Below are 143,794 nucleotides of genomic sequence, written 5' to 3' on the forward strand. Positions count from 1 at the left end.
CTCCAACTGGAGCACTCGCAGGCCAGTGTTTCCCAGTTCTCAGTGTTTATACTACATTTTTTTAGATTTGCCTTGAGAGAGTCTTTTAACCTCTTTTGTTGACCACCAGCATTATGCTTTCCATTTTTAAGCTCCGGAGAGAGTAGTTGCTTTGGAAGACGATCACCAGGCACCCACACAACATGACCAGTCCAACGAAGTTGATGTTGAAGAATCATCGCTTCGACACTGGTGATCTTTGCTTCTTCCAGTACACTGGCATTAGTTCGCCTGTCTTCCCAAGTGATGTGTAAAATTTTTCAGAGATACCGTTGATGGAATCTTTCGAGGAGTTGGAGATGGCGTTTATAAGTGGTCTATGTTTCACAAGCATATAGTAAGGTTGATAGTACAATAGCTTTGTAAACAAGCATTTTGGTTTCGCTGTGAATGTCCCGGTCCTCAAACACTCTGCACTTCAGTCAGGAGAAAGCTGTACTTGCAGAGCTCGGGAGATGATGGATTTCGGCATCAATGTTAGCCCTTGTGGAAAGATAACTGCCTAGATCATACATGACAGATGGCCACCCAACCTCTGCTTAGGCCGATCATCCACTCTTAACACAGTGGAGGGCAACCCTACCAAGAACTGAATGACTTGCTATTTTCTGGGGTTGGGGTCCCTTCCAACTCTACAATTCTATGAATATATGACCAACCAGTTCTTAAATTTGAAATCAAGATTTATTAAGAATCATCTGTCTGTCTGTACACACCCACGGTAGGGCTCCAAACTCCACAAACTTGATGCACCCTGTTATGCCCACCCAAGGTTATCCTGGGCTTGGGAGGGGCAGATTTGCCCGATCATAATTCAACCCAGTGCAATCCTATGTGTGCCTACTCTGAAGTGAGCCCCACTGAGAACCATAGGACTTACTCACTGTGAAGGGTGAGCAAGATCCTGCTTAAGTGATCCTGGGCATTGATTTATTTCACTCCTTAGCTACGGGGTGTTGGTGAGGAGACTTAAAGAGGGTATGTAGTGGACTGTATTGTTAAAGCTATGGTTTTCCCAGTAGTGACGTATGGAAGTGAGAGCTGAACCATCAAGATCACCGAAGAATGGATGCTCTTGAATTGTGGTGCTGGAGGAGACTCTTGAGAGTCCCATGGACTGCAAGAAGATCCAACCTCTCCATTCTGAAGGAAATCAGCCCTGAGTGCTCACTGGAAGGACAGATCCTGAAGCTGAGGCTCCAATACTTTGGTCACCTCATAAGAAGAGAAGACTCCCTGGAAAAGACCCTGATGTTGGGAAAGATGGAGGGCGCAAGGAGAAGGAGATGACAGAGGACGTGATGGTTGGACAGTGTTCTCAAAGCTACCAGCATGAGTTTGACCAAACTGTGGGAGGCAGTGGAAGACAGGAGTGCCTGGCGTGGTCTGGTCCAGGGGGTCACGAAGAGTCGGAAACGTCTAAACAACAACAAAAGTGGACTGTAGTCTATGAGAGCTTACCCCAGAATAAAGGGGTTTGCATTTAAGGTGCTGCAAGATTCCTTCTTGTAAATATTTACATCTGGAAGGTATGAAAAGGCCAAAAGCTTCTGAAACTAGGAAGTCTAGTGCAGTATGTGCATTAAATGGTAATAGTTCATGGTTGCTGCCCATAGGCATTGGGGTTTCCCAAAGGCTTTCTGGAAATTTGTGTTGATCCCTTGGTTTCTCCTGGTAGAGCTGGGAATGCCCCCTGCCTGGACTCCTCCTGGAGAGCCTCTGCCAGTCAGTGTAGACTAAGCTCGGTGGACCAATTGGTCTTAGGATAAAGTAGCTTCCTTCAAGGGGAAAGCTGTGGTTGGGTGGTTGGGCATCTGCCCAGCATGCAAACATCCCAGGTGTAATCGCGAGAATCTCCAGGTCTCCAGGGCTAGAAGTGCTGCTGCCAGTGCAGTGCAGTGAATACTGAGCTAGATGGAACAATGGTCTGAATCAGGGTAAGGGCAGCATCCTGGCTTCTTTACCATCTTTCCATTCTCATGGGTTTCATTCTTCCAAATGTGTCTGGAGGAGATCATAAAAGGTGTTTGCGTGTGGGTCTATAGCGGCCATAGAAAGGCATTCTTATTTTTTTTATCGGGTCCCCCCCCCCCAATGTATTAGATAAGTGTTTCGGATTGTAAATGTTTGGTGCGTTCTGCATTTTTTTCAAAATTTTCTGTAAGTCGCTTAGAGATGCTTTGTAAAAAGCGGTGAACAAATATACTCATCATTGATATAACGATGACAGAATACCTAGAAATTCTATTTCTGATCCTTTTCAAAGGAGGGAACCCCCCCCTCTTTAGGGGATTCTGCAAAATTCTGAAACCAATACAAGAATCTTCTAGCTGCACTTGATCTCATTGTGATGGCGGGTGATTGACAGGTGCCCAATGATAAAACTTTGGCTTGCGAGGCTGATCGTGATCAGGATCCGGCCTGCGGGCCTAAAAATGTTCCCTATCACTGCTTCTCACAAACATCTCAAAGCAGCCGGACTTGACCTGCAGCTAAACGGTGAAATGGAACTTTGCTGAGTCTTGACATAGATCAATTTACTGCAGAAGCAACTCAGAGAAACCTAATGCATGCGAGACTGTAAAAAGGAAATTGTAATTATAGACCTAGTGTGGTGCAGTGGTTAGAGTGCTGGAATAAGACCTGGGAGGTACCAGGGTTCAGATTTCCGCTCAGCCAGGAAGCTCACTGGGTGACCTTGGGCCAGTCACTCTCTCTCAGCCTGGCTAACCTCGCAGGTTGTTGTGAGGGTACAATAGAGAGGGCAGGGGAGAACCATGGATGTTCTTTGCAGGAAGGGCGTGATATAAATGCAATACAGCGGTGCCCCGCAAGACGAATGCCTCGCAAGATGGAAAACCCGCTAGACGAAAGGGTTTTCCGTTTTGGAGGTACTTCGCAAAACGAATTTCCTATGGGCTTGCTTCGCAAGACGAAAATGTCTTGCGAGTTCCTGCGGGGGTTTTTTCCTCCCCCCCTTTTCCCCAAGCCACTTATCAGCTGATCCTAAGCCGCTAAGCCGCTTATCAGCTGATCCGCTAAGCCGCTTATCAGCTGATCCGCTAAGCCGCTTATCAGCTGATCCGCTAAGCCGCTTAACAGCTGATCCGCTAAGCCGCTTAACAGCTGATCCGCTAAGCCGCTAATAGCGCTAATCCGCTAATGGGCTTGCTTCGCAAGACGAAAAAACCGCAAGATGAAGAGACTCGCGGAACGGATTCTTTTCGTCTTGCGAGGCACCACTGTACTAAAATTAAAAGCTAACAGTGCAGTTCTATACACGTCTACACAGTACGTCCTGCTGAAAGCGAGTATAGGATCGCAGGCTAGTTAATTTTCTCCCTTAGGCAAGCTCCTTTTGAGACACTGCAAGCCGAAAGCAGAACAGCAGCATGTGGACAGCTACCTCCCAAATCTTAAATAAGCATCTGCATTGCCCAAAACAAATCTGGAAATTGAACTCAAGTGAATTTTATGCATTTGGATTCTGGCTGCACATTCTGTAAAAGGTTGTTTTTTTAGTAAACCCAGAGCAGCCATTTAAGGATCCTGGCTATTTCCACAATTCCTTACTTCCAACTGTTCAGTTTGGCCACCTGTGTTGCTTCCAGTTCCAGAAAACGGCTGCCAGCGTTATCTCAAAACCTTATGTATTTTGCTAGCCGTTTCAAAGCAGACATTCAGAGATTTTTTTTTTGGGGGGGGGATTAATGACTAATAATTTGCATTTTTGCAAAACTACTGCTCCTTGGGTTAAGGAACCGAAGGAAGTTATGCTAAACTGGAATAAGAGACTATACATTCCTAAACTGGTAAAAATGTGAATTCCGATTGGCGGCTTTCACTGTTGGGTTGATGACAAACCTTCACCGTCGGTGTCCGACTTCAAGAATGTCCCACTTCCTTCATCTTTTGGCTGTCTGGAACCATGCTAGGCTATGTGGCAGGTGTCTGATTCCCTAATCGTAATTTTTGACACTAAACGGAATTTGCCCATTGCTGTCTCTAGAAGATGGCTCAGGCTCCCAAGACTCCCTTATGCTAGCAGTTCATATTTGCCACCAACGCAGTGTGTGTGTGCGTGCGCAAAGAATGGCTATCAAAGAAAATGAATAAAATCCATATTGAGATAATTTTTTAGAAAATGATTGAAGTTTTAACCCAAGAAAGGACTCTTACGAGTTTCTTATAGCTTAGAATAAGAACGTGTCAATCACGATTTAGCTTCTGGAATTGGAATCTCTTTGAAATGCAGCTGTTTCTTCTTTAATTGTGGCAGCAGACTCGGAAGAAAAGAAAGGTCCAGCCTTCAAGATGAGTCAGGAATACAAAATAGCTCCGGATTAGTTGGGGAGTTCAAAGGTCCCTAATTACACTAAGGAGTTCCCAGACACAGAGAAAACATTAAACAGGTCACCTACCAAATGGGAAACAGACTTTTGTCTTCCACCCCAACCCCCCCTTACTTTTTTTTGTTTTGTGAAAGAAATTATCTTGAAAAGATAGGTTTCTAGACGGAATCAAACGCAGCGCTGGGATGTCCAGCTGATCTCCTTGGAATGCACACAGGGGTGCTGCCTTTGTCCTGCGACGGGAGGAGAGTTTGCCGCAGAGAGCAATGGACTTTCCCCTCCCAACAGGCGTCTCAGTCTGCTTGGCGCCGACCGACGGGGAGTCTCCTCCTTCCTTCTGCGCACCCCTGATTTCTCCTCCCGGGGAATCAGCTGCTCATTCCCAGACTTCTTTCGCCTCTGCGTTACTTCGGCCAATCGCTTTCGAAGCCAGTGCGGCAAAACCGAGGAAGGAGCCAAGAGACAGGGAAGATTTGTAGCTTGGTGGCTGGTCACCTGCTCGGCTTGCAGAAGTTCCAAGGTTCAGTCGCTGGGTAGGGCTGCCTTGCATCTGGGATAGCCACTGCCAGCCAGGCAATATTGCGCTAGGTGGACAAAGGGTTTGACTCAGTAGAAGGCAGCTTCTGGTGTTCCTATGGCAGCACCTGGAACAGAATGATACATCGGCCATCTGCAGTGGCCCAGTCCAGGAGCCATTTTGCAACTGATCTGCACCTTGTACGATGGAACCCTGGTTTTCGAGCGTCTCGGAAGCCAAACAATTCGGAACCCGAATGCTGGAAAACCGGAAGTAATTACTTCCATTTTCAAATGCGCCTCGGAAGTTGGACAGCTTTTGAGGTGCATTTTTCTCCCCCCCTGACTTTGCAGCCACCTCATTGATCCTTAGTTTTCGAACATTGAACGGTCTTCCAGAATGGAATACGTTCGAAAACTTGGTTCCACTGCATGTGGAGAAAGTGGGTCAGGTTTTTCTCCCTCTCTCGTAACACTAGGGACATCTGATGGAGTTGAATGATGGATGATTCGGGACAGATAACAGAAAGTTCTTCTTCACAGAACTCTCTTCCCCGGAAGGCAGTGAGGCCAGGCTCTTCTGTCCTGTACACAGTCTTATACACAGATATTCTAACTACCAAGAAGCAAACTAATGTCTGCATACAGGTGGTATCTCCTAGATGGTATCTTTGAGAAACAGGGGGTTTTAATTTCAGCACACCCTGGCTGTCCTTTCAGAAGTTTTGCCAGGCAGTCTTTTTTTGGCCGAGCATCATGGCTTGCGCTAATCAATCTCCTCTTTATGATGCTGAACCAGCCGTCAGATTGCTATCTCAACCTGAGCAGTTTTTCAAATTATAGTTTTTGAAACTTCTCCCCATACACAATCACTGATCTTATTTATCACACAGCAACACAGTTAAACAAAAGTCAAGCCATTGTGCCTGGTGATGAAAGGTGCTGTTTGTCTCTCCTTTTGTGCAACTCTCCAGGGTCCCAAAGTTTCCCCCCACCTTTCGCAATTTTGCCCATTTATCCCAACAGCCTGCTGAAACCGTTTCCTGTATTCCTGAAGATACCAGTGAATAATTTTTTAAAATGCAGAATTAGCATGCAGCTTTTGTGACTTCTCTGTTCCACTAAATTTGGAATAGTTTGTTCTTCTGCTTTCTGGGTTTATATGGAAGAGGAGCTTGGAAGCTGTTAAAGCTGGTCAGAATGTTTTGCAGCAGAATCTGACAATCTATGGCCTTTTAAATGGGGGGCGTCGGCAAATGTTTCTCATTATGTTATGCATTTTGTGTTTTTATGCTGTAAGCCACACTGTGACCTTTGGAAAAGCATTTCACCCCTTATCAACTTGCACCGGCTAATGTAATAGGCTTGTAGTGTTACCTTTAGGCTTGCAGATTTAAAGATCCATTTCAAGAAGCACGAATTGAGTCGTGAATCAAATACTTTGCTCTGTCTTTCCTAATGGATGAACAGCCCTGAAAGGAAGGACATCTCTAGAATTCCAGTGGTACAGTTGCTCAGTGGTGAGTGAAAGGCACTCTGCACATGCACGGAGTTACTTTAGAAACAGTATTACTTCATACAGGTTTCTTTACAAATGGGCTTGGCCAAAGAGGAGAGATGGTTGTGCTCAACAGGAGGTTAAAAAGGCTATTACACTAAGGTCCACAGCACCTGCAAGAGCCTGACCCCCCCATAAAGATCCCACTCCACAACATTCCTATATCTAGATTTCTAGAAAGGCAAGAGGACCAGTTGCAGACCATTGATGATGTGCTGGTGGTGAAAGAGAGCCTACAATATCATTGGCTACAGCTAGCTACGAAAGGGGTGTGTGGGCTCACAAAACAATAAACATCAGTTAAGTGAAATAAGGATTGTTGTCCCCCCCCCCAAAAAAAAACCACGGTCTTAAATAATGAACAGATCAGTTAAAACATTTCAGTACTTTTTCCCATTTCAAGTACAAAATTGAGGGGAAATTAGAAAAGTAAAGTTCTATACACGACAGGTGCTGGGGCTTTGGAATTCCAGATGTAGTAATCCGAAGAAAGCAATTCTCGAGCTGAAATTGAAATAAACAGAGAAAGAGAGAGAGAGAGAGAGAGAGAAATAAGCTACTATACAATATCTCAAAACACACAAAGGCACAAATGATTAAAATACATTTGAGATTGCAATTTCTTAATTTTAATAATAATAATAATAATAATAATAATAATAATAATAATAATAAATTTTATTTATATCCCACCCTCCCCAGCTGAGCCGGGCTCAGGGCGGCTAACAACAACCATGTTTATACTAGACATAATAAATATATCATATAGTTGAAAGCTACATTTTGGAGCATGTTGGCAGCAATATGCTGATGGCACACAGCTCTGTTTCTCCTTCACATCTGCAGGTGAGGCAGTGGAAGCGCTGGACCAATGTCTTCCCTCGGTAATGGACTGGATGAGAGCCAACAAACTGAAGCTCAATCCAGGTAAGGCTGCGGCTCTGTTAGTGGGCAGTTCCCTAGACCAGATGGATGAGAGGTGCCCAATTCAAAGTGCTGGCTTTGTCCTATAAAGCCTTAAATGGCTCAGGACCGCAATACCTAAGGACTGCCTCTCCCCATATGAACTGACCCAGACCCTGAGATCATCTTCCAAGGCCCTTATTTGTGTGCCTCCTCCTCTAGAGGTCCAGAGGGTGGCAACACGAGAACGGGGCCTTCTCTGCAGTGGCTCCCTGCTTGTGGAATGCTCTCCCCAGGGAGGTTTGCCTGGTGCCTTTGTTATATATCTTTAAGCGATGGGCAAAAACCTTCCTTTTCTCCCAGGCTTTCGGCTAATTATATCTATGGCCTTTTAATCTCTGTGTGTGTTCTTGTTTCTGTTGCATTTTTATGTTTTTATATGGCAAACTGCACCGTGATCATCGCATGACGGGTGGTGTAGAAATTTAATTAATAACAATAATGATAAATTCTGCAGAAGGTAATTTTGAAATGGAGGCCCCACTGCAAGTTCACCTAGTTACACCTTGCTAAAGATGTCCTTCTGTTTTAACGTAAAACCAGCGGCAGATGTTACCCTGCTCACCTGTACTGATCTTTGGTTTTCCTGAGGAAAAGACCTGGATGGAATGCTGGTCTGTGTAACATCCGGTCAGTGTGAAATCCAGGATTCTAAAATAAAGCTAAGCGCAGCCAAGCAGAAAACAGTAAGATGTACAGATCCTCATTTCTGTTCAAACACCTCCCTGTCCCCATAGACTAGGTAGCATATACCGTATTTTTCTGTCTATATCATAGAATCATAGAATCATAGAATCATAGAGTTGGAAGAGACCACAAGGGCCATCGAGTACAACCCCCTGCCAAGCAGGAAACACCATCAGAGCACTCCTGACATATGGTTGTCAAGCCTCTGCTTAAAGACCTCCAAAGTAGGAGACTCCACCACACTCCTTGGCAGCAAATTCCACTGTCGAACAGCTCTTACTGTCAGGAAGTTCTTCCTAATGTTTAGGTGGAATCTTCTTTCTTGTAGTTTGGATCCATTGCTCCGTGTCCGCTTCTCCGGAGCAGCAGAAAACAACCTTTCTCCCTCCTCTATGTGACATCCTTTTATATATTTGAACATGGCTATCATATCACCAAAATTTTCCAAATTGGGAAAGGAGTACGGCAAGGCTGTATATTGTCTCCCTGCTTATTTAACTTATATGCAGAATTCATCATGCGAAAGGCTGGGCTGGATGAATCCCAAGCCGGAATTAAGATTGCCGGAAGAAATATCAACAACCTCAGATATGCAGATGACACAACCTTGATGGCAGAAAGTGAAGAGGAATTAAAGAACCTTTTAATGAGGGTGAAAGAGGAGAGCGCAAAATATGGTCTGAAGCTCAACATCAAAAAAACGAAGATCATGGCCACTGGGCCCATCACCTCCTGGCAAATAGATGGGGAAGAAATGGAGGCAGTGAGAGATTTTACTTTCTTGGGCTCCATGATCAGTGCAGATGGTGACAGCAGTCACGAAATTAAAAGACGCCTGCTCCTTGGGAGAAAGGCGATGGCAAACCTAGACAACATCTTAAAAAGCAGAGACATCACCTTGCCAACAAAGGTCCGTATAGTAAAAGCCATGGTTTTCCCAGTAGTGATGTATGGAAGTGAGAGCTGGACCATAAAGAAGGCTGATCGCCGAAGAATTGATGCTTTTGAATTATGGTGCTGGAGGAGACTCTTGAGAGTCCCATGGACTGCAAGAAGATCAAACCTCTCCATTCTGAAGGAAATCAGCCCTGAGGGCTCACTGGAAGGACAGATCGTGAAGCTGAGGCTCCAATACTTTGGCCACCTCATGAGAAGAGAGGACTCCCTGGAAAAGACCCTGATGTTGGGAAAGATGGAGGGCACAAGGAGAAGGGGACGACAGAGAATGAGATGGTTGGATGGTGTTCTTGAAGCTACTAGCATGAGTTTGATCAAACTGCGGGAGGCAGTGGAGGACAGAAGTGCCTGGCGTGCTCTGGTCCATGGAGTCACGAAGAGTCGGACACGACTAAACGACTAAACAACAACAACACAACAACATCATATCACCCCTTAACCTCCTCTTCTCCAGGCTAAACATGCCCAGCTCCCTTAGCCGTTCCTCATAAGGCATCGTTTCCAGGCCTTTGACCATTTTGGTTGCCCTCCTCTGGACACGTTCCAGTTTGTCAGTGTCCTTCTTGAATTGTGGTGCCCAGAACTGGACACAGTACTCCAGGTGTGGTCTGACCAGAGCAGAATACAGTGGCACTATTACTTCCCTTGATCTAGATGCTATACTCCTATTGATGCAGCCCAGAATTGCATTGACGCCCCCATGTATAAGTCCCCTCTATTTTTGGGGACTCAATTTTAAGAAAAAGAGGGGAGGTGGTCCAAAGTTGTTGAGCTTCTCCCCCCACGCAGCTGCGGGCAGGAAACACTCCCTAGATCGTTTCTCGCACGCAGCGACATCGGAGGAAGTTGCGCTCCCAATCGGCTGGCTGGTGCGCTGCTTCTCCCCCCCCCCCCATGCCACCATCTGTGTATTGGACGACCCTAGTTTTTTTGACATGATTTTTGAGTCAAAAAACCTCATCTAATACACGGGAAAATATGGTGGATCTAATATTTGCACGGGGACGCGGGTGGCGCTGTGGGTTAAACCACAGAGCCTAGGATTTGCCGATCAGGTCGGCGGTTCGAATCCCCGCGATGGGGTGAGCTCCCGTTGCTGAGTCCTGCTCCTGCCAACCTAGAAGTTCGAAAGCACGTCAAAGTGTAAGTAGATAAATAGGGACCGCTCCGGCGGGAAGGTAAACAGCGTTTCTGTGCGCTGCTCTGGTTTGCCATGCTGGACACATGACCTGGAAGCTGTCTGCAGACAAACGCCGGCTCCCTCGGACTATAGAGCGAGATGAGCGTGCAACCGCAGAGTCGGTCATGACTGGACCTAATGGTCAGGGGCCCCTTTACCTTTACTTAATCTTTGCACAAGGAGGTAACTTCCTACAGCTAGTGAAGGCTCTCACACCCCTTTAACTGTTTTGGTGTTCCTGCACATAAGTGAGTAGAATTGGATGACAGGAACGGACAATGCCCATGTCCCTTATGTTTCCTAACATCCCTTACAAAGTTTCTTAATGAAAAGTGCGCAAGTCTGTCCATTTTTTTTTGGGGGGGGGGGCGACGACACACAACTGCACAATTAAGACCCAGCTTCTCTTGAAGCTGACGACTTACTTTGATGTAAGTGGTGTTTCCAGTACACACAGGGTCAATCTGCTGCTCCTGATTCAAGGCGCCAAAAGCGACAGTCCCAGAAAGGGAAATTTCCAATGACTTGGGGAATTTTTGTCCTTTAAAAGAAAAAGAAAGGTTTCAGAGTTGTAACAATAGCAATAGCATTTATGCAAGACTTCTAGGAAGGGACGCGGGTGGCGCTGTGGGTTAAACCAAAGAGCCTAAGACTTGCCGATCAGAAGGTCGGCGGTTTGAATCCCTGCGACGGGGTGAGCTCCCTTTGCTCGGTCCCTGCTCCTGCCAACCTAGCAGTTCAAAAGCACATCAAGTGCAAGTAGATAAATAGGTACTGCTCTGGTGGGAAGGTAAACGGCGTTTCCGTGCGCTGCTCTGGTTCGCCAGAAGCAGCTTAGTCATGCTGGCCACATGACCTGGAAGCTGTACGCCGGCTCCCTCGGCTAATAAAGCGAGATGAACGCCGCAACCCCAGAGTCGGTCATGACTGGACTTAATGGTCAGGGGTCCCTTTAGCTTTACGACTTCTAAGAAGGGGGGGGGGGGAGTGTGAAGCCCAGCATTTGGAGCCCATGAGAACCAGCTCCTAAAGGGACCACTCGTAACTTGAAAGAACTGTTGGGGCAGCCCCACCTGCGGTACTTTAAGTCCTGAGCGAAGGCTGAAAGAAGCCCAGCCCATCGATCTTTAAATCAGTCACCCTCCCAACTTCCTGTCTGGTTTAAACACATGGATCTGGCCACACCTGCACCTCTGCTTTGGACCTAAATCCAGTTTACAGGCAAATACTGCCCCAATGCTGTGAAGAAGAAGAAGAGGAAGAAGAAGAAATTTTAGGAGTAACTGTTAGTGGTTCCCCCTGGCTTGAATGCACAGCTCATAACCAGCAGGAGCTCTGTGGAACTTCCTTCCAGTTGAGGTCAGACGGAACCCACTCCCTGTTTATTTATTTTATTTCGTAAAATTTATACACTGCTCGATTGTAAAAAAGAACCACACACACACACAACCTCAAAGTGGTTTCAAAAAGAGAAAACAATAAAACCAAGAAAAAGGTGCAGCCATACTTTAAAACGTACAAAAAATAAAATACTGAAACAGATTAAAATTTCCTCAACTTTCCAAGCTTGTTTCTAATAATGTTTTTAGCAGGTGCTGAAAAGAGCATGGGGAAGGTCTCACCAGGCAAGGAGGTCCAAAGTTTAGGCACCGCAGCACTAAATGACCGAGTTCTTACAAATGCGGCACCTTCAAAACTTACTTTAAAAAAAAATAATTTGCAGGCATTTTAACTGAATTCTGATTTTAACATATTTTTGACATATTGTATTGGCTCACCAGTACGCTACTCCGAGACAACTGTGAGTAAGTGGTATACAAATTGTTGAAATAAATACATTGCATCATTTAGAAGTGACACCTCACATTGGAATATTCCAGGCGCTTCACATTGTTAAGGTTTATTTCAGTCCCCCTTACAGCAAGCTTCCTAATGTAGGTCAGTATTTTTTATCCCCATACTGCAGATGGAGGCAAGAAGGACTGAGGCGGATAGAATTGTTTGTGGTTTGCCTGAAGGCAACATAGGAAGGGGCTGCAGGGCATAGAGGGAATTCGACAATCAAGAGGAAAATATCCTCAGGTGCCATTTAAGATTTTCCGAGGCTGAGCCAAGGTTTTAAATTTTGGCTAACCCAATTATCAGAATAAGCAGTTCCAAGAATTAAGTGTCCCGTATCTGACAAATGCAGCTTGGGAACTTGTTCATAAAGTGAGGCACCAGGGACGCTAATAAAGCACAATCCAGCTCTTTTCGTGGGAGTCAGAGTAAATGGGAACTACAATAGGCCTGTGAAATAAATCAGACTGAGTGCTGAGAATTATTTGCTGAAGTCTATTCAAGGAGTCGCTGGCTACACATGACATCATGGGCTGTCCTCGGAGTTCGCTAGATGACATCGCGGGAGACCGCTGCCTCAGGAGACCGAGGAAAATTCTTAGGGACGACTCACACCCTGGCCAGCACTTCTTTAATCTCCTACCTTCGGGCAGGAGATACAGAAGTATAGTCCAGTGTTTCCCAACCTTTTTTGGGCAAAGGCACATTTGTTTCATGAAAAAAATCTCGAGGCACACCACCATTAGAAAATGTTTAAAAAATTAACTCTGTGCCTATATTGACTATATATAAAGTAATTCTCTTTAATAGGAATCAAATAAACACATAGAAAGTATTTTACATTGTCTGGTTTTGTTTTTAACAGAAATGATTGTGCGTGTTTTTGGTACTCAGATACCTGTTGGAGCACCCCTCCTGCTATGTGCCAGGCTGGCAGCTAAGATTTATGGAGGTGTCCCTCCTCCTGGTCCCACTCCTGTGCAGTGTGTGTGTGTGTGTGTGTGTGAGAGAGAGAGAGAGAGAGAGAGAGAGATTTTTATTTCTCTGCATTTTATTTTATATATTTTGTTATTAAGAAGATAATAAAAACTGAGGTATAAAAATGTCAGAATAAATAAATAAATACAAATCTTGAAGCTTGTCATTCTAAAACTTAAAATGGTCACTTTTTCCAATAGAACAATTCTTTCCACTCTTACTATTTACTAGGTACCTTTGCCATTGCACTGAGGATCATAAGAGACTGAGTCAGAACGAGGAGTGATGTGACAAGAATGAAGCAAAGGATATTTACCATATTGGCACCAGCACCGCACAATACCTGCCAGGCTCAACGCCGGTCTCGCGCTGCCGCTTCCCGCGCTCTCAAGGCCCCGGGAGGAGGAAGGCGTGAAGGGAATCCCGAAGGCGCGAAAACCTCGCGCATGCGCAGGCCTTCCGCCTGCGACAGCCCAGTAGGCCGGCCGAAGCGAGCGGCGATGGGATGTGGGAGGGAGCTCGCTTGCCGCCCCACATGTGCCTATGTGGGGCACGTTACAGCCCCGTGACGTCAGCGCCACGCAGGCAGGCAGGCAGGCAGACGGCGAGAGCCCCGCGCTGGGCGGCCTCTCCTCGCCGCCGCCGCCCCGCCTCTTGCCGCCCGACTTGCCCGCCTCCCTCCCACGGCACACCAGGCAACATCTCGCGGCACACTAGTGTGCCGCGGAACAGCAGTTGAAAAACACTGGTACAGTCAGCCGCACCAACAGGTTAAAGAACAGTTTTTATCTCTGGGCTGTTAGGCTGCTGAATGGAAAAAAATAGTGGGATACAGTGGTGCCTCGCAAGACAAAAAGAATCCGTTCTGTGATTCTCTTCGTCTAGCGGTTTTTTCGTCTTGCGAAGCAAGCCCATTGACGGATTAGCGGATTAGCGCTATTAGCGGCTTATCTGCTGATCGGATCTGCTGATAAGCGGCTTAGCGGCTTAGAAAAAAGGGGGGGAAGGGAAAAAACCAGCAGGAACTTGCAAGACATTGTCGTCTTGTGAAGCAAGCCCATAGGAAATTCGTTTTGCGAAGCACCTCCAAAACGTAAAACTCTTTCGTCTAGCGAGTTTTCCGTCTTGCGAGGCATTCGTCTTGCGGGGCACCACTGTAATTGGCTTCTGACAAGCACACAGAACGCGAACAAGACTGAGTGTATGTGTGTGTGTGTGGAGGGGTTCGTTTAATTTCACTGCACACAGGTGGTGTAGTGACAATAAAGGTATTATTATTATTATTATTATTATTATTATTATTATTATTATTATCATCATCCCTCGGGTTACAGACGATTCAGGTTGCGTTTTTTTGGGTTACGGACTGCCGAAACCCGTAAGTACCGGAACGGGTTACTTCCGGGTTTTGGCGGTCGTGCATGCGCAGAAGCGCTAAATGGCGCTTTGTGCATGCACAGAAGCGCCGAATTGCAGACGTGCAACGGTGCGGGTTGCAAACGTGCATCCCGCACGGATCACGTTCACAACCCGAGCACCCACTGTATGATGATGATGATGTCTCCATGGGGGCCTCTCACCCCAAATCCAGCTTTCTGGCTGGTTTTTCTTTAGATGTGGTGATAGAAGCTCTTGCCACCCCCACCCCCCGAAACTGTGTTGCCTCCTGTCTACCTGCAAGACGCGTGTGCTTTAGACTCAGTGGCAGAGCATATCTAGGGTCGCTGGCTGAACCTTTGGCATCACGGATAACAGGGACCCAACTGAACTCCCTAGACAGACGCCGCTACTCTGCAGGATAGGGCTTTTTACAGGCACAATCTCACTAGAGGGTCCATTCCGCAGGATGCCCATTCCACATCTTGGCTGTGAGTCCTGGAACACCCTGCTCCCTGCCTTGCAGGCCTTTTCCCACCTGGCCTGGGAGCTCCCGGCCCGGACTGACTCCAGCTACAAAAGCCGAGGCTGCTGAAATGACTCTTGGGCTGATTGCTTATGGAGTTTTGATATTGATTTTTTTGTACCTTCATTATGATTTATGTGGAAATTTGGTTGTGTACTTTATTGGTGTTTTCTTTATTGCTTATGACTCCTTCTCTTGTGTTTTGAATTCTGCAACATTTCCTCCCCGCACCCACCCACCTTGAGCATGGTTTTAACTACGGAAAGGCAGCATAAAAAGAAAATGTTGCATGTATGTAGAAACTGGACCTTTACAGTAGTCACACTTATACTTTAAAACTCCTTCCACTTACAGGCACCTATTGTCTACTGCCCTTTTGGTGCCTAATGAAGACCATCAAGGGGATATTCTTATCCCAGTCTGCATCTGTATTGGCTCCGATATTGCTTCTATATGTGAAATTATTTTTACACATGATGTTACTGTTGATGTTTTTCTCGCTGAACTGCTTTGAGCTGCTTCATAGGAAGCAACTCTTAAATGAAAGGTAATAAACAAAATCTGTGGCCGGGGCAACAGAGCCGGGTGGGCAGGATATAAATAATAAAATTATTATTATTATAAATTTAAAATGTCCCAAGGCTATTCCTTAGGAACATAGGAACCAAATAGAGGAGGAGAAAGGCTAGTTAAGGAGAAAGCAGGAAGGCAGAGCAGAGAATATGGAGGAGAGGGGCTGTGATGGCCGGGAGGAGGGACAGTGACAGTAATTTATGAGTGCGCCCTTCAAATACACTAGCTAAATAACCCTAATGATATCTCTGTGGGGAAGGTCAGAATTATCATTGCCCCCCACATTGCAGCAGGGGAAACTGAGGGCCAGTTGGCTGCCTAAAATGGGATGTACGGAGTTTTTGCCTGAGATGAGAGCATGCCTGGCCTGAGTTCAGAGCTCACACTCTTGGTCACCAACTCTGTGCTAGAGAAGTAAAAGAAGTCCTGGTTGGCAAAGCCCACCGGGAGGGAAAAGGCTTTAATGAGGACTTGGCTGATCTTCCCATGGCCCAAGAGTGGATGGAGCAGCCAGCAAGGTGGCTGTGATGCCTTTTCAAACAAGTTCAGTACGCAGTCATCCTTCAGTAGGAAAGGGGGTGGGTAGGTTTTATCTTACCTATGACCCAAACCAGCAAGCTTTTCTCTTTTGCCACCTCCAGCTGGCCGTAGCTGACTTTGTATTCCAGGTGTGTAATGGGTCCCCTGTCGCCAACAGAAGAACAAACCCCGTTACAGCAACCTGGGGCTTACCTGGTACCCCTTCATTAAATACCGTATTTTTTGCTCTATAAGACTCACTTTTTCCCTCCTAAAAAGTAAGGGGAAATGTGTGCACGTCTTATGGAGCGAATGCAGGCTGCGCAGCTATCACAGAAGCCAGAACAGCAAGAGGGATTGCTGTTCTGGCTTCTTGTGGTCTGGTGCGTCTTATAGAGCGAAAAATACGGTGACCAGTAACAGTGCACTCTTTCTGTACGAGGTGAACTTGGTGCAAATTAAACATTTGCACTAGCAGACGACGTAAGCAGTAGCCTTTGTCACTCCTCCATTATAAATGGTTTCAGCTGTAGGGCGAGTGGAGATACCTCTCCCATTTCCATCATACTGGTAAAAGGTGAAGTGCTGGTCCAGTCCTTACTCATTACCCATTGTGATGAGCAGCACTGAGCAACATCTGGAAGGTCAGTGGTTTCCCAACATTGGACTAGATATCATCTGTCCTAAGCTCTATTTTGGGACGTGGGTGGAGCTGTGGGTTAAACCAGAGCCTAGGACTTGCCGATCGGAAGGTCGGCGGTTTGAATCCCCGCGACGGGGTGAGCTCCCATTGCTCGGTCCCAGCTCCTGCCAACCTAGCAGTTCGAAAGCATGTCAAAGTGCAAGTAGATAAATAGGTACCTCTGCGGCGGGAAGGTAAACAGCGTTTCTGTGTGCTGCTCTGGTTCGCCAGAAGCGGCTTAGTCATGCTGGCCACATGACCCGGAAGCTGTACGCTGGCTCCCTCAGCCAATAAACCGAGATGAGCGCTGCAACCCCAGAGTCGGTCACGACTGGACCTAATGGTCAGGGGTCCCTTTACCTTTATGCTCTATTTCAAATCTGGTTCCAACGACAACTTTTACCTGCGCCCAAGGAGGGAAACATGTTGGTTCTTGAAAATCCCACTCCCAGAAAAGAGGGGACAATTGCATGATTCTCACCTGTTGAGAAAGGGAATACGGGCCTCACAGTACTCGAAGGTGTTTTTCACACTTTCATGAAGCTTCAGGTGAACGGTGAACTTCCACTGTGATTCTTCCTCTTTTAGCTGATAAAACCCCAAAATTGGTGGAACAGGCACCTGAGCGGGAGGAGAGAGAGTTGAATTCCTTATATTCATATTTTAAAACCATTCTTATGCGTTTTATCAATTGATGGTTGTAGGCTTTTTTATGGTTGCGGGTTTTCAAGTTGCCCAGAGGCCTCTTTGGAGGCATGATAGAGTGCAAATTCTAGAATAAAGTAAAATAAATAAAATTAAAATGGGTTGACAGCTTCCAGATGTCAGATATAAACTCTCTGATTGCTAAACAGTAAGATAATTAGGCAGAAAGTGCTTAATTCTGATGGAAAACAGGAATTAACAACTCATTTGCAAGCTAGATTCTCTAAACCACCGATCAGCAGGGTGCTGGAAATATTTCTAGGATGGAGGCCAAAAACTTGCCCAATGCCACACTCAAAGCATGTAATGAGATGGAGGGCCATTGCTAACTTGCAGATTCCTTTCAGAGAGACAGAGATGAGAAGAGACCAGGCTTTGTTATGAGAGGCCATGTTATTATACAGGAAGGTGTGATTGTAACTTTGCCTTCCATAGATGTAAATCTCTGTACGTGCGGCTGCATTTAAAAACGGTCCGGAAACCACAGTCGGTCCGGGAAAGGGGCGCAAGATTATTAACCGGGACTGATAATTTGATGATATTGCACCTGTGCTGTGTCAGTCTGACAGCGCCCAGCTTAAAAGTGTTGCTTTTAACCCTTAAACTTCACATTACGTGGTGCCATGCTGTAAATAAATGAACCAGAACAAGACGGGCACATTTGATAAGTATTTTTAAATGGATAACTGATCAGACAGGCAGGCAGGTCTCTTGCTTCTGCAGCCTTCATAAATCTGGTAAGCGTGCCAGCCCAGATTCTTTCCTGCTCATAGAATCTTAGACTTGCAAAGGATCCCAAGGGTCACCCAGTTCACCCCTTGCAATGTAGGGATTACAGCTAAAGCATCCATGACAGATGGCCACCTTCCTCCCTCTCCTCCCCCCACGTCTTCCTTCTCCGGATCAGGTCCCGATCACCACCACTTCATCACCGGTGGTGCCAGCTGCTCCTTATCCTCACCGCTGTTGCTGCTCACTTGGTCATCCTCACCAGGCTAGAGGGTGGGAGAACAGCGAGGAGGAGGAAGGCCAGGGGATCTTGGCGCTTCTTGCTGGGGTACCGACTCTGGCAAGTGCCTGACCCTGCTGCCGGATTAACATTGCAAATCGTGCAGCCTTACCTGGGAAGTATAAAAGCACAGGTCGAAGGGGTCTGCAGGAGGTATTAAAGGGAATTTGTAAGGCCCGCTGAAGGCAGAGTCGTCCATTACGTCAACGCTGCTGGAAGTCAGAACGGCGGAGTCGAGGGACGTGACGCAAGGGTGGGCCAAAATATCCTGGAGAGGAGAGCCGTTGGCAGGGAGGTTCAAGCTGATGGTCACGTTGGGAGCCGTGCCTTCGATGTCACACTTCAAAGGCAAAAAAGAAGAAGTCTTCAAAGCATCCCTAGTTATCCATGAGAACGGAACAGACCTCCTTAGAGAATGGCCCACTTCACAACCTCCTAGAAAGGCTTCCTTTAAATAGTTAATAGCTATATTAGCAGGGGTGCGGGTGGCGCTGTGGGTTAAACCACAGAGCCTAGGACTTGCCGATCAGAAGGTCGGCGGTTTGAATCCCCGCGACGGGGTGAGCTCCCGTTGCTCGGTCCCTGCTCCTGCCAACCTAGCAGTTCGGAAGCATGTCAAAGTGCAAGTAGATAAATAGGTACCACTCTGGCAGGAAGGTAAACGGCGTTTCCGTGCGCTGCTCTGGTTCGCCAGAAGCGGCTTAGTCATGCTGGCCACATGACCTGGAAGCTGTACGCCGGCTCCCTCAGCCAGTAAAGCGAGATGAGCGCCGCAACCCCAGAGTCGGTCACGACTGGACCTAATGGTCAGGGGTCCCTTTACCCTTTAAGAGGAACCTCCGACCTTCCAGATGTTGCTGACTGTAACTAGAATTGTATTGTTTTCATTACTATTCTTACTATTATAATTTATTACAAGTACAACCTACAATGTCTGAACTGAGTGTCTCTCAGCTTGCAGGGCTATTATGAGGATGAATAATGCAAGCGCCGCATGATGAAATCTAAGCACTGAAAAATGATATCGAAATTAGCTTTGGCATCTTTTAACTCTTTATTCAGCTAGCAAAACTAGGAGGGAGATACGCAAGAGCATATCTGTAAAGCGGGATTTTCTGTTTGGTATAGTTCACAAATCTAAAAAAAGAAGCATTTCCTCTGCGGCATGCTGAAGCATTAAAAATATTAGGTTCAGCTTCCCCATATGCCAAGATAAAAATGAGCTGAATTTTTGCTTTTCCAGGGGCATTCATGTGTCAAATAGGTTAGAGAGATTTTCGCCAGAAAGTGTCTCACCTTGCAAGTTACAGTTCCATAAACCTGCCACATGTCTGACACATCCCTTTTGTCATACTGCACAGACTTGACTTTTTCAGTAATGCAGACATTAACTTGAGGCTTTCCCTTGTACATGCTGGTTCTCCAAGCTGGTGGTTTCTGAGGATGGCTACTTGGAGTAACGTGATGGTTTTCCAGTGACGAGCCGTTCAAGTTCATATCCAGCGGGGTGCCAAGAGGACAGCTCTGCGTAAGCAAGCCTGGGAGCTGGCCAATTTTGGAAGTCCTCTCTGCTTTACTCTTCTGGCTGGAGTTCATGAAAGCCAGCAGCCCCGACAAGACCGCAAAAGCCTGAGAGACTCCGCTGATGCTGATGAGAGGTGGGCGTGGTGCCAAGGGCTGCTCTACCAACGGGAGGCCAACGTAAACCAACCCGCTCTTCTGGAAGGCCACCACAGGCCAAAGTTCTCCGCTTTCGGTCTGAAGGGCATAGACTGAAGTCTTGTTGATTCGGGAGCAGCCATCCCTACGCTCTATGAAGCTCTGGTCTTCATCGGCCAGTCTCAGTTCAAAAAGCAGCGCTTTAAGGAAAGGGCCGTCTTCAGGCACGGCCACATAACTTGCTCCGTTGAGGCATTTGGCTCGTTTTTCAACCGTGGGGTAACGCCTGCAATGTGGAAGCACACAGGTTGCAGGAAAGTTAACATTACGTTGCTTGAGACATTCAGCCCAAACACTGAGGCCCAGCTCTGAGGGCCTTCTGGCAGTTCCCACACTCTGAAAAGTGAAGTTATAGGGAACCAGGCAGAGGGCCTTCTCGGTGGTGGTGCTCGCCCTCCCAGCAGTTGTCAAAGAGATAAATAACTATGTGACTTTTAGAAGACACTTGAAGTCAGCCCTGTATATGGAAGTTTTTAATGTTTGATGATTTATTGTGTTTCTTTATCTGCTAGAAGCCAGCCAGAGTGGCTGTGGCAACCCAGTCAGATGGGTGGGGTACAAATAATAATATTGTTGTTGCTGTTGTTGCATGCTCCAAATTGGTCTGAGCTGCATGGCACCAAACGGACTCTAAAGTGACCCAACTCCTAAGGGGTTGGTTCACCAAGCTGCTTTTACAATTTACGTGTGAGGTGGAGGCTCCATGAAGACACCTATCTGCACAATGGCTGTTTTGGCACAATCCTTTTCTGGGGAGAAATCACAGCATGAATCAGGCCATTGTACACACAGGCCTTCATCTGAAGTTCCACTTCACACAAAATGTTATCTATGCCCAGGGGAATGAGGCTTTGCAAGCACTCCAAGGCTTGAGTTGTGACCAATACTTTGGCAAACCTGGAGCCCTGCCTGTTTACGGTTCTATTACCAATAAAACAGACAATTCACTTGTTTCTGTGCTCATGTCCTTTTCCAGCCCCCTAAATTTGAGAAACCTTTACTGCTGTTTGTAGGCTCCGATTCATCAACTGATTGTCAACTGCTTCTGTATCTTCCTTTATTAACTACAGCTCCATGGTTAATTCTACCCTTATTCAGAGGAGTAAAAGAAATATCAAACCCTTGTAATATCCACGGGAGAACAGAAAAACCTTTTTTTATATTAAACAATTGGATTTAACTACTACGTTGTACAGCAATTATTTTTAAAAGACGCCACCGTCAGAAGCTCAATTTCCCCCCATCAAAATTAATTTAATTCCAAATATCAAGTTGACAGTGTCACTTTAAAGTACAGTAGGAATGAACAAAAGGGGATAATTGGCATTATGTGGAATCGGTGTTTGAACCTGGCATGGTGGAAGGTTTTTATTTGTTGTCTCTAATTCCCATTTTGGCTGAAGGATGGCTGAAGTATTCCTGAGTCTACAATGCAGACTACAATTACTGCTGAACCTCAACAATCACAAGCACAGTTTGTGTAGAGATTTTACAGAACTGGCACATGCTCTTTATGTTTCTCTTTTTAACTCTCCCAATGCTCATGCAAAAGTAACAGAGAAATGCGAGCGAAAGTGCGTGCAATGTTCACATGCTCATCACGACTTTGTATACTGGGATAGACCCTTCTTCTCCCCACATCCATAACATGGGCACTCCAGGCAAACTCTTCCCCTCCTTTCTGAGGAAGCAAAATTAGGTACCTGCATGACGGCACATCCATGTGCCACATACAAATTTTATGCAATGTCACATGCACGGCGATTGGAGAGGCGCTCGCCACTCCACCATGCAAAAGCATGCCTGAAACCCTAGACAGCTGCTGCCAAACAGTGTAGACAATATTGAGCTATGTGAACTAATGGTCTGACTCAGAATAAGGCATTTGTTCCTATGTAAATGCAGGACAGAAGGGACGTGGGTGGCGCTGTGGGTTAAACCACAGAGCCTAGGACTTGCCAATCAGAAGGTTGGTGGTTCGAATCCCTGCGACGGGGTGAGCTTCCATTGCTCCTGCCAACCTAGCAGTTCGAAGGCACGTCAAAGTGCAAGTAGATAAATAGGTACCACTCCGGCGGGAAGGTAAATGCCGTTTCCATGTGCTGCTCTGGTTCGCCAGAAGTGGCTTAGTCATGCTGGCCACATGACCCGGAAGCTGTACTCCGGCTCCCTCAGCCAATAAAGCGAGATGAGCGCCGCAACCCCAGAGTCGGCCATGACTGGACCTAATGGTCAGGGGTCCCTTTACCCTTTACCTTTAAAAGCAGGACCCAGGGCAAGTAGCCCATCCAAGGTTGCCAAGTATTTGGTCCCCGTGGGGAAACAGGAGGAAAATGGTATAATATTGGAGGCAGAGTACACATTATGTTTAGGACACGATGTGGTTTCTGAGGTCTTTCTCTGCAATATGGAGGAACATGTCACCAGCCTGTTTTATACATTGTTCGGAGTGTTGCTATTCCAAATAGCCACTCCAGAAAAACGGGGAAGGGGTCCACGATTCTGCTTGCAACTGAGTGTGTTCCACTGTTTTCTGCTAAGCTCCATGAGCTCCAATCTTTTTTTCCCAGCCATGAAGCTGGAGAGGAGGCAGAGCTCATAGTCAATTACACTGGCCTTTGGAGCAGCTGAGACACAAACGCACAGAGCAAGTTGCCACTAGGGTTTTGTGACTGCAGCCTTGAACTGGTGACAACCACATTCCTGGTCCTGTTCAGGAAGACAATGCTGTACTAGAGAAATAATGCTAAATAATTGCCTCGAGTGGGCCCCACCAATGTACCTCACCACCCAAAATACAATGTTACTGTACTGTGCATCCGTCACACAGAGGAGCCACTATCAATACAGTGCGCCCGCAACGTATGCACATTTAACTTATGCACAGTCACCTTTACGTGCAAATAATAAAAAGTGGATGTCCAGGAAAAAAAGTCTCCGGCAATCCTACCCACCATTGCACCCAATGTCTTTTGACTGTATGCGATTTTGGCTTTAGGCGCAGTCCCCAGGATCCAACCTGTGCGTGGGTTGCAGGCTTACTGTATAGGAAGAATATAGGAAGCTGCCTTATTGCCAGTATTGTCTTCCCCCCCAACACATTGACACTATAGAATTTTAACTGATATGACTTTCGAAAAGGATCTTGATAATTGTAGCTCGGGTTTGTTAAGAACGCTATCCCATGCAGACGCTCCAAACTACAATTGCCTGGCATCTTTGGGGAGAGGGAATGTAGTGTAAATACGCCCTTTGTTTTCAGATGCCTTGGCTCGCATGCTAGGAAACCAAAATCACAGTATGTCACAATGTCATTGGTGGGCTGGTTCCTCTAAGGGAGATCACCCTCAGTTTAAGGTGCTGGTCTTAACCTTTAAAGCCCTATACGGCCTAGGACCCTCGTACCTACGGGACCGCCTCTCCTGGTATGTCCCACAGAGAAACTTACGGTCTGCAAATAAAAACACCCTAAAGATCCCAGGCCTCAGAGAGGTTAGGCTGGCCTCAACTAGAGCCAGGGCCTTCTCGGCCGCGGCTCCAATCTGGTGGAACGCTCTGTCACAAGAGACTAGGGCCCTGCAGGACCTGACACCCTTCTGCAGGGCCTGCAAGACAGAGCTGTTCCACCAGGCCTTTTGTCAGGGCGCAGCCTGACCCCCTCCTCTGGCAATCTACACAAAATTTTGCTTGATGGTTGCCATTAATTTGATTTTAATTTGATTTAATTAATTTTATAATGAATGTTTTAGAATGTTGAACTATTCTGATTGTTGTTAGCCGCCCTGAGCCCAGCTTCGGCTGGGGAGGGCGGGATATAAATAAAATTTATTATTATTATTATTATTATTATTATTATTATTATTATTATTATTATCTCAAGCTGGCAATCCCAGGGGAAACTGGGCAGGAGAAAGGCGACGCAGGAACAGCAACCACAGAAGTTGTTTTGCATCAGTTTAGACTATTCGCCCGTCCAGCCCAATACTGTCTACTCTGACTAGCAGCAGCTTTTCAAAGTTTCAGGCGAAGGAGGAGGGTCTTTCTCATCGAATCTGCCCAGTCTATTTTGACTGCAGATGCCCAGGGTTGAACCTGGAAACTTCTGAATGCAAAGCACGGCGTTCTGTCATCGAGATATGACCCATCGCTTACAGAGATGCTCCTTACGCGATGGCTCAACTCACAAGAGGCCGTTCTGCTTCACAATGGCAGAGAGAGGGCCGGGAAACAGCCACTGGGTGGTGAAAGGAACATACAGTGGTGCCCCGCAAGACGAATGCCTCGCAAGACGGAAAACCCGCTAGACGAAAGGGTTTTCCGTTTTGGAGGTGCTTCGCAAAACGAATTTCCTATGGGCTTGCTAGGCAAGACGAAAATGTCTTGCGAGTTCCTGCGGGGTTTTTTCCCCTTTCCCCCCCTTTCCCCCAAGCCACTAAGCCGCTTAACAGCTGATCCGCTAAGCCCGCTAAGCCGCTAATAGCGCTAATCCGCTTGCTTCGCAAGACGGAAAAAACCGCAAGACGAAGAGACTCGCGGAATGGATTCTTTTTGTCTTGCGAGGCACCACTGTACTGACCAGCTCTTACGTAGGTTCACTACAGCATATTACCTGGAAAACAGCATGGTGCCACAGGACCCTTGTTCGTGGCCGACGAGCCAGAGTCCCCTCAAGGCCATTGCGGGTGGCTGAATGGATCGCAAAAAATCACCACGTCTAGGAACGTCTCCTTGCAGGCATCATTCGGGTGCCAAGGGAAATTTCGGATCCGGAAGCGCCCAGCTCCTCAACCCCAGAGCCACTGCTAGCTTCTCCCCTGGATGAGCACCGGCTCCCCTGTTCCTCAACCAGAATTTGGCCCACAGGTTAGGGCACCCTTCTCACCGGCCGTGCCCCCAAACCTACTTAAAAAACAACAACCCTCCAAAGGTTCGCTTCCCCGAGGGTAGCAGGCCTTCAAAAAGTCGCAGGCGCCCCAAACAACGCCCTAGCTTTGCAGATCAGCAAAGGCAACGCTCCAAAAGCGGAGACCCCCTACCAGTTGCAGGCTGAGGACCCCCAACCCCACTATCCCCTTGCAATGGGGAGCATGCACCCTAGTTGCACCCTTGCAATCAGGGGGAAAAAAGCAGCCACAAGGATCCAGATCTCTCTCTCCCTTTTTCTGTCCCAGAACCTCTTGCAGTGCAGAGAGTAAGGGGTCAGGGCACCCCTATTTAGAGGGTCTTCCGACCCCTGGAGCAGATGCCTCCCCCCCCAAAGCCCTGCCTTAAACTCCCCAACAGTCTATATATATATATATGAAATATAAATATATATATATTCTCACCTTCCTACCCTTGTTACCTGAAGGAGACCCCCCTCCCCACTTCGCTCCGTGGGACACCCCCGCGCCCCACTTTTCAGAAGCCCCCCACTTTTCAAAAGCCCCTGCGCCCCTCCCCTCAGGAGCGGCCTCCGCCTCCTCAGCCCCCTCAGGCCGCCTTCCTCCGCCGGGCCTTCCCGCTTCCTCCGAGGCGCGGCTTTGGGGCCTAGCCGGCGGCGGCGACAGCGCCGGCAGTAGCAGCAGCAGCTGACTGGGGCGCCTCTGCCTGGGCGGAGCCGCCTGGCAGGCCCCGAGGAGCCGGGGAAGCGCCCAGCCGCGGCCTGGTGAGGGACGGTTTCCGGCGGAGGAGGAGCAGCGGCAGCAGCAGCGGGAGGAGGAGAAGAGCTCGGGACTGGGCCGCCTCCGCCGAGAGAGGCCATGGAGGAGGCCTGGTCCGGGCGGCGGGGGGCGGGCCTGCGGGGGCGGCTGAGGGACGGCGACGGAGCAGGGACCGGCGCCATGGCGGCCGTCACGCCCGAGCTCTTCGAGGTGAGGGGTTTGGGGGGGGCGACCTGGGGCGGGAGAGAGGGAGCTGTCACTGGGGCAAGATGGGGGGGGGCGAGAGAGAATGGGGTGTGTGGGGTGATGCCCGCCCCTCTCTCCTCCTCATGGGGTGGGGAGAGATGTCTCCCTCTCATGTGGGGGGATATTCCTCTTCTCATGTGGGGTGGCACCCCCTATCATGTGGGGGGATACCTCCTCTCATCATGGGGGTATCCCTCTCCTCATGTGGGGGGCACAACCTTTCCTCATGTGGGGTGGCACTCCCTCTCCTCATGTGGGGGGGATATCCATCTTCTCAGTGGGGTGGCACCCCCTATCATGTGGGGGGATACCTCCTCTCGTTATGTGGGGGGATATCCCTCTTCTCATGTGGGGTGGCACCCCTCCTCATGGGGATATCTATCTTCTCAGTGGGGTGGCACCCCCTATCATGGGGGATGCCTCCTCTCATCATGTGGGGGGATATCCCTCTTCTCATGTGGGGTGGCACCCCTCCTCATGTGTGGGGGGGATATCTATCTTCTCAGTGGGGTGGCACCCCCTATCATGGGGGGATACCTCCTCTCGTTATGTGGGGGGATATCCCTCTTATGTGGGGTGGCACCCCCTCTCCTCATGTGGGGGGGATATCCATCTTCTCATGTGGGGTGGCACCCCCTATCATGGGGGGATACCTCCTCTCGTTATGTGGGGGAATATCCCTCTTATGTGGGGTGGCACCCCCTCTCCTCATGTGGTGGGGATATCCATCTTCTCATGTGGGGTGGCACCCCTATCATGTGGGGGTATTCCTCTTCTCATGTGGGGGGCACACCCTTTCTTCATGTGGGGTGACACCCCCTCTCATGTGGGGGGACATCCCTCTTCTCATGTGGGGTGGCACCCCCCTCCTTATTTGGGATGATACCATGTGGGGTGATACCCCCTCTCCTGCAGTGGGGCACCCCCTAGGGAGGGCGTGTTTTCTTTGAGGTGAGGAAATAGGCAGATTGTTTCTTTGGGGGGGTGGGGTGGGGTGGTCTTGTCCCTCCGGGAGTGAAGTATTGATTTAGTTACTGCATTTTCTATACTGCTTTTTGTTCACATGAATCCTGGAGTGGCTTAGGGACAATGAGCGATAGCAGCGTAGAATGTCACAAACGCAGCATAAATCATAAAGAATAGTTAACAAATCACCGGAGAAGCAGTCGCAACCTGCAAAAAACGCTGTTGACAAAGCAACAGCTAAGAAATAAACAAAACACCAGAATTAAAGCAAATGTCATATGATTAACAAATCATATGATCTGTCTATAATCTACTAACAAGCATTTATAATTTATACAATATTAACAACATAGCAAGAATAGCAAGCAAATAATAATAATAATAGTAGCAAGCAAAAAATAAGCAAAACCCTATGAAGTTCATACATGGAGATGAGGGGAGAGGAAGATGGGTGGGCAAAGTCCCAGCCTCAGGCGGCAAAGGGGTGCCAATGGCATGCTCCTTTGTCTATAAACTTGCCTTTTTCTATGTCTGCTAAGGGAGGAAGAGGGTTTAGGTTGAGCTGATTTTGGGGAGGGGGGGAAGTGTCACTGAAGGCGAGAGGGAAGGAAAAGCAAGCGGTGGTGGAAGGGAGCTGTCAGTGGGGCAGCGAGGGTTTCCAGGGAGAGCAAAATGGGTGTGTGTTTTGCAGGGAAAGGTGGGGAGGGGTAGCTGTTAGCAATGTAGTGGGGTAACATCTTGTGTCTTTTAGGTCAGAAATAGGGAGGCATAAGGTTGGTCTTAGAGGGGAAAGGATTTTTCTTTTTTTTGGGGGGGGGGTAAAAGTGTCTAGTACCTGGACTTTCCCCTCACCCTTTACTTTGACAGCCACGTGAAATGGAGAAATGACCCCCCTCTCCCTGAGATGGAGATGCAGCGACAGGCAAAAGATTCTCCTGCTGGGTTATTTGCTTGTCATGCAGCTGTTGGTGTTGATGCTCTACTAGGATTAAATAATTATAACAAATTGGGAAGCCTCATGTGTGGCACAGGGTGAATGAGATGGGGAGTGAGAGATTGTGAACGGTGGGTGGAAATTGGGGAGCCACTGTTTTGGAGGTGTAGTAGGGTGGGTGAGATGCTTCATTGGGTTGTGTCTGCAATGATGATGAAGTTTAGCCAGAGAGACAAATTCAGAACAATAATAGTAGTAGTAGGAATAATAATAATAATAATAATAATAATAATACAATAATAGGCAACCCCCCCCCAGAACTGGTGGCATTGCTGCTGTTCCCCCCAAAATACTGTAGTAGAACTTCTAAGGTTATTTTTATTGGAGGGGAAAGGTCTTAAGAGTTTGTTTGATAAATGATGTCTTAGCCCACTTTCCTCCAATATTGAGGTAACCAGGGCATTGAACTATCCCTGGTCCAGTGCTGACGGGAATGAAAGGGCAGAAAGCAAGGAGGCCAGGGTCAGAAAGAACCAACAAATTCCAGTTTCATCTCTATCCTCTTTCCTGATGAGTTCTCCTAAGGCAGCAGACTAAGGAGGAGGAGGCTGACAGCCAGTGCTTGTAAGTAAGAAGGCAGGCAGGTGGGGGCTGGTGGGGCAGCTCCCCATCTGCCCTGTTGGAACAGCCTCCACTGCTCTGGCCTTGAGTATTCTTTGCAGCCCTAAGCTGCCGAAGAAGCCATATACTGATTTGTATTAAGAGATGGTCTATGGTTGCCGCTCCTTCTTTTCTTGGCATGTCTTCACCTTGGGCCCATAACACCTGCATTTCCGGCAGAAGTGCAGCTGGCATGGAGATGGGATTTCATTTGCTGCATTTCCTCCACTTCTGTAGCTGTTCAAGGACAGGAGCCCTGCTAGGAAAGAGACTGGCTAAACAAAGTGACCAGTCGCGCCTTAGGCCAGACACGTTTCTTTGAAATACCCTGCAAACGGATGCATGTGTTTATGTTTACAGGCTACAAGAAGCAGCTGCCATAATTTATTAATTTATGTAAACATTTCTCCTCCACCTTTCAGCCCATGAAGTGGCCCCAATCATCTTCCAACTTAAAGATAATATATACAATAAAAGCAAGGCACGTTAAATAGCCTCAGTTGGTCTGTTAAATTTATATCCCTTTGTTTCAGTTTGTGCCAGAATCTGCGAGGTGGTTTTCGTTGTGAACAAGCGTGAAGATGCACAGGGGTATTTTGCCTTTGGAACAACCCCTAATTCCAGAGCCTGACTGTAACTGTGCCTGTAACTTGGCCTAAGCACATGCAACCAAAAGAACCTTGAACTCATTCCTTGTTTTACGCTGCCTCCATTTCCTTCCACTTCCTCTGTAATTTCCTCTGAATTGATTCCTGCATAGCAGAGGGTTGGAATAGATGACCCTCGGGATCCCTTCCAACTCTACAGTTCTTTGATTCTGTGAACGCTGCAATATTTATCTGTAAATGGAAGGCGTGCTAAGGAAGCATAATCACCAGAAGTAGCAGCAGTGAAAGGAAGATTACATTCATTGTGTGATGGTTCAAATGGCAGTTCAAATGCCTAGGGACTGGCCTGCCAGGCAGTTTGAGTAACCCAGACATAATGTAACACTGGCATGCACTCATCGTACTGTAACATGACCGCTGTGATTAGTGGAAGAGAGGGGAAGACAGATGATTTCATCTGTGCAGATCTATCAGCCATCCTTAACTACAAAGAGGTTTCCAGAGAATGTGAACCTTGGATCTCTAGGTCTGTGGCGCTCTGGAGAGTGTGTCTCCTAAATTCAGTTGGGCTTAATTTCTGGGTAGTGGTTAGGGTTGCACTGTAAATGTACCACTGTGGTAGACAATATGCCACTTGCCAAAAGTTTTAAAGAACTTTTGGCATGATTACTGGCTTTACAATTAAGTGTAGGCTAGGCCATACAGAGTCTTCCAGTTTTGCAGGCAGCCCCATTAGCTAGCAATGCAATATGTATTGTTATTAGATTACAGAAAAAGTGGGCAGTGTAGAATGTTCTCACAGTTGGCAGGTATACAGAAGAAATTGACCTTCCATTGGAATAAACATTCCTCCTCTGCATTATATCATAAATGTTCCAGGTAGTGTTCAGTTTGGGCAACATATGCCCTAATGATTCATTTTGTGCTATGTTTCCATCCATTTCACGACCACAGTGGACCTTGCCCAGCACATTGACTATCATTTGGTGGCCTGCTTCCCACTTCATTGTGCTTTGTTGTACTTACCTGGGAATAAGTCCTGGGCACTCAGTCATGTTTGGGTGCTTCTGTAGAGGTAAAGGGACCCCTGACCATTAGGTCCAGTTGTGACCGACTCTGGGGTTGTGGCGCTCATCTCGCTTTATTGGCCGAGGGAGCCGGCGTACAGCTTCCGGGTCATGTGGCCAGCATGACTAAGCCACTTCTGGCAAACCAGAGCAGCGCACGGAAATGCCGTTTACCTTCCCGCCAGAGCGGTACCTATTTACCTACTTGCACTTTGGCATGCTTTCAAACTGCTAGGTTGGCAGGAGCAGGGACCGAGCAACGGGAGCTCACCCCGTCGCGGGGATTCAAACTGCTGACCTTCTGATCAGCAAGTCCTAGGCTCTGTGGTTTAACCCACAGTGCCACCTGCGTCCCTGGGTGTTTCTGAATGGGGACTTAATATTGTAAATGGGTATTTGGATATTGCAGATGGGTTGCTGGCAACAGGATTTTTTTTAGCATGTTGGGTTTTCTTCAGAAAGGGTAAATCTGGCTTAATTTTGGGGTGGAGGGAAGTTCAGGCTGGCATTTGATGCTAATAATGTTGTTTGGACACTGTGAGCTTGCACACTTGAGGAGCACCAATTTCACAATAAACCCAGGTCTGGAAGCAACCTTTTTGCTTTGTTGACTCACATGTGATTGTAGTGCATGTCTCTCAGAGTGGCACGCTATGCAAACAATAAAACACTATGTTAAATCTGTTCAGATCTTAGAAGCAATAGCCAGGGGCCAGTGAAATCAGTAAATCCATAAAACTAAAACTGACTGATATAAAACATGCCGGTTGCCCCTAGGAAAACAAAAAAGCATTTGCCTGCTGCTGAAAATACATCAAGGTTGGCACCAGGCAGGTGTCTCTGGGGCGGGCATGCTATCAACAGAGCTTCACAGCCAAGGGCACCCTCTCCCCAGTCACCACCTGCCTAACGTCACATAGCACAAGGACCAAGAGGAGGGTCTCAGAAGATGAACAAAGGCTCATGCTGAAATGGACTGACAGCTAGTGTTGTCTGTTGAAGAGACCTGCTGAGCTACCTTCCCTAAAGCTGTTCCCAGTTAGCAGCGTGGCAGCTGCACTTTGTGTTAACCAAAGTTTCCAAGAAGTCTTCAGAGGCAGTTCCATATAACAACACATTGCAGGAGTCCAGTCCATAGATTAGTAGAGTATTAATAATAGTGATCAGGCAGTCTCTGTTGAGGAGGGAATTGCACATCATACTTGCGTGGTGAAAGACTCTACAGGGTGCAGATGCCACTTAGGGAATGCACATTGTTCAAGAGGCACGTTGCAACACTTTGCTTGTGGGCGTCTGGTTGGGAAACAGGATACAGGACTAGGTAGGCCTGTTGTCTGATCTAGCAGGTTATTTAAAACGGGTCCAGCAGGTACCTGAACTATAAACAGAAAATTTTGTAAATGTGATCAAAGAGCCTTGTGGCTCCTTAGAGACTAACAAATTTATTATGACGTACAGTCATACCTCGAGTTGAATGTGCTTCAGGTTGAGCGTGTTTGAGTTGCACTCCGCGGCAACCTGGAAGTAACGGAGCGCGTTACTTCCGGGTTTCGCCGCTTGCGCATGTGCAGACGCGCAAAATGACGTCACGCATGCGCGAAAGCGGCGAAACGCGACACGTGCAGACGCGCCGTTGCATCTTGCTTTCCATTCGGGATGTGAATGGAGCTCCGGATCGGATCCCATTCGCATCCCGAGGTACCACTGTAGTTTTTACGGTGCTACAAGACACTGATTGTTTTTGCTGCAAGAGCCTAACATGGTTACTCCTCTGGAAATGTTTGCAGACGTCCATACCAAATTTCACAGTGGTCTCATTCTTATGATCTATATTGTCCCTTTGAATCAGATACGAAATTCATAATGGGTTTCTGAACTTGTGATTTAAAACTGTGGTAACCACATCTACCATTTTTTTAAAAAAAGTCTGTGCCGCATGGAACAATTGCATTACAAACAAATGTAGCAATGGAATGCTAAAAAGACAAGTTAAACCAAGGGAGAAGCTTGGCTTTGCCACTAAACAGAACAAACTTGTGGTATAACTTCAGTGCACTGTAGGTGTGGAATAACTTGTCTATCTAGTCAGGTATTGTTTTTCAAGGTGCTAACGCTTGGCACTGATATTAAAAATGTCTGAAATAAAAAACTGCTTGTGGCCTCTGAGCACTTTGAATTTGGAAAAAAATGGCTTATTGCTATTGCCCTCAATATCATGTTTTTAAAACCTCATATCACTTTCCAGCAATCTAGGTTTTTAAATTAGCTCAAAGACATAAGATTACATTTTCTTTGCTTTTTTCATTTTATTCCTTTTTTGAAAAAATATATTGCAATTAATTTTTTAAAAAACCCATAAGATCTATTCTTGATGAGCTTCTACAACTCTATGTAGGACTGATCTGTAATTTATTTTAAGCTGCTGTTTTTAATTCAGACTTTTGAATTGCTGTAACCTGCCCTTGGACCGTGTGGTGAAGGGTGGATTAGAAACCTGTTGTTGTTGTTATTATTATTATTATTATTATTATTGATGATGATGATGATGATGTTGTAAATGTAAAAACCCTCTAAAAGTAAACAGAGTGTGTTCCTGGTGCCATACAGAAGGGATACAGTCTTCCTATGAAGTCTACAATCCACATGAAGATAGGAGTGTGCTCAGGGTTTGGGACAGATAAATGAATACAGTGGTGCCTCGCAAGACGAAAATAATCCGTTCCGCGAGTCTCTTCGTCTAGCGGTCTTTTCGTCTTGCGAAGCAACCCTATTAGTGGATTAGCGCTATTAGCGGTTTAGCGGCTATTAAAGGCTTAGCGGCTAAAAGGCTATTAGCGGCTTAGAAAAAGGGGGAGGAAGCGAAAAAAATCGCAAGACTCGCAAGACGTTTTCGTCTTGCGAAGCAAGCCCATAGGGATATTCGTCTTGCGAAGCTCATTGAAAAACGGAAAACCCTTTCGTCTAGCGGGTTTTTCGTCTTGCGAGGCATTCGTCTTGCGGGGCACCACTGTAATGTGGGGTGGCAGATTCACAGCAGTGAAGGAACAGGCAAGGAAAGAGGCTTCCTGCTACCTGAGATCTTTGTAAATGGAAGTGGTAGCACTGAGCCTGGCCCTTTGCGCATTCAGAGCATGTTCCCCTACAACTGAGATACGACCTCTCCATCCATAAGGAGCTGCATAGCAGAAAGGCACATGATTAGAGTGTGGGAAGTTGATAGCGGAGGCTGACGAACTTAAGGGAACAGCTTGCGACTTTCCTTGTCTAATCCAGCCTCTCTCTGAGCTGATGGATTGGAAGGTCCCTGTGTACAAATCGCTAGCGTCACCATTGAGTGAGCACACTCTTGAATGCATTGGGCGGGCCTAGATCCTGATTGGGCTTTGAAGTGAATGACAGGTCCTGGAGTGTAAAAGGCTGGGAGCCGCTCCTTATAGTGGGCCAGTTCTGCAAGCGCTGAACGAGATGTTCACTATATTCAAAATGCCTAATTTTTAGATTACGTGCACAAATGTGTAAACTGCCACTGGCCCTATTATCTATGGTTTGTAAAGCATTCACTGCAGAAAACGCTTTTAGCCGCTTTCACTCAGCGAGGTGTAAACAATATGTATCTTGCACTTCCTGCTGTGGCTTGCTGTAAAAAAGTGATTCTTTTCTTGTGTGGTTAGGAGCCCTTTGTGGCAGATGAGTACATTGAACGCCTGGCGTGGAGGACTCCTGGCGGAGGTTCCCGAAGTAGCGTGGAAGCTTTTGATCCCAAAAGGTAAAATCCAGCCGCATAATCCAGCCGCACAATGAACACTTTTAACCATCCCTTAACAAAGAGCAAGCACTGTGCGAATCATATAAGTACCCAATAAACACCAGCTGCGAAAGCCGCTGGATCACTATGACACCCCCTCCTCCATGCCCCCCCCCCCCATGCAAGCTCCTTAGGTGGTTTTCAGAATAGCGTGTTGAGGGTAGAAAGGGGGTTGAGAAAGTATAACGTAGAAAGAAAGAAGTAAACAAGGGAGAAAGGGAGAAGTTTTTTTCTGAAAGCCCATATTGGAGAAGGAATGGGTCTTACGTGGCTTATTGACATGGCCATTTTGGCTTCTACAAGTAACATTAAGAGCATGGTTAAGGAACTTGGAGGATTAATCCCTAAACTGCTATACTTGACCAATTCTTGCAAGTTGCTAGTTTAGTATAGAATTCAATATGACATAATTGCTAGGTGTTGGTGCAATGGAGTGAATAGGGGTATTTTGATAAGGTTAAGTGCCATTTCACAACATTCTTTTAATCCATTTTAATAAGCAGATCGATTTTCTCATGGCTGTCTTATTTTCCCAATTCCTCTAGAGTTTGTTTTTGCTGTTTTTAAGGTTGGCAGGGTAGCTTATTCAGGTGCATAGCTGGACATAAAGGCTGCCAGGCTTTAATGGCTTTGGACCTTGAACCTAGTTCTTCACTAGGTCCAGAGGCCTTTCTAAATCCTTTTGAAATCCTTTAACTGGGACGTGGGACTCTGTGTGTCTTTTGACCAGTTTGGGATTCCTGTTTTATACAACTGTGCACCCACATGTTTGCATGAAAGGTCTTTGGGTGTCCCAAGGTTGTTCCTGGTCTATGTACTTGCTAGACTTACGGTGTGGGGATGACCCGCTATGTGAAGCCTAGTTTTGTTTTTTTAATGGGGTAAACTTGTATGGTTGTCCTTATCTAAACTCATTCACGGCCAGAAGTGTGCTGTGAAAGTATCACTTTGGACAAATTAGGATCCTGCAAGAAGACTTCAATTAGACTAGGGACTGAAGTTTTTGGGATACAGGGGAAGGGTAGGACAGAAATGCTTATAATAAAACGAAGATATGCTGTAGAAGTTAGGTTGTGTGGTGTGTTTTTTTTAAGCAGTTCAGTCTTAGTACTGATGTACCTTCACCAGTGCCTTCAGAACTATTTGGTACCACCAATCACACAACGTCATCACGATACTGCAATCTGCTTTCTCAAACCCTTTATACAAAACCCTTCAGATTACAAGAAGAATTTGTGAATCATATCAATGAACTCAAGTTGCTAGATGAAAGAATCCAGAGAAGAGTGGAGAAGTTAGAGCAGCAAGTCCAGAGAGAAGCCAAGGAATTTGCTAAGAAGGTTCAAGAGTTGCAGAAAAGCAACCAGGTAAGAAGTCAGGGCTCAGTTCACCTCCTTGCAGTACTCTCTCATCGTTTCAGTTTATTTTGCATGGGAGAGCTTGTGCTAGATTGTGTCTTAAGCTTATACATCAGGTTTTTATGTACCGTATTTTTCGCCCTATAGGGCACACCAGCCCATAGAGTGCACTTATTTTTTGGGGGGGGGGATAAAGAAAAAAAATTATTCCCCCCCCCCCGAGCCCCAAAGAGCAAAGAAGCCATAACAGTGAGCGGGATGGATCCTGCTAGCTGTCCTGGCTTCGTTTTTAGCCTCGGGGCTGGGGGTCCAGGAGCGAAGGCGAGGTTGCGCTCAACCTCGCCATCGCTTCCGGAGCTTGCTTGCGGGGCTGGGGGCGGGGGAAGCCCGAGAGCGATGGCGATGTTGTGCGCCCCATGCTTCGGGCTGCAGGCTGCTGCCCGCAAGCCTCGGGAGCCCGGCGGGTACTCCCGCCGGGCTCCCAAGGCTTGCGGATAGCTTCCTGAAGCCTGGAGAGCGAGAGGGGTCGGTGCTCACTGACGCCTCTCTCTCTCCAGGCTTCAGCGAAAGCTTGCATTCGCCCCATAGGACGCACAGAAATTTCCCCTTCATTTTTGGAGGGGAAAAAGTGCATCCTATAGGACGAAAAATACGGTAATTTTTGTCCTTTGAATGTCCAACCTAGGAGCGGTAGAGGCACACACTAACAGTCTCTCTGCTGCCTTCCCACACACCTAACTGCAAACAAAAGTTGAAGGGGTGGTATCTGTTATTTATTGTAAGGGAAGGTGTGTGTTCCAGACATATCGTTTTATTTATTTGGACAATTTATATAGCATTTATATTTAATAAAATCTCTTAAGCGGTTTACAATGCAGTTGGAGACATCTTAAAATAAAAAAAGCAAATGCAAAAAATTCTAGAAAATATCCATATTCTACGAAACACTATTAACCTCTTTAGCATCAGAATAAACACTGAGCATAAAAATCAGTTATAGATATACAAGGATATTTCACGTTATAAAACATTAGTAAACACATAGATATAATATGCTTTAAAGATCAGTGTTACAAATGGAAATTAACTAAAACAGTTATTTTTTACATTCTTCAATAAAAATTGGCAACTAAGCAAAAGAGGGCATCTTCACTGTTCTGGATAGGTAGTTACAATGATAGTGGCATCAACTTCTTGCCTCTCGTCAGCCACCATTAGGGAGGAATGGAAGGTGAGAGAATGGCAACTCAGCTTACCTTAATATCTATCTAAGTGTACAAGCGACTTTTGTATAAGCGATCTATACAAGCGACTTTTCTCCAGTTGCTTTGAGTGCATTAGCCTCTATATCTGCAACCGTTACCTATTCCTGCTGGTTATGCAGCAATCTGCAAATGGCAAACTCCAAATTCTAGCGCTCAGTAGTGTGTGTGATTTAGCCAGATACAGCTGCTTCTATATAACACAAATTTAATCTTAAGTGGAATAATATGAATTATTCCGGATACTTCACCAAATGGTTGGAACCAGTCTGTGTGAGCAACTAGGCAGTCAGTCAGTCACTAACCATACTGAATCTTAAGATCCGCACTGGATACCAATGGAATTAGCTCAGTTAATGCAACTTGATGCACTTTCATCAACTTGATTTATGTGGATGCTTCTCTGTTTTACTGGAGAGGGGACGAGTACTGAACCTTTCCCTTTGTTGGCTTCTGTGCTTTTGCTCTTTAGAATGTTATTGAATAGCTTGACTTTCCTTAATTACAGTAAACACAACTGCTATTACTTTGTCTGCCCTCTTCTCCCAGGTTGCCTTCCAACACTTCCAAGAGCTAGATGAGCATGTCAGCTACGTGGCAACTAAAGTCTGTCACCTTGGCGACCTGCTGGAAGGGGTAAACACGCCCCGGCAACGGCTAGTGGAGGCTCACAAACTGATGAAATACTTTAATGAGTTTCTAGATGGAGAGCTGAAGTCTGACGTTTTCACCAACCCTGAAAAGGTAAGGCCCGTCAGCAGAATTGAAAGAAGTTGCACGCCATAAGCTGAGTTGCCCTAATTACAACCCCTTGCTGCAACTTTTCCACGCTCTGGCTCCCTAGCGAGCGACTTGTCCAAGCGCCATTGTTCTGGAGTACAGATTAACTTCATTTGCCTGCAGATTCAGCCGTTCTCAGTGTGGCAATGCTGTCACTTTTTCATTTTGCAAAAATCATAAGCGACTTGGAAGAATGCTGAGAGAGTAACTTTTTAGAATACCTTGGAAATCTCTTGTGTTTTCTTCTTCCTCCTCTCCTTCTTCTGAAACTCTTGCCCTAATTCTTCTCACTTGTGAATGAACATTTCCCCGTTATATGTCTCTTGGGTAATCCCTCTTTGTAGCTAGAAGTATTATCAGGATGCGTCTTTTGGCTCTGCAGAATGGTTAATGTACTTCTCCTCTTCCTGGGGACATACAGAGAAAACTGAGGTGTGTTAAAATAAATTTTGCAGATAAGTATGTGTGTGTCTTTTTCTGCAAATCTGACTTCCCTGTTTTGCACCAGGATGTTGCTTTGAAAGCTTTACTTTGGCCTGGTTTAAGTGTTGCCATCTTGTTTGATAAACTATTTTTTTGCTGGATCAAGAGTGAGCTTTGTGCCTGAGCACTTACTCTTCCCCTCGCATCCCTGGCTTAGGGACAGATAACTGAGGTTTTGTCAAACCACAGTTTCCCATGACGTTCAATCAGATCCTAGTTTGATACCCTGGTTTGCAAACCACTCTTATGCCAGTTTCTCGGTACAGACATCAAATACCATTGAGCTAACCTTTTGTAGCAATTTTCTTTAAGGGCCAAACATACAGAGTTACTCTCTTCCATGTATATTTCCCAAGTCTTTTCCTCCAGCATTATCACCAACTTTCCCTCTCATTTTAATACATAGATTACTTTTTATTGTCCTTTTGTATTAACAGTTTATATATCTGTAACAGTACTTGAGTGTCTTTTTTTATATCCTTCTTTTATGTTATGCAAGGTCTTTCAGCATCTTATATTTTCAATTAAGAAGTTTCTGATATGAAATAATTCAAACAAAGGTGGCTTATTTTCTCCTACTGCTTCCTTAATCTGATTGTATGTTCTCATGCAGTTCATACATTTCCATTTGGGTTCATGTACTTATTTATTGCAAAACATTCTCATTTTTTAAAGCATCCACTACTCCCAAATTCATTGAAATGTAGATTGAGTGTCAATGAACAGATTTGGAGATAGCTGTTACCTAAACTTATCCCAAATGCTCTATATGGAAACTAGAAATGTATTGTTCCTAAGTTCTAAGGGGCTTTTAATTAGTTTTTAATCATAACAAGGTTGGAAATAGCATCCTCCTAAAAGTATACTCTGATATTTTGAACACAGTGTTTTCTCCTTTTCTGCATCATTCCAAAAATTAATGTTCATCATAGTTCTTGTTATCCTCCCATCAAAAACAAGTTTCAGCAGAGTTGAGTTATCTAAATCTGATTTTATTTTTCTTTTCACGCTTCCCTAGTTGTTCCTATCAAAAACACCAGGTTTTTGCTCTTTCTAAAGCCTGAAATGAGTTATTTCCAGTATATTACCATCTTCCTCTTTTAGTTAAATGTAAGCATGATACCTCGGACATTCTGTTGTTCATTTTTAAACTTGATTGGTGTTATCTTTTAATGACTGTTCTGGTTGAGTAGGAAATAACAGCAACGCTGTCAGCATATGTGCACACTTTAAATTCTTTCCTGCTGATTTCTAAACCTTTGATCTTTAGAATGGTTTCTTATCATAACAGCAAGGAGCTCTGAATTTCAACAGAAGTGAGGACAAGGGGCCGCCTTGTCTAGTCCCACAAGTAAATTAAGTTGTCACTGTTAAATTAGCATTTATGACTGTACATATGTGGAAGAGGGCAGCTGGTAAGCCAGTTGATAAATGTTCCAGTGCTAGCAGCTTTTAATCCATGAAAGTCATGCTCCCATTCCATGCAGTCAAAAGCCTTTTCCCCATTAGTAAATGCAGTAACCCCCTGCCTTTACATTATGTATATATACGTGTGTGTGTGTGTGTGTGTGTGTGTGTAAAAATAAAACAAACTCGCTTCTCTGTTTGCTTGTCCTTTAGTAGCTAGAACAGCCTGATGCATCCACAAGAGGGAGGTCAGTGGTGGACCTTGGGGTCTCAAATTTCAGCAGTGCCCTGTGTGATGCCAAATTCGGCGCTTCTTGCCTTCCATTCTACGTTATAGTTGTGGTGCCCCCTGCAGCATCCCAAAGGCTCCATGCCCAGTGTGATCAAACTGGTTACACTCCCCTAAATCTGCCTGTGAGGAGGTATGAATAAGTGTAGGTTTGCAAAAGTGGAAAAACAGCTAGTAAACAACTCCGGGGGTTACAAGTTCTACATGTAATCTATAAGACACTGATAGAAGACTGGTAGGGTCCTTGAGAGAGAGTATTCCATAGTGGAGAGCCTTCCTCCTGGTGGATCAGGGTTGAGGAACCTGGTGCCTTCTAGATGTTGCTGGACTACATTGGCTCCAATGGTCAGGGATGATTGGTGTTGTAGTCCAGCAACATCTGGAGAGTCACAGGTTTCCACTCTTGTAATAGATTATGATACTGCCTTCAAGTCCCATCAGCCAGTCCATCTAGAGTGCACCAAGCTGGGGAAGACTGCCTTAGGAGGTCGCCTATTCTTGCAGGTGCTCTTTGATTGTATAATCCAGAAATCCCTTTCCATCTGTAGCTATATAATTTACTACAGTGATGCCTCGCAAGACGAAATTAATTCGTTCCGCAAGTTTTTTCTTCTTGCGAGTTTTTCGTCTTGCGAAGCACGGTTTCCCATAGGAATGCATTGAAAATCAATTAATGCGTTCCTATGGAAACCGCTTGCCAGGCTGGCGGTGCGGAGAAGGGCTTTTCTCCCCACCGCAAGCCTTCAGGACAGGTACGGGAACAGAGGGGAAGGGGCGCAGCGCTTCTCCTCTGTTCCCGGGGCTTGCGGTGGGAGGAGGGTTTTTCCTCCCCACCGCCAACATTCAGAACAGCATTCTGAATGTTGGCAGTGGGAAGGAAAACCCTCCTCCCACCACAAGTCTTCAGGACAGCCATCCGAAGGCTGGCGCGGGGAGAAGGGCTTTCCGCCCCACCGCCAGCCTTCGGAGCATCCTTCCGAAGGCTGGCACGGGGAGAAGGGCTTTCCGCCCCACCGCCAGCCTTCGGAGCAGCCTTCCGAAGGCTGGCTCGGGGAGAAGGGCTTTTCTCCCCACCGCCAGCCTTCGGAGGAGCCTTCCGAAGCCTGGCTCGGGGAGAAGGGCTTTTCTCCCCACCGCCAGCCTTCAGAGCAGCCTTCCGAAGCCTGGCTCGGGGAGAAGGGCTTTTCTCCCCACCGCCAGCCTTCGGAGCATCCTTCCGAAGCCTGGCGGCGGGAGGAGGTCTCTCCGCCCCACCGCCAGCCTTCGGAGGAGGTCCGAGGACAGTGGGGAAGACGTGCTGCGCTTCCCCGCTGTCCCGAAGATTTCCCTATGGGCTTTCGTCTTGCGAAGGAAGCCCATAGGGAAATTCGTTTTGCGAAGCGCCTCCAAAACGGAAAACCCTTTCGTCTAGCGGGTTTTCCGTCTTGCGAGGCGTTCGTCTTGCGGGGCACCACTGTAATTTCTTTTGCTTGCAATGCACTTACAATGTGATCTGTTTGTACTGCTCCCACAGCATCCTCAGAGCTCGATAGAACTGCATTGATCTCTTCCCCTCTACTCACATGTCTGAATGGGTGTGTGTGAGAGTTTTGTGTGCTTCACCCGATTATCTTCATGCACCTCTGCCTGATTCAAGATGCTCTTGCTCCGAGACCTGGCAAAGTACAGCTGGATTGGGGGCAAAATTCCAAAGCACAGACAAGGGAGAATGGCTCTCCCGCCTCATCCTCCCAGCTTGTTTCCCAGCCTTGCGAGATCAAGCCCTTCTGAGATCTTGGCAATACGTTTTCATCACTTCCGACAAGATGCCCTTTGGGTTTTTGTCCACAACCAAATCTCCAAGCGTCTCCGTGTTCGCAGGGCCACTTTATACTTCAAAGGGTTTTGATTGCCTACTAAGCAGTTTTCAGAACCGTAATTTTTGCCTATTTTTAGCGCAGCTTTAGAAATCTCACTGAAGTTTACTAGCCTGAGTGATAAAACCTGCTCAGCTACCCTTGCCTGTCATGACAAGCAGTCATGAAGAGATGAATCACGGGCTTCACCTTGTCAGGCAAGGCCATCTTGCTCTGCGCCACACAGACTAGAATTTTGCATAAACTGTTTGATATACATAGTATGTTTTTAGCGCTGGAGTTCTTGGTCCAGCCTTAGTGAATGTTTCCTTCATACAGGCCCAGGGTTAGCTCTTTGCTTTTAAAAATTGGAGCTCTGGGGTTACTCTTATTTTGAGAACTTCTTCTTATCAAAGATTAAACATTTGGACATTTGAATCACGTTCTTCTTCCATGGAGCCCAGGGTGGCTTACAGTGTTCTTCCTCCTCCCATATTTTATCTTCACAACAAACCTGTGTGGTAAGTTAGACAGGGGGAGGTGACTGGCCCCTGGTCAGCCAGTTAGGAACATAGGAAGTCACCTTCTACGAGTGAGACCATTGTCCACATCACTCAATTTTGTATAGCAATAATAACAATAATCTATTATTTAGACCCTGCCCATCTGGCTGAGTTTCCCCAGCCACTCTGGGCGGCTCCCAATCGAGTGTTAAAAACAATGCAGCATTAAATATTAAAAACTTCCCTAAACAGGGCTGCCTTCAGATGTCTTTTAAAAATAGAATAGCTGCTTATTTCCCTGACATCTGATGGGAGGGTGTTCCACAGGGCAGGCACCACTACCAAGAAGGCCCTCTGCCTGGTTCCCTGTAACTTGGCTTCTCGCAGGGAGGGAACCGCCAGAAGGCCCTTGGTGCTGGATCTCAGTGTCCGGGCTGAATGATGGGGGTGGAGACGCTCCTTCAGGTATACTGGTCCGAGGCCGTTTTGGGCTTTAAAGGTCAGCACCAACACTTTGAATTTTGCTCGGAAACGTAATGGGAGCCAATGCAGATCTCTCAGGACCAGTGTTATGTGGTCCAGACGGCCACTTCCAGTCACCAGTCTAGCTGCCGCATTCTGGATTAATTGCAGTTTCTGGGTCACCTTCAAAGGTAGCCCCACGTAGAGCGCATTGTGGTAGTCCAAGCGGGAGATAACTAGAACATGCACCACTCTCACTTTAGATTGGGAGAAGGCATACAGAGGAAAGGATAGCATGACCCAAGGTCTGTCTGCAATGTGTACAGAATAATTTACCTCCTGACTTATCAGAGAACCATTATACTCCACTTTAGCCTGTCCTGGCAGCAGCTGTGCCAAAAGGAACAACAGATATAAGAACTAGGGGAATGTCCCAAAAATTATTAGTTTGGTCCATTTCCATAAAGGAGATGATTGCAAGTTTCATGAATAAAGGCAAGAAACTAAAGTTTGAAATAAACTCTTAGCAAGTCATTTTAGGAAGAGGATTCAGAATATTGGAGTGGGGGAGCAAAGGGGGGGGGGGTTCCAGGCTACTCATTGGATTGATTGTGGGAATTTTCAGAAATAAGTGATGGCTATCACTTCTGTGCATTAAGAAGGGCAGTAGGAAATGATTTCAGTTTGAGGGAGCAAGTGATCTGCTTGCATGGTTTATCTCTTGTGGTAAATTGTACGTCTTCTCCCAATAGATTGAAGAGGCAGCTGATATTATCCAGAAACTGCACCTGATAGCACAGGAGTTACCTTTTGACAGGTGAAGTATGACTCTCAGCTGTAAAATGGTCTTTGTGATTTTTGATGGATTTCAACTGACTCTTGCTAGCATTTTAAAGGGGGGGGAGTGGGGTAGGGGAGTAGTCATGAGCTGAAATCAAAACAGTACATTTCAAGTGGGGAAAAAATCATTAAAATACAACTAACTAGTTCTGCTAGCAGAAGCCCACATAAGGACTTCTGTCCACATGGGGGGAGGAGAGGGGGGATAATTCTTTCTGGCCAGCTGAAAAGCTTGTGCTGACAGGACAATTGCCACAGTGCTATATTGATTTCCTGCCAAAATATTTTGAGGGCTGCACCTAAAAATAATTCCAACTGTAACTCTGCCCTAATTTTTCCATTGCATTTTCTTCTTGTATGTTGATGTTTTGATATGCATTTTAATATATTGTATATGAGATTCTATGATAATATTTTAAGATACTGCTGTGTTCCACCTTGAAACTTGGGGAGGTGGTGTAGAAATCATAAATAAATGTAAAAATGTGATGTGTGAAGCTAGCTCTTTGCTAGAAGGTTGAAGTGCAAGCCTTTTATTTTAATGTTATTTTGTCAATAGGTTTTCCGAAGTAAAATCCAAAATAGCAAGTAAGTCCCCCTCTCTGCTGCCCTGAATTTCTTAAATTGACATGAAAATGTCCTTATTGCTCCCTTTTCACTAACTTGTTATTTTATACCCCCACCTCCTTTCCCCTTGCATTCAGGTAAGTATCACGATTTGGAGTGCCAACTGATCCAGGAGTTTACCAGTGCACAAAGAAGGGGGCAAATCTACAGGATGAGAGAAGTAGCTGCAGTCCTGCTTCACTTTAAGGTAAGAGGCGAGAGTCTGTTTCTGAGGTTTGAATCCTGTGCACACTTACCTGGGAGTAAGCCCCATTGAACTCAGGAAGACTTACTTCTAACTAGCATGCGTAGTGCTGCAGCCTCAGCCAGTCAGCCAGGGTTTTGAAGAATAAGTATCCGAATGATTTGGCTCAAAACAGGGCCTTCCAGATCGCAGCTATTACTTAATCCATCCAGATGATGTGGCTACAGCAAAGCGATTCCCAGCACATAGAACATTGTGCCATTGGAAAAAGCAGTTTGTTATGCCCCCTGTATGTTGCACTTTTGTACTGTTTACCTGCATGGATGGCAGTTGCACTCAAGTTTATGGATAGCAGGGAATGTCCATTCCAAGGCACGTCACAAGGCTCTCCCTTCCAACTCTCCCTTTGAAAGCACGGGCTATTTTATTTTCTTAGCATCTCTTCCAGCAGCCTCTCCATGAAAACTACACTCCTTCCTTGTTTCTTTACATACACACGCAAATGTTCAACGGCCATTGCTAAGAGCTTCTGCTGCTTCATTGTGATTTCTACAGTTGGCAGAGAACTCCGTTATTTGAGTCAAACTTATGTGTGCAAGTTCAGACCACTGGGACCTATAGAAAGGAATTGTCAATGACTACCCCACAACTGCAGGCTTCTTTCCCTCTAGAAACTTTCCGGGGCTCAAAACTGTGTATATTTTGGAAGTGCTTTGTACGATCACCTGCGTGAGCTCCAGTGGGTGGCCAAGACTACACCTGGTTGGAAGCAGAATGGGCACATATATCTCAAGGCGTGTGCGAATTCCTCTCTTGCCTGTCTCAAGGCAAGTTTGGAGCCTCAAATGTTTTGTATTAAAGGCCCCACTCTGAATGGGTAGTGCCAGGTCTGTTGCTTCCAATTTTGTTAAGCAAATAATGTGCCTGAGAGGCTGTTGAGTTCGACAGATTAAATAGCCATTAGCATGTGCAGTGAAGTGCCACTTTTTGGGGAGAAACCAATGGTCCATCCAGCAGACCCATCTGTTCTCCTGGTTATTTTGTACTCCTGGTAGTATGTTGCTGGCAAAGTGGAGCTCCCCAGGGGCCAAGCAGAGAAAGAGAGCTGGGAGGCAGAGAGTTCCTCCCCCAGTGCCCTTGTCAAAACAGGATGTGAAACAGTCATTAACGGTAGTTGCAACGTGCCTAAATTTCAATTCCTTTTTTTGTTTTCAATAGGGCTATTCCCACTGTGTTGATGTGTATATAAAACAGTGCCAAGAGGTAAGTTTTTGCTTATGAAGGATCTATCTAAATAACATTGTTTTACAACTGTGGATATTTTAATGGTGGCAGCTCTCTCCTAACTTACTCAGGGTGCCTACTTGAGGAACGATATATTTGAAGATACTACTGTCCTCTGCCAGAACGTGAACAAGCAGGTTGGCGATATATTTAGCAGCCCTGAGACTGTGATGGCCAAACTTATCCAGAACATCTTCGAAATCAGGCTTCAGGTGACTTGAACTTTTAAAAGCACATTATAAATATTCTTCAAATTCAAAAAAGCTACTGTTGTTTCATTGTGTTCTTTGTGTAGTATATTCCTTTTCAGAATGGTTATCTGTAGCAACCTTAATTACTACAAACCTTGAAGTGTTTTGGTGCAAGAATGCATTGTTTGATATATGCTGTGCAGTTATGGCTCTCTGCTGTGCTTGCTCCCCCAATGCTATAGAAGTTGTGTGGGAAAATCTTTTTGTGGTACAAGGCTTTGAACTCCACAGCTTGGTTCTAATCATTATAATAATATATAGTAATAATTTATTATTTATACCCTGCCCATCTGGCTGGGTTTCCTCAGCCACTCTGGGCAGCTCCCAATTGGATATTAAAAACACAGTACAGCATTAAACATTAAAAACTTCCCTAAACAGGGCTGCCTTCAGAAGTCTTCTAAAAGTCAGATAGTTGCTTATTTCCCTGACATCTGATGGGAGGGCGTTCCACAGGGCAGGCGCCACAGCTGAGAAGGCCCTCTGCCTGGTTCCCTGTAACTTGGCTTCTCACAGTGAGGGAACCGCCAGAAGGCCCTCGGAGCTGGACCTCAGGGTCCGGGCTGAATGATGGGGGTGGAGACGCTCCTTCAGGTATACAGGACTGAGGCCATTTAGGACTTTCTAGGTCAGCACCAACACTATGAATTGTGCTTGGAAATGCACTGGGAGCCAATGCAGGTCTCTCAGGACCGGTGTTATATGGTCGGTGTTATGGGCCTTAATGGGCAAGTCACAAAAACATAGCTTCAGATTCCCCTATGTACACTGAAAATAGTAATAGCCAACTGCACAGAATCTTTGTGGGCATAAGCAAGGAAAGGATTGTGGGACGTTTTGCTGCTGCGAATGGGATGGCACCTCAAGCAACCGCCAAGTGAGCATCATATTCCACAAAGCGGCTCCTTCTGTCCCTTGCCTGTCGCTCGTCCTATGCTCTTTATGAACTGTGTTGTTTCCCCTCTGGGACCAGGGATTTTCCACCTGACTGCATCCCTGAGTGTGGTGAAGGGATGGAGGAACAATCTGTGAGTAGGCTGGGCCCCCGGTGCCTGTGCTGGCAGTGTGTATATCTATGCTTAATACCTCATCCAAGTACTTTGGCACCCCTTCTGTAATGGGTGGTTCAAGGGAAAGTTCATACAGCACATTAGTCGAAATGATAGAAAGGGGATTGGGATAGCCACATCTCCACTCCCACTCTCTCCAACATGTAGAAAAAGAGGCAGAATAGTGGTAGTTAGGTTACGGTGAAAAGGCAAGATCTGAACAATGCAGAAATGGCAGTGTGTGTTGTTTTGAAATGACAGAGGGGTATATGGAGGCAGTGTGATGTTGCCGTTGATTATGCTGGAAACTTTACTTTTCTGAGAACTTCCGTTGTATTTTAATATTTTGCTGGAAGCTGCCCAAAGTGGCTGGAGAAACCCAGTCAGATGGGTGGGGTATAAATAAATTATTATTATTATTAACCTTTGACTTGGATGGGAAGTTTCTCAAAACTGGATTATTATATATGAATGTGTTTGAGAACTAACAGTGCTGGTCTTCATTTCACAGAGTTATATAAAAGATCAATTGGAAGAGCACAAGAAGTCTGACGCAGAGCAGTATCTTCAGAGCCTCTATGAACTGTATACAAGGTTGGTGCTGTACATTACAAATTTTAAAAGTGGGCACGGACAACGTCTGCTGGTGTCCCCCTCCCGCCACTCCCCATTTTTTGTCCTTCTCCAGCACTTTGTGGATATTCTGTCCATAGATGCTATTTCCTCCCAGAACTGTGGGCTGTTTCTTCTTTTTTAAAAATAATGTGTGCTCATAATGTGTGCCTCCTGACCTCTGTGCCTCCCTACCTGTGCACCTAAATTTGCTGTAATACGAAAGGAGAAATTCAGGGCCGGGGGGGGGGGGCAGGCTAGACACCTCTGCTTCTGTGGTGTTCAGAAAGTGCCAATAGCCAGGGCTTTCTGCCATCACAAGAAATGCGTCAAAGAACAGTGACGGTTACTGGTGGCCCCAGGTGAATATTTGATCCAAGTACATTCAGTACTGTTTGTACTCAGGGCAGCAGGAGCTTTGATTGGTGGTGAAAGAGGAGTGGCAGGAGGGTGACTGGGATGAGAGGATTGCACTGTGTGAAGGTGGATGCCTTCACGCTAAAGAAACAGGGAGAGTAGCACTAGTTGGGCTAGATGACCCTCGAGTTTCTTCCAGCTCTACATTTCTATGATTCTATGATAACAGGGTACGGGGAGCCAAGTTAGTAGACTAAGTAAGCTATCCCTCTTCCAGTAAAGTGAAAATCACCCGGGAAGGGGTGGGGTTGACATTCTCAAACTGAACTGTAATAAAATGAATTTAAAAAGTAAAAAAAAATGTCCAGTAGCACCTTAGAGACCAACTAAGTTTGTACTGGGTATAAGCTTTCGTGTGCATGCACACTTCTTCAGATACACTGGAACAGAAGTCACCAGACCCTTAAACAGTGGTACCTAAGGTTAAGAACTTAATTCATTCCGGAGGTCCGTTCTTAACCCGAAACCGTTCTTTACCTGAGGTGTGCTTTTGCTAATGGGTCTTCCTGCTGCTGTCGTGCCGCTGGCGCATGATTTCCGTTCTCATCCTGGGGCAAAGTTTGTAACCCGAGGTACTACTTCTGGGTTAGCGGAGTTTGTAACCCGAAGTGTTTGTAACCCAAGGTACCACTGTATATAGTAGGAGGGTGGGGTAGGGTTTTTCTCAGAAGGGTAGTAGGAGATGGGTGATTGACTCAATGGGTATGGTAAACCTGTTGACGACTGTTAACAATTTGTCTCATTACAAATGCTAAAGCTATTTTTGGTCATCTGCATACAATCCCTTGCTTTTTCCTGTAGGACTAATTGCAGTCGTTAACAGTCATCAACAGGTTTACCATACCCATTGAGTCAATCACCCATCTCCTACTACCCTCCTGAGAAAAACCCCACCCCACACTCCCACTATATATATGGGTCTGGTGGTTTCTGCTTCAGTGTATCTAAAGAAGTGTGCATGCACACGAAAACTTATACCCAGAACAAACTTAGTTGGTCTTTAAGGTGCTACTGGAAATTTTTTTTACTTTATTTTGACTGTGTCAGACCAACAGGGCTACCTACCTGAATCTGTAGACCAGGTCCACACTTGCTTAGCCTTGGCAGTGCTGTAGTGTTTGCTGTGCCCAGACCCCTCACTCCAATCCCTTAGTGAACACTGCAAATACTTTATACCTTAATGTTACCTCCTGCTAATGCATTCCTTCTTTCCTTCTTGCTCCCTCTCCTCTCTCCCTTCCTTAACATAAAGGACTACTAATCTTTCGAGCAAATTGATGGAGTTTAACTTGGGCACTGATAAGCAGACTTTCTTGTCTAAGCTTATCAAATCCATCTTCGTTTCCTACTTGGAGAATTACATCGAGGTGGAAATTGGTTATTTGAGAAGCAGGAGCTCCATGATTTTGCAGCGCTATTATGAGTCGAAAAACCACCAAAAGAGAGCCATTGGAAGTGGAGGGTAAGGTTTGGCTTCCAGTCTTGTTTACTGTGCTTCTTTCTTTCTTTCTTTCTTTCTTTCTTTCTTTCTTTCTTTCTTTCTTGATTTTAAGTTTGCAGTATTCTCAAATCCGCATTAAGGACAAGCCTTTTGTTTAAGATACTGGGTATGCACACATTAGGGATGCGGGTGGCGCTGTGGGTTAAACCACAGAGCCTAGGGCTTGCCGATCAGAAGGTCGGTGGTTCGAATCCCCGCGACGGGGTGAGCTCCCGTTGCTCGGTCCCTGCTCCTGCCAACCTAGCAGTTTAAAAGCACGTCAAAGTGCAGGTAGATAATTAGGTACCGCTCCGGCAGGAAGGTAAACAGCATTTCCGTGAGCTGCTCTGGTTTGCCAGAAGCGGCTTAGTCATGCTGGCCACATGACCCGGAAGCTGTACGCCGGCTCCCTCAGCCAATAAAGCGAGATGAGCGCCACAACCCCAGAGTCGGTCACGACTGGACCTAATAGTCAGGAATACCTTTACCTTTACCTTTTATGCACACATTTATAATTTTGTTTGCTATCTGCTGTAATGGTTGCTTGCATGTCTTAATAATGCAGTCACAAAACCAAGCTAAAAACTTTGCAGGGATGTTTGTTGTGTGAAATAAACGGGGACAGAAACCAGAGCACATGGCAACACAGTTTACCTTCCTGCCGCAGTGGTACCTATATATCTACTCACACTGGTGTGCTTTCAAACTGCTAGGTTGGCAGGAGTAATTGCCAGCTGTATACCATGTATACCCCATAGGGTTACAATATACGCGTTGCCTGTAGATGCCTGAAGGATTTTGTCCAGCCCATAGTGATACTCCAGCAGAAGGTTGTTTCCTTGCTGTAGCTAATAGCCACCAAGACCACCTCTCTGTTTTCTGGCTATGCTAACCTGGCATAAGCAGTAGCTTTTAAGAGAGTGTTGGAGGCAGCACGAGGGAGAAGGCATTCCCTGTGGTGGACACATGCATACCTTTTGCCCTATTATTATTCCTGGTCCAACGGGCTTTGCTATTTTGAAACACTGCAAAACAGGACAAAATGGCAGGACAAAATAAATGCTTCTGCATCCCACAAGCAGGCTTGTCTCTGCTGTACCAGCTTTACCTTTCTTCATATGAGTTGCCTGCCTCTGATTCTTTCATATCGATGGTGTGGCATTTGTGGTTTTTTCTTCAAAAATCTGAGGAATTTGCATTCTTTATTTAAAATGTCTAGCATTGTTCTTCATGTGGCTGAAAGGTTAACGTCGGTTTGCATAACCAGACTTCACTGGGATTAATGGTTCCTGCTTGGTGCATCTCTTTCTAGCATTCAAGAATTCAAAGAGCGAATACGGCAGCGGACAAACCTGCCCTTGGGACCCAGTATTGACACCCACGGCGAAACTTTCCTGTCCCAGGATGTGGTGGTTAATCTTTTACAAGAAACTAAGCAAGCCTTTGAAAGGTGCCACAGGGTGCGTACACTTATGAATAGAATTATTTTAGGCTATCTCTAATGGTTTATCAGAATACACTGCGAGTGTTGCTCTGTGGACACAAACATGTGTGTGTGTTCCCATTTTACTGTTTTTAAATCTTCTAATAGTTTTTTTTTCAAAAAAATATCCTAGTTCTTATGCTATTTTTGAAAACGTTTTTTTAGTGGAAAAGTGTCATATAGATGCATGAAATAAGTGTTTCTTCCTGAGCCCCTATATCCCAGCTCAGTCCCTGAGATAATCTGGAGGAGCTTCAACTAGTAGCTGGGCATTTACCTGTGGGTATAGGGTGGTATTTAAATGTAATAATTTTATTATTACTATTATTAATTATTATTATTATTTATTATTATTTAATGCTGCTGGTGACATGCTTCAGAATGCTGTTCCAGCAGAGATTCAACAACACCCTCTCTCTTGGCTTTCAGGCATATCTAAGTACAGTGGTGCCCCGCAAGACGAATGCCTCGCAAGACAAAAAACTCGCTAGACGAAAGGTTTTTTTTGGTCGCGATTTGCCTCGCAAGACGAATTCCCCTATGCGCTTGCTTCACAAGACGAAAACGTCTTGCGACTTTGTTAAGCCGTTTAAACCGTGCTTCGCAAGAAGAAAAATTCGTTAGACGGCAAAAATTGCGGAACGAATTAATTTCGTCTTGCGGGGCACCACTGTATATTCATTAATAAAGTTTTGCTGTTGGGACTAGAGTGAAATTGACGGGAGCTGCAAGACCATAGTTCCCCCTTCTGGATTCCCTTTTTGCAGTACGATAGTGTTTTTCCCGCCCCAACTTCCCTTGGTATAATAGATGTGCCTTCAGTCCGGATTGCCAGGCTCACTTCCGTGTTTGGTTGCTCTCCCCCATTTCACCCAGCTTCCAACAGCATTTTCAGAAGTTGTTGGGGGGAAAGGACGATAGCCCTGGAGTCTGGAGAGAGGGCAAGAAGGGCAAGAGGAGCAGCAGGAAGGGTTGCTTCGTGAAAGATGCAAGGAGCCGCGAGGGGCCCAGAAGGCGGATGGGCAGGAGTGGGGAACCATGGGCCCAGGGCAGAATGCAGCCTCCCAGGCCTCTCTATCCGGCCCAGGAAACTCTCCCCTCACCCAGAGTTCCTTCACACCTTCCCTCAGCGTTTTTACCTGTCTGGAGTGTGTCCTTGAACTCTGATCATACCTCCTGCTTGTCTGAAAGGGGAACAGAGAGAGACCTGTTCAAAAAACCTATTGCACTATACAAGGGCAACGTTTTCCATTCATTGCTCTGCCTGCTACCGGACCCACCCACAATTGGCATGTTGCTTACAAGGCAGTGGCCCTCAGTACCCCACCCCTTCATTTTCAGAACTTCCTTTTCAGGAAATAAAGGTAGGGGTCCTTAGTAAGGTTGGGTGATATATCGTCCAAAACAGGTTTGAAGTCCATATCATGATACCATAATTTTTGACCTGGCAGTATATGGCAAATCATGATATGTGTGTATGCTCTGCAAAAATCACAGTGTGGGAAAAGACATGGAGCCGGCCAATGCTTCTCTCGATTCCCGCAGCCGCTGTCTACTCTGCTGGCTCAGCTCTCCCTGCCTCCTGCAGGGGGCAGCAGATCACAAGAACAGGCGCCAGCAAAAATCACGATGTGGGAAAAACTGTGAAGTCAGCCTGTGCCTCTGCATAGCTCCATCCTTATTTCACACATAGTGATGCTTAGCTGGTGATATATCAGGATGTTGAAAACCAGATATCGTCCAGCCCTAGTCCTTAGGATCGCCAACAAAAACTTGTCACTTGCAAGTTGCTCTTCATAATTATGTGGTTTTGGTTGGTCTTTGCATGAATCCGTGCAAAGTGGTCTGTGTTTAAAATAGTTTACATATAATTTTTCACATCTCAGTGCCAGAAAGGTCCTAACAAGCTCTTTCCACTTTTAAAGCTTTCTGACCCTTCAGATCTGCCGAAAAACGCCTTCAGAATTTTCTCTTTGCTCGTGGAGTTCTTATGCATTGAGCACATTGATTACGCTCTGGAAATTGGGTTGGCTGGTAAGTGCAATACTGCCTTTATTCCCATTAAATATTGCACTGTAACGTAGCTAAAATATGTGACCCTTCTTTGAAACAATACATTTTTGTAAACTACTTAAAAGTTCATTTAGTTCGAGGCTGCAGTATTCTGATGTAACTTGCTCTAGCGCTTTAGGCTCCAAACAAAACAGCATCGTAAACAAAGAAACAAAATGTAATGTAAACACCATTCTTAAAATGGCTGATGTGTATATAATTTAGAAGCAACTCTGATGAAATAGATTGGAGTGGTCCCATTTTCAGCTTTTAAAGAAATGAAAATATCAAACACTTAACCTTCATACAGCTTAAAGTCAGTGTCCTTGTTATCTCTGGCGATTCTGCTAACTGGTTCTCAGGATTCCTGATGCTTGTTGGATGGATTGTTTCCTTAGACTCATTCAAAAGTTTTTACTGGTTTCATTATTTGCTTGCCTCTAGGAATTCCTTCTCCAGATGCCAAGACTGCAAATCTTTACTTCCTGGATGTCGTGAACCAGGCTAATACCATTTTTCACCTCTTTGACAAGCAGTTCAATGATCATCTGATGCCATTGGTTAGGTAGGTTACCTGTTGTGTCTTCAGGCCAAGAAGCCATGTAGAGTTTGCATTCTGACTCATAAATGTTCCTTCGTAGGGGCAAAAAGTGTTATGCTAGAATCATCTCCTGTCTGGGGGACACATAAAAGCTCCAGAATAAGCAGTCCACAAGCTCCAGCAGGGCAAAGATGCAGTAGGAGACAATAGTTTGGTTGCTCTTTCTGCAGCCTAGATTCTCCATTAATAATCTCCAGGCTGTTGCCATGTGATTATTATGCCCATTCACATGCAAGGCCTGATTTATCGCAGAGGCTGAAGTAGGAAGCATTGGAACTGGATTTGAAGGAAAGAAATAGAGGGTTCTGGGACTTCTGAAGGAGGACATGGAGGCAGACACTGTGGGATTTCTTGCACCCTGACCTACTGGAAGCCGCCATACTGACTTCTGAGAGATCACATATTTCCATGTAATCCTCTGGAGGTTTAAAAACCTTCTTTTGCATTTTTTCCAAATTAAGTTAGTTAACTTAGTTTGCAAGATTTTCAGTATTCTGTTGGCTACCGAAGCCCAAGAATGGCATTACATGAGTGATAAAAGGCATCAGTGGCTATTGGACATTATGGCTGTGGGCTAACTCTGAATGACAGTCACTGGGGAACAGCAATAGGAGAGGCCTGTGGCCCTCAGGTCTTCTGCTGGGCTTCCCATAGACACCTGGTTGGTCACTGCAAGAAAGAGGTGGGCTCCCTTTTATCTGATCCAGCTGGGCTCTTTGGATATTCTTCTGCGTATGTAATACTTTTCCATACTTGCCTCCACACTGCACCCCCAACAGTTGCATGGCCAGGTTCTCTCTCCCACGTAGCTTGTTCCACACATAACTGCGACTAGGAGGCCTCTTTCACGAGAGGCGAAAATGACAGGGTGGACGAACTGGGAAACCCTTGCAGATTCAAGTGCCCTGGGACCGAGGGTGCTTGTGTAGCCTTATTGGAGTTCACCGATTGGGTCTGCGTTGCTCCCGGACAGGAGGAAGGAAGTCAAATGACACCAAGGGTTGGTTCAGAGAAAGAGCTCTTTATTTCTGCTCTCCGGAACAGCAGAAAGGCACTTGCGTGGTCAGTCCACAGCAAGTCCAAATACAGTGGTACCCCGCAAGACGAACGCCTCGCAAGACGGAAAACCCGCTAGACGAAAGGGTTTTCCGTTTCGGAGGCGCTTCGCAAGACGAATTTCCCTATGGGCTTGCTTCACAAGACGACAGCCCATAGGGAAATCTCAGGGACAGCGGGGAAGCGCAGGGCGTCTTCCCCACTGTCCTCGGACCTCCTCCCGCCGCCGGGCATCGGAACGAAGCTCCGATGCCCGTGCGGGGGGGAACGCCTCCTCCCGCCGCCGGGCATCGGAACGAAGCTCCGATGCCGGGCGGCGGCGGGGGAACGCCTCCTCCCGCCGCGTGGCATCGGAACCAAGCTCCGATGCCGGGCGGCGGCGGGGGGAACGCCTCCTCCCGCCGCGCGGCATCGGAACCAAGCTCCGATGCCGGGCGGCGGCGGGTGAACGCATCCTCCCGCCGCGCGGCATCGGAACCAAGCTCCGATGCCGGGCGGCGGCGGGTGAACGCCTCCTCCCGCCGCGCGGCATCGGAACCAAGCTCCGATGCTGGGCGGCGGCGGGTGAACGCCTCCTCCCGCCGCGCGGCATCGGAACCAAGCTCCGATGCCGGGCGGCGGCGGGGGAACGCCTCCTCCCGCCGCGCGGCATCGGAACCAAGCTCCGATGCCGGGGGGGGGGACACCTTCTCCCGCCACCCGGCATCGGATGGCTTTCCTGAAGAGTTGGGGTGGGAGGAGGGTTTTCCTTCCCACCGCCAACATTCAGAATGCTGTTCTGAATGTTGGCGGTGGGGAGGAAAAACCCTCCTCCCACGCAAGCCCCGGGAACAGAGGGAAAGCGCTGCGCACCTTCCCCTCTGTTCCCGTACCTGTCCTGAAGGCTTGCGGTGGGGAGAAAAGCCCTTCTCCGCACCGCCAGCCTGGCAAGCGGTTTCCCTAGGAACGCATTAATTGATTTTCAATGCATTCCTATGGGAAACCGTGCTTCGCAAGACGAAAAACTCGCAAGAAGAAAAAACTTGCGGAACGAATTAATTTCGTCTTGCGAGGCACCACTGTAAATGAGAGATTACATGCAGTATATATATTCTCCAGGCACCCTCTTCCCCCTTCCCCAGGAATCCAGCCACGTCAGCTTGTACATGCAGGTGGACATCACAGATGTTCCTGCTCCAGCACTCTTCACTATAAAAGGGTATTCCTTCCTATACTTCTGACCATAAAAGGATATTCCTTCCTGTACTTCTGACCATAAAAGGATCTTCCTGTTCCTACTCTTATCTTGGAGCAAGAGGTCACCATCTCCAAGAACACCCTCTGGCGCTATTCCCAGACTAGGTCTGTGTGTCTTTTGTGGTCAGGATATAAGATAAGGCACAGACGTGTCTTCCCTGTTCTACTGGTACAGTCAAGGCCATACTTGCCATCACAAACTGATAAAGGAGAGGGCTCTGAGCACTTGTTTATACAGCTGGGTTTCGGCTCAAGAGCTCAAGTTAAGGAAAAATAGGGATTTTGGTGCAGTTTCAAACTGCCTGCACAGTCAGTTTTGGGTTTGGGAAACCCATTCCTTCACTTGGAGTCGATGTGTGTGTGGCAGAGAATGGTAGCTAACAACTTCCCCTCCCTCCTTTTATTACAGCTCTTCCCCCAAGCTCTCCGAATGTCTTCAGAAGAAAAAGGACGTCACAGAACAAATGGAGGTGAAGCTGGACATGGGCATTGACAGGCAAGTGAAGGCTCCATCACCTTTCTGGACCATCACTCAGTTTCCCCTTTTGCATCAACTGTTGGTGGTTTGGGACACTTCATTATTTCGGCAAATAATGAAAATTTAGGGGTGGGGAGAATTGTGGACCTGTGTCTAGCCATCCCTCCATCCCAGTGCCTAGTTCTGATTGCAAGTCCCTTGGAGGAAGGGACAGCCATGCTGCTGCTTTGTGAAGTGCAGAGTATCGAGATGGTGTTATATAAATAACGTGCGTGTTAATCTCCAATTTTAAGAGTGAAGTTTTAAATCGCCTCTGCTGCTCTTTAGCGGCCCACCATTTCTGGAAGCCCAGGGGAATAGGCCTGCGACGGCACACTTCACCGCAAGTTAGCAGTCGCTTTGAGAAGAGGATCGTGTTGGCTTGGGCTTTGCGGGGCTCAAAACGCTAACTTTAAAACAGCCACCTGGTATTTTAACTTTGAAGGACGCTGAATTGCATGATTGGGCAGATGAAGCACATCTTGGCGGCGGAACAAAGGAAGACTGATTTCAAACCAGAAGATGAGAACAATGTTCTGATTCAGTACACTAATGTGAGTAACTATATATAGATTAGTCAATGACAAGTGACACGGCAAGTAATTGGACTGCCGCTGGCGTTCTTCCCTGCTGACTCTGCTCAGCATATGCATTTTATCACACATGCGCCTCCCTTAATAGTCAAGTTTTCTTCACTCTTCTAGGAATTCTGATGCATTTCCATTGTGCGATTTCAGCCTGGGCGAGAACAATAGCGCTTCCTAAATGCTCAGCGTTTTTAGTCATTGGTGTCCTGTTGTGCTGTATAGAAATCATAAGAATGTGGAAGCATAGAGTGGGGTGAGGCTGGCAGATAGTTTAGCCCAGCCCCCTGCAATAAGGCTGTATCCTCTTATATACTAAGCTACGCTGTATTGATGACTGCAATTTAGCATTTATACCGCACCAGCAGCCAAACCCACCCTCCTACCCTGCGGAGTAGCTCCCAGCACCCCAGCTGAAGTGTGCCACGTTCAAAAAGCACAGAGTAAAAATGAATACATTCCTTACTGTGCACTTCAGGCTCCCAGATCTCCGTGGTTGCCACCAACAGAGCCACAGTGTATGAAGAAATCCAAATGTTGCACATGGAGCAAAATGCTCAAAATGAATGATGCCTAAATTACCAGGGAACTTATTTTAATAGCGCTGCACCTTTTGCGACCACATTTGAAGGCCTTACATAATACAGTGGTACCTCGTGTTACATACGCTTCCAGTTTACATACGTTTCAGGTTACGGACTCCACTAACTAAGAAATATTACCTCGGGTTAAGAACTTTGCTTCAGGATGAGAACAGAAATCGCGCAGCGGCGGCACAGCAGCAGCAGGAGGCCCCATTAGCTAAAGTGGTGCTTCAGGTTAAGAACAGTTTCAGGTTAAGAATGGACCTCTGGAACGAATTAAGTACTTAACCCGAGGTACCACTGTATAAGTACAGTATAACTCCAGAACCTTGACTGGCTTTAGTAGCAGCCTAAGTATTGGGATAATTGTAGCACATGGATTCAAGTTACGAGAGATTCTGACTAGACATCAGGACGAACTTTCTGACAGTAAGAGCTGTTCCACAGTGGAACAGTCTCCCTTGGAGGTTGTGGTCTCTCCTTCCTTGGAGGTTTCTAAGCAGAGGTTGGATGGCCGTCTGTCAGGGATGCTTCGGTTGATATTCCAGCATTGCAGGGGGTTGGACCAGATGACTCTTGGAGTCCCTTCCAGCACTACGATTCTGTTATTCTATTTATTTATCTGAAGTGTGAGTGCCTGAGAGAGAAAGAGATGGGTGCACATCAAGACCACTACTGCGGCTTACTTAATATTACCGTTTGAGTAACATCAGTGGAATTTACTTTCAGGTACTTCCACTGGGATATTTGAATGCTTTTTAAAATAAGAGGCATGAAATAGATGTAGTGAACCTTTTTGTTGCATCAGCATCTCTCTCTGCATGCAAACTTCTGGGTTACTCAGAACTATTTGTAAGACAGACTGGAAAAAATGATTAAATCACAAGTATAATTCTTGTACATTAGTCACTTCAAATAACGGCCACATCACCAATATTTTTTCACTTTTAACAAGTATAATATGGTGATAAGCAGGGACTACAAGCCAATTCTAGAAATTTTTCCTTATGAGTGAATCCCATTGAGTTAAATGGGGTTTACTCTCAAATAAGTGGGCACAAGAATACAACCTGTATTTTGCTGCAGTTCCTGGGAGTTTCACATCCCAGGAATGTCATCTAAAAGTATTGAACTCATTTTTTTCCAAGAGGGCAGCTGAGAAGTTTGCGAAAGAGTGAAGTGTCCATTCTTTATTCAGTTGAAAAATGTTGTATGAACACAATATGTGAGGGGTCACCTTTCCCCAGTCGTCAGTTCAGAAACCCAACACACACACACACAATTTCCACCCTGAGTGGCTGTCAAGCCTGACAGAGCCCTTTCCTTTTTCTCCTCCTAACTTTCCAGGCCTGTGCCAAAGTCTGCATCTATGTCAGAAAGCAAGTGGAAAAGATCAGGAATTCTATGGATGGCAAGAACGTAGACGGTGTTCTGACGGAGTTTGGAGTTCGCTTCCACCGACTCATCTATGAGCACCTGCAACAATATTCCTACAGCTGCATGGGTGGCATGTTGGCAATCTGCGATGTGGCTGAATACCGGAAATGTGCCAAAGAGTTCAAGGTATGTGGCCAGTAGGCATGCCCAATGCAATTTGAGATGCAGCACCTTTTCCTTGTATTTGACTGGGTGGCCTCATGTTAAAACGGGATTTACCGTAAAATGGGAATAGTCAAACTGTCAGCCTCAAAAGGTTTGTTGCGTTCATGAACAAAGGTGAGAAAAATATCTGTGCACTGGGTGCATTATGCAAATAATGTTTTGCTAATACAGTGGTAGCTCAGTTTTTGAATGTAATCCGTTCCGGAAGTCCGTTCGAGTTCTGAAACGTTCAAAAACTGAAAGCGGAAGCCTCAAAATGGAAGCCTCAATACCAGGCATAGGCAAACTCGGCCCTCCAGATGTTTGGAGACTACAACTCCCACCATCCCTGACCACTGATCCTGTTAGATAGGGATGATGGGAGTTGTAGTCCCAAAACATCTGGAGGGCTTAGTTTGCCTATGCCTGCTCAATACGGAAAACTCAAATCGGAAGCCGTGTTTCCTGTTTGACTGCTGAGATGCGTTCAAAAACCAAGGCATTTACTTCCGGGTTTTCGATGTCCGAGTTCCAAGACGTTCGATTACGGAGGCGTTTGAAAACTGAGGTACCGCTATAATCTCTAGGCCTGTGGTATATTTAAATTGATTGTGCTTTGCTTCCCCCCCCCCATTGCTACAGATTGCACTGGTACTGCAGCTGTTTGACACGCTCCACTCCCTTTGCAACCTCCTTGTTGTCGCTCCGGATAACTTGAAGCAGGTCTGCTCAGGAGAGCAGCTTGCTATTCTGGACAAGAACACGCTCCATTCCTTTGTACAGCTCCGCCTTGACTACAGATCCGCTCGCCTCGGCCGCCACTTCAGCTGAGAGCACGGAAGAAGCAAAACCCAAGTGTTTGCTGGGACTTGGCCTCCTAGAGAGCATAGTGGCGGCTTTTTCTGAGGGTGGGGTGGGGGCCGGATTGGGGAGGGGGCTAGAGAGAGAGAGAGAAAGAGCTCTTGGTAGAAAAATGTCCAGGTGTACCTTAAACTGGTCCTTTCCATTTGTCCTCTTTTCTTCTTCCGTGTAAAATAAACAGCCTCCAGAAATTTAGATTCTGCAAAAGCACTTCCTATTGCCTGTTCATCGGAACGCCACGTGGCCAGTCTTTCTGACTTGCTGTCTTCTGAATGAATTAAATAAATAAAAGCAAATAAATACATTTTCAGCACTGGTTCAAAAAGAATGACTTGTGTTTCAGAACATCCAAAGTGGATTCCTTTGCCCGTGCTGCAACCTGACACCTTACGGTTACCCAGTGGAGAGAAGGGAACAGAGGCTTTTTGTAGATGGGCGTTCCTTAAAACCGCTTTGTGCTCTCTCAAAATGACAACCGCCACAGATGTAAAGTTTTGCTTGAGGAAACTTGGGAAAGCATCAGGAATCGTCTGCCCCTGATGTTCCTGAGGCAGAGCTCTCATTCTATGGCTGGCATCTCTGTTCAGCTGAGCAAGTCTCCTTGCTCTTCCTTTCTCTTTTCCCTTTCCTTTCTCGCCATGCCTTTCCTTGCTCCCAGTTGCCACCAGCGGCCCCCGTCTCGCTGCCTCCTTTTCCTTCCGCTGATAGGCTTGTGCACATCTCTGCAGCATGATCCTGATGAAACATAGTGATGAGGCTTAGTGTACCTGTGGGACAGGTGACAGCTTGCAGGGTTGCCCCACTCCCTTTCCCCCCTGGAAGAGTGTGGGAATGTTAAAGACAGTAGGAAAGGATATATTGGATAAGTATTATCCGTCCTTCACTCACACTAGTAAGTGATGTAGCAGGGCAGATTCCCTGCAATATAGCTGGAAACTGGTTTGCAGATTCGTTTGAATCTCTTAGTTAAGATTATTTCCTGGTGTCCCCTTTAATCCCCCTCAAAAGAATAAAGACACAAGAGTCCTTCTGAGTAAAGTAACAAAAAGTTTACTCACATTTCAGTGCACGGTTTGATCCCTGAAATGCAGGCTTTGCTTAATAATTACATAATGAAGTCTGAGTTTGTCTCATATGGAGGCTGAACTCATGTGTTGCTGGCTGAGAGCCAGCAGACAGCAAGACTATATTAAGATAACGAAATGGCTGCAGGAGAGCAGCATGGCAGCAAAATATCAGCAACCCACTCTAGGGAAATCAGGAGTGTTGCATTTGACTGTATCAATGAATTGCATCCCACAAAGAGTTCCTGAAGCTTTGACAGCGGCTTGATGCACTGAAGTTCAGCAGCGGAACCTTTTCCCTTCTTTGCAGATGCCATGATGGGGAAAGCTTTGCACAGACGACTTGTGCATGTTACGTGGGTGTTAAAAGAATCGTGACACACACACGTTAGCAGCGTGTATAGATGGAGAGCGGTGCTGAACCCTCCAGTAACTGACTTAAATCTGTGTAGTATCCTCACAGTTTTCACAATGCTCCTAAGGGAATACAACTGACTACACTTTGACTTAGTTCTTTCTGGTGAGATCTAAAAGCCCCATGAAACTGTTAGCAGGGCCTCTTTTCCCCATTCATAAGACCATGTTCAGAACGTAGCAAGACAACATGCAGTCTTCATTTTATTAACTCTAGAGTCATGTATACACAAACTGTGAGCCAAATCCAATGTGCTTAATACAACCCATACATTCTCAGGCAATGTTTTAACTCCTTCCCTTCCTCAGAAGTGGCATGGAACTTTTCTGTTTCTGCTTTAAACAGAAAATACCTGTCGGAAATACTTTAGGGAAGTTTCCTAATTTTTTTGGGTACATGTGCATCTTTATAAAGAGTTGCCAGCAAGGCAGATTTAGTATGCCATGAAGCATCTCTCAGTCACCTCTCGCTCCCTCTGGTTTAGAAGTGGATCCCTTCTCCTTTCTGTAGGGCAAACAAGATGATGGGGGGGGGAGCAGCTGGGGCTGGGCATACCTGTGATTTTCATGCCTTGAGGCTGGGTAAAATACAAATAAAACATTTTGAGTCACAGCATATGCACGTGAGGGCAGTTTGTCATGGCAAAGACGCACACCGGTCGTACTATTGGGACCAAACCATCCCTCTTGGCTCGCCCCCAAGGAGATGACTGGCCTGTGGTTTTTAGTGCATCTTACAAAAGGTCTTTTCTCTCAGGCCGGCACTTAACACTTCAAGCCACAAGGATCTTCCTGCAAACCTTTTTGAAGGTCTCCAGGCCCAATAAGTACTGCCTGATTTATAGCGCTGTAGTTTTTTATGGGTTTTTTTTTGGGGGGATGAATACATACAAGCTCAGTATTATTGTGATACAGGAGCGAGGGAGAGCATGCCAAGCTTTCCCAAAGCATTCTGGGAAAACGCCTGCTTTGTTCCCTTGCATCGCTCTCTTCGCTGGCCATGGCAGAGGCACAAAGCGTTCGGTGGACACCGGAGAAGGAAGGCGCTGGCTGTACAGCTGCCATTTTTGCGAGCTGTGATGTGGATTCCAAACATACCTCTCTGATACCTCTGAATCTTAAGTGCCAGCATTGCTGGTGTGTTGTTGTTTTTTAAAAAAAAACAGTGGTTCTGCTCACCAGTATTACAAATCATTCTGCAAAAAAAGGGGGATTTAGTCCATTTGTGAAAGATTTCAGAATGGCAAGCAAGAAGCGTTTGGCATCATCGTATGTCTGCAAATCACATCAGAAGAGTACTTCAAAACTTCCTATGGTTGCACACACACACACACACACACACACTTTTAAAATAAAGTTCTAATGCTGTTACAGATGTCCCTTTACTCGGCTTGGCCATGAACATCAATACTAACGGAGGAAGTTGTGGATGGTTCCTTTAAACTCAGTCACACAACCATCGCTGCACCAGCCTTCTCCATTGTGGGGTTCTGTTCACATGTTTTTGTTCAATATCCCCACCTGCAATCATTCCTGCCTGCAGAAAGCCGATGATTTCCAGGTTGAAAATTGAGAGAAGCCAGAACTTGCTGCCACCAGAACTTACTCTTCAAAGCCGTTTGCTGCAGTACCATTTTGGGATGTTATTGTGAGCAACGCTGAAACTTGGAGGTGCATCACGTCAGGTCCTGCAAAGATGTTGTGGGTTCCTTTCCCCTCTGCACTGCCTCCTTTTGAACCAGTTTACTCCAATCTAACCCCCTCCAGGTATCTTTGGCTTCAGCTCCCCTCTGCTGGAGCCAACACAGCTGCGCCAGCTTGGACTGATGGGAACTGTAGTCCATCAATGTCTGGAGGGCATCAGATGAGGAAAGGCTAAAGGTAAAGGGACCCCTGACCATTAGGTCCAGTCGTGGCCGACTCTGGGGTTGCAGTGCTCATCTCACTTTACTGGCCAAGGGAGCCGGCGTATAGCTTCCGGGTCATGTGACCAGCATGACCAAGCCGCTTCTGGTGAACCAGAGCAGCGCACGGAAATGCTGTTTATCTTCCCGCCGGAGCGGTACCTATTTATCTACTTGCAATTTGACGTGCTTTCGAACTGCTAGGTTGGCAGGAGCAGGGACCGAGCAACGGGAGCTCACCCCATCGCAGGGATTTAAACCTCCAACCTTCTGATCCACAAGCCCTAGGCTCTGTGGTTTAACCCACAGCGCCACCTGCGTCCCTTCCACCAAATCGGACCAATAAGCTGTTGAACTCAATTGCCTACTCTGACTGGCAACAGCTCATCAGGGTTTCAGACTGGGAGCCTTCCCTGGTCCTACCGGCAAATGCTGAGGACTGAGACAGCGGCTTTCTGTATGTAAAGCCGATGCTCTGTTCCTGAGCAATGAGAGAAAGTGCTTCTTGCCTGCAGAATGTCCAAGTCCAAACTAGCTTGCAAATCCAGCAACTTTGGCAGGGCTAAAGAGACTTCTCATTTAAATTTTGGAGAACCACTATGAATCAGTGCATCCAGCACTGGGTTAGATGGAGCAATTATTACTATAACTATTACAGCCGTACCTCTACTTACGGAGGTGATCTGTTCCAGGGTGCCGTTCGCAGCCCGGAAAGTCCGTAAGGAGAGCGCCGCTTCTGCGCGTGACGTGATAGAGCACTCCTGCGCATGCGTGAAGCCCACAGATCGCTCCTGCGCATGCGCGAAGCGGCAAACCCGAAAGTAAACACTTTCGTTTGCCTCGTTCATAACCTGAAAAAACGCAATGTGAAGCAAACACAGCTCGAGGTTATGACTGTACTGTTACTATTACCATCTCAGAATAAAATCAAGTTATAAAACCACAAACTACCTAATACAAATAAAAACGACAACCCAATTACCCCCCCCCAAACAAAACCCCACATTTTAAAAGGGCATAGAATGTAAATAGGATCAGCCAAAGGCCTGGTTTGAAAAAACACATTTTTGCCTGGTGCCTAAAGGCGTATGCTGCAAGGACTGCAAGAAGATCAAACCTCTCCATTCTTAAGGAAATCAGCCCTGAGTGCTCACTGGAAGGACAGATCCTGAAGCTGAGGCTCCAATACTTTGGCCACCTCATGAGAAGAGAAGACTCCCTGGAAAAGACCCTGATGTTGGGAAGGATTAAGGGCACAAGGAGAAGGGGACAGCAGAGGACGAGATGGTGGGACAGTGTTCTCGAAGCTACCAGCATGAGTTTGACCAAACTGCGGGAGGCAGTGGAAGACAGGAGTGCCTGGCGTGCTCTGGTCCAGGGGGTCACGAAGAGGCGGACACGACTGAACAACTAAACAAAGGTGTATAGTGAAGGCGCCAGATGAACTTCACTGGGGAGAGCATTCCACAGACAGGGAGCCACTGCAGAGAAGGCCCCACTCTTGTGTTGCCACCCTCCTGACCTCTTGAGGAGGAGGCACATGAAGAAGGGCTTCAGAAGATGATCTAAATGCTCCAGGTAGGTTCATATGGAAAGAAGTTGTCCTTGAGGTGTTGCGGTCCTGAGCCATTTAATGCTTTATAGGTCAAAACCAGCACTTTGAATTGGGCCGGAAACTAACTGGTAGTCAGTGCCGTCGGACCAGGTTCGGTGTAATGTGCTCAAACCATCTTTCTCCAGTGAGCAACCCGGGCACTGAATTCTGCACCAGCTGAAGTTTCCGAACCATCTTCAGAGGCAACTGTCTGATTTGGTGTGATACGTTGCACTCTGGAAAGAACAAATGGTTGGAATCCGTCTGTCTCAGGAAACAATGGAGAAGTACGTGTTTGGGGGTGAAGTCAAACGGCTGGAAGGTTGCAGCGCCTGCTGTGGCTGTAGAGACTGATACCGGAGAGACATGTTTTGTTGCAGCTGGGGAAGATGGAGGCGTCTGGTTGTGGTGTGCAGATACACCATGGCGTTTCTTCCCTCTGCGCTCCTCCCAGCGGTCATTCCTCCTCTGCTCACTGCTATGGGTGCACGACCTGGCGGTCTGTCTCCAGGTACTGCGGTCATCTGCAAGGGATTCCTACACAGCAGGGTTCATGTTGCCAGCCTTCATGTCCCATTTGCAGACATCTTTGTAGCTCAGCATTGCTCTGGGGAGAGGCCTGGTGCCTCCGTAGAGCACATTCTTGGAGATCCTTCCATCTTCCACTCTGCGGCCATGACCAAGCCAGTGTAGATGTCATTGAAGGGACACGGATGGCGCTGTGGTCTAAACCACTGAGCCTCTTGGGCTTGCCAATCAGAAGGTCGGCAGTTCGAATCCCCGCGACGGAGTGAGCTCCCGTTGCTCTGTCCCAGCTCCTGCCAACCTAGCACTTCGAAAGCACGCTGGCACAAGTAGATAAATAGGTATCACTGCAGTGGGAAAGTAAATGGCATTTCCGTGTGCTCTGGCTTCTGTCACGGTGTCCTGTTGTGCCAGAAGCAGTTTAGTCCTGCTGGCCACATGACCCAGAAATCTGTCTGCGGACAAACACCGGCTCCCTTGGCCTGAAAGTGAGATGAGCGCCGCAACCCCATATTCGCCTTTGACTGGACTTAACTGTCCAGGGGTCCTTTACCTTTTTACCTTTTACCTAGATGTCACTGAGGAGTGAGAAAATGCTGGGAAGGTGCACTTGGAAGAGCACATCTTTGCTTGAAACTCTGGAAAGAACAAGCTGGCCAATAATCCTACAAAGCAAACTTTGGCTAATGTCAAGGTGGGAGTGCCAGAGTTGAGATTCTCAGAACCAAGATGACCAAACTGGGCACCTTTGGCTATTCCTTGTTGTTGTTGTTGTTTAGTCGTTTAGTCATGTCCGACTCTTCGTGACCCCCTGGACCAGAGCACGCCAGGCACCCCTGTCTTCCACTGCCTCCCGCAGTTTGGTCAAACTGATGCTGGTAGCTTCAAGAACACTGTCCAACCATCTCGTCCTCTGTCGTCCCCTTCTCCTTGTGCCCTCCATCTTTCCCAACATCAGGGTCTTTTCCAGGGAGTCTTCTCTTCTCATGAGATGGCCAAAGTATTGGAGTCTCAGCTTCAGGATCTGCCCTTGCAGTGAGCACTTAGGACTGATTTCATTCAGAATGGAAAGGTTTGATCTTCTTGCAGTCCTTGGGACTCTCAAGAGTCTCATCCAGCACCAGAATTCATAGCCTTCCTTAACCTGCTGCCTCCGCAGTCAGAGGTGGTCATGCTTTTGAATCCCAGGTGCTGGAGGCCACAGGAGGGAAGATGGCGCTCTCATGCTCAAGTCCTGCTTGTCGGTTTCCCACAGGCATGTGGGCAGCCACTGCAAGAACAGGCTGCCGGACGAAACGGGCCATTAATCCAGAAGGCCCTTCTTATGCGCTTATGCGTTTTCATGTACAGTCTATATTTTCCCACCAGTGGGGCCCAAGAGAGCTCGCTGGTGGAATATCCCCTCCCCACTCAAGCAAAACACAAAAGTAATTTGAAGAACAAAATTTGCACTGGGGAGGGGGGGAATTTAAACTCGCTGTGCGTTTCAAAGTATTATAGCTATTACGGCGTGCAATTTGGGAAAATATTTTCCAGTCGCACCTCAATATAATTTTAAGCACTATCCACAACTAAATTTCAAAAATGCCTTTTTTATTTCCAGGTAATGAGTTAAAAGTGCTGCCTTTCCATGGCTCCCTCTTCTAACGTTGGCATTTAATGAGCGGCAATCAAGCGAGGTCTTGAGAGGGGGGCGGGTGTAATTATACGCCCTCCAATTGGTTAAAATAGGAAATTGCCAATAGGGCAGAAAATAACAGATGTGTTTTCCCCCTCCCCACCCAATTTACAAGTCCTATAATTTTTTAACACAACTTGGCGTTTTGTATTCCGTTTTGCTTTCCAGCCGAAGGGGTGACGATAATGAAAGGGGGGAAGGCAGAGTAGTTACAACTCCATCCGCGCAACTTGGGAGGGGGGAAAGAAGAAGAAGAAGTATGCATATTGTGAAAAGGGAACCTGGAGGAGGATTGCAGAAAAGAAAGATATTTAAATGCTTAGAAACAAGCTGATGGGGAGTCATAAATGGTGAAGGCAGCCGTAACATTTTAAGAGCAGCGGAAACACTTGGGAAGCTCTTTTGAAGCCCTGAAAACACAAACATACAAATTTCCACAGTCCTGGGGTGAGCTCAGAATCTGGAGGGGGGCGGGGAGCACACAAATTGCTTTGCGAGTTTCAGCATTGCTCAAGCTTCAACCAACATAAGAAGCCGCCTCATCCCATAATGTAAGAATATAAAAAGAGCATTCTCTCCAACGTTTCTCCAATGAAAATACGGACACCCTATTCTATTATTATTATTATTATTATTATTATTATTATTATTATTATTATTATTATTATTCTATTTATACCCCACCCATCTGCCTGGGTTCTTCCACCCACTCTGGGTGGCCTCCAACATATGTAAAAACATAATAAAACATTAAACATTTAAAATTTTCATTTCACTTTTAATTTGTATTCCGCCTTTCTATATTACTATACCAAGGCGGTTTTTAAGCCAAAGAAACAACGAAATAGACAGCAAAGATCACACACCTAAATAACAATCTGATCCAGTACAGAAAAAGTCACAATAACTTTAACAATAAAGCAATATTCAACAATCCATTAGAATATAATACAGTGGTACCTCTGGATGCGAACGGGATCCATTCCGGAGCCCCGTTTGCATCCAGGGCAGAACGCAACCTGATTCATCGCTTCTCCGCATGCGCGTGAAGTCATTTTGAGCATCTGCGCATGTGCAAGTGGTGAAACCCGGAAGTAACCTGAAAATGCTCAAGCTGAAGCAACTTCAACCCAAGGGAAGGTATGACTGTACTAAACAGTAAACGGCCTCGGCCCAAGATACCTGAAGGAGCATTTCCACCCCCATCGTCCAGCCCCCTGAGGTCCAGCTCCGAGGGCCTTCTGGCGGTTCCCTCACTGCGAAAAGTGAAGTTACAGGGAACCAGGCAGAGGGCCTTCTCGGTGGTGGCACCCGCCCTGTGGAACGCCCTCCCATCAGATGTCAAGGGGATAAACAACTATCTGACTTTTAGAAGACATCTGAAGGCAGCCCTGTTTAGGGAAGTTTTTAATATTTGATGTTTTCTTATATTTTTAATACTTGGTTGTAAGCTGCTGTTGTAATTATTATTGTTCTTATTCTTATTCCCTTAAGTTATGGGTAGGCAAACTAAGGCCTGGGGGCCGGATCCGGCCCAATCGCCTTCTCAATCCAGCCTGCAGATGGTCCAGGAATCAGCATGTTTTTACATGAGTAGAATGTGTCCTTTTATTTAAAATGCATCTTTGGGTTATTTGTAGGGCATAGGAATTCGTTCATTTTTTTTCCTTCCCAAAATATAGTCCGGCCCCCCACAAGGTCTGAAGGACAGTGGACCGGCCCCCGGCTGAAAAAGTTTGCTGTCCCCTGCCTTAAGTCATTCATTCACCCTCCACTTGTCAGACCATTTCCCTCTCACTTTCCAAACTGCAAAAGGTCTGTTTTTTAAAAAAAAAAGTAAAGAGAGGCAGAGCACTTTAATCCATTCTAAATGTGCAGACCTAACATTCTGGCATGTAAGCAGACTTTTCTGCACAAGTATTGCTGGACTTTGAACCCTGGTCATCATTCACAAGGCCCCTGTTGAGTATTTTGAGAGAAGCCATCACATTTGTCTGTCCATATGAAAGGTGACAATTTTTTTCCATTTTGTGTGTGGTGGTAACATTCATTTGACTGTAAACAATTCATTAAAATAACTAGCTAAGTCTCAGACAAGTGGGTTTTTTGAAGGTTGCTCAATCTCCTTACTTATCTATCCAAAGTCAATTTGAGTGTGAATATGGTGCATTGTCCCGATGATGGCAAACAGCGTCTCCAAAGAGACGTTTATTCCGCCGGCATGGATTCCAACTAGACAGCAATGATGCATTACAAATATATAATTATTTGCACTAATATTTGAGCAGGTGGAATGGATTAGTAGACAGTCAACAGTACAGTGCTGATAACATGTATTTTTCTATATTAATATGTACTGTGCAACATGTATTAAAATTGTCAATAATTCATTTCCACAGCGTTAGCAGTATTTATATTGCTGTGTTCTGCCGAGGGGGGGGCAGGGAGGGGAGGGGACAGAAACAAAGCAAATTGGGGGGGGGGCGGAATGCATGACGAAGACAAACTTTTCAAAAACATTTAATGAGTGGAAGTTTTCCTACAGGGAGGGAGGGCAGGGAGGAAAGAAGCAGATGATGCTCATCTTCCGTTTGGGTTGAAACAACAGTTTCCTAAACCACGGGCATAGGAATTTGTGGGGCATAGGAATTTGTTCATATTTTCTTCAAAATATAGTCTGGCCCCCCACAAGGTCTGAGGGACAGTGGACCAGCCCCCTGCTGAAAATGTTTGCTGACCCCTGAATAAAAGCACTCTTTTAACTACAGTGGTACCTCTGGTTATGAATGCTTCAGGTTACGACAGGCATCCCCAAACTCGGCCCTCCAGCTGTTTTGGGACTACAGTTCCCATCATCCCTGACCATTCGTCCTGTCAGCTAGGGATGATGAGAGTTGTAGTCCCAAAACAGCTGGAGGGCCAAGTTTGGGGATGCCTGGGTTATGAGCTCCGCTAACTCGGAAGTAGCTGCAAAATAGTTTGCCCCAGGATGCGAATGGAAAGCGTGCGCCTCTGGCGGCCCCATTGGCGAAAGAACGCCTCACAATAAGAATGGTTTCAGCTTAAGAACGGACCTCCAGAACGAATTAAGTTCATAACCAGAGGTAGCACTGTAATGCTAGTACAGTGGTATCTCGGGTTAAGAACTTAATTCGTTCTGGAGGTCTGTTCTTAACCTAAAACTGTTCTTAACCAGAGGTACCACTTTAGTTAATGGGGCCTCCTGCTGCCACCCCGCGATTTCTGTTCTCATCCTGAAGCAAAGTTCTTAAGCCGAGATACTATTTCTGGGTTAGCGGAGTCTGTAACCTGAAGTGTCTGTAACCTGAAGCGTATGTAACCTGAGGTACCACTGTATACGTGAAGGAGCATCTCCACCCCCATCATTCAGCCCGGAAACTGAGGTCCCGCGCCAAGGGCTTTCTGGCGGTTCCCTCACCGTGAGAAGTGAAGATACAGGGAACCAGACATTCTCGGTAGTGGCTCCCAAGCTGTGGAACCCCCTCCCATCAGATGTCAAAGAAATAAACAACTATCTGACGTTTAGAAGATATCTGAAGGCAGCCCTGTTTAGGGACATTTTTAATGACTGATGTTTTAATGCATTTTTAATCTTTTGTTGGAAGCCACCCAGAGTTTCCCCAGCCAGCTGGGTGGGGTAATATTATAATAATAATAATAATAATAATAATAATAATAATAATAATAATAATAATAATAATAATTTATTATTCTATTGTCTGAAAGAGAAGAGGAGGACCAGCCCTACCATTTGGCAAGGGGAAGCAACTGCCTCGGGCGGCACATGCTGCGGGAAGTGGCGTCTCCCTAAACCAGGTACAGTGGTACCTCGGGTTAAGAACTTAATTCGTTCTGGAGGTCTGTTCTTAACCTGAAACTGTTCTTAACCTGCGGTACCACTTTAGCTAATGGGGCTTCTCACTGCCGCCACGCCGCTGGCTCGCAATTTCTGTTCTCACCCTGAGGTGATATTCTTAACCCGAGGTACTACTTTCGAGTTAGCAGAGTCTGAAACCTGAAGTGTTTGTAACCTGAGGCACCACTGTATGGGGAATCTTCAGCCTTCCAGATGTTACTGAACTACAGCAGCCATGAATGAAGGGAATTATATAGAGGCTCCCCACGTCGGCCATGCACTGATCGTATTTATTAAGTAGAAATTTGGGGTCTCTTTCTCCTATTTTCTCCTTTCCCCCTCCTTGTCTTTTTCTTTTTCACCTTCCTTTTTCCGGTGAGCCTGTCTTTTCTCCTAGTTAGTTCCTTGGCTGGGAGCTATTATCATCCATAGTGAGAAAGGGACAGCACGTTTCTTTTAAAAAATATAAATCTGTCAGAAACAATTATACCGCAACACTCCGCTGCAAAATGTTGCCTATGAGGCTGTGTGTGTGTGTGTGTGTGTGTGTGTGTGTGTGAGAGAGAGAGAGAGAGAGAGAGAGAGAGAGAGAGAGACTATAGCCATACAAGACTATAGCCATACAAACCAGTGGCATAGCGTGGGTTGTCAGCACCCGGGGCAAGGCAAGTAATTTGCGCCCCCTAGCCCATGGATTTGTGCCCCCTAACCCTAACCCCCAGATGTTGCGCCCGGCCCCCCCTGCACCCCCCACGCTACGCCACTGATACAAACACAAATCACCAGAGCCTCCTCTAGCCCGTTCTTGAAGACTTCATTGGGCAAAAGATAGTGCAATGTGTTTGGAACAATCCTGTGCAAAAAAAGGGGGGCAGGAAGCAACCCAGAGAGGAATGGCAGCCTGATATTGCTACCACCTGCTACATCCAGTGTGAAATAAGAACCCCATTGAGACAAAAATTAAAGACTTAGCTTAGCTGAGGCGAATTATCTTTCTGAACCTGCTTGCTTTCTTCTATTATGGAAAAGAAAGAATAAATAATATCCCGAAGATGGCCCCCTCCGCCTGAATTTAAGGAAACATGGAGTAGATTTAACTTCTGAGTTTGCCTGAAGTTCAGGCAGGGTGGAAGTTGTGGTGGCCTATTTTTACAGAGGGCAGTCCTCTAGTTGAAGGTATCCAGTTTAAAGATGGGGAGCAGAGAGGATGATGAAGAAGAAGAAGATTTTATTACTTGCACGCTCCCCATTTCACTGGGCTGTCCCTGTGCTTTGCACTTCTATTTAAACTGTAGCGTTTGTTCCCAAATTTGCCTCCTACATATGATTTAACACCTGAAAGTTTTATGCAAATCAGAATACCCAATCTTTGTGACACATTTCCTCTCTCTTGGTAAGTAGCTGCCCTCGTGGAAAGCTGTTGAGATTTGGGGTCTGTAGCAATACTATTTAGCCTGCAATCAGTGGATCTCCGACCCTACCAGTTGTTTTGGTGCTAGCCACCAAGGCGCAGAAAGCCATGCACCCTGGACCCTGGGGCTTGCCAACCTTTTTGGACCAGTGAGCACATACCAAAATTTGAGAGAGTGTTGTGGGCGCCAGTCACAAAATGGCGGCATTGGGGAGGGGGCGTGGCATTGCGCAAAATGGCTACCATGGAAGGGCATTTCTGTTCCTCTGGCAACCTCTTGCTTCTCAGGGGATTTTAGCTATGTCCTGCTGGTCCTGATTGTGGAGATACGGCTGTTAACTCTGTCTGAGGGCCTTCTGGCGGTTCCCTCGCTGCAAGAAGCCACGTTACAGGGAACCAGGCAGAGGGCCTTCTCGGTAGTGGCGCCCGCCCTGTGGAACACCCTCCCACCAGATGTCAAAGAGAAAAACAACTACCAGACTTTTAGAAGACATCTGAAGGCAGCCCTGTTTAGGGAAGCTTTTAATGTTTAATAGGCTATTGTATTTTAATATTCTGTTGGAAGCCGCCCAGAGTGGCTGGGGAAACCCAGCCAGATGGGTGGGGTATAAATAAATTATTATTATTATTATTATTATTATTATTATTATTATTATTATTATTATTTTCACCAAATGGTAACCCTAGGCTGCCATTCTTTAGCCACTTACCTGGGAGTGTTGTTGTTTAGTCGTTTAGTCGTGTCTGACTCTTTGTGACCCCATGGACCAGAGCACGCCAGGCAATCCTGTCTTCCACTGTCTCCAGCAGTTTGGCCAAAGTCTTGGAGCCTCAGCTTCAGGATCTGTCCTTCCAGTGAGCCCTTAGGGCTGATTTCCTTCAGAATGGATAGGTTTGATTTTCTTGCAGTCCATGTGACTCTCAAGAGTCTCCTCCAGCACCAGAATTCAAAAGCATCAATTCTTTGGCGATCAGCCTTCTTGATGGTCCAGCTCTCACTTCCATACATCACTACTGGGAAAACCATAGCTTTAACTATACTGACCTTTGTTTGCAAGGTGATGTCTCTGCTTTTTAAGATGCTGTCTAGGTTTATCATTGCTTTTCTCCCAAGAAGCAGGCGTCTTTTAATTTCATGATTACCTGGGAGTAAGACCCCTTAAACACAAAATACATGTCTGAGGAGTATTGTACTGTACGTTAACTGCACAGTTACAGATAGGTATCTGAAGAAGTGTGCATGCACACGAAAGCTCATACCAAGAACTAACTTAGTTGGTCTTTAAGGTGCTACTGGAAGGAATTTTTTTATGTTAACTGCACAGTTCTTAATGAGTGGCTACCTTCTGGCCCCATGGTCTCAGCAGGACACACAGCTGATGCCTGCCCCCCTTTAGCTCTGAGTGGTTCAAACAAGCTGCCATTTTGATTTTCCACAATGCACCGTGGGAAGGCGCTGGCCAGAAGGCACTTTCTTGCTGGTGGCTTCAAACGTGCACCTGCAAATCCTCTTCTGCATTCAGAAGTTTCTTGGCAGGAAAGCGGAGAGTCCCTTGAATCGGAAAGCTTGCAGAGACCCTGGCTGCAGCAAAGAAGCAAGTCAATTGTTATGCGCTGAGTTGAATAGGATCCAAAAGGCAGCAGTCTGATTGGTCCTAGAACAATAGGATTCAAAAGGCAGCAGTCTGATTGGTCCTAGAAAAATAGGGTCCAGAATGCAGCAGTCTGATTGGTCCACAGGAGCCACCCAATCCAGCTCCAGGTGGAAGTGAATCCGCAACCTGATTGGCCTACAGGAGAATCCTGGAATTAGCCAGTCACAATTAGCCATTTTGTAAATAATGTATATAAAGCAGACATTCTGGGGGAACTTCCATTCCTCCTCACCACTATGAGCTGAATAAAGAGCATGAAATCCACTCTCGACTTCGAGTATATTTCATCAATGATTCTTTCTGGAGAGGAATAACAGAAGCCATCTTGCTGTTTGCATCTCTAGCCTGCCATACGAGGCAGACAACCGTGGGAAAGTGGGGAGCTTTGGGTGTTGTTTCTGCCAAATGGTATAATTTAGATAACATGATGGGGTGCTCGGTTAAAAGTTGGAAGGGGGCAGTGCATTTTTTCTGGGGGGATGCATAACCCTAAACATTTTTTTTTTTAAGGAAAAAAGCACTGGAAGGGGAAAAACATTTCTAAGAAATGTACAATGACAGCAGATAATAATAATAATAATAATAATAATAATAATAATAAATTTTATTTATATCCCGCCCTCCCCAGCCAAAGCCAGGCTCAGAGCGGCTATCAACAGTAAAATAATACAACATTCTAAAATCATTTCATTATAAAATCAGTTCAAATCAAATTAATGGCAACCATTGGGCTAGAGTTCTGTGAGGATTGCCAAAGGAGGGGGTCAGACTGTGCCTTGGCCAAAGGCCTGGTGGAACAGCTCTGTCTTGCAGGCCCTGTGGAAAGATGTCAAGTCCCACAGGGCCCTAGTCTCCTGTGACAGAGCATTCCACCAGATCGGGGCCACGACCGAAAAGGCCCTGGCTCTGGTTGAGGCCAGCCTAACTTCCCTGTGGCCTGGGACCTCCAAGATGTTTTTGTTTGAAGACCGTAAGATCCTCCGTGGGACATACCAGGAGAGGCGGTCCCATAGGTACAAGGGTCCTAGGCCGTATAAGGCTTTAAAGGTTCAAACCAGTACCTTAAACCTGATCCTGTCCTCCACCAGGAGCCAGTGCAACTGTGGGAATGTTCTGGGGTGCAGGAGAGGATATATTGACTAATTATATCCTTGTCCAACTTGTGCTAACAAGTTCCCAAAATATCAGCAGAGTTTATATACATTCCCCTTTAAGTTCGCAACGGTAACGTGTGCACAGGTTCGCTAGAACCTCTATAATAATTACTCTGGTAATTTCCCCTTTGTTCCCTCTTAAAATACAAGACACAACACAGTCTTTATAAAAGTATAAAAGAGTTTACTCACGATCTGTTCACAATATGATCTCAGACGGCAGACAGGCTTAAAAAGGTAAAATACACTTAGAATCTATCTTATAGGAAGATAGCCCTCTCCTCTCTTGGCTGAGAGCCAAGAGGGCATCCTGCTTCTTCGAAAGGTGATGGCAGAGAGAGAGAGAGATGGCTGCCTGCCCTGTGCTTTTTTTTTCATTACCTGCACAGGTGAGGCCACACCCGCCTCTGGTCACGTGTGGAGGAAGTCCGTCCCCAGGAAGTTTACCTGCTTGCTGGACAGACATCCCTCCCCATGTTCTAACATGTACACTCTAGGAATGTTGTCATTGACTGCTCCTGTGTTTACATCCCACAGCAACTGGTATAGCACTGGGTGAATGTGATCCCGCAACAAGGACCCCGTAAGGAGTCTCGCCGTGGCATTCTGCACCCGCTGGAGTTTCTGGGTCAGGCTCAAGCACTATCATAGCACTATCAGCAAAAGGCACAGCCCATCCCGAATGATTATTATGCAGTTTGTTCTATTTTTCACTCAGGAGAAGGTTGAATCAAATCACAGGGTTAAAGCCATCGTGTGGCTACTTTGAGTAAGAGACTGGCAGTTTTTTGAGGCCGCCTCGGAGTCCCCCTGCTCAGGTTTTGATTCTCTCCAGCTCAACCTGCCTGTTCAGACGGCTGGCAGCAATTACAGGTTCTTCGCACAGGTGTGCCTGCCCCACCTTGAGACTCTGCTCACCTGTTCATTGCCCGGAGGCAGCCAGGTGCGATTTGGTCCTTCTAACCATCACTGTAGGTCTGAGTGAGGCCTCTTTCTGTGTTGGATTGCATTGGCACGAGCTGAAGGCTTATTCTTATTCTCTTTCCCCTGCAGAGGAAAGAGGGAAATCTCAGGGTGAGAGGGACAGACTCAAGGATGCCATAAGTTTAGACAAGTTGCTGGGACAAGTTGCAAAATGAGCCGGATTGAGAAGGTGATTGGGCTGCGTCCAGCCCACAGGCCTTAGGTTGCCTACCCCGATGTAGCTTGTTGAAAGCAGGCCTGAATATTCCATTTGCAATGACTTTATAAAAAGTTTATTCTCTGAAACAACAGTGCAGTTTCAGATATGAGGGAAGGCGTGTGCATGTGTGTGTGTGTGTGTGTGTGTCTATCTATCATCCTAAACATTAGGAAGAACTAAACATTAGGAAGAACTTCCTGACAGTAAGAGCTGCTCAAAGGTGGAATTTGCTGCCAAGGAGTGTGGTGGAGTCTCCTCCTTTGGAGGTCTTTAAGCAGAGGCTTGACAACCATATGTCAGGAGTGCTCTGATGGTGTTTCCTGCTTGGCAGGGGGTTGGACTCGATGGCCCTTGTGGTCTCTTCCAACTCTATGATTCTATGATCTATCTACCTATCATCTATCTATCTATCTTTTTTCTGGGGGGACGCAGGGGTACACATACCGCTAACCATTTTGTTAATCAAAGTTTGGCCTCATTGAGGGGCAGTATTTCAATATGAGTAGGAAATTAAGAATACCCCTAAACATTTTTTTAAAGAAAAAAAGCACCCCCACACGTTTGTGTGTGTGCACATGCATTTGCATAACACAAGCCAGGAAATAGTTAAACTGATTAAGCTGGGCAAAGCATAAATAAATAAATAAACCTGTTATTAAAAAAATGATAATCATGAAACCCTGCAAAAAACTTTGCCTCTGCCCCCCCTCTTTTGAAGGGGGGTGAGGCAGCGGGGTGAAACAAAAGATTTGAAGGGGGGTGGTAAAAGACAGGCTGTTCTAGGTATGCAAAAAATGTTTCCCCTTTTATATATATTGACAGCCAGAGGGGTGTTATTATTGAGAATATGGGCAAAGTTGCTGCCAAGGTTCTGCTGGTACTCGTGTTTAAAAAGAAACTATGGAAACCAGGGCTAGGAATATTAATTAAGTCCAAATTTGGAATTTCTCCACCAGGAGCGGCTGCAGGCATTCAATGAAGCGACCTGTTGAGTCTGCCATTCACAACGGTGTTAGCAATTTAACCAACTGCCAAACTTCTCCCCCTCCCTCAAAAAATAAATAAATTAACATGTTGTTGCAATAATCAGATTAAAAGGTTAGGTGTTGATAGGATTCCCCCGCCCCTTTCATTTCTTTGTACCCTCACCTTCTTTCCCCTCTTGTTTTAAAGGATATAGGACTGGGTTTCTCTTTCTATCTAGGGGCTCCTTTGTTTCAGCGCAGGAGGAGATTCTGGAAAGGTTTTTTTGCTGACAGCTGTAATGCATGGCAAAAACTGTAAAATGTATGCTGTACCTCAAGATTTGCCTTGTATCTGTTGTTGTTTTTCGTTTTAGTGTTTTTTTAAAAACCCAATCTGTTTCTGTTTTTTTAAAAACCCAATCTGTTTCTGAGTCACTCTGTACTCGCCTTCCACTTTGATCTGTAATTGGGGTCCTCTGAGCCACTTTGTATAAAACAAAGTTCTGTATTCCCCATTCACGGTAAAAGGGATTTGAAAAATGGTTATACCTATCCCCGCATTTGGCAAAAGTGGATGAAATTTTCAGGCACACGAGCCCCTCTGGCCAGCCAAACTGCAGATAAGCAAGACCAGGGACTTAAAAGGGATACACTTTCTTCCATAGCTCCTCGTTGGGTTGGAGGTAGCGTTTTAGACAGCATCTTAAAAAGCAGAGACATCACCTTGACGACAAAGATCCATATAGTTAAAGCTGTGGAGTCCCCAGTAGTGATGTATGGAAATGAGAGCTGGACCATCAAGAAGGCTGATCGCCGGAGAATTGATGCTTTTGAATTATGGTGCTGGAGGAGACTCTTGAGAGTCCCATGGACTGCAAGAAGATAAAACCTATCCAGGAAATCAGCCCTGAGTGCTCCCTGGAAGGACGGATCGTGAAGCTGAGGCTCCAATACTTTGGCCACCTCATGAGAAGAGAAGACTCCCTGGAAAAGACCCTGATGTTGGGAAAGATTGAGGGCACAAGGAGAAGGGGACGACAGAGGACGAGATGGTGGGACAGTGTTCTTGAAGCTATGAACATGAGTTTGACCAAACTGCGGGAGGCAGTGGAAGACAGGAGTGCCTGGCATGCTCTGGTCCATGGGGTCACGAAGAGGCGGACACGACTAAACGACTAAACAACAACAAGCGTTTCTCTGGACAATTCTTACAACGACCCTGTAAGCTAGACCAGTGTGTTATTACCCCCATACTGCAGAAGGGAGCTGAGATCGAGGGCAGTATCCAGGAGATTCAAATATGGAAACATAGGAACAGACAAAGCTGCTTTATGCTGAGCTGCTTTATATTGAGTCCAGCCAGCCCTAACTGGAGATGTCACCGGGGACTGAACCAGGGGTCTTCTGCAATGAAAGCAGGTGCTCTGCCACTCAACTGCATCCTCCCTCATTTTTGTTTCATAAATTAACCTAATAACTTTGCTCTTGGTGGAATAACAACCACAACCCACCAACCTTTTTAGACAGGGGCTGTCCTGGCTCATTTACCACTCTCAGTCCTTGTGTTATTGTATTTTACTTGTGTAAATAAGTAAATCCCATGCCCTCCAACATTTCTTTAATGAAAATAGGGATGTCCTATATTTTGTTATTTATTCCCCGCCCATCAGACTGGGTTGCCCCAGTAACTATGGGTGGCTTCCAACATATATAAATACATAATAAAACATTGATCATTAAAAAACTTTCCTATACAGGGCTTCCTTCAAATGTCTTCTAAAGGGTGCATAGTTGCTTAGCTCCTTGACTTGGGGGTTGCGTAACTCCACACCTCCCAACAATTCTCTGATGAAAATAGGGACATCCTAAGGGATGCGGGTGGCGCTGTGGGTTAAACCACAGAGCTTAGGACTTGCCGATCAGAAGGTCGGCGGCTTGAATCCCCGCGACGGGGTAAGCTTCCGAGTGCTCGGTCCCTACTCCTGCCAACCTAGCAGGTCGAAAGCACGTCAAAGTGCAAGTAGATAAATAGGTACCACTCCAGTGGGAAGGTAAACGGCGTTTCCGTGCGCTGCTCTGGTTTGCCAGAAGCGGCTTAGTCATGCTGGCCACATGACCCAGAAGCTATGCGCCGGCTCCCTTGGCCAATAAAGCGTGATGAGCGCCGCAACCACAGAGTCGGCCACAACTGGACCTAATGGTCAGGGGTCCCTTTACCTTTACCTAAGGAAAAACAGGACATTCTGGGATCAAATCAGTAACTTCTGTCAACCCAGGACTGTCCCTGGAAAATAGGGACACTTGGAGGGTTTGAAATCCAAGAAATATTTTCCCCAAATCTTTTTATTTTACAGCTTCTGTTTTGACAGCCCAGAGCTGAGACTGCTGACGGGGAGTCACTTTGCTTTGGAAATTGCTACCGCTAGAAAATCTACTCATGTGCCGGGCAGAGTTCACTGGGAGAGGGGTGGAAACAGTGCAATTGAACAGCAGCTCAGTCATTCGCGTTGAGATGTAGGAAACCTCTCCATTGCATTCCTCTCTGGCTCGGATTCCAGCTGAAAGTGAGCCGGGCAGATGGCAAAAGAGATGTATTTCCTTCCCGCGGAAGAAGGGAGGCAGCCTTGACTCAAGCAAGGCTATTTCTGGGCGACGATAATCCAAAATGCACAGTAGGCAGAAGTTAAAAGGAAGTGCTCCCTTTTTAGGTTTTTAAACCATATCCCTTAATCCCGGGCAATGATTGACAATCATGATTTAGAGCACGAGGTCCCCTTCTCTAATCCAGCAAGTTTGATGTTATGTGCATCTCTCGTGTGGCATTATTCAGCTCCAAATAAACGGAGGAGGCCTGGTGCAATTGATGCTACATTGCTCTGATACTTTCTGGATACTTGCAGATTAGTATCCATTCAGAGTATCCATCGCCGGATCCATTAAGGAAAAACAAAAGCAAATAGGCATGGGTGCAATTTAACAACAACTTCAAAATGCACATGGAATTAAAATCTCCCCTTGCTGGGTGGAAGGATGCCAGTCTGGGGAGGGGTTGCGGGGAAAGTAGGCATTTATACAAATTCAGATCGGAGAGAAGAGAAAGGCAATGGCTATAGTAACCCTGATTTGATGATGATAATATCAAGAACCACTAATCAAAAACCTCACACATCTTTTAATAATAATGATAATGATAATAATAATAATAATAATAATAATAATAATAATAATTTTTTATTTTATTTATATCCCGCCCTCCCCAGCCGAAGCCGGGCTCAGGGCGGCTAACAACAATAAAATAATGCAACATTCTAAAATCATTTCATTAAAATTAATTCAACTCAGATTGATGGCAACCATTAGGCTAAAGTTCTGTGAGGATTGCCAAAGGAGGGAGTCAGGTTGTGCCCTGACCAAAGGCCTGGTGGAACAGCTCTGTTTTGCAGGCCCTGTGGAAAGATGTCAAATCCCGCACAGCCCTAGTCTCTTGTGACAGAGCATTCCACCAGATCGGAGCCACAGCCGAAAAAGCCCTGGCTCTAGTTGAGGCCAGCCTAACTTCCCTGTGGCCTGGGACCTCCAGGATGTTTTTGTTTGAAGACCATAAGGTCCTTCGTGGGACATACCAGGAGAGGCGGTCCCGTAGGTATGAGGGTCCTAGGCCGTATAGGGCTTTAAAGGTTAAAACCAGCACCTTAAACCTGATCCTGTACCCCACGGGAGCCAGTGCATATCTGCTGGCAATTAAAAATAAATTGTTTATTGGGTCCATGATACTTCTGTAAGGCACAGATCTGAGTTCCCACAAAGAAAGAAAAAGCATTAAAAAAATTATTTTGCATTAGTTTACCTAGCACAGATGCCAAACCAGAGTAAGGGAAGGGGTCCAGTGATGTCATTTTAATAGTACAGGTGAGATTAAACCTCCTTATCTCATATGCTCAGCAGCTTTTAAAGGCCTGTTTGGCTTTGAGGGGAAAGACTATAGGCCACAGTGGTTGCAGCAATGGAACAGAGACACTTGGTCCTGATGGAGGAAAAAAAAAATATGGTTGCATACTTGAACACAGCCTGTAGAGCAGTGTTTCCCAAACTTGGGTCTCCAGCTTTTTTTGGACTACAATTCCCATCATCCCTGACCACTGGTCCTGCTGGCTCAGGAATGAAGGGAGCTGTCATCACCCAGCAACATCTAGAGGGGCACAGCTTGCCTACCCTTGAGCTAGAACCGTGACACTTGGATGCTGAAGACACTGTAGGGGTTGCAGGTGAGTAGGGACCAAAAGAGGAAGAAATGGAGGCAGTGAGAGATTTTACTTTCTTGGGCTCCATGATCACTGCAGATGCTGAGAGCAGTCACGAAATTAAAAGACGCCTGCTTCTTGGGAGAAAAACAATGACAAACCTAGACAGCATCTTAAAAAAGCAGAGACATCACCTTACCAACAAAGGTCCGTCTAGTTAAAGTCATGGTTTTCCCAGTAGTGATGTACGGAAGTGAGAGCTGCACCATAAAGAAGGCTGATTGCCAAAGAATTGATGCCTTTGAATTATGGTGCTGGAGGAGACTCAAGAGTCCCATGGACTGCAAGAAGATCCAACCTATTGATGCTTAAGGAAATCAGCCCTGAGTGCTCACTGGAAGGACAGATCCTGAAGCTGAGGCTCCAAGACTTTGGCCACCTCATGAGAAGAGAAGACTCCCTGGAAAAGACCCTGATGTTGGGAAAGATGGAGGACACAAGGAGAAGGGGACGACAGAGAATGAGATGGTTGGACAGTGTTCTTGAAGCTACTAACATGAGTTTGACCAAACTGCGGGAGGCAGTGGAAGACAGGAGTGCCTGGTGTGCTCTGGTCCAGGGGGTCACGAAGAGTCGGATACGACTAAACAACAACAACAACAGGGACCATAAGAACATAAGAAGTGCCATTGACCCACCTAGTCCAGCTTCCTGTTCTCGCAGTGGCTGACCAGACACTTGCAGCGAGCCTACAAACTGGATCTGAGCACTGGACCACTCTCTCTTCCCGTGATTTCCAGCAACTCAGATTCCAACTGTGGAGGCGGAACACAGCTGGTAGCCATCAACAGCCTTGCCCTCCGTGAATTAGCCTAATCCTCTTTTAAAGCCGTTTAATGTGGTGGCCGGCAACCGCTGCTGTGGGAGAGAGTTCCGCAGTTTAACTACCATATATACTCGAATATAAGCCGACTTTTCCAGCATATTTTTAAATGCTGAAAAAGCCTCCCTCGGCTTATACTCGGGTGAGGTGGGCGATGGCGGAGGGGCGAGTGGTGAGAAAGCAGCCCTTTCTCGCCGCTCATCCCTCCGCCGCCACCCGCCTCTCGCAAGGGCAGGCACAGGAGCCGCGGCTGGGAGAGGCACTGCGCTGCGCTGTGCGAGCATCAGAGGTGGCGGCGGAGGAACGAGCAGCCTGAAAGGAGCCCTTTTGAGCTGTTCCTTCCTCCTCCTCCACCTTGCCGTTGTCGGCAAGGTTTGTGGTGTGGTGAACTGGCTTATACTCGAGTCAATAAGTTTTCCCTGTTTTTTGGCCTAAAATTAGGTGCCTCGGCTTATATTTGGGTTGGCTTATACTCGAGTATATACGGTATGCACTGCATGAAAAATGCACTTTCTTTTATCTGTCCTGAAACTTCCAGCATTTAGTCATGAGTTCCTGCATTATAAGAGAGGGAAAAAACCTTTTCTCCATCTACAGTAGTGCCCCGCAAGACGAATGCCTCGCAAGACGGAAAACTTGCTAGACGAAGAGAATCACAGAACGGATTCTTTTCATCTTGCGAGGCACCACTGTACTTTCACCATGCTGTTTTATGTTTTCCGTTTTGGAGATGCTTCGCAAAACGAATCTCCTATGGGCTTGCTTCGCAAGACGACAATGTCTTGCGAGTTCCTGCTGGTTTTTTCCCCTCCCCCCCTTTTTCTAAGCCGCTAAGCCACTTATCAGCTGATCTGATCAGCAGATAAGCCGCTAAAAGCCGCTAATAGCGCTAATCTGCTAATCCTTCAATGGGCTTGCTTCGCAAGACGAAAAAAACGCTAGACGAAGAGAATCACAGAACGGATTCTTTTCGTCTTGCGAGGCACCACTGTACTTTCACCATGCTGTTTTATGAACTTCTATCTTGTTACCTCTCACTTGCCTTTTCTCTAAACTAAGAAGTCCCAAAGGCTGTAAACTTTATTTGCAGGGGAGTCATTCCGTCCCCTCAATAATTTGGGCGAACCTTTTCCAACTCTGCAATATCCTTTTTGAGATGAGGCGACCAGAGCAGGACACAGAATTCCAAATGCAGGATTATAAACCATAGATTTGCAGTCATTTCCTGCCTCCCTGCCTCATTTATCTGCCAGCAAGGCTCTTGTTGCTTTATTTCGCCATCTTGCTAGACTCCTGTCAGACCACCGGAGGCGGCCAAAGCTACAGCAGCAAGCTTGATCTATGATGGATTTCTTACAGCTGGGGCTGAGCAGCTGGCCAGATGGTTGCCAGCCCCTAGAGCAAACATGGGTCCCCAGCTGTTATTTCTCAAACAATGTGGGTCCTCAGCTGTTATTGGACAACACCACCGCAGCTAGCAGAACCAGGGGTAAATAATAATGGGAGATGTAATCCAGCAACAGTTGGGGTCTGCTGTGGCTGACCGTGGATTGACCGTAATGCTTTGACCCCGAAGAGGAGACAGCAAAGGCAATTGTTCCTTTGGAGGGGTGGGATTAGGTTGAAGGCACCCCCCTCACAGCTTCAATATTGCCATTATTGCATTGTTATATGGGACTGAGACGCATGGGGCTTGTTGGTTGACCACATCTAGGATTAAATGCATCCCTTAGGGCACACAGTGTGAGGGACTGATAAGACCCTAGTCAGTGGTGTCCAAACCTTTTTCAAAGAGGGGCAGATTTCATAGAATCCTAGAGTTGGAAGAGACCACAAGGGCCATTGAGTCCAACCCCCTGCCAAGCAGGAAACACCATCAGAGCACTCCTGACATATGGTTGTCAAGCCTCTGCTTAAAGACCTCCAAAGCAGGAGACTCCACCACACTCCTTGGCAGCAAATTCCACTGTCGAACAGCTCTTACTGTCAGGAAGTTCTTCCTAATGTTTAGGAATTTGATGAAGTGAAGGGCTGTGAGGACTGGCCAAAGAGCCAGCCAAAGTCGTTGACCTTTTTTAAGGATTGAAGTTGTTGACCTTTTTTTATAATTTTACCTCAGATTTGTTGAGTTTTTTTTGGTGCTTTTTTAGGATGGTAGTTGTCAAGCTTTTTTTGGGGGTGGGGGGTTGGAGTTGTTGAGGTTATTTTAGGATTTTACCCCAGGAAATAAACAAACTGCCACAGGGGCTGGATTAAAACGGATTAGGCCCCCGAAACAGACCTTGGACATGCCTGCCCAAGTGTTAGGTGTTGCAGGGCCCTGGTTTAGGGACCTCTGGTGGGTTTAAGAGCTCTCCTGCCACCTTCCCAAAGCCTGGGGAGCTTCTACCCGGCTTAGAGAGGGAGGCAAGATGCTCACATGCGTGATGTCAGGACATCGTGACGTCACCCAATGCCAGGGACTGGACTGAGGAGGAATGTGTCAGGAAATCTTGCCTCACAGGAGAAACTGGCCACTCTCCAGGTACCCGGCTTGATCTCCTGTTGACCTCCCTGTCTGCATTCCCAAGCAGGATCCAGGCTAGGTCACGATCGGCGATCCTCCTCAAGCGTGAGAAGAACACACCACTCTTCCCTGCTCCCTGCTTCCCCCCAGGGAGGGGAAAGAGATAGACAGAAATGTATTTACATGCCTTTATTTCTGTCTTTGCAGCATTACAGAGAAACACGTCTGCTCTCTTCAAACTCCAACAGCAGAGAGAGAAACTCCACCTCCTGTACTTCCTGTACAGCTCAAATTACACTCTGAGTTAAATCCAGTGCTCCGCACAGTGAATAGACTGTCCCTCTGGTTCCCACAGTACAGTCCCAACATTCCCATCATGTTTTGCTTTCCAGCTAGCTGCAGCTCGCTGCCTCTTCCTGAACCTTCCTGAGAAGAAGGGGAGAGTGAAGATTTAGAACAGGGGTTTGCAGAAGGTCATGGTTCAGAGGCTGCAGAGGGGAGAAGCTGGGAAATATTGGGAGAGCACAGGAGGAAGTCTTTGGAAGCATTCCTGACCCCCCTCTCCGAGGACCAGGCGTGCATTGCGAGTAGGAGAACAGAAAGCTCAGAGGCAGGAGGCCCTGATCAGCCGGGAGAATAGGAGGGACTGAGGGCGGTGGGACTTTTCTTGGAGCAACGCCATTGTCTAAGTGAGATCACATTCCTTTGTCTCTCTCAGTGAATATTGAATAAACTACCGTATTTTTTGCACCATAACACTCACTTTTTTCCTCCTAGAAAGTAAGGGGAAATGTCTGTGCGTGTTATGGAGCGAATGCCTGCGGGTGGCAGGGGGGATCTGCTGCAGTTGTGAGCAGAGGATCCATGGTTCCCTTTCCTTCCCTCCTCCGTGGTTACAAAGCATGGATCCACATGGATCCTCAGGATTTTTGCATTGGGCTACTCCAAACTCACTGTCAGATCACATGTCTGTGGCCACAGCATGAACCACAAAAATCATATATCCACTATTTCGTTTAGAATATTTTTTTTCTTGTTTTCCTCCTCTAAAAACTACATGTGTGTTATGGTGCGTGTTATAGAGCGAAAAATTACGGTACTTCGGTAAGAACTCTTCTTGTTTATCTGCCTCTTGGCTGCCACCGTGGGAGGGATAGGACTCCCTGAAGCCACACACACACACACACACACACACACACACACACTGGCCTCACAAGCTGGCGCCTCTGGCCGTAACTGTTCCCCTACAAAAGAATTTCACCACCTGCCACTGGATGCTCCTTGGCCCTTGTGCTATGGAGTTCCAAAGGGCACCACTTTGTCTCCAAATGCTGTTTAGCGTCTATATAAAGCCAGTGGGAATGGCCATTTGGGGGTCTGGAACATGGTGTCAATACATTAATGACACACAGAGCTAATAAATAATAAAAAATAATAATAATAATAATAAATTTTATTTATATCCTGCTCTCCCCAGCCGAAGCCGGGCTCAGGGCGGCTAACAACAATAAAATAATACAACATTCTAAAATCATTTCATTATAAAATTAATTCAAATCAAATTGATGGCAACCATTGGGCTAGAGTTCTGTGAGGATTGCCAAAGGCCTGGTGGAACAGCTCTGTCTTGCAGGCCCTGCGGAAAGATGTCAAGTCCCACAGGGCCCTAGTCTCTTGTGACAGAGCGTTCCACCAAGTCGGGGCCAGTACTGAAAAGGCCCTGGCTCTAGCTACTTCTCCATACCTGGACCACTGCCTGAATATTGTGTTGGTTTTATCTTTTACTGTATCTGTACGCATTGTTTTATACCACATTGAAATTTTATACAGGTGAGCAGTATATACATTTTTTTAATAAAATAAATGAATAAATAAAATACAGATTGGGTTCTGTCGAAAGACTGATGACTGAGGAGGAGGAAGCTATGGATCTGCTTTTATATGGGATTTCTGGCAGAACCTCCTCAGAAGACTGAGAAAGGGAGTGACAGACCTGTGAAGATTAACGAGTAGACGGCAAGAGTGTGTTTATTTATGGAAGTGATGAAAAGCAGCAGCCATCTGAATATGACTCTTGGATGAGTGGAAAAACCCACACAGGACTACAATTGGTTTCAACTCGCTTGTGGAGACTATCAGAGGTCACAAAGAAAAAGGGAAAATATATGAAAACAACAAGAAGAGAGGTGGAAAACAACAAGAAAGGATTGGATAGAATTGTGAACATCATTAGGACAGATTTGTGGACAGCAGCAACAAGATGATTGGATCCATTTCGGAACTTGAAATATGGGTACCCCCAACAAAAATTTAAAATTTGGCTTTGTAATTTGGAAATAATGTGATTTGATTGGTCTGTTAATAAAAATTATTTTTTAAAAAATAAAATAAAATACAGATTGGAGTTAAAACACAAAACTTTAGTTTTTCCTCATATAGCAGTTAAATACCCTGTATTTTCTTTTTAATCAAATCTTTTTTTGTAGTCAGGTGAAGAGCAGGGCAAAGTTGAGATTTTGGCATAGCACATCAGGGTCCAGCAAGGCAAGGCAAGGCAAGGCAAGGCAAGGCAAGGCAAGGCAAGGCAGGGCAAGGCAGGGCAAGGCAGGGCAAGGCAAGGCAAGGTGGTAGCATACTGTCACAGTCCGGTCTACAGGTGATCGAAGTCCTGACTGAGGACGTTGGGACCGGGGGCAAGATGATGGGTTGGGAGCAGGAATGAGAGTCCAGAAGCCAGGGGTCCAAGGGTCAGGAAGCAGGGAGTCACGAAGTCAAGGGTCCGAGGGTCGAGAAGGAAGAAGCCCAAGGCAGGAAACGTGTTGCTGTGGCAAAGAGGCGAAGGGAAATACTGACCTTATATATATATATATATTATAAAATATTTATTAAGATTTTACACAAAACATACAAAAAAGAGAAAAGAAAAAAGAACAACAGCTAACAAGAAAATTACAAAAAAAGACCTAAAAAAAAACAGTAGTTGAAAAAATAAAAAAGAAGAGGAAAGAAATAATCAATTTTTCAATATCTTTAAGTTTATTTGCTTATTTCCTTGACCTCCTCACACCTCCCCTTTTGTATTCCCGTTTACAAAGTCCTTTCAGCAAATCCTTACCCTCTTTCATTTATCTTTATAATCTTAACCTATTATAACTATATATTTTCATCCAAATAACTATCTATATTTACATGTTCTTATTAGCCTTGATGCCAAAACCACTTATTTTCAGTCCAACATCATTTTAACATTCCTTAATTTTACAGTATTTCTGTAGATAATCTTTAAATTTCTTCCAGTCTTCTTCCCCCATTTCTTCTCCCTGGTCTCGGATTCTGCCAGTCATTTCTGCCAGTTCCATATAGTCCATCATCTTCATCTGCCATTCTTCCAGAGTGGGTAAATCTTGTGTCTTCCAATGGGAAATGCTGACCTTATAACCCTTCCCAGCTCTTGCCACCAGGTGCTGTGAGTTACCAAGCGGCCTCACCTGTGAGGCTGCACCTTGCCTCTCTAGAAGAAACTTAGGAAGGCCCAGTCCTGCGAAGCCCTACTGGTCACAGGGCCTGGCTCCTGCACGCACTCCTGACACATAAGGCTAGGCCAGGCAACACAGGAGAACAGGCTGTGAATAGCACCTTGGACGGCTCATGTAGGGAGTTCAAGCTGCCAGAGTCAGAGGCCCCCTGGGCTGGACAGGAACTGATAAAATGGGTTTCTTTTGTACTAGACTTGAAACAGTGGCAATAAGTTACAGATAGGTAGCCGTGTTGGTCTGCCATAGTCAAAATAAAAAAAAAAATTCCTTCCAGTAGCACCTTAAAGACCAACTAAGTTAGTTCTTGGTATGAGCTTTCGTGTGCAACAGTGCCAACAGTGTCCTTCAGCTCTCTATATTGGACAAACAGGCCAAAAGAATAAAGACACCACAGTCCTGTTCATAAGTAACAAAAAGATCAGGCAGAGCACTGAAGGCAGGTTTAAGGCTTAAAGTTTCAAACATATACAAACAGGTTTACCCCATATGGGGGAATAATCCCAGTGGCTGCAGGCTTGCAGTCCTGCAGTTCACACGACAAAAGGAAGATGGCAAAAAGAGAGAGGTGTGCTGCGTGACTTGTCCTTTTGTTACCTAGACAGGTTAGGTGACGCCCACCTTCTATCACATGCAAAGGAAGGATGTTCCAGGCCAAAAATTCCCTTGCATGTCCACTCTAGGAAAACAAGGAATGTTGTACTTGACTGCTCCCAGTGGATTACATCCCACATATTTCCGTATAGCTAGTGTCCTAATGCAAATGTTCTCTCACATACTCTTTGAACTCTGTCCAGTACTTTATTATGGAATAAAGTCAGACTAGCTGGGAATTCAGTGTGAATTTCCAAGGGGAATTTCCTGTATAAAATGAACCTTGCATTCCCCACTTACTGCTCCCTTGAATTCAGATGATGATTATCATATTGCAAACTCATTGTGAACAGAAACCGGTATTTTATTGTTACTCCGCAAAAAAATAAAATAGTAAAAATTCTTGAGCACCAGCAGCAGAATGAAAACATTATCTTCTTACGAGTTGAAAAGGTAACAAGCAAAGGGTGGTTGTCCAAAATTTGGGCCATTGCTGCTGCACTTGGACTGGACTTCAAATGAGAAATCTGTTTTGCAGCACATTCCATGGCAAATTCCCTCCAGATAAACTCATCCTGTCGACACGAGCCAGAGTGGCGCCAGGAATTTATCCTTGGAACCGAGTTTCAGTAACCTTAATGGCTGGCTAGAGAGAGGTCTCTGTTGGGGGAACAGAACGGTGTCCAAGGCTGGACACAAGGCTGGTAGCTGTCTTCATTTCACAGATTGAGTGTTCAAGGTTTGCCCAGCAGAGGAAAACATGGTGTCTTCCAGATTCTCTTGAAAGCTTGGAAACAAGCTTACAAGCGTATCAGGCTGTGCTGATGGCCACTAGCTTAGCTGTTTTTGTGTTTTTAAGGATAAGGAACATAGGAAGCTGCCTTATTCTGAGTCAGACTGTTGGTCCATCTAGCCTAGTTTTGTCTACACTGGCTGGCAGCGGCTTGCCAGAGTTTCAGGCAGGAGACATTCCCACCCAGCCCGCCTGGAGATGCAAAGGGGTTGAACCTGCTTGCAGCCACATGTGCTCTGTCATTGAATTATGACACTTCCCCCTGATAGGTTCATGATAAGATTGATAGTTGCCAGGTATGATAGCTATATGGAACCTTCATGTTCAGAAGCAGCAGACCTGAATGCAACTGCTTGGCCTCTTCTGAAAACAGTCTTTCTTATATTAGTATGGAAGGAATGAAGAAAAATATGGAAGGGAAGGGAGAAAGAAGATCAATTTAACCACGAAATCAAGCAGAACCGGAGTTGTATGTGTACAGTGGAAGCACAGAATAGCTGTACAATGGAGGTCTTGGTCACTCTATCTAGCTTCCTAAAAATCTCAGTTTTTAAATTTTATTTAAGGCACTAGTCCTTATGACTTGTAAGAGCAATTCCAGGTGTAGTCTCAGAAGCCAGAAAGTGCTGCTTCCCAGAGGAAGTGGCCCCAGTGCCCTGGTTAAGTTCATTGACCCTCTCCATGTTGACGTAAAATAGTAAAGGCTACAGAATGAAATATGAAAAAGATATTGTGTTAGGTCACCAAGCACCAACACCAAGGGGTGGCTTCCATGTTCAGTAGAACCCAAAAATAATGCCTTTCCTGGACTGGACTTATTTCCCCTACAGGTGGAAGAATCATGTTTTTGAAGAATCAGCAGACAGATCACTCACTGCATATAGTAATGTAGCACTTCAGGGAGAAAACTAGACTGAAGCCTTTTGACTGACATACTAGTTTTCTATGTGCAGGGAACGCATTCAGAACGTGCACCCTTACTCTCACCAGTCCCATACCCTCCAACATTTCTCTGGTGAAAATAGGGAAATTCGACCTGGTAATTCAAATGCCCTTAGGTAGCTATGGCAAAGCTTTTGACCCTATCCCATGGGAACCATATATGGCCTTCTGAAGGATTTGTGGGGGGGGGGGGATTCCTCAAAGCAGTGGGGGGAATTTTTTTGGAGTGTGCTTTGCAGGGCTGCATGGATACGCCTTTCATTTTGACACAAATTAAGCGTTCCGTTAATTTTGAAAAGTAGGCCCCGTCGAAGAGTTGGTGTCCTTCAAAGCCAACTTAATGTCCTAATCCATGTTGGGCAAAGGTCTTCCAGTTCATCCCGAGACTGTTCCTCCACCCCCCGCTCCGGGGCTGTCATTCCTGTCCTGTTAATTTGAGCAGAAACCGTAATTAGATGTAAGTGGTCTTGTTTCTCACACAAATGAATGGCAGCATCTGCAGAGAGGCAACTTGTTCCAAAAACTTTTGGCTCCCAGCTCTCCCTGCAAGTTCAGCAGCACACAGCAAGAGCCAGAACCCAGACTTCTGTCAGCCTAATTTCATATCTGTGAAAAGCACAAGAGCAAATCCCATATTCCAAAAAACCTAAAGGAGGGTGTGTTGCAGGCCACATTCCAGGCACCATTCATTCTGCGTTGTTCTGGACTAGCCACACTAGGAACACACTTTCTCTCTGCGTGTATAAAAGGTGCAGATTTAATGTGCCCAGTACTCCAGGTGAGGTCTGTCCAGTTCTGGGCACCACAATTCAAGAAGGAACTGATAAACTGGAACGTGTCCAGAGGAGGGCAACCAAAATGGTCCAAGGCCTGGAAACGATGCCTTATGAGGAACGGCTAAGGGAGCTGGGCATGTTTAGCCTGGAGAAGAGGAGGTTAAGGGGTGATATGATAGCCATGTTCAAATATATAAAAGGATGTCACATAGAGGAGGGAGAAAGGTTGTTTTCTGCTGCTCCGGAGAAGCGGACACGGAGCAATGAATCCAAACTACAAGAAAGAAGATTCCACCTAAACATTAGGAAGAACTTCCTGACAGTAAGAGCTGTTCGACAGTGGAATTTGCTGCCCAGGAGTGTGGTGGAGTCTCCTCCTTTGGAGGTCTTTAAGCAGAGGCTTGACAACCATATGTCAGGAGTGCTCTGATGGTGTTTCCTGCTTGGCAGGGGGTTGGGCTCGATGGCCCTTGTGGTCTCTTCCAACTCTATGATTCTATGCCCCACCCTTCTTTTGAGGGGGCACCCTTTCCCCCAAGAACATGGCATCTAAGCACCCTCAAAGCCCCCTTATCTGAAAACACCCCATCTCTAGGACACCTGCGGAGATTCTACTAATACAGACCTAACCAACCGTGTTGTCCACCAGGTATTTTGGACTACAACTCATATCAACCCTAGCCAACATGGCTGCACTGGCTGGAGATTATAGGAATTATGGTCCCCCAAAAACTGGGGGTGGGCACCAGGTTGGTGCAAGCTCCCCTAAAGAGGCTGGCCCCATGGAGACCTCACACAGAACACATTCCTAGTCTGGAAGCTCTGACTCCTCCAGCTGGTTGGCTGTGGTGGGTCTTGCTCATGAATGGTTTCATTTTTTGTCCTGGTTCCTCTGGTTCATGTCTGTTCCAAGGGCAGGCCTTGTCTACATGGAACTCTCTGAGTTGGATTGTGTTCCCTCTTGAATAATAATAATGATAATAATAATTTCTTATTTATACCCTGCCCTCCCCGGCCAGAGCCAGGCTCAGGGCGGCTAACACCAGTAAAATCACAATAAAAACATAATAGGGGAGGGGGGGAAAACAATTTAAAATCCGATTTAAAATACAATTTAAAATGCAGCCTCATTTTAATAGCAGCCCATAGATCAAAACCATAAGGGGAGGGGAACATAAGGGTCAGACTGAGTCCAAACCAAAGGCCAGGTGGAACAGCTCTGTCTTGCAAGCCCTGCGGAAAGATGTCAAGTCGATATACGATATCTTTATTGTCATTGTCCCATACAGAACAATGAAATTGAAAATCTACATAAAACATTCAACCCCCCCTAAAAACTCTGAAACCCCATTTTAAAATACAGGGCCCTAGTCTCTTGTGACAGAGCGTTCCGCCAAGTCAGGGCCAGTACTGAAAAGGCCCTGGCCCTAGTTGAGACCAATCTAACCACCTTGCGACTTGGGACCTCTAAAGTGGACCTTAAGGTCCTCCGTGGTGCATACCAGGAGAGGTGGTCCTGTAGGTACGGGGGTCCTAGGCCGCATAGGGCTTTAAAGGTCAAAACCAGCACCTTAAACCTGACCCTGTACTCCACCGGGAGCCAGTGCACCATGTGGTCAAATTGCGACTTTTTAATCCTTGTGGTCAACTCCCTCCTTGGCCTACCAGTAGGAGGATCCATCCATCCATCCATCCATCCATCCATCCATCCATCCATCCATCCATCCATAGAGTCCCCAAAGTGTTTAAGAAGGAACATGCTAAGTTGTCTCCTACTGAGGCCCCTTCCACACTATAAATACAAAGCATTACCATACCATTTTAAACAGTCACGGTTTCCCCCAAATAATCATGGGAGTTATAGTTTGCTCAGGGTGCAGAGAGTTGTTAGGAGACCCCCCCCATCCTCCTTGCGGTGCTACAATTCCCGGAGTGGTTTAACAATCAACACCTCTTCCCATTTAACTCTGGGAGTTGTAGCTCCATGAGGGGAGTTGTTGGTACAACTAAAACACACACAGTCAATGCCAGTGTTAAAACCCCCCCCCCCCACAAATAACTAACCCTATCGCGAACAGCACTGAAAACGCTCAAACCATTTAAAAACATCCCTCCCCAAATAGTAAAAACACCCAGTCTCAGAAGACCCAGCTGCAATAGCTAGTGGCCAAAGGCCTGTTTAAATATAAAATCTATGCCTGCCAGTGAAAGGAAAGTGTGGGGCAGGTCTCTTGTGGAAGGGAGTTCCACAGACTGGGAGCAACTGTTGGGTCTCCAGCTGTTGTTGGACTACAACTCCCATCATCCCTAGCTAGCAGGACCAGTGGTCAGGGATGATGGGGATTGTAGTCCAAAGACAGATGGAAACCCCCATTTGGGAAATAATAATAATAATAATAATAATAATAATAATAATAATAATAATTTATTATTTATACCCCGCCCATCTGGCTGAGTTTCCCCAGCCACTCTGGGCAGCTTCCAACAAAACACTAAAATACAATAACCTATTAAACATTAAAAGCTTCCCTAAACAGGGCTGCCTTTAGATGTCTTCTAAAAGCTTGGTAGTTATTTTTCTCTTTGACATCTGGTGGGAGGGAGTTCCACAGGGCGGGCGCCACTAGCGAGAAACCCAGGGAAACCCTGACCTAGAAGAATAAAACACGGAAAAGGAGTCAGGATGTCTGCCGTTTGTGACACTGGTGTCCCTTTGCTAGGATATTATTTGGGGGTGGAATTAATGTGGGTGAGGATTTGGCCCAAGGGGTCAATTCTTTGCTTAGAACTCAGAATATCCTATCCCTAAGCAGTCCTGATGTGTGTTTTATTTGCCACGCGTTTCCTTAAATGCTAAGCGCGCATTGTGCTCCCAAAGCCCAAGGCATTTTAATTCCCTGTGATTCTGTGGGAAATTTAAACAAGAAAGCCGGGCTGTGAGGAATCCTGTAGACTTGAGAGCCATCTTAAGTGGTGGATTCAGGATGGCATTAATGGCCAGGGTGGGTGGGCTCCATGTTAATTATTGGAAGAGAAATTGCCATTTGGGTTTTCTACCTCAGGCGCTGAAATATTGTGGGCCAGCTCTGCTGGAGAGATTACTTTTACCTCGGGTTTTTTCCCCAGTGACGTGTTTCATCCCCCGCGCACAAAAATACCCCACAAAGTGTGCGAAATAAGGACAATACTCCAACTATTCTTACTTTTTATCCTTTGGTTATTGTAATTACAAGTAATTTTGCGAAGGATTTTCTATTTTTAAGAAATCACACTTTTGTACTTGATCCAGCTAACAGGATTTTCCTACATTACTTCATAAAGAGAGCCCATCTTTTTAAACTTCTAATGTTATTTCTTATTCATTAGTACATATGCCTGGAGGGTATGTTCATAAATGGGTTAAAGTTACAAAGTTATGCTTATAAAAGCGCATGGTAATTTGGAATATCTGGGGGATTTATTAATTTTTGAAATCTTAAAAGAGCAAAAAGCTAAAATGAGATTGGATTAAGTATGTTCTCGCAAGCCCGTTATTCTAAACACCCTTAAGGACCACAGAGGAGGGAACAGAGGACATTATGCAAATAGGGATCTATCTCTAAGTGCCCCGTAGGCTTGCTGATGTAATATTTTACATGGTTAGTTAAGTACATCAAGCAAAAAGGTTGACCTTGATAGACTGTAAAAAAAGGTATTTATTCCACAGCCACCAATTGTTTTGCAGCCTCGTCGCATCGCTTGCAAACACGCAAGCACTTTTGTGACTCAGTCGCATTTCGGAAACGGGCGAGGAAAACAAAGAACTGCCCACAACAGCCGTTTCTCTCTCTCTCTCTCTGCGTGCAAAAATGTGTTTTTAAAAGACAATTCTTTATCTTTATCGGAAGGCTGTTTATGGTACCGCTAACCCGGGGCCATGTCTGAATGAGGAAATGTCGTTTGTAATGGAAGCCGGGGCTGAAATGAATATTCATAAATCTTGGAAATTCACACAGACACTTGAATTTTATTTATTTCCCCAGTTTCTCAGTTCACAATTGCACTGTGAAATTTTGAAATGCGCATTCAGATGCTCTTTTTTTTGTTTTATTTACCTTAGATATTAAATTTTTTACCTCAGATTCTTATTTTATATATTTTTTTAACCTCAGATATTTCGAGTTGGGCAGGCACAATGCACAAAATCACATGAGGTATCAACCGATAAATAAAAAAAATCATTGTCAGTCGACTAGCGCATGCAGTCACATATGAAATCATTGGGTGTGAGCCAACTATATCCTACTCGGAGTAGACCCATCAACGGATACAAGTAATGAAAGCCCATTGGTTTTAATGGGTCTGCTCTGCACAGGACTAACTTTGGATCTCACTCACTGCGTGTCACGTGCCAAATATCGATTACAGAAATGGAATGCCAAAGTCAGGTTCAAATTTTATTTTATTTATTTGTTTCACAAAATTTATACTCTGCTTGATTGTAAAAAAATAAAATAAAACCTCAAAGCATCATGCAAAAGATAAAACAATAAAATCAAGAAAAATATACGGCGCTGTTTTAAAAACATACAAAAGTTTAAATACTCAAACAGATTAAAATGACCTCAAACTTCCTAAGCATCTGGGTAGGCAAGACTAAAAAGGAATGTCCTTAGCAAAGGCTAAGATACAGAGGCCAATATCCATTGACTACCTGGCAAATATATTCTGCAGCGTATCTGGTCAATAGTCAACTTCATAGCTGTCAAAGGAGAATTTTTGCAAGCAAATTAATTTCAATTGTCTAATGTTTTACAACTTTTTATGTGCTGTAGGCTGCCCAGAGTGGCTGGGGAAACTCAGCCAGATGGGTGGGGTATAATAATAATAATAATAATAATAATAATAATAATAATAATAATAATAATAATTTAAGAAGAAGAAGGAGGAGAAGGAGGAGGCGGCGGCGGCGGCGGCTATATAAGGTAAAAGTAAAGGACCCCTGGATGGATAGGTCCAGTCGAATTTGACTATGGGGTGCAGTGCTTATCTTTGATTTCAGGCCAAGGGAGCCAGCCTTTGTCCACAGACAGCTTTTCTGGGTCATATGGCCAGCAGAACTAAACCGCTTCTGGCGCAATGAACACCATGACGGAAAACCAGAGCAGTGCACGGAAACGCCGTTTACCTTCCCGCCGGATTGGTACCTATTTATCTACTTGCACTTTGACGTGCTTTTGAACTGCTAGGTTGGCAGGAGCAGGGACCGAGCAACGGGAGCTCACCCCGTCGCAGGGATTCAAACCGCCGACCTTCTGATCTGCAAGTCTAGACCACACACAGGGGCTGTTGGGAGAGGGCAGTTTGAAATATTACCTTTCAAATGTTAGGGCTTAAATAAAACAGCAGCACCCAAATGTTTCAACGTTTAAAATATTTGTGAATATCTCGTTTCGCTTTAGCCTCTGTTTTTTAAAAAAACACGATCATTTCTTTCAAGCGCTCGTAGAATCATAGAACTGTAGTGTTGGGAGGGACACCAGTCGTCATCTAGTCCACCCCCCACAATGCAGGAATTTTCTGGGGTTATCACATTCTGCTAAAGATACAATAAAGTCTTCTTTTTCAACCACAGCAGCTTAAGTCTCTCTGCAGAATTTCTCCAAATCCTTTTAATTTAACTCTGTATTTGCACCAAGGGAACATCTTCACATGTGTTGAACATAAGAAACTTATACCGAGGAAGAGTATCCAACCCAGGAATGTTTAATACAGATGTGGTGCCCCTCAGGACTCCAGCTTCCATCAGTCTCATCTAGCATGGCCAATGGAATCAGGGATGATGGGAGTTGTAGTCCAGAAACATCTGCAGGGCTATTCAGGTTTCACAACTTTGTCTAAACGATTTCTAGACGGGTACCCGTGTTAAGTCTGTTGTAACAAAAACAACGAAGAGTCATGGGACACCCTAAATAGCTCCAGTTTTTTTCTTTTTTTGGATTACAATGCTGGGCCTGCTAGTTTGAGATGATGTGAGTTGTACAGTCATGCCTCATTTTGCAAATGCTGCGGGTTATGTCTTTTCAGGTTGCGTCCTGTGGCGACCCGGAAGTACCGGGAAGGGTTACTTGCCTCTCGTGCATGCGCAGACGCGCAAAATGACATCATGCGCAGAAGCAGCGAATCACGACCCACGCGTGCTCAGACGCGAGTTGCGTTCAGGTACCACTGTAGTCCAAATCAGCTGGAAACCCAACACTGCCCTAAAGGTTAACTGATCAGCATGGCATTCTGCACTTTATTCCGTCCTGCTGCCGTTTCCTTTCCCGATATTTTCCACGTTCCATGTGATCTTTCACACAGCATAACACCACTTCCGGAAATCTAGTGGAATCCAGAATTTCAACACTCATTTCCATATCAATTGTTTACCCCCCCCCCCAAGAAAATTCCATTTGCAACCCTGTTAACCTGGAAGATTGTGGGTGTTTGCATTGTAATGCCACCTGACGAAATTTGGGCTGGTATCCTGACACACATTCCTTTCCTACCATTTAAAATGCAGTGTAGCATGTTGGTGTAGCAAGAGCCGCAGTTTCATAATGCAACAGGCAGCGCAATGCAAAAGGAACATTAGAAATTGGGACCGAAGAACTAGCATTATAACCGGTCAAACAAGCATGATAAACTCCACGTCTGAATGCAGCCGTAAGCTTTTTGGGTGACAGCCGACTTCGTCAAACGTCTAAAGTGGGCTTGTAGTCCATGAAAGTTAATAGCAGGGATAGCCAATGTGAATGCCAGATATTGCTAGAAAGCTTTCTTTCTTGCTCACATGCAAGAGTCTCCTTGTTGCAGTGTTCAGCATGGGATCCTAAAGGTTTTGCTTCAAGTAGGCACGCTTAGGATTCATGTATAATCTTTCTGCATAGCAGGTCTTTGGCCTATTGGGGACTGAGAAGAGCACCAGGCCAAAACATTTTGAAGCAAACCACAAAAAACACCCCCTCCCCACCAGGGAAGAAGGGATGAATGAAAATCTAAGTCAGCAACAAGCGGGGGGGGGGGGACACTAAAGATCCACATTGGGATCTGCTGCCCCTGTGGATCCTGCTGCCCAAGGCGCTTGCTGCATCTTGCCTCATGGGTGGGCCGGGCCTGACTGAGAATACCACTGTTGCCCACAGTCCTAGTTTGTATAGTTCTAACTTGTGTGTTATATCCTTAAAGAGCAGAAGGAAACCTACTGTGCTGGTCCCAAGGGTTAACTGTGCAGCGAGGTCCGAGTCCAGTGCGAGGTCAAGGGTGTGGTATGGAGGCAGTCCATCAAAGCTGTAACTGGGTCCAAGGCAGGGAGTCGGGTGAGGTCAGAAACTCTGGCAGAAGAGCAGGACAGGGTGCAGGCAGGAACAGGCTACCAACAATGTTGCTCCTGCAACCTGGGACTGGGGCTGGCTTTTATCTGCCCTGAGGCATAGGGCGGCCCCGATCCTTGGGTGACTCGCCCCTCCTGGCCTGGAGGCGAGCACTCCTCCTGCGGGAACTTAGTGCCCTCCGCCTCTCTGCCCTGAGCCTCTGCAGCTCAGGAGAGGCTGGAGGGTCACCGGACCCAGAGGCAACCTCCATTTCCTCTGACGGGGCTGAGAGTGGAGCACCTGCAGGCAATGGGCTCTCCATCACCTCAGGAGCCAGAGCAGACTCAGCTGGTGCTTGCAGGTGAGGACCCTTCAGGCTCAAGCCCCAGCCCCGGCTCAGCTGGTTCTGGAGGCGGGGACTCCTGTGCAGGCGGGGATTCCTCAGGGTCAGCCGAGTCTGAATCCCAGGCCATCACACCTGTTTTATCCACACACTGCCTGAGATTTTGGAATTTCTGTACAGCAACCTGGCCCTCCAGGTTTTCGCCAGCTCCCATCATCCCTGACCCAGCGCTGGCTGGGACTGATGGGAGTTCGAATACAACAACATCTTGGGGGGCCACACATTCCCTACCCCTGGTGTATAGATTCATCAATATTCTTCCTTGCCTTTGAAAATGCAATTCCCTGCTTGGAGTCTCGGTGGATAAGGTGGGTAAAATATTAAACAACCAACCAAACCTGCGTCCGTAACTGACTGTAGAGATTATGATGCTTCTCTCCCATTTCCCCCTTTCCCTCCTCCCTCCCAAATGCCCCCACTCCAGTTTTCTATAGACATGCATATATTTGCGAATTTTAAATTCAGAAGAGAATTGACAAGGTCCTTTGCTGAATATGGTGCGTTATCTTTCCCATGTGGGTGTCTAAAGGGAGAGATTGGTTGATGTGGCACCTACGGATTACTCCAGGCTACAAAACCTCGCTTGTTCTGTTTAGCATTTCGGTGGTTATCGCCAAACCGAAATGGAGACTTTGCAGACGGACACTGCAATGCACAGGAGCCCATAGCATTGAAAACAGGTGAAAAACAGATATTTAGCCAGTCCTGCATGTCAATATATCTGAAAACCTTTTAAAGGCAGCATCATATTCTCTAGATCCTGTGGGGCACAAAAAGTAATGAGTGTTAAGTCCCCCCTCTCCATCACTCTCGCTGCAAAAGCAACTTCTGAGTATCCCAATCGCTGAGAAAAGGCAATGTGAGCTGCTAACCTATGATGATGATAATAATAATTATTTCTATTGATATCCCGACAGAGACTCAAGGCGGCTTATAGATAAAACAGGAACAGCTGTAGCTGTCACCAGATGTGCAGACCTTCCAAGTGCCCCTATTTTCTAGGGACAGCCCCAGATTTACGGAAGCTGTCCTGGTTTCTGATTTGATCCCACAATGTCCTTCTTTCCCCTAAAGGTAAAGGTAAAGGGACCCTTGACCATTAGGTCCAGTTGTGACCGACTCTGGGGTTGCGGCGCTCATCTCACTTTACTGGCCGAGGGAGCCGGCGTACAGCTTCCGGGTCATGTGGCCAGCATGACTAAGCCACTTCTGGCGAACCAGAACAGTGCACGGAAACGCTGTTTACCTTCCTGCTGGAGCGGTTCCTATTTATCTACTTGCACTTTGACGTGCTTTCAAACTGCTAGGTTGGCAGGAGCAGGGACCAAGCAACAGCAGCTCACCATGTCATTGCGGGGATTTGAACCTCCGACCTTCTGGTTGGCAAGCCCTAGGCTCTGTGGTTTAACCCACAGCACCACCCGTATCTCTATTTTCATTGGATAAATGCTGGAGGGTGTGGATGTGCATAACTGGCCCCCATGATGAGACATTTTGCTGCCCCCTCTCCACCCCACGCATAAAAGTAGATCGGAATAGCAGCCAAATCTTATTCAGCACTGATGACAAGGCAATGTCCTTAGGCTGCTCCCAACCTCCAAACATCTACTGCTGGTGTATTGCCAAACTTGAAAGGAGCCTTGAAGCACTTCCTTGTGAGGCCACACCTAAAGCATCTGCTTAGCAACAAGAATTCTCCCCAACAACAGGTGCCTTTCTCAGGGCATATTGTGGAGAGATGCAACTGAGTGTGAGGCAGTCAGTGTTGGTCAGTTTGTCGGCCAGAATATGTGAAAGTCTGTGAGCCTGTGTCTCCGGCCGGATGGCTGAAGGGAGCAGAGATCTGTATAAAACTCTAGTTTCTTATTTCATGGACTGCAAGAAGATCAAACCTTTCCATTCTGAAGGAAATCAGCCCTGAGTGCTCACTGGAAGGACAGATCCTGAAGCTGAGACTCCAATACTTTGGCCACCTCATGAGAAGACTGCCTGGAAAAGACCCTGATGCTGGGAAAGATGGAGGGCACAGGGAGAAGGGGATGACAGAGGATGAAATGGGTGGATAGTGTTCTTGAAGCTACGAACATGAGTTTGACCAAACTGTGGGAGGCAGTGGAAGACAGGAGTGCCTGGCGTGCTCTGGTCCAGGGGGTCACGAAGAGTCGGACATGACTAAACGACTAAACAACAACAACAAGTGTTAATGCCACTTGTTATGCAAATACAGTGGTACCTCGAGTTACAGACGCTTCAGGTTACAGACTCCACTAACCCAGAAATAGTACCTCAGGTTAAGAACTTTGCTTCAGAATGAGAACAGAAATCGTGCGGCAGCAGCAGGAGGCCCCATTAGCTAAAGTGGTACCTTAGGTTAAGAAGAGTTTCAGGTTAAGAACGGACTTCTGGAACGAATTAAGTTCTTAACCAGAGGTACCACTGTAATAAAGACTTCAGAGAAGAACTGGATGGGTGAGGTGGTTATTCCTGTCACAGGAATTCACCCAGAGAGGGCTGGACTGCTGCCGCCGCCATGAAAACGCAGGAAGACTTTCTGAGTAGCCCTGCTGAGATGGAGAAAGGAACCCCAAGAGTTGGAGCTCATGCAGTAACATCTACTGCCTGAAACAACTGCTTTTAGTCTTCCTCATGGAAGCGCTGGCCATGCTTCTGACTTTGGTAGATGAATGCTCCTCAAGAAACATTTATGGTGCCCCTGATGGTCTTGAGAATTCCTTCTGTTCTTCAACCCTTGCCTGTCTGGAATGGTAAAATCAGGGGGAATATAGTATACTTGATGCCTAGAGACAATCAGGACTGGATATTGTGAGAGATTGTACTTTCTTGGGCTCCATGATCACTGCAGATGGTGACAGCAGTCACGAAATTAAAAGACGCCTGCTTCTTGGGAGAACAGCGATGACAAACCTGGACAGCATCTTAAAAAGCAGAGACACCACCTTGCCAACAAAGGTCCGTATAGTTAAAGCCATGGTTTTCCCAGTAGTGATGTATGGAAGTGAGAGCTGGACCATAAAGAAGGCTGATCGCCGAAGAATTGATGCTTTGAATTCTGGTGCTGGAGGAGACTCTGGAGAGTCCCATGGACTGCAAGAAGATCAAACCTATCCATTCTGAAGGAGATCAGCCCTGAGTGCTCACTGGAAGGACAGATCCTAAAGCTGAGACTCCAATACTTTGGCCACCTCATGAGAAGAGAAGACTCCCTGGAAAAGACCCTGATGCTCGGAAAGATGGAGGGCACAAGGAAAAGGGGACGACAGAGGACGAGATGGTTGGATAGTCTGTGGGAGGCAGTGGAAGACAGGAGTGCCTGGCGTGCTCTGGTCCATGGGGTCACAAAGAGTCGGACATGACTAAACGACTAAACAACAACAAAGCTGGAGTTCAAAAGTGTTGAAAACCACTGATCTAATCCAACCCCCTGTAATGCAGGAATATGTATCTATCTCATATGAGGATCGAACCTACAATCTCATCCTGTTTGTATCAGCTGCTTGAACTGGAGGACAAGATGTCAGGAGAGCATCCCAGCTGAGACTTGCTGACTGTTAACGCACATGCATTCACTAGCACAGTACACACCTGTACACTAAGGCATCACCCGGAGGTTGTTCCTTGCAGGGAAGGTGCTCCAACCTTCCACTCTGTAGGTTCAAATCTGTTGATCCACTTCGACCCCAGTGAAGTCTGCCCTGTGATGTGTCATCCTGTGGTCTGGGGCTGTTCTGTCCCATGGAATAGATCCAGTGGGAAAATGCCTTTTTGGTTATGCCTCCAGGACACTAAACAAATCAGAATGGGTCTATTCTCAGCTGGAAAAGAAAAGTACAGCAATCATATGCCCCAGAGTGGCTGGGGCAACCTAGTCAAGGTACAAATAACTACTACCAATACTAATTTGCCTGAAGAAGTTTCGCCAGTATCTGTATGGGGGTTCCCTTCCCTGTCATAACAGACCACAGATCCTTGGTAAGACTATTTAAAGAGAATCGACACTCGCAATGGCTGCAAGCCAACTATGTAGTTGTGTTAGCCTATTCATCAATCAATGGCCTCTTCTTATGGGTGTAAAAAGTGAGTAACCATTCTGCCTTAAAGTAAACAAGAACTTAAGATACAGATAGGTAGCCGTGTTGGTCTGCCATAGTCAAAATAAAAAAAATCCTTCCAGTAGCACCTTAAAGACCAACTAAGTTAGTTCTTGGTATGAGCTTTCGTGTGCATGCACACTTCTTCAGATACACAGAAGTGTGCATCTGAAGAAGTGAAGAAGAAGTGTGCATGCACACGAAAGCTCATACCAAGAACTAACTTAGTTGGTCTTTAAGGTGCTACTGGAAGGAAGAACTTAAGAGTATATCTTATCATCAGCAGCAGCCTTGTATCTTTTTGAACATATGGGGATATATTCAATGCTAGTCATAGAGTTAGACCCATTGAAATTAATGACTTTGTTGACTAATTGAGGTCCATTTCCATGGCATGCCTTTGCAGAACGGTTTGCTCTGTGGCAATTCCTGCATATTGCCCTATGGCTGGACATAAATCTCCCTCACAGTGCCCATCTGCTGCAGACCTCAGAGGTTTGCTTCCTTGCTGTGTAATTTTCTTTCCGTACACAGTCTGTGCAATTGAACCCTTGCTTCTCTGTCGTACCACACATTTCGCTTATTGCTGTTGAGCATTTTCACTTGCGCTTTAGATGTTTCATGCACTCTGGCTATTCTTAAGGTGTTTCCTAATGTGACGTCATCCTTCATGAGCGGTTTCTCCTGTATGTCTTTTGCATTTGATCTCATTAGGATCCTGTCCTTTAGCAGGTCATCCCCATCGGTCAAAGATCTGTCTTTGAGGATGAACTGCAGCTGGGATACCCATTGGTCAGTTGTCTCTGTTAGGCCTTGGTTTCTCTCAATGAAAAGGTTCTTCTGTTATGGAGGTGTCCTTTCTTGCCCCGCAGTAGGGCTCAAAAAGTTCAGACAGCCTGCTTGGATTTGTCTTTTCTCCTGTAAGCTGGAGATCAAAGCTCTACAGTTGTCTGTGCCCTTTCGTCCAAGGCATTGTCAAAAGTGCATGGCGCTGCAGACCACTTATTTGCCTCTGGTCTTGCAAACAGGAGTTCCACTAACACTTTTAATCTTACACACTTTTCTGCTGCGCTTCCAGTTTCAGACTCCGTGGGTGGCACATTTCTTGTGTTCTTCTGAGAAGGCCACGGTCCATCCCACTTCTAACGCCATGCATTGTCTTCCACTATTTCTGTATGAACTCACTACACGCTGAGTTAATGAGGGGTAAATCAAACTTCATGTTAACAATATGCAAAGGGATATGCTACTTTGAGTTTTGTTTTGTAATTGATACAGGGGGAGATGCCTCCATTTGGCAAGTGACAAAAGAATAAAATATTGGAAGGGATATAAAAGTTGTTGCAAGCCACAGAGGATTTTTCTTTTTTTAAAAAAGGAAGAAAAATAGGAAACATTGCAGAGACTGGAAACTATAATAACAGGTCCTCGACAGTATCCATTCAGCGTGCTTTCTCTCTGTTGCTTTTTGAAATATTGCCTCTCTTCTTGAGAAAGATTATATTGTATTTACAGGGCTGCAAAAGGCATCGTCTCCCAAACCCTTCCGCGGTGAAATAAATCTAAAACGAAAACATGCTGCGCAGTCGGCTCACACTGCCTTAAAAATTACACATCAAGAACCTTTTTCTAGTGACAAATACTTTCAAGGCAAACAAACTGAACAGAAATTAAAAAATCTCTGTGGGGCATAAATATGCAATTACACTCACACGGGGAGCATTTTATCAGGTAAACCAATCCTACTTTGTTAATTGAAATGCTGCTGTACAGGATTTCTCTCTTTCTGCCTCCCCCCACCCCCTTTTTCTGACAAAAGGCCTTGAACACACACACACTCAGACACACACACACACTTTCCCGCTGCAGCTGCTATTCCACACATTGTACATCTTTTACACCCCCTTTTCAGTGACATGGGGTTCTATCCTTCTCACTAAGGCCACTCTGAGGCATTTTCTTGCTTCAGGCAAAGGGCAAGATGGCATCGCCTCCTTCCATATTACAGAAACCAACTGGACTGGCATCTGAACCTTCAATGCTCGCCATGGGATATTATCCCCCAGCACATCTAGTTATGGGGCTGTGGTGCCCAGAGCAATGTTCTCCCACAAAAACGTACACCAGGATTAAAATAATATCCGGATTAGGTAATTTATTAACAAACAAACAAACAAACATACACCTTTCTTGCCAAATGTCAGTAACGGCATCATTCCTTCTCTCTGGCTTACACATCACAAAAGGAAAGGGAATTCGGAGAGGAGGAGGGAGGAGGAAACACAGACAACCTTGGGCTCAGTTACAGTTTGAAGCTCGTTGCATCAAACATCTGGAATAGAAAGATGTAGAGAGGAAGAACCGAATGCTACTGGTCTTTTGTTCTTCTGTTGTCTGTGGGCAGCTGCTTTTGTTGGGGGCTGTTATTTTCAAAAGAATATTTCAGATGCTGTGCAATTCCAGGGCATTCTTGGGAGAAAATTGGTGGCTTCCACAAAATTGGTGGCTTGCACATGTGGATACGCCCGATTTCCCCAGAGTGATAAATTTAGGGTATCCTGGGAAAATAAGGTGAAGGATGCCGAAATGAGCTCTGCTGCCACTGCTATTATAGAGAGGTGCACCTTGTCTAATACAAAACATATCAACTTGTTAGCCAGGTCCAAGTTGTTTGTTTATAGTGTATAAAGCTCTTAGCAACTTGGGACCAGTTTACTTACGAGATTGGCTCACTCCATATGCGTCCACTGGACCTCTTCAATATGCAGAAACATCACTGTTACAGATACACATCTGTAAGAAATGATTATTTTAGTGTGGCAGCACCTAAACATTACAAATCTGTAAGAAATTGTTATTTTAGTGTGGCAGCACCTACACATTGATACACATTGATATCAGGCAGATGGCTGCTAAAAAGGTGTTTTTTTTTTCCTGCAAGCCTACCAAGATGTTTTGAAAGTTGATACAAGATTTAATCTGCATTTTGTTTATTATTGTTTTTACTTTTCAAAAGTCTTCAATTCGGATTGCCATATTTCGAAAAGTAAACCAGAACAACCCCAAAAGTTGTTCAGCTATCTTTTTTAGACAAACCGCAAAGTTTGGGCAAAAATGCCAAAAAAACAACAACAACACCAGGACAAACCACCAGGATAATCTGGACGTATGGCAGCCTGCTTAAATTATTGTTTTATCTTTTTCATAAACCGCTTTGAGCTTTCTTTGCTTTTACAATCCAGAGGTGCATAGATTTCCTGAAATAAGGCAAACAGATGAATTCATGACGCTCGTTTAGGAGGAGCTGAATGGTGTCCCTTGGGGCTCAGGCCTCTCCCCCCCCCCCCCGGTTTGTTCCAGGATGAACACACACCTGAATAGCTTTCAGGAGGTGACATGCGCTGTCCTGTGGGAAGGGGATGTTTCCTGGCCCCTGCATCAGCTTGGTTTTTCGGCCTTTGTGTAGCGTCGTCTGCCGTGGGTAACAACATTCTGTTCCTGTTTGTCACATTTTGGGAATGCTCAAGTCCAGAAAAATCACTGCTTGGCAGGCTGGTTAATTGCATCAATGCGAGCAGAAAGACCAGCTGTGCTTTATGCTCATCCATCTGCAAACGTTTGTAAGAGTCCAGTTCTTTTTGACAACTGCTGAACTCAGGCCAGCAAAGTCTTCTGCCACTCCAGCTTTGCTCAGAGTAAGCACCAACTGCGTGCTGTAGGTGGTTTTTTTTTTTGGGGGGGGGAACCTTGGAAAACATGTCCTGCGGAGGTGCCACCTCTTTTTTCAGTCAAACACTTGGTAGTGGCAACAACGGGCAGCCACTGCTTAAATTTCCCACAATGCCTTGGGCAATGCTATATCAGGGGCATTGTGGGAAATTAAAATGGCAGCTCCCAGTTGGATGGCTTGCACCTTTGGCATATTCCAGAGTGCTTCTTATAAAACAACAACAACACATTTTTAAAAAGTGAAAGGGGAACCATTGGTTTGCGTGCAGAATTGTAAGGAATTATATTATGGGGTAGTTTCCATCACACACTAAGAAACTTAGGGCTCACATTTCCATTTGTCCCTTGATTTCTGCATTCTATGATCCTGTGGGTCTGAGAGGTTTTCGCTTTGTCTCGCCTGTTTCCCCAGCAAAACCTGCTCTTTACTGCTACATTGGAACAAATGTCACTCTGGGTAGAGGCAGAAGGATTGATGGCTGCAAGTTACAGAGAGCTCAGGTAGCTGGTGCAGATCTGTCCTTATTCCTTAGCCTTACACCAACCTTTTTGTCTATTCTGTTTTGTTTTGTTCTGTCTTCCTCCCCGCTGCTCAGCCTCTGCTTGCTTCAGCCCAGCCTGCAATGTTTGAAGAAGTCTCCTGCTTCCAGGTATCTCTGTTGACTAAGCTGCACTCCTGTTGCGGAGAATGTAAATACAGCCTCTTTGTGGTTTTTGTTAAGGTTCATGGGATGCCCTCAAACACAACCGGCAAGGATTTATGTCCTTGGCGACGGTTTGGTTGTTGCCAGAGAAGAAACGACGAGCCTTGTTTTCCAAAGAGGGAGATGCTGTTGCGAAACATTTCGGATTTAATTTGGTTCGTTCGGCGGATTCAGTTACTATTATTGCAATTTCACAGTCTTTTGAAATGGTTTAACTGCTGCACTGTCACAAGAACTGAGGGCCGGCCCTGCTATTAGGAAGATGGGAGCAGCTGGCAGCTGCCCCACTCCCGGTCCCCCCCAATTACTCCCTCCATCTATTTCTAGCTTCCTAGTGCTTGAACCCCATTTATGGCAATGCTTCCATGTTGCCTGGTTAGTAAGGTAAAGGGACCCCTGACCATTAGGTCCAGTCGTGACCGATTCTGATTCGTGACCAAACTACAAGAAAGAAGATTCTACCTAAACATTAGGAAGAACTTCCTGACAGTAAGAGCTGTTTGACAGTGGAATTTGCTGCCAAGGAGTGTGGTGGAGTCTCATTCCTTGGAGGTCTTTAAGCAGAGGCTTGACAACCATATGTCAGGAGTGCTCTGATGGTGTTTCCTGCTTGGCAGGGGGTTGGACTCGATGGCCCTTGTGGTCTCTTCCAACTCTATGATTCTATGATTCTGGGGTTGCGGCGCTCATCTCGCTTTATTGGCCAAGGGAGCCAGCGCACAGCTTCCGGGTCATGAGCCCAGTATGACTAAGCCACTTCTGGCGAACCAGAGCAGCGCACGGAAACGCCGTTTACCTTCCCGGCGGAGTAGTACCTATTTATCTACTTGCACTTTGACGTGCTTTCGAACTGCTAGTTGGGCAGGAGCAGGGACCGAGCAACGGGAGCTGACCCCGTCGTGGGGATTCGAAGCGCCGACCTTCTGATCGGCAAGTCCTAGGCTCTAGTCCAACCCCCTTCGATGCACCCCAGGCCAGCTGGCTCAGCCATCATATCGTGCACATGGACACTGCCATGACTTTTCAAGTGGTATAAGAGTGCTTTCAATGGAGAGCCAATGTGGTGTAGTGGTTAAGAGCAGTAATCTGGTGAACTGGGTTCGCTTCCCCGCTCCCCTTCAGGAGTCTCAAAGCGGCTAACATTCTCTTTTCCCTTCTTCCCCCACAACAAACACTCTGTGAGGTGAGTGGGGCTGAGAGACTTCAGAGAAGTGTGACTGGCCCAAGGTCACCCAGCAGCTGCAGGTGGAGGAGCGGGGAAGCGAACCCGGTTCACCAGATTACGAGTCCACCGCTCTTAACCACTACACCGCCCTGGCTCTCCTGACATTTCTAGCCTGCTTTTAGCTAGGAAAGTCAGAGTGGTCTTCATTTAATATTGCACTTGATTTTATTATTTTTAGTATCCTGGGATTTGACGATGTTAGGCTGGCTGTTACAATGCCATATGCTGTTTGTTTTCATTTTGCTCTGTTAGCTTATGGCTGTTTTAAATTTCCTATTTGTGAGTGATTGGATCCAGAAGATGTTGTTTTTAATTTTTTGTCTTTTGCTTCTAATTTCTCCATGACCGTGAGCTGTTTTGGGAGGATCTCTACGTTGTTGGGTGTTTTTTGGGCTAATTATTATTATTATTATTATTATTATTATTATTATTATTATTATTATTAATACCCCGCCCATCTGTCTGGGCTTCCCCAGCCACTCTGGGCGGCTTCCAAAAAATATTAAAATACTGTAATACATCAAACATTAAAAGCTTCCCTAAACAGGGCTGCCTTCAGATGTTTTCTAAAAGTCTGGTAGTTGTTGTTCTCTTTGACATCTGGTGGGAGGGCGTTCCACAGTGCGGGTGCCACCACCGAGAAGGCCCTCTGCCTGGTTCCCTGTAACTTGGCTTCTCGCAGTGAGGGAACCGCCAGAAGGCCCTCGGCACTGGACCTCAGTAAAAATAAAAAGTGGCATAGAATTAATTAACAATAAAATAAAATGCATGTGCGCAATGCAGAGAAGAGCAGGGGAGCTCTTTCTTCACCCTCCTCAAAACTCAATGAAGCTGCTTGGGAACAGGTTCTGGTCAGACCAAACAAAATATATCTTAACATTGTTGTTTAGTCGTTTAGTCGTGTCTGCCTCTTCGTGACCCCCTGGACCAGACCACGCCAGGCACTCCTGTCTTCCACTGCCTCCCGCAGTTTGGTCAAACTCATGCTGGTAGCTTCGAGAACACTATCCAACCATCTCATCCTCTCTCGTCCCCTTCTCCTTGTGCCCTCCATCTTCCTCAACATCAGGGTCTTTTCCAGGGAGTCTTCTCTTCTCATGAGGTGGCCAAAGTATTGGAGTCTCAGTTTCAGGATCTGTCCTTCCAGTCAACTTATGAAATTCAAGGTGTGGTGTTGATCACTCAGCCCTGGTGTAGGCCTCTCTTTAAAAGGGATTAGACAATCCCATTGAGGATCAGAACCTCCTCGTTTAGAGACAGTCTACCCTCAGGTCACTGATCACTATCAGGTCCATGATCACTGCAGATGGTGACAGCAGCCACGAAATTAAAAGACACTTGCTTCTTGGGAGAAAAGCAATGACAAACCTAGGCAGCATCTTAAAAAGCAGAGACATCACCTTGCCGACAAAGGTCCGTATAGTTAAAGCCATGGTTTTCCCAGCAGTGATGTATGGAAGTGAGAGCTGGACCATAAAAAAGGCTGATCGCTGAAGAATTGATGCTTTTGAATTATGGTGCTGGAGGAGACTCTTGAAAGTCCCATGGACTGCAAGAAGATCAAACGTTTCCATTCTGAAGGAAATCAGCCCTGAGTGCTCACTGGAAGGACAGATCCTGAAGCTGAGGCTCCAAGACTTTGGCCACCTCATGAGAAGAGAAGACTCCCTGGAAAAGACCCTGATGCTGGGAAAGATGGAGGACACAAGGAGAAAGGGATGACAGATGACAAGATGGTTGGATAGTGTTCTCGAAGCTACCAGCATGAGTTTGACCAAACTGCAGGAGGCAGTGGAAGACAGGAGTTCCTGGCGTGCTCTGGTCCAGGGGCTCACGAAGAGTCGGACACAACTAAACAACTATACAACAACAACACCCTCAGGTCTAGGTGGTTAACAGGAAATGGTCACCGCTTTCATGCTGGGTCTGCTGGAAAGAGGGCACCAGGGTGCTTTGATTTCATCCAGGATCATTCTTCTTGCATCCTTTTGATGAAGATCATAACTCCGCTATTGCCCATGTGAGGGAGCAGTCGTGGCCTGGGAGCATTCATGTGGGGAAGGTTTGGCTTGTTGCTGTTCCAGAGGATTCTTTGCTAGCGCGGCTGCTCATCGTGCAATACCCACCTTTGACCAGAGCTTGTTGGTTGATACACAGATCAAATCCTTGTCTTACATGCTCCAGGAATTTTTATTGGGCATTGAAACATGTCGCAGAGTGCGTGCAGAGTGGACTGCACAGATGGAAACACTGGAGAGACGCAAAGATAACAAAGTTGTTTAATAACAACTTCCCAAACATACATCCTATATAATGTCTATAACCGTCACCCATCCATCCACCAGGGCAGAGTAAGGTACACACAGCACATTATATATTATTCACAATTGCTGACACAGCTAATTACAGTGACTTATCAGCACCTGCTACACCGCTACACAGCTGTAAAAACTAGGTCAGGATATGCACCCCGCTTTTAAAGTGGTACACAATAACGAACCCTAACATTTAAACAAACTATTCAACAATTTTAAGTTTAACATGAGTCAACAGTGTGGTGCAGCAGCAGCAGCAGCAAAAAAGCTAATGTTATTCTAGGCTGCATCAACAGAAGTATAGAGTCCAGCTCCGAACACTCCTTGCAGACCACACCTGGAATACTGTGTCCAGTTCTGGGAATGACAATTTAAGAAGGATATATTTTATATATATATATATAAAATATTTATTATTATTTTTTGAAATATAACAGTAAAAATGAAAAAGAAAAAAGAAAAATACAAAATAAAAACAGTTAAAAACCTACATTTTTCCTTTTACTTATTTCCTTTTAACTTATTTCCCGGACCTCCTCATACCTCCCTTTTTTGTATTCCACTTCAATTTATTGGTTCAGCAAATCCTTACCATTAGATTTTAACCCATTTATAACCCTTTTTTTCATATTCCCTTAAATCATTACAGCTGGAAACCCCTTAGTTGCTATCCAACATCATTCTATCGTTCATTCATTTTACAATATTTCTGTAGATAGTCTTTAAATTTCTTCCAGTCTTCTTCCACCGACTCTTCTACCTGGTCTCGGATTCTGCCAGTCATTTCTGCCAATTCCATGTAGTCCATCACCTTCATCTGCCATTCTTCCAAAGTGGGTAGATCTTGTGTCTTCCAATACTTTGCAATAAGTATTCTTGCTGCTGTTGTGGCGTTACATAAAGAGAGTTCTATCCTTCTTTGGCACCAATTGGCCGACAATTTAAGAAGGATATTGACAAGCTAGAACGTGTGCAGAGGAGGGCGACCAAGATGATCAAGGGTCTGGAAACCAAGCCTTATGAAGAACGGTTGAGGGAGTTGGGTATGGAATTTAGCCAGGAAAAGAGGAGACTGAGAGGAGATATGATCAAGTTGATTCCAAGCCAAAGGCCAGGCGGAACAACTCTGTCTTACAGGCCCTGTGGAAAGAAATCAGATCCTGCAGGGCCCTGGTCTCATGAGGCAGAGCGTTCCACCAGGCCGGGGGCAGTGTTGAAAAGGCCCTGGCTCTGGTTGAAGCTAATCTGACTTCCTTAGGGCCCGGGACCTCTAGGGTGTTATATTGCAGGGGGTTGGTCTGAATGACCCATGGGATCCCTTCCAACTCTTTGATTCTATGATCTCCTATCATCCATGCCTAATTCTTTCCCAAGCTGGCCGGGGCCAATGGTAGTTGAGAGCCCCAGAACATCTTGGAGCACTAGGCTGCCTTAAGACCTTGAAGATACTTTCCCCTGCAACCTGAATTGCCCTGCACAAAAACTCACCGGTCCTGTCCCTTCCCCAACCTGTGTTCTTAAGTGGCTTTCTTTGAACCTCCTGGGCTATCTGTTTTGACCACACAAGCGTGAGTTCTGGCTTTGATGGTACAAGCAGATACTTGCTTGACAACTCCAAGAGCAGGTGTCTGTTTCAGATGCGGTGAAAAGAGACACGCAGAGAGGAGAACATTCGCCCGAGGATCATGTTTGTAAGAGTCATCTTCCCACAGTGTAACAGCTAAACAAGATGTCAAGTGCTGACAGATCCTTTTGACGAAGTTAACCTTGAAATGAACCAGAATTTCAGTTATGAGCCGTCCTGTAATTCGATGCTAACTAAATGTACTTTGAATGGAACGGCGTAATTGACATGGGAATTGTTTGAATGACGCTGGAGAGCCAAGTGCGTCGCTGCTGGTCGGCTCCTGCCTAGTGTCAAGCTCCTTTGCTTAGTTACGGCAAACTTTCCAAAGAGGAATGCAAGGCACACCATTTACAACAGCGGCAGCATGCTGTTCCTCTCTTTGGTGGTTTCTTTCTCTTCTTTTTTAGATATATAAAAAGGAAACATTTGGCTTTGGAATAAAATAAGCACATTAAGGAACCAATCCTTCCAGTTCTTGGGATCCTGTACCCAGGGAGAGTTCGAACCTAACCGAAGATTCTGTTGCTGAACTGGTCTGGCAAGTGAAGTTATAGGGAACCAGGCAGAGGGCCTTCTCAGCAGCCGTGTCCTCTCGTCAGATGTCAAAGAGATAAATAATCAAATGACCTTCCATGGACATCTGAAGGCAGCCCTGCTCGAGGATGCTTTTAATGTGTAATGTTCTGCTGCTGTTGCTGTGTTTCTGTATATTATGTTGGAAGCTGCCCTGAGTGGTTGGGGCAACCCAGTCAGGTGTATGTGTATATCACTGTAATAATAATAATAATAATAATAATAATAATAATAATAATAATAATAAATAACTCTACTATTTATACCCCAGCCACTCTGGGAGGCTTCCAACAGAACACTGAAATACAATAACCTCTTAAATATTAAAAGCTTCCCTAAACAGGGCTGCCTTCAGATGTCTTCTAAAAACATAGTAGTTTTTCTTCTCTTTGACATCTGGTGGGAGGGTGTTCCACAGGGCGGGTGCCACTACCGAGAAGGCCCTCTGCCTGGTTCCCTGTAACTTGACTTCTCGCAGTGAGGGAACCGCCAGAAGGCCCTCGGCGCTGGACCTCAGTGTCCGGGTAGAACAATGGGGGTGGAGACACTCCTTCAGGAATACTGGGCCTTTGAGGCCATTTAGGGCTTTAAAGGTCAGCACCAACACTTTGAATTGCGCTCAGAAACATACTGGGAGCCAGTATAAGTCTTTCAAGACTGGTGTTATATGGTCTCTGCGGCTGCTCTTTTGACCTTCATTTCAAGGAAACGGAAGAAGAGAAGAAGAGTTTGGATTTGATATCCCGTTTTATATTATGTTATGATTTTTATATTATATTATATTATGATGTTGGGAAAGATTGAGGGCACAAGGAGAAGGGGACGACAGAGGACAAAATGGTTGGACAGTGTTCTCGAAGCTACCAGCATGAGTTTGACCCAACTGCGGGAGGCAGTGGAAAACAGGAGTGCCTGGCGTGCTCTGGTCCATGGGGTCACGAAGAGTTGGATATGACTAAATGACTAAACAACAACAACATCCCGCTTTATCACTACCCGAAGGAGTCTCAAGGCGGCTCACAACCTCCTTTCCCTTCCTCCCCCACAACAAACACTCTGTGAGGTGAGTGGGGCTGAGAGACTTCAGAGAAGTGTGACTAGCCCAAGGTCACCCAGCAGCTGCATGTGGAGGAGCAGGGAAGCGAACCCGGTTCACCAGATTACAAGTCTACCGCTCTTAACCACTATACCAGACTGGCTCACCGGAGCCCAAGCAAGCACCTGGAACTTGCTTGGAGGTTAGGGGTGTGTGTGTGTGTTTCTGGAGCTGAAAGTGCTAGCCACCCTATACGCAAGACAAGGAACTTGACATGAAGAATGAGCAGTTCCCATCCCTGTTCGGTTCCCCCAGTGTTGGTGTGTGGAAATAAGAATCTAGAGTCCTTGAGGTCCCTCATTTAAGCCCCTCTGAAGCAACGATGGAGGCATATAGCACCCTTTGAAGATAGATGAGCATTAAGCACCTCTCCCAAGCACTTTGTAGAATGGAGTGCTCAGGCATTCTGAATATAACTTTATGCTATCTAAAGGGCTTCTTAAGCTTAATCAGGAGCGCTGGCTAGAGTTAGCGGATGATACCCCCCCAAACCAAATGGTTAGCAGAGTAAGATGGATTTCAAAACGATCCTGTCACACAGATCCATCCCTTTGGCCCTGGAGGTTGAGAGCGAGCTTACCACAGAAAGCCGAGATGCTACAGCGCGGCTGATTTAATCGTTCATTAAACATTAGGGAGAGGCCAATTATGCTGTTCAAGAGTGAGATGTTTTACGCGAAAATGACAAAAAGATACATGTAATCATTGAAATGCCAGTTTACAATCAGATAGGATGTGAAATAATCCCTTTAGCAAGCTTAAGCTTTTACATATTAATGGAACGGAATTGGGGGCGAGTTGGGAAGATGGAGGGCCGGCTGGAACATACTCAGGAAGGTCCTAATCACGAAGTGAGTGCCTGCAATGTTGCAAAGTAAGAATTAGCACATTTATTTTGAAGTCTGCGGCAAAAATAGTTGTGGGAAATCTCTCCCGCCCCCTTAATAAGAAAAAATTGCCTGCTTTATAGCTCAGCGATGGGCACACACTATTTGAGTGCGCTGTGTGCACACATCCAAAAATCCCCCCCTCCCACCAGTGTCTCCCTCAAAGTCAAAACACAGGGTGACACCAGACAACTTGTTAACAGAGGAGCCATAGCTTGCTTTCCTTCTGGCAGTGCAAACCTGGCTTTGAAAACAGCTGCATTGCAAATTTAGGGTGGAATTCAGCATTGCGCTATGGCAAATAATAATAATAATAATAATAATAATAATAATAATAATAATAATTTATTTATACCCCGCCCATCTGGCTGGGTTTCCCCAGCCACTCTGGGCGGCTTCCAACTGAATATTAAAAACAGTACAGCTTCAAACATTAAAAACTTCCCTAAAAAAGGCTGCCTTCAGATGCCTTTTAAAAGTAAAATAGTTGTTTATTGCTTTGACATCTGCTGGGAGGGCGTTCCACAGGGCAGGTGCCACTACCGAGAAGGCCCTCTGCCTGGTTCCCTGTAACCTTACTTCTCGCAATGAGGGAACCGCCAGAAGGCCCTCGGAGCTGGACCTCAGTGTCCGGGCTGAACGATGGGGGTGGAGATGCTCCTTCAGGTATACTGGGCCGAGGCCGTTTAGGGCTTTAAAGGTCAGCACCAGCACTTTGAATTGTGCTCGGAAACGTACTGGGAGCCAATGTAGGTCTTTCAAGACCGGTGTTATGTGGTCTCCGCGGCTGCCCCCAGTCACCAGTCTAGCTGCCACATTCTGAATTAATTGCAGTTTCCGGGTCACCTTCAAAGGTAGCCCCACGTAGAGCGCATTGCAGTAGTCCAAGCGGGAGATAACTAGAGCATGCACCACTCTGGCGAGGCAGTTTGCGGGCAGGTAGGGTCTCAGCCTGCGTACCAGATGGAGCTGGTAGACAGCTGCCCTGGACACAGAACTGACCTGCGCCTCCATGGACAGCTGTGAGTCCAAAATGACTCCCAGGCTGCGCACCTGGTCCTTCAGGGGCACAGTTACCCCGTTCAGGACCAGGGAATCCCCCACACACCCCCGCCCCCTGTCCCCCCAAAACAGTACTTCTGTCTTGTCAGGATTCAACCTCAATCTGTTAGCCGCAAATATTCCCTTTGTGCAAACATACGAGTTGCTGGAAGCCATGGGGTGGGAGGGGGCTCTTGTGCGCGGATCTTGCTTTTGGGCTTCTTACAGGCATCTTGTTTTCCACAGTGAGAACAGGATGCTGGACTAGACGGACCCAATGGTCTGATCCAGCAAAGTCCTTCTTATGCTCTTTAATATGGTCCACAAAAGGCAAGCCGGATGATCAAAGGGATTCCAAGACACAAAGGGCCTTGGCAGATGTCCTTTTTAGCACGCATGGATTGATCTGTAAGCCACCTTGGGTCCTGGTCAGAGGAAAAGGTGGGATATAGATGATGATGATCATAATCTGTGCCCTGGGCAAAAAAAATGAGAGGCACAAATACAAGATGGGGGACACCTGGCTTGAGAGCAGTACATGTGAAAAGGATCTAGGAGTCTTGGTTGACCACAAACTTGACATGAGCCAACAGTGTGACGCGGCAGCTAAAAAAGCCAATGCAATTCTGGGCTGCATCAATAGGAGTATAGCATCTAGATCAAGGGAAGTAATAGTGCCACTGTATTCTGCTCTGGTCAGACCTCACCTGGAGTACTGTGTCCAGTTCTGGGCACCACAGTTCAAGAAGGACACTGACAAACTGGAACATGTCCAGAGGAGGGCAACCAAAATGGTCAAAGGCCTGGAAACGATGCCTTATGAGGAACGGCTAAGGGAGCTGGGCATGTTTAGCCTGGAGAAGAGGAGGTTAAGGGGTGATATGATAGCCATGTTCAAATATATAAAAGGATGTCATATAGAGGAGGGAGAAAGGTTGTTTTCTGCTGCTCCAGAGAAGCGGACACGGAGCAATGGATCCAAACTACAAGAAAGAAGATTCCACCTAAACATTAGGAAGAACTTCCTGACGGTAAGAGCTGTTCAACAGTGGAATTTGCTGCCAAGGAGTGTGGTGGAGTCTCCTACTTTGGAGGTCTTTAAGCAGAGGCTTGACATCCATATGTCAGGAGTGCTCTGATGGTGTTTCCTGCTTGGCAGGGGGTTGGACTTGATGGCCCTTGTGGTCTCTTCCAACTCTATGATTCTATGATTCTATGACTAGATGGACCAATTGTCTGATCCAGCAAGGTCCTTCTTATGCTCTTTAATATGGTCCACAAAAGGCAACCCGAATGATCAAAGGGATGCCAAGACACAAAGGGTCTTGGCAGATGTCCTTTTTAGCATGCATGGATTGATCTGTAAGCCACCTTGGGTCCTGGTCAGAGGAAAAGCTGGGATATAGATGATGATGATCATAATCAGTGCTCTGGAGGGTAGGACTCGAACCCATGGCTTCAAGTTACAAGAATGGAGATTCCGACTCCACATCAGGAAGAACTTTCTGGCAGTAAAGAGCTGTTTGACAGTGGAACGGTCTCCCTCTGGAGCTGGTGGACTCTCCTTCCTTGGAAGTTTTTAAGCAGAGGTTGGATGGCCATCTGTCAGGGATGCTTTAGCTGAGATTCCTGTATTACAGGGGGTTGGCCTGAATAATAATAATAATAATAATAATAATAATAATAATAATAATAATAATAAATTTTATTTATACCCCACCCTCCCCAGCCAGAGCCGGGCTCAGGGCGGCTAACAACAGTAAAAATTACAGTAAAAACAAAATTGGGGGAAAACCCCCAATTTAAAATACAGGTTAAAATGCAATTTAAAATGCAGCCTCATTTTAAAAGTAGCCCATAGATCAAAACCATAAGGGGAGGGAAACATAAGGGTCAGACTGAGTCCAAACCAAAGGCCAGGCAAAACAGCTCTGTCTTGCAGGCTCTGCGGAAAGATGTCAAGTTCTGCAAGGCCCTGGTCTCTTGTGCCTCAGCGTTCCACCAAGTCGGGGCCAGTACTGAAAAGTGACTTGTGAGCTCCAAAATATTGTCATTTGTCCCTTGGTGTCCCTTCTAACTCTACAGTGTTTATTGCCATGTTACTTTATCAAATATTTGCTCCCTGTCTGAGCACCCTGAATTATTTTCAAAGAACCTTTGGTAGCTCTTGATGTTGGTTTTTGAATTGCTGTTGTTTTCATTGACTAGGGAGAGGAACTAATTTTGTAAAGTGTGTTTTGCTCAGGAACCTGTGTTCTCCCTTCCTCCCTCTCCCCCCTCCACTCCTGCCTCTCTAAACAGTGTTTGAACGACGACAGAGAACACCACTGTGCAGCGACGAGCTTTGATGCACGCTCTTTTGCTAACCAAGGTTACTTGCGAAACGGTCATCTCAGCCCCTTCCTCTCACTCCCTGCTGGAGGTATGCCATGGTTGCTGCTCTCGCCTTGCATTGCTACTGGGCAACGGACCCAAATGGCACTGGAGGGAAAAATGTATTCCAGAGATAATATTGAGGGGAAAGGAGGAGGAGGAGAAACTGGCAACCAGGAGTGGTGTTTTCTCCCCCCCCCCTTTGCGTCTATGGAAACACCTGTTGGAATGGTTGCTGCTTTGGGAAGAGCGGGATGAAGAGAGACAGCTGTAAGGGAGCCAGCGGCAGTGGGAGCCCGCTACCAGAATGGTTCTGTGCCAGCCAAAAGATGTGCCAGACTATTTGGCACGCTGTCAGATATCTGGGTTTCCACTCTGCTTGCCAGCTTGCAAACACAGGGAATTCTTCAGCATTAACACTGCGGCTAGCCCCATGCCCACAACCCCCATGTTGGGTGTTTATAATCCTTGATGTTGGCTGGGTTTTCCTACCCCCACCCCACCCGCCCCACACTCCTTTGCAGGCCCCCCCAGTGAAAAAGCAAAGGTAAGTCCCGAACACCAACCCTATAGCATTGTAGCGGCAATTGGTACCGAAACAAAAGCTTCACTCTAAGGTTTTTGGCAAAGGCCCTTGCGAATCTGCTGGGTGCTTTCTCTTCCTTTCCTGCCTCCCTCTCCCCAAAAGCAAACAACGGTCTTTATCTCCTACAAACACTTTGCTAACCTGCCCGCTTCTTCAGTGTACACGTCTTAAAATTCTGGAAGCAAAAGAGCTCGACTTTGAGAAGTTGTGCGTTTGTTTGTTTCCCCTCCGACAATGGCACGGAGGTTGTCGTGAGAAAAGTCTGATGGGCGGTGGGCCTTTGGAAGGAGATAGGGGTGGCATCTGCTCAGCAAAAAAAGAAATTCAAAGGCATTAGGGAGACTTCAACAAAGGTCTGTATAGTTAAAGCTATGGTTTTCCCAGTAGTGATGTATGGAAGTGAGAACTGGACCATAAAGAAGGCTGATCGCTGGAGAATTGATGCTTTTGAATTATGGTGCTGGAGGAGACTCTTGAGAGTCCCATGGACTGCAAGAAGATCAAACCTCTCCATTCTGAAGGAAATCAGCCCTGAGTGCTCACTGGAAGGACAGATCCTGAAGCTGAGGCTCCAATACTTTGGCCACCTCATGAGAAGAGAAGACTCCCTGGAAAAGACCCTGATGTTGGGGAAGATGGAGGGCACAAGGAGAAGGGGATGACAGAGGACGAGATGGTGGGACAGTGTTCTTGAAGCTACCAGCATGAGTTTGACTAAACTGTGGGAGGCAGTGGAAGACAGGAGTGCCTGGCATGCTCTGGTCAGGGGGTCACAAAGAGTCGGACACGACTAAATGACTAAACAACAACAGGGAGACTTCTTGAATGCTTCTGTCCCAAAGCCCAACAAGGGGAGGTTCTGGGGTTGAAGGGGTCTTATCGGTGAAAAGAAATTCTAGGAAAGAGAGTCTCGAGAATATTTTTTAAAGAAGAAAACCCACTGTAAGCTACACGGCCACTTTCCTGCTCTGCTGGGACTTGAGACAAAGGAACTGGAAGCAAGAACGAAGCAGCTCTCTTCAGGCAAGTCAGGATCCTGGACAGCTGCCCGTGACCTTGCTAGCTGAGCTTTGGAAGGCGGTGTTTCAGCAATGAGTTGGGGACATCTGAGGGCTTCTATAGGTTGGAAAGGCAATTGACCTTGTCTCCTTGAGAAGCTGGCTGTGCTGATTTTAAAGGTCCATGTCTGATTTTGCAGGTGCTGACTTGTACTCTATGGAAGGGATGGGGATGCTACTGAGGAATCATCCTCTGAGCCTGCACAATGCAGAAGGGCTACATCCTCAAATCAGAAGTACCCACTGAGCCCCCCACCCATAATAATAATAATAATAATAATAATAATAATAATATAATTTATACACCACACATCCTGCTGGGTTTCCCCAGCCACTCTGGGTGGCTCCCAATACAGTGGCATCTCGGGTTAAGTACTTAATTCGTTCCGGAGGTCCGTTCTTAACCTGAAACTGTTCTTAACCTGAAGCACCACTTTAGCTCATGGGGCCTCCTGCTGCCGCCGCGCTGCCGGAGCATGATTTCTGTTCTCATCCTGAAGCAAAGTTCTTAACCTGAAGGACTATTTCTGGGTTAGCGGAGTCTGTAACCTGAAGCATATGTAACCTGAAGCGTATGTAACCCGAGGTACCACTTTATATTAAAAACAGAATAAAACATCAAGTATCCTGGATTAAGTAAACAGGATTTCTTAATCATCTATATCAGTGGTTGCCAAACTTTTTCCGGCCGCTGCTCCTTTGGTTCCATAAACTCACCCCCAGTGGTCCCTACCCTACTCTATTAAAGGCATTATTTAGAATAGTGGCTTGCACGACCTACTAAGGAAGATAATAACACAATAAAATTTAAAACAGTAACAATTAATTGCTGTCAGGAGTGCATGCAGGAGCCAGGCCCTGTGACTGGTAGGGCCTCGCAGGACTGGGGCCTTCCTGAGTTTGGCCTGGAAGGGCAAGGCTTGGAAGTGCACAGGTGAGGCTTGACAGAAGACTCGTAGCACCTGGTGGCAAGGGCCGGGAGGGGTATATAAGACCAGAATTTCCCTCTGTCTCTTTGCCACAGCAACACACTACCCACCTAGCTGTGCTTTGGCTTCCTGATTCCTGGTTTCCTGATTTGTGGGCTCTTGGCTTCCTGACCCCTGGACTGCTGACCCTGGACTCTGATGTACCAAGCCAGGACTCTGGCTGCCTGTAACCTGGACCATAACAATTGCACATTCATTCAAAATCCAATTAGTTTAATTAATGAAACAAAATGGATGATCCAACAGTACCAGCTTTGCAGAGTCTGAGATTTACAACTCCAACACCGCTGCCTCTCTAGTGCCCCCCTAGGTAATTCTGCCCCCCCCCCGGGTGGTACCACCCACCTTGGAAACCCCTAATCTATATCTTCTTGTAGGTAGTGTGAAGGACTGATTTAGGGGGTCATGGCAGGTATTGCTCTTGATGGAAAGTACCATGTCGTCCTGGAGATGTGGAGCACCATCAAAACATCGCTTCCCCTTTGAACACCCCTTTTCAAGTATGCTTTCCTCTTTCTCTCCTTGTAACGCTCCCATCAAAGATAAGGGAAGCCTTTCCCTTTTCTGGCTTCTTGAGGCCAGAATTAGCACCTGTGTGTATTCACTCCTGATCTCTACCTTGCATGTGCAGGTCAAAGAACCAGCAGCCATCCTTCAGTTGGTTCCTCGATAATAGAGCTGTTTCACCCTATTGCAACCAACCTCCTTGTTCCCCTTTCCTCTCTGTCTACCAGCTGAGCCCCAGAGGGCTAGAAGGGAGCAGGTCTCTGTCTGAACTTTAAAGTTTAGCAGAAGAAGAAAGCCACACTCTCCTCAACGGACAAATGGATGCTATAAATATTGAGTGGGACTTTGATTAGTGCATCAGATGTATTGAGTTTTCTCTTCAAACAAAGCAAAACAAAAACCAGGAGAAGGGGAGGGAGGAAAAATCTCTCTCTCCCACACCCACCCCCCCATCATATTTCACTTTGTGGCTGATTTTCTGGGCTCTGCTGTGTGTTCTTCCTCAGAAAAGTGTTATGAGAATCAATATTTAGACAGAATAAGCCTTAATCATAACAGAGTTATGCCTCATTAAAGAGGGATTCCTTTCGCTGCCTTCAGACGGTGAGGCACAATGTATCAAGAGCAAACAAGTGTCTTGGTTTCCTATTTGGGGTGTTCCTCCTCCTGCGTCTCCTTCTGTGTAAACAAGAAAAATAATTTTATTTTGGTTTGCAGGAGAGAGAGAAAAAACGTCTTCTAGTTCACCCTCGGTTGCCAGCTGGGGTGTTAAGAAAACATGGCTGAGGTAGAAGGAATGAAGGAAGGTCTTTCGGAAGTTATCTATGTTCTCTCTCCATTGTTGGAGGAAGAGGGTGCTGGACTTGGCAGGACTTTGGCCTGATCCACAAGGACTCATCTTGTCTTCTTGAGCTGCCTTGCATCAGGTTGGACTATTTGCCAAACCAGCCCAATATTGTATCCTTCAGGAGTGGAGTCATAGAATCATAGAATCCTAGAGTTGGGAGAGACCACAAGGGCCATCGAGTCCAACCCCCTGCCAAGCAGGAAACACCATCAGAGCACTCCTGACATTTGGCTGTCAAGCCTCTGCTTAAAGACCTCCAAAGGAGGAGACTCCACCACACTCCTTGGCAGCAAATTCCACTGTCGAACAGCTCTTACTGTCAGGAAGTTCTTCCTAAGGTTTAGGTGGAATCTTCTTTCTTGTAGTTTGGATCCATTGCTCCGTGTCCGCTTCTCTGGAGCAGCAGAAAACAACCTTTCTCCCTCCTCTATATGACATCCTTTTACATATTTGAACATGGCTATCATATCACCCCTTAACCTCCTCTTCTCCAGGCTAAGCAGCTGAAGGCCCAGCAGCTGAAGATGAGCACCAGGATCATTTGCAGGATCAGGCCAAAGTTCGGCCTAGTCCATCATCCTGTTCTCATAGAGGCCAATCAAATACTTACAGGAAGTCAGCTACTTACTTCCATGGATGTGCAAGCACGATTTTGTAGCATTTCCAATGTCCTCCGGGACCACAGATACAACCTCATTTGCAGTTGTAAAGCAGTGTGAAGTTTCAGGTCAAGTTCTCATGCTAAGGTAAAGGTAAAGGGACCCCTGACAGTTAAGTCCAGTCACGAATGACTCTGGGGTTGTGGCGCTCACCTCGCTTTACAGGCCGAGGGAGCCGACATTTGTCCACAGACAGTTTTTCCAGGTCATGCGGCCAGCAGTACTAAGCCACTTCTGGCAAAACCAGAGCAGCACACAGAAATGCCGTTTACCTTCCTGCCGGAGTGGTACCTATTTATCTACTTGCACTCTGACATGCTTTCGAACTGCTAGGTTGGCAGGAGCTGGGACAGAGCAACGGGAGCTCACCCTGTCGCGGGGATTTGAACCACCGACCTTCTGATCAGCAAGCCCAAGAGGCTCGATGGTTTAGACCACAGTGCCACCCGCATCACATCAGTAGATTCTGCATGAAATGTTCATCCCCTCCAGTTGTCTGTATTGAGAAGGGAAAATATAGTGAATGATAAAGTGGAGTTAGATTTCGTACTGTTTAGTTAAAAGTTTTGAGATCCATCCTCTTTAGTAATACCGCTGAGAGAGAGAGAGAGAGAGAGAGAGAGAGAGAGAGAGAGATATTCCTGCATTACTAAGGAAGGTCAAAGGCAAATATTTAGCTAAATTGTGTTAAATTTGTCTGTTTTGTCATTCACTTATTTTCCATATACAGTGGTACCTCGGGTTACAGATGCTTTGGGTTACAAACTCTGCTAACCAGGAAGTGGTTGCTCCAGGTTAAGAACTTTGCCCTAGGATAAGAACGGAAATTGTGCACTGGCAGTGCAGTGGCAGCAGGAGGCCCCATTAGCGAAAGCACGCCTCAGGTTAAGAACCGTTTCAGGTTAAGAATGGATCTCTGGAACGAATTAAGTTCTTAACCTGAGGTACCACTGTATCCTTGTTTAGTGTTTGTTAGCAAAGACAGGAGATTCTGACAAAACATCAGGAAGACCTTTTTGAAGCTAAGAGATGTTCAACCCGGGAAAGGACTACCTCAGAAGGTTTTTAAACAGTGGTTGGATGGTCACGTGCCATGGATTGCCGAGCTGTGACTCATGCATTGCAGTGGGTCGAACTAGATGATTTCTGGGGGTCCCTTTCAATTCTACAGTTCTGTGCTTCTATTATCCTTCTAGGATCCAGAGTCTACTTGCTTGCAGTGCAGTTCAGCGGCTTGTGGGGTGTGATAATGCGTGTGTGCATTCATTCTATGTTTTGAGAAAGGCAAAAGACTTAATAACATATCGCAATTAAATTATATAATTGCATCCCCCCACCTCCCCAGAAGAGAATGTTTTGCTGTGTGGTGTAGGAAATGAAATGCATAACTCAATCTTGTCTTTCTTTTCCCCCTCTCTAAGAGAGAAATAAAATCTGTATTTAAATGGCTGTGGAACATTGTGCATTTAAAGTGCACAGCAAGCCTTTCCCTAAAGCACTCCATAGGATATGTAAATCTTTTGATCTCTCACAAAATGCATGAGTTTCGTAAAGAATAACGAGCGCTGGCTTGGGAGGAACAATATTGACTGTCACTGCAGTGAGCTCAGGCCCAGCCATTATACGTGTGGCTTTTTGCAGTTTAACTGCAAGGCAGAGTCCTGTGACTATTTCTAATGCATTCTAATAGCTGCTAAAAGAGATTTTATTTCATAATAGATGCATTCTTTCTTTTGGGTCTGACAAGCTCTTATTTCAATTTGTTCCTTTACGTTTCTTCCTCTTTCATTATAAACATCTGTAGGGGTGGGGAGGAAGAAGGAGGGAGGGGGGCGGAAATCCCACATTCGAGCAGAGTAGGAGTTGCAAGTCAAAACAATTAAGAATATTGCTCAGTTGTTAAACCGAAATAGGAGAGGCGGAGCAACAGGGATAGATTGCATGGCTGGGTCAAAACCGAGAGATGCCTCCAGTACCTTTCAAGATGTCAGTGGATCCCCAGGAGGGGAGGTAGCCTCATGGTTTCTCAGTGACCTGGAAACTACAACTAATCCAGAATACGGCAGCTAGACTAAATGGCCTCGGTCCAGTATAGCTGAAGGAGCGTCTCCACCCCTATCGCTCAGTCCACCTCGAGGGCCTTCTGGCGGTTCCCTCCCTATGAGAAGTGAGGTTACAGGGCCTTCTCGGTAGTGATGTCTGCCCTGTGGAATGCCCTCCCATCAGATGTCAAGGAAATAAACAACCATCTGGTTTTTAGAAGGCATCTGAAGGCAGCCCTGTTCAGGGAAGTTTCCGTGCACTGCTCTGGTTCGCCAGAAGTGGCTTAGTCCTGCTGGCCACATGACCCAGAAGCTGTATGCCGGCTCCCTTGGCCAATAAAGTGAGATGAGTGCCGCAACCCCAGAGTCGGCCACGACTGGACCTAATAGTCAGGGGTCCCTTGACCTTGACCTTGAATGATCGCCAGAGAAGAAGAAGAACAGGATACTTCCATCCAGTCTCCTGCTTCGGTTTCTGCCTCTGATTCTGAACTTCTCTCTGCCACGGATTCTTCTCGCTCACTAAGCCCTGTTACATCTTCAGCTTCTGACACCTCCTCTTCCCAAATCTTCTCCCTCTGACCGCTCATCACTGTCCCACCACCAATCCCCTGGCTTCTTCCCTTGGGGGTTCCCCAACTGGTTCTTTCCACCATTCCTTTGTCCAACCAGCCCATGACATAGTCAAGGACAGCCTTATGCACTGTGAATTTTGTCTAACCCCTTTTAAAGCCACCAAGATGGTGGACATCACTACTTCTTCTGGGATTGAATTCCGTAGTTTAACTATGTCCTGAATCTCCCAACATTGAACTTCACTGGATTTCCCTGAGTTTTAGTATTATGGGAGGTGGGCATCGCTATAGTCCTTCTTCACACCATGGAATTATTCCATATGTCTCTACTTTGTCCTCTTTTACTTGCCCAACATTTGATAAACATTTTGAATTATTGCAAAAGGAGTGGGAAAACCACATATAATTTACAAGGGGAAACATTTTGTCTCTTAACCTGTTCCCCCCCTTTCCTGTGCTTTGAGAAGGTGGTAATATATTGGAAGTGTGAGTGTAACCTGGGAAGATTATTCATGTCACATGCTTGCCGACTTCTTGGCTAGGTAGCTTTCAACAAAAGGAGGATATTCAGTTACATTCATCTTGGTTCTTAATAAACTAGTAAATCTCCCATTGTTCTTTGTTGTTCAATTATAAAAGCCATGTGTACGAGACTCTAGGTACTTTAAGATAACCGCAGCTGTAAAGATAGACAAAGAGAGAGAGAGAGAGAGAGAAACCCTCTAAAAACACTTTATAGATTTGCATCGGAACAAAAAAAAAATTGCCTTGTTTATCGCATTTTGATGAATACGGTTTTGTGAATTGAAATGGCTTTTCTTAGGAAATGGCTGTAGAGATTGCTCTTTGAATGTGGCACACAATGCACACTTTTTATTCATCCAGGTAATGAAGATGTGTGGAAGCCCGGGCTGAGAGGAAGATGCAATGAGCCAGTGAAACCCGATTTGAAAGCTACCTTATAAAGATGTTTCTCAGAATGCATTTGTCCCCAAATGTTTTTGTTATGGAACATAGGTAGATAAAGATATAAATATAAATATATATTCATTCATATCCTTAGGGCTGATAGTCCCTCTCAGCATAGACCCATTGAAATTCAATTTGCATTACTTTCTCTCTCTTCTGTTGGTGCCTTGTAATATCTATATCCATACCTATATCTGAATGAAATGAATGAACCTTAGCTACTCATTCACATCCATTTCACTGGGTCTGATACTAGTGACCAATGCTGAGATGAAGGTCTACCAGGCTTGTCCGATGAGCATGCTGCTTTATGGTAGTGAGACATGGGTGACTTTTACCCACCAGGAGTGATGCCTCAGTGCCTCCCACATGTGTTGCATCATGAAGATTTTGGGCATGGCAAGACAGAGTCTCAGACAAAGATGTGCTCTCCCAAGCCCACATTCCCAGCATGTCTGTGCTCTTGTCTCAGCAACGTCTCTGCTGTCTTGGTCATGTTGACAGTATAGGATAGCAGGAGTCCCAAGGATGTGCTCTACGGGGAGCTGGCTTCAGGCACCAGAAGGGGAGAAGGAGAAGGAGAGAAGGAGAAGGAGAGAAGAAGAAGAGAAGGAGAGGGAGAGAATGAGAAGAGGAGAAGAGGAGAAGGAGAGAAGTAGAAGAGGAGGAGAAGGAGAAGAAGAGAAGAAGAGGAGAAGGAGAGGAGAAGAGAAGAAGAAGAGGAGGAGAGAAGAAGAAGGAGAAGGAGAGAATGAGAAGGGAAGGAGAGAAGAAGAAGAGGAGAGGGAGAGAATGAGAAGAGAAGGCGAGAAGGAGAAGAGGAGGAGAAGGAGAGAAGAAGAAGAGGAGGAGGAGAAGGAGAAGAAGAGAAGAAGAGGAGAAGGAGAGAAGAAGAAGAAGAAGAAGAAGAAGAGGAGAAAGAGAGAAGAAGAGGAGAAGGAGAAGGAGAGGAGAAGAAGGAGAGGAGAAGAGAAGAAGAAGGGAAGGAGGAGAGAAGAAGAAGAGAAGGAGAAGGAGAGAATGAGAAGAGAAGGAGAGATGAAGAGAGAATGAGAAGAGAAGGAGAGGAGAAGGAGAAGAAGAGGAGGAGAAGGAGAAGGAGAGAAGATGAGGAGGAGAAGGAGGAGAGAAGAAGAAGAAGAGAAGGAGAAGGAGAAAGTGGTGGTGGTGGTAGTAGTAGTAGTAGTATTTATATCCCACACATCTGGCTGGCTTTCCCCAGCCACTCTGGGAGGCTTCCAACAGAATATTAAAAACACGATAAAAAATCCCAAATTAAAAACTTCCCTAAACAAGGTTGCCTTCGGCTGTCTTCTAAAAGTCAGATAATTGTTTATTTCCTTCACATCTGAAGGGTGTTCCACAGGGAGGGTGCCACTACCGAGAAGCCCTCTGCCTGGTTCCCTGTAACCTCACTTCTTGCAGGGAGGGAACTGCCAGAAGGCCCTCAGCGTTGAACCTCAGTGTCCGGACTGAGCAATGGGGGTGGAGATACTCCTTCAGGTAGTTTAGGGCTTTAAAGGTCAGCACCAACACTTTGAATTGTGCTCGGAAACATACTGAGAGCCAATGAAGGTCTTTCAGGACCAGTGTTATATGGTCTCGGCAGCCACTCCAAGTCACCAGTCTAGCTGCTACATTCTGGATTAGTTGTAATTTCTGGGTCACCTTCAAATCACCAACTGTGGTGCTGAACCACAGCTCTAATCAACCCCAGCACCCATGCTATGTGGTGCTGGGAATTGTAGTTCAACGACAGGTGAGGCCCAAAATTTCCCTACACCAGGCTTTGTCTTGATGCTGCAACCCACAGTTACAAATACTTCAGCCGAGAACTAATCTTTTGTGGTCTGAAACTTGGGGAGGAAATGTCCCCAAGAACACTGGAAGCAGCAATGGAGAAGAAGCCAAGCGCTCTGGCTAAAGAAGTGCCAGGGAAAAAGCAGTTGCCAGTCCCTGGGAGGAGATCCAAAGCAGAACATCTTGTGCCTACTTGGTCCTAATTCGAAGTTTTAGCTACCAAGGCTCCAGAACACCCAAAAGCCACATTTCTAGCTACCGAATGCGCCGTTCCTGCAAGTAACATGTAACACCCTGGCATGGCCTCTGAGCTTGAAATCCCTGAAGCCGTGGATCTGCTCACACAACTTCCTCACAATAATTTATGAGTTCTTTTTTTTATTAAAAAAAATAGCTGCTCTGGAACAGATGGATGAAATGGGGAGGGGGGGAGAGAGAATGAAAGAAGCGAAGGCGCCCACAGGAAAGAATCAAAACGATGGAAATGTAAAGCAGCAGAACATATAGATGAATACCTGCTCTGAAATGCCACCCAGCAGCCGAAACGTGCAATTTCCCCCAGGGGAAACCTCGTATCAAAGACTGCAGGTTGTTCCAGCAGAGCTGATCAAACCAGTTCCTCATTAAACGAGAGTCGCTGCCTCTCACACGAACCTACCTCGCAAGGTTGTTGTGAGGATGAAACAGGTTGGGTGGGGTAGAACACATGGCACATATGCTCCCCTGAGTTCCTCAGGGGAATGGCAGAATATACCGTATTTTTCGCTCTATAGGACACACTTTTTCCCTTCCAAAAATGAAGGGGAAATGTGTGTGTGTCCTATGAAGCGAATGCAGGCTTCTTGGCTTCAGGGATAGCAACGCGAAGCCTCTGAAGCACAGGGGGAGAGCTCCGCCCGCACTCGGAGGCTTCGCATTGCTTTCGCTGAAGCCGCCTGAAGCCCCTGGAGCGCAGGGAATGCCCGCTGCGCTCTGGGGGCTTCAGGCAGCTATCTGCAAGCCTTCAGAGCATGGCAGGAGTTCCCACCGCACTCCGAAGGCTTGCGGATGGCCGCCTGAAGCCTGCAGAGCGAGAGGGGTCAGTGCACACCGATCCCTCTTGCTCTCCAGGCTTCGCTTCGCTGGAGAGGCGCTGCACAGTTTTCCCTCTCTGTGCAACGCCCCTTCAGCGAAGCGGGAGGAGAAATGGAAGGGGCTCGGTTTCTCCTGCCGCTTCACTGAAGGGGCGCTTTGCAGAGAGGGGGAGAATTCCCCCCCCGTTCTCCCCCTCCTATGGTCCAGTGCGTCCTATAGAGTGAAAAATACGGTAAATGCAATCCGAAAATAAATTTTAACACGCGAGTGAACGTGTTAATAAAGCAGTGTGAACCACCTTGGCTGGGAAGCAAAGTAAGGAAAGGAAACGTTTTAAATAGTAACAAAGAGAGGTGATGTGGTGCAGTGCTGAGATTGCGGCACTAGGACTTGGAAGACCACAGTTTGAATCCACACTCAGCCAGGAAGCTCACTGGGTGACCTTGGGCCAGTCACTCGCTCTCAGCCTAACCTACCTCACAGAGTTGTCGTTTGGGGGCTAAAATGGGCGGGGGGGGAGTATGTTCTGCCCTTTTAGCTCCTTGGAGGAAAAATGGGATGTAATGGCCGCTCCCCACATTAAATGGGGGGCACCCTTTGCGTGGTGGCGCGCAGCCCCCTGGACCCTATGCGGCACCATTAGCACAGGCGTGGCTTCATCTTCCCCAGGTGGAATACCTGGAGGTCTCCGCCTACCTCAGCCAGTTGCCCAATCCCACCTGGGGAGGCGTTGCAAGGTGATCAGGCCAGGTAGAGGGAGGGACCACCCTGCCCACACAATTGGGGGAGGATCTTACCTGGGGATCGTCAGTTGGCTCCAGAGCTTCTCCCACCCTAGTTAAGACTTCTTTTGCAGGTTAACCTTTTCTCCACAGGTATGTGGGCGCTGCTACTTCAAGGTCGCTGTTGAAGGTCCAGAAAGGAATTCCCCTGCATTGGCAGGTTTGCCTTTCCCGTAGCAAAACGTCACAACTTTGGCGGTATCAGGCCTTGGGCGGAATCCTTTAGTCTATCTTCCCTAAATGGGGGTAGGCGTGTAGCGGTGACCTACGCCCCCCTTCTCTTTCAGGCGGCGATACCAGGGTTCCCCATTAAAGGGGTTGTTTTGAGGGGAGGCTTTGGCCGTACGCCTAGAGGTTGTCATTGCTCTCCCCTGCGACGGCAGCGTAACGGGGGCGGGCTCTCTCTGCTTGAACATATGTTCTCCAGAGCCAGCCCACCCCCCCCACTGGATAACCCTGATGTTCCCCAGATCCCCGGCGCGGGACTGGAAAGTATAAACACCCAATGCCTGAGCCAAGGTCTACCCACATCTGAAACATAATAAAGTTGTGGCCAATTTTAATCCCATAGCACGTTGTCTTGAGTCGCTATTCCACACGGGGCTGCCCAGGGTTTGGGGGACTCCGCCTGTCCACTTAAATGTAATCAATAAAGATATTGGCATGGCCTATGCCCTTATACCTCCTTGCAGAGAACCATGGGTATTTGTTTGTTTCTGCCACCTCCCAGCCACCTGCCCTCTCCTTTGGCCCAGTCACTGCCCAACTGTGTGAAAAGGTATTTCTTTAATCTCAGGTCAGCGACTGAGATGAGGGGCTTGAAGGACATGTATTAAGCATCTCTCAGCAATCCTGCCGTCCGAGAGCGGAAGGTCAGGCGATTTGACTCTTCCCAGAAGCCCTTGAACAATGCAATTATTCAGGAAGGAAATTTCAAATTATTTTCATTAGACTTCTGTTTTTCCAATCTAACCAAAGTGATTAATTAGGGATTAAAATATTTACACTCTGTGCGCTGCCTTGGCACAGCGCTAGAATATTTAAGCGTTCTGCTAAAGGGGTCAGCTATTTTCCAGGACTTCTGGTATTCTGTTGTGTGTTTTTTTAGAAGCATTTTTTCCCCCTAGGGAGTGGAAGAGGGACACTTGTTGCGGTTGCATGTAGAAGTTGAACTTCAGAGGAACCTTTTCCTCTGCGGCCAACATTTGCACTTAACCACACCATAACTCTGGAGCAAAGACTTAAGAAAAATGCACATATCTACCGAGGAATCAGTTTACCAGCTATGAACGTTTGCTCCAACCGTTTTTGGAATCTGTCAGCAAACTTTTAAGACTTGTGAGAAGCCCCCCCCCTTTTTAATGGATTTTATTATGAGGAGGGAAAGGTGCAGACATTTAAATGCCTTTTGTATACAAAAGAAGTACCAGCAGGCCGCTCCCAACAGAAGAAAGCTGTTGTGCTCATTAATATCCAAATAATATCTAGCTTTTGTAAAGTTAATAAAAGGGGACTATCGCCTCGACCACCACCACACAGAGGTCTGTAATTGTTTTCTGCGCTCTCTCTCTCAAGGGGATCCATTCAGCTGACACGGAAATTTCAGCCAGTCTTGAAATCTTCCCAAACCATTCTTTCAACGAAGGGGTAGTTGAATCGTGCCATTTCTTTGCAATTAAAATCTTTGCTGAAGTTAGCAGATTCCAGGCTTGCTCCTGCTGCTGTTATGTGGAAAGCTACTGCCATTTCAAAGCGATACTAGGGACCATATTGCATTTTGTGCTTGTCCTATTTTAACACACACACACCCCGGATATTTCCTACACATGCACAAACACCCAACCCCAGAGATTAACTTGTGGGATGCAATGATGTAATTGTCTAGTATTCTTTCTTTCCCTTCCTTCCTTCCTTCCTTCCTTCCTTCCTTCCTTCCTTCCTTCCTTCCTTCCTTCCTAAAACCCCACCTAAACCCCAATTAAATCTTTGTTAATTAATCTAAATTAATTAATCTAAAGATTTTACAGCTTCCCATTTTTCTTGACACACAAGTCATGTCCCTATTCCATGTGGTTAGCCTCCGACCAAATGTCTGAAACATCGAACTTGAACACCAGGCTTGAAAGACCTACATTGGCTCCCAGTACATTTCTGAGCACAATTCAAAGTGTTGGTGCTGACCTTAAAAGCCCTAAATGGTCCAGTATACCTGAAGGAGCGTCTCCACCCCCATCGTTCAGCCCGGACACTGAGGTCCAGCTCTGAGGGCGTTCTGGTGGTTCCCTCGCTGCAAGAAGCCAAGTTACAGGGAACCAGGCAGAGGACCTTCTCGGTAATGGCACCTGCCCTGTGGAACATCCTCCCACCAGATATCAAAGAGAACAACAATTACCAGACTTTTAGAAGGCATCTGAAGGCAACCCTGTTTAGGGAAGCTTTTAATGTTTAATAGACTATTGTATTTTAATATTCTGTGGGAAGCCGCCCAGAGTGGCTGGGGAAACCCAGCCAGATGGGCAGGGTATAAATATTAAATTATTATTATTATTATCGATCGATTAAATAACTTGATTCTGCTTAAAATAGTATTGAGCTGCATTTAACCAGCTGAACATTTTCTGCCACCTCTCACGATATTGTGTCTTGGTGGTCTTGTTAGTTAGGGGAGCTTACTTCCAGCTATGGCTGGTTCACCAGCTACAGCAGTTTGTGGATCAAAATAGAATCACAGAATCGTAGAATTATAGAGTTGGAAGGAACCCCAGGGGTCATCTAGTCCAACCCCCTGCCAAGCAGGAATCTCAGCTAAAGCATCCATGACAAGATGGCCATCCAACCTCAGTTTAAAAACCTCCAAGCAGTGGGAGTCTGTTCCATTGCTGAACAGCTCTTACTGTCAGAAAGTTCTTCCCAGTGTTTAGTAGGAAGGTACTTTTTTCGTAACTGGAAGCCATGGGTTCGAGTCCTACCCTCCTGAGCAGGAGAAAACAAGCATGCTCCATCTTCCATGTGACAGCCTTGAGATGTTTGAAGATGGCTCTCATAACTCCTCTCAGTCGCCTCTTTTTTTGCAGGCTAAGCATGCCCAGCTCCTTCACGCACTCCTCATAAGGCTTGGTTGTGTTGAATGGTTTCTTCAAATATTAAGGTTCATTATTGTTTCACAAGATGTGTGTCTCTTTAAAGGCCAGAGCAAATAACATGACCTAGTTTTACAGCTGTGAAGCAGTATAGCAGGTGCTGTTAAGTTGTGTTAATTAAGTTGCGTCAGCAGTTGGGTATAGTATATAAAGAGCAGCGTGTAGCTCTCTCAGTACCCTGGTGAATGGGATGGTGGATGGGTCATGCTTATTGATATACAGTGGTACAGTGGTGCCTCGCAAGACGAAATTAATCCGTTCCGTGAGTCTCTTCGTCTTGCGGTTTTTTCGTCTTGCGAAGCACGCCTATTAGCGGCTTAGCGGCTTAGTGGCTATAAGCAGCTTAGTGGCTATTAACGGCTTAGCGGCTTAAAGAAAAAGGAAACAAACTCGCAAGACGTTTCGTCTTGCGAAGCAAGCCCATAGGGAAATTCGTCTTGCGGAACGGCTCAAAAAACGGAAAACTCTTTCGTCTAGCGAGTTTTTCGTCTTGTGAGGCATTCGTCTTGCGGGGCACCACTGTACTTCGGGTTAAGTACTTAATTCGTTCCGGAGGTCCGTTCTTAACCTGAAACTGTTCTTAACCTGAAGCACCACTTTAGCTAATGGTTCTCGCCGCCAGAAAGTTCTTCCTGATATTTAGTAGGAATCTCCTTGCTTGAACCTTGAAGCCATGGGTTCAAGTCCTACCCTCCAGAGCAGGAGAAAACAAGCTTGCTCCATCTTCCATGTGATAGCCCTTGAGATATTTGAAGATGGCTATCATATTTTCTCCAAGTCTCTTGTTTTCCAGGCACAACACTGGGTTCTCTAGACACTTCAGATATTGTTGTTTAGTCGTTTAGTCGTGTCCGCCTCTTCGTGACCCCATGGACCAGAGTACGCCAGGCACTCCTGTCTTCCACTGCCTCCCGCAGCCTGTTCAAACTCATGCTGGTAGCTTCAAGAGCACTGTCCAACCATCTCGTCCTCTGCCGTCCCCTTCTCCTTGTGCCCTCCATCTTTCCCAACATCAGGGTCTTTTCCAGGGAGTCTTCTCTTCTCATGAGGTGGCCAAAGTCTTGGAGCCTCAGCTTCAGGATCTGTCCTTCCAGTGAGCACTCAGGGCTGATTTCCTTCAGAATGGAGAGGTTTGATCTTCTTGCAGTCCAGGGGACTCTCAAGAGTCTCCTCCAGCACCAGAATTCAAAAGCATCCATTCTTTGGCGATCAGCCTTCTTGATGGTCCAGCTCTCAGCTCTCTACTGGGAAAACCATAGCTTTAACTATAGGGACCTTTATTGGCAAGGTGATGTCTCTGCTTTTTAAGATACCTCAGATATAGACTGCTGCAATGTGCTCTTTGTAGGGCAGCCCTTGAAGACAGTCCAGAAACTAGCGCAGAATCCTGCAGGAAACATCTTAAGTGGCACCACTGTGTAATGTCATATTACACCGATTCTGCGAGATCTGCATGCACGTCTGTATGTTATCACCTACCAGGCCTTGTTTAAAGGATGAACATTAACATATAAATTCCACAGTGGCCTGGGACCGAAGCCATTGCTGGAGTGCCTCTCTCCATATCAACCAGCCTAAGCTGTGCTCGCAGCTGCACTGATAGCTACTGATCTATTTCCCCAAGCTTATAGGCCAAGTCTGGTTTAATTTCAGCCTTTAATCTTTGCATTTCTTCGTGGGAGTGTTGCTGTATTGCTCATTTTGATTATATGCTGTGAACTCCCTGGATGTTACTGTGCTGGTTTATGCAAACTGCTTTGGGGTTACTTGGGAGAGAAAGCCTGATGCAAGAAGTCACCAGAAGAGGAATGACAGCTGTGAGGAGCACAGAAAGAAGAAACGCTGTGGTGCGTCTGCAGCAGCTCACCTGGACTGTCACTGCTAAAAATAGGCCGCTGTTTCTTTAATGCTGAAAGAACTAAGTCAGCCTGAGTCAGCGGCCTACAATGACTCATGCAACCTTTCACCAAATTGTACCTGTATATATAGAGTGGTCAGTGTTGGGGTTGGGTTGGGTTGGTTGGATGGTAGAAAGCTGGTTGCATTTGGTGTTTGTAAAAGCTGTCGGTCGTGGTTGGAGAAGAAGACTTTTTAAGAATAAAAGCAGCAATACTCTGCAAGAATACTCCTTCTCAAAGACTCTTTTGTGCCAACTAAGAGGACTAGGGAAAGGAGTAGAAAGGAGGTCAGAACCTTTGGTGTTATGTACCTAGTTGAATGGGACGCGGGTGGCGCTGTGGGTTAAACCACAGAGCCTAGGACTTGCGGATCAGAAGATCGGTGGTTCGAATCCACGCGATGGGGTGAGCTCCTGTTGCTCGGTCCCTGCTCCTGCCAACCTAGCAGTTCAAAAGCACGTCAAAGTGCAAGAAGATAAATAGGTACTGCTCCGGCAGGAAGGTAAACGGCGTTTCTGTGCACTGCTCTGGTTTGCCAGAAGCGGCTTAGTCATGCTGGCCACATGACCCGGAAGCTGTACACCGGCTCCCTCGGCCAATAAAGTGAGATGAGCACCGCAAAGTCAGAGTCAGCCATGACTGGACCTAATGGTCAGGGGTCCCTTTACCTTTACCTTTACCGAGTTGAATAGGATCCAAAATGCAGCAGTCTGATTGGTCCTAGAACAATAGGATTCAGAATGCAGCAGTCTGATTGGTCCTAGAACAATAGGATTCAGAATGCAGCAGTCTGATTGGTCCTAGAACAAAAGGATCCAGAATGCAGCAATCTGACTGGTCCACAGGAGAATCCCGGAATTAGCCAATCACGTGGGGCCCATTGTGTAAATAATGTATATAAAGCAGACATTCTGGGGGAACCTCCATTCCTCCTCACCACTATGAGCTGAATAAAGAGCATGAAATCCACTCTCGACTCCGAGTATATTTCATCTTTTTCAAACACTGTCACGGAGAACTTCATCTGCCCCAGCTGCAACAAAACATTCCATATTGGTATCTGTAGCTGTAACTCTCCAACAGTTTGACCTCACCCCCAAAGGTGCACTCTTCCGTTGCCTCCTGAGACAGGCGGATGAGAACCGAATATATAAATAATGAATAAATGATACTTCAAAAAATAAATTAATTAAAGGTGGGATTGTCTGGCCCAGATCTCCTGTCAACCAGATTCGTTGCAGAACCCTGGGTTCTAATATTAAAAGAGCAACAGAAGAAAAAATAATGTATCTTTTGACTTAAGAACAAAATATGAGTCTCCTGGATCAGGCCCATGTAGTCCAGCTTCCTGTTTTCACAAGGGCTGACCAGATGTTCGTGGGAAACCCAGAAGCAGGATCTGGGCACAAGAGCACTTTCTCCCGCTTGTGATTCCTTGTAATGGTATTCAGAGGTATCCTGTTTCCGTCGGTGGACATAGAGCATAGCCTTCCTGTTTGTTGTTGTTGTTTAGTCGTTTAGTCGTGTCCGACTCTTCATGACCCCGTGGACCAGAGTACGCCAGGCACTCCTGTCTTCCACTGCCTCCCACAGTTTGGTCAAACTCATGCTGGTAGCTTCGAGAACACTGTCCAACCATCTCGTCCTCTGTTGTCCCCTTCTCCTTGTGCCCTCCATCTTTCCCAACATCAGGGTCTTTTCCAGGGAGTCTTCTCTTCTCATGAGGTGGCCAAAGTCTTGGAGCCTCAGCTTCAGGATCTGTCCTTCCAGTGAGCACTCAGGGCTGATTTCCTTCAGAATGGAGAGGTTGGATCTTCTTGCAGTCCATGGGACTCTCCAGAGTCTCCTCCAGCACCAGAATTCAAAAGCATCCATTCTTCGGCGATCAGCCTTCTTTATGGTCCAGCTCTCACTTCCATACATCACTACTGGGAAAACCATGGCTTTAACTATACCGACCTTTGTTGGCAAGGTGATGTCTCTGCTTTTTAAGATGCTGCCTTCCTGTTTAGTAGCCATCAATAGCCTTTCTCCACACTTTCCACAATTTTTGTAGACCTCAGTCCTATCCAGTCACCATTTTTTCCTAAATGGAAAAAAAACCTCCCACACATTTTTCACATAAGGAAATTACTTCAACCACCCGATCCTCTGGGTTGCCCTTTCTTCTTGCTCCTTTCTTGGTCTACCATTTTCCTGTATCGCCAGGCAGTGCTTTGAGCAAACGTATCATATACCTAACAGAATTTGTGGCCACAAGACATAGTTGTGGCCATTAGAGAGGATTAGATATAGGGCAATTCGTGGAGAATTATTGATGGCTCCCAGCCATTTCAGCTCAATCAGAACCTCTATATTCATGCAAGTTGCTTTGGGAGAAATGTGACTAAATAATAATAATAATAATAATAATAATAATAATAATAATAATAATAATTCAGTGTCTCTGCTAGCCAGATCCTGGCTCCCAGTCACGACAAATGGCTGTCCTCTGCCCACGTCTTCCTTTCATGATCTTCCCTGTGGAATCTGCCTGGTCTAGATGGACCTCGATCACCTGCAACGAGGGAACTCTCAAAGCATCCAGACGCGAGGTGCAATAAATAAATAAATACATAAGAATGCTAGTGAATCACTGCAAGAATACCAAGTGCGCTTCTGTGACCTTTGAAGTTAAGGATAATCAATTTGCTTCACATCTCAATCCTCTCCCGCCTGCTTTGCCGCATCAAAAGAGGTCAGATAAGTAAGAAAGCGCAGAGTAACACGCAGTCAACTTGGAGTTTACCTGCTGCTTTGCCCCGGAAGTGCGGCCGTGTCACTTAGGAGCACTTTGCCTTTATTTTATTAAACTGAGCTCCGAAGAACTTGTGTTGCCTTCCACGATGGGCTCGATGGAAACCAGAGGGCTGGGACTGGTGGGGGTCATTCCTCGCAGCCTCCTGCCGTAGTCTCTGCAACTTTCCCCCAGATGAAAAAGGATGTGAATAACAGGATTTGCATTCCTTTCCCCCAGAACGAGACTGCTGCTGCAAGCAAAGGTTTCTCGGTGCTTAATATATGTCGCCAATATTATCAGGCGCGTCAACCCATTTCCTGGCTGGGACATCTTTCCCTCAGGGGTCTGCAGTTACCTGACATTTCCTGATGTTACTTAATCGTTTTAGCCCAAGCTGCTAACCGGTGCTTATTTAGTTACCTTGAATGCATGTCCACTGATGGCGCAGGGCGCTGTTTGTGTATGCGACCGGCAAGAAATTCTTTGCATCTTTCTTTGGAAGGGGGTCACCAGGTAGCGTAGAGCGGGGCTGAAAGACAAGATTGCTCACTGCATTTTCTCCAACGTGTTTAACGGCGTGGAAAAACACCTCCCTTTTCTGGCCATGTTTCCACAGTTCCTCCCCTAAAATGTTCACATTCTCGTGAAACGCCCTTACTTGCCCCTTGTCCTCACTTGCCATCAGTGACTCCATCATGTTTAGGGCAATCCTAGAGAATAAAGACTTTAAGAGTAGAGACATCACCTTGCCAACAAAGGTCCGTATAGTAAAAGCTATGGTTTTATCAGTAGTGATGTATGGCAGTGAGAGCTGGACCATAAAGAAGGCTGATCGCCAAAGAATTGATGCTTTTGAATTATGGTGCTGGAGGAGACTCTGGAGAGTCCCACGGACTGCAAGAAGGTCAAACCTCTCCATTCTTAATTCCCCCCTTTATTCCCCCCCCCAAATAAGTGTGTCCTATGGGCCGGTGCGCCCTATAGGGCAAAAAATACGGTAAATGTCTTTCTGGAACTCTCTAGCTTTCTCCATAATCCAGCGCATGTTTGCAATTTGGTCTCTGGTTCCTCTGCCCCTTCGAAATCCAGCTTGAACTTCTGGGAGTTCTCGGTCCACATACAGTCATACCTCGGGATAAATGCGCTTCAGGATAAGTATTTTTGGGTTGCGCTCTGCAGCGACCCGGAAGAAACAGAGCACGTTACTTCCGGGTTTCACGGCTCATGCATGTGCAGACTGTCAAAATGCCATCATGTGTGGAAGTGGCAAAACGTGACCTGCGCATGCGCAGACCCACAGTCGCGTCTTACATTCTGTTCAGGATGCGAACGGGGCTCCAGAACAGATCCCGTTCGCATCCTGAGGTACCACTGTATTTGTTTTTTATCTTATATTTTGGAAATGTACATCCAGTTTTCCCCCCTATAATTTCTTGGGGGGCTCCAAAGAGAGTGGGGCCCTAAGCTATAGCTTGTTTAGCTTATACATAAATCTGACACTGCCTTCAGCACATGAGGGCTTCCCCAGGCTGCCTCCAGTTGCCTCAGGCGATGGTGGTGGGAGAGCCCAGTGGAGGTAGGGGTGACATTTTCAACATTTTGCGCCAGCCCTGGCCTTCTGAAATGAAAGGAAAAGGCTCTTGAAGACAGTATGGAAACCAGCAGGGAGGAAAGGGAGTGACACGCTGCTTATGGCAGAGATAAATTTGTGATTTCACCCCTGATTTTCCGTGCTCCTTTCCCAGAGGGAATGACCAGATCCGTTCCTTCTCGATGCCACAACCAAAGGGGCCACAGCCTGAACAGAACAGGGAAGTTCCTTGGACGGCTTTGGAAGAAACGAGGATCTTTTTAAATAGAAAAACCTGCTCCTAATCAACTTTCCGTACAAGCTATCCCTTCACAAGTCCCAAACCAATATAATTAGCATTATCTAAATTAGTTATCACACAGGGCCTCCTTCTTTCTTGGGGCAGGAAAATGAAGACGAGGAAGCAGGTTTCATTTTGATGTTATAGGTGTAGCTATAGGCTTCAGCAGAACTATATGCTTGGGCACATTTTAGTAGATAATATTTTTAATCCTAATTAAAAAAAAAAACCTCTTCTCTCACATAAATATTAAGATTCATGAATAACTTTATTTTCCTTTAGAAATCAACTGATTTCCATATATCTATACTTCACCTATCTTTGGAATGTAGCAGTTTTTAATTTCAGCTCCCATATAAACAGATTTGCATTATGTTAAGGTTGCATTAAAGTTTTTCGGCATTTAAAGTTTTCAACCGAGTTGAATATTAATACTTTTTTTTCCCTATAAAGAAAGTCTATAAAGTTCAGGAATTGGCATTCAAAGGTAATGTTTGTATCTCTGGGGGGGAAAAAAATAACCCCAATAATTTATAAGATGAAAAACTGCAAAAGAAGAGCAGATCTACATGACCCCATCCCTACGTTCTCTTCTATATTCACAACATTAAGGACTAGAAAGTTGCTTCTTTTTAAGGAATTAGGAAGCTGAATTCTGTGCCCTGATTTTTGTGTGTGTGATGGAATTTCCCCCCTATGTTTTTAGCCTGCTCTTATTTTTATCTGTAAGCCACTTTGGGTTCCTGTTGGTGAAAAAGGCAGGGTATAAATAAATATAGTTAAAGTTATGGTTTTCCCAGTAGTGATGTATGGAAGTGAGAGCTGGACCATAAAGAAGGCTGATCGCCGAAAAATTGATGCTTTTGAATTCTGGTGCTGGAGGAGACTCTTGAGAGTCCCATGGACTGCAAGAAGATCAAACCTCTCCATTCTGAAGGAAATCAGCCCTGAGTGTTCACTGGAAGGACAGATGCTGAAGCTGAGGCTCCAAGACTTTGGCCACCTCATGAGAAGAGAAGACTCCCTGGAAAAGACCCTGATGCTGGGAAAGATGGAGGGCACAAGGAGAAGGGGACGACAGAGGACGAGATGGTGGGACAGTGTTCTCGAACCTACCAGCATGAATTTGACCAAACAGCGGGAGGCAGTGGAAGACAGGAGTGCCTGGCGTGCTCTGATCCAGGGGGTCACGAAGAGTCGGACACGACTAAACGACTAAACAACAACAATAAATAAATATACAACAACAGCAGCATAATGTTCTTGGACTCCAATTCACATTAGTCCTGGCAATCATCACCAATGGTTAGGGATAATGGGAACTGTAGCAACGCCTAGAAGGCTACAGGTTCTCCATTCCTAGTGTAGAAGTACACAAGACTTACCTTGGATGAGCCCATGTTCTAGCTATTGCCATTGCCTTTTTATCCATAAGCGAGATTTTCCACAAATAAATGTGTGCTCAAAGTGGTACACGCGCAGAATCTAAATACAATAATTCAATAACAATATATGCAGGCAGGTCCTGCTTACCAAACACAACGCGCTCCCTAGAAATCGTTCGTTAGGCGAGCATTCACATAATGAGTCCATGATTTCCATTGATTCCTATGGGGACATTTCTAATCGGGGATTTGTCTGAACACCCCTGCACGGCTTTTTCAATGGATTCTTCCTGACATGGCTGCAGCCAACCAGCAAAAGAGAGACAAAGGAAAAACTGATTTGTCTGATCTCTCCTCTGATTCGTCCAAAGCCACTTCCAAGCTTGGGAGGAGGTGGGGTTGCGGGCCCACCCCTCCCACACCCGCGGGGGCTGGCCTTTAGCCCCCACGAGAACGAGGGAATCCCCAGGCGTGCCTGCGACCCTGCCCGCCAATCGGTAGGCTGGGGAGGCGTGGCCTAGCCCATTTAAGGCCAGGCGTGTCCGGGGACCGCCCTCTTTGCCCCGTTCCAGCTGCCCGGTTTTCCCATCCCACCCACCCTTTAGGCTTATCTAGCTCTGACCTTGCTATGGACTCCGGTTGGTCGCCGCAAGGGGCCTGGTAGGAATTTTTCCAACTTGGCGCACTTCCAGCCATTTGGTTTTTTCGCCTACCTCGTAGCAAACATCACAACTTCCTCGGTATTGGCGGTTAGGCATTGGCAGGGGTAATTGTTATACAAATGAGGTGGGGGGAAGGAAACGCCATCATCTTCCCCCAATAAAAAGGGTAGTCTGGTAAAGGACTCCGGGGGCGTTGCCTTGTCCGAAACCTAGGGAGGTGAGGGCCTCCGGCACGGCCCCGAGCGCTGACACCCGTGGGATCCTAGTTGGCGTACTTCAGCAGGACTCCCAACAGCTGGTGGATAACCCTTCCCGGTCTCCATGCCGGGTAGTCGATAGGAGCCAATGCCTAAGGCCAATACCTTCTAATTCCTGTAATCAATAAAGTTGTGGTCTTTTACGCCCATTAACCTTAAATAATGTGTCTGGTGTTTTCATTTCACATGGGGGGGAGGGGACTTGCCACGCAATCTCGCTGGCTGGATTCCTGCATGGTTTCTGCCCGAAAATGGCTGACCAGCAAAGCACAAAGAAGTGAGGAAGTGGGGCAAATTTTGGCTGTTTAGGATATCTGAATCTGTGGAGTGCATAGCAAAGTTTGGGCATAATTCTTTACGTTTGGATAAGTGAATTTTCACATAGGGAGCAAGCGGATAGCGGGGTCCTGTTTGTACATAGTTGTTGTTGTTGTTGTTTAGTTGTTTAGTCGTGTCCAACTCTTCGTGACCCCATGGACCAGAGCACGCCAGGCACTCCTGTCTTCCACTGCCTCCCGCAGTTTGGTGAAACTCATGTTCGTAGCTTCGAGAACACTGTCCCACCATCTCGTCCTCTGTCGTCCCCTTCTCCTTGTGCCCTCCATCTTTCCCAACATCAGGGTCTTTTCCAGGGAGTCTTCTCTTCTCATGAGGTGGCCAAAGTCTTGGAGCCTCAGCTTCAGGATCTCTCCTTCCAGTGAGCACTCAAGGCTGATTTCCTTCAGAATGCATAGGTTGGATCTTCTTGTAGTCCATGGGACTTTCAAGAGTCTCCTCCAGCAAAATAATTCAAAGGCATCAATTCTTCGGTGTGCAGGAAAAGAGGGAATATTTTTTTATGCTCAATGATAGATACATACATACTTCAGATATTTCTGTTCTCAGCTATTCTGTATCAAAGGGGCAGGAAATGAATCTTCCCTTGCAAATAATAATAATAATAATAATAATAATAATAATAATAATTATTATTATTATTATTATTATTATTATTATTATTATTATGCCCCGCCCATCTGGC

General features: G+C 46.2%; 2 protein-coding genes across 2 annotated transcripts; one reads left to right on the forward strand and one right to left on the reverse strand.

The window, feature by feature from the left end:
- Window positions 1-6,835: 6,835 nt before the first annotated feature.
- Window positions 6,836-25,385, reverse strand: AP5M1 (adaptor related protein complex 5 subunit mu 1). The gene is made up of 8 exons (XM_082218401.1): window positions 24,789-25,385; window positions 19,757-20,405; window positions 18,573-18,800; window positions 17,228-17,367; window positions 16,144-16,229; window positions 10,678-10,793; window positions 7,994-8,090; window positions 6,836-6,969 (listed from the first exon to the last, which is right to left on the reverse strand). Exons 1-8 carry the CDS (start codon window positions 24,854-24,856, stop codon window positions 6,887-6,889), a joined length of 1,467 nt encoding a protein of 488 aa, XP_082074527.1. The 5' UTR covers window positions 24,857-25,385; the 3' UTR covers window positions 6,836-6,886.
- Window positions 25,386-25,627: 242 nt separating this feature from the next.
- EXOC5 (exocyst complex component 5) lies at window positions 25,628-60,098 on the forward strand. The gene is made up of 18 exons (XM_082217638.1): window positions 25,628-26,031; window positions 33,974-34,068; window positions 35,327-35,474; window positions 37,277-37,471; window positions 43,239-43,303; window positions 43,886-43,914; window positions 44,031-44,140; window positions 45,356-45,400; window positions 45,493-45,633; window positions 47,233-47,315; window positions 49,003-49,212; window positions 50,543-50,690; window positions 52,639-52,747; window positions 53,210-53,330; window positions 56,068-56,154; window positions 56,621-56,729; window positions 58,691-58,906; window positions 59,567-60,098. Exons 1-18 carry the CDS (start codon window positions 25,921-25,923, stop codon window positions 59,753-59,755), a joined length of 2,211 nt encoding a protein of 736 aa, XP_082073764.1. The 5' UTR covers window positions 25,628-25,920; the 3' UTR covers window positions 59,756-60,098.
- Window positions 60,099-143,794: the final 83,696 nt, after the last annotated feature.

Source organism: Podarcis vaucheri, assembly GCF_965113315.1.
Source record: "Podarcis vaucheri genome assembly, chromosome: 1".
Classification (NCBI taxonomy): Eukaryota; Metazoa; Chordata; class Lepidosauria; order Squamata; family Lacertidae; genus Podarcis; species Podarcis vaucheri.

Bases quoted from the DNA above. Each gene is read 5' to 3' on its own strand.
- EXOC5 (XM_082217638.1), top strand. From the start codon at position 25,921: ATGGAGGAGGCCTGGTCCGGGCGGCGGGGGGCGGGCCTGCGGGGGCGG. The intron at 45,634-47,232 runs GTGACTTGAACT...TTCATTTCACAG, and splicing joins TCTTCGAAATCAGGCTTCAG to AGTTATATAAAAGATCAATT. The intron at 56,730-58,690 runs GTGAGTAACTAT...CTAACTTTCCAG, and splicing joins TTCTGATTCAGTACACTAAT to GCCTGTGCCAAAGTCTGCAT.
- AP5M1 (XM_082218401.1), bottom strand. From the start codon at position 24,856: ATGGCCTTGAGGGGACTCTGGCTCGTCGGCCACGAACAAGGGTCCTGT. The intron at 10,794-16,143 runs GTAAGATAAAAC...TTTCTTTTAAAG, and splicing joins CTTGCTGGTTTGGGTCATAG to GACAAAAATTCCCCAAGTCA. The intron at 8,091-10,677 runs GTAAGTCGTCAG...GGCTGCGCTTAG, and splicing joins GAAACACCACTTACATCAAA to CTTTATTTTAGAATCCTGGA.